Here is a 106,965-nt window from a genome sequence, read left to right on the forward strand (position 1 = left end):
AAGTGGTTCTAAAACACGTCAATGTAAGAATTTAAGGCCTACACAAATGTTATTACCACCTTTTCTGGGAGCAAGATGGAGCGGAGCCTTTGACGGCCTTCTGCTCTGCAGATAATAAAACAGGGCAGCTGGCATTTATTTTTTCCAGCATATTCCTGGTGTCCAGCATCCATACGGGTCAAAGCCTAACCGCTGAAACGATCCCACACAAAAAGCCTCAGTGTTTAGGAAACAGTGGGCTGATCGAGGATCAATACATCGAACGCTGCTGATCAATACCTGAACTTTGGGAGGGGGAAACAGCTTCCAGCTTTATGATAACCGGAAACAAATGTTTTGCATAGACATCCTTGGCATTTGTTGGCTAAAAGTAACCTGCTTTTGCTGGAGTGAATAAATTTAAAAAATCCGAGTCGCTAAAAGTAAAAAAAAAGAGGCTTTGGCTTAGCACGGGTAAAAATCATTATTAATTAATTTTTATTTTTGTGAGTTAGCTAATTTTTTTATAGGTCGGAGCTCAATTAATGGGTTAATTTAGACATTTTTAATGGCATACGCAACAAATAATAATAAAAAACACACAATGTTTGCTGCACACATTAATATCTCATTTTTAAAATAAATCAGTAATTTAAAATTACGATGACTTTGAAATAGCCTTTTTTTCTTAAAAACGGGTGGTTTAGAGAGTTTTTTTCTTTTCTTTTTTTTTTAAAAAAAGATTATATTAAAAGATTCAGATTGAAATTCTATTAATCCTCTGACTAAAACTCATGCTTGTGCGGCGTTCCCCCACCCTCTTCTTCTTTCACATCTTGATTTTTGTTTTCGATTTGCAATTTATTACGGTCGGACACATTACACGTGAGAGCAATATTAAAAACAATTAGAAAAAAAACGCAATAAACGAGGTTTATTGCCTCTGAGGGCTTTTTTTTCTCATCCACCTTTGAGATGAGTCAGTAAATGACACCAAACACACACGACACCAATAATAAACGGGCTTAATCTGAATGAGACGGATTTTAAAACATAATTCTCTGGACTGACTACTGTGCTGTTTAACTGTGAATTTGCAGAGCAAGTCATTTATTTATTTTCCAATTAATTATTATTATTATTATTATTATTATTATTATTATTATTATTATTATTATTATTATTATTATTAGTAGTAGTAGTAGTAGTAGTATAGTAGTAGTAGTAGTAGTAGTATAGTAGTAGTAGTAGTAGTAGTATAGTAGTAGTAGTAGTGGTATTGCATGCGCCGAAACTCCAAACCCTGCACTATCGCGGAGGGTTTTCATTTCACATGCCGTTTTATTCTAAATGCCTCACAACGTAAAGAGTATCTGCGGAGTAATCAACAGATGCTCCTAATTGTTTTCTGGAGACACTATCCTGCCCTAAATTTATAGTGACCGTCTCTCAAACAGAATCAGCGGCGCTGGCCGCGCTCTCATTGGTCTGCACGGAAGCGTCGGGGATCCTAACTTTGTGACCTCCTGCTCCCTCTTCCCCTCCCCGCTAACCGGCCCGCGCCCCGTCATTAATCTCCGTCAGTCAATACTTCGATCAGGTTTATCACTGAGCGCATAAATGCAAAACCATACAGTCCGTGGGAAAACAACGTGTAATCAGTAAGAGAAACAGAAAAGACTGGATTTAAAATAAAAAAATATGAAATAAAAATAAAAGCAAATCATAGACGAGAAGTCCGCGTCAGAATATGCTCTGTGCATTGATGGTGAAAGTGATGTGTGCAATAATAATAATAATAATAATAATAATAATAATAATAATAATAATAATAATAATAATAATAATAAAATCTCATTTGTAATAATATTCATATTTAAAATAAGGGCACATCTCATATCGCAGACTCTAAAACTTAATTGCGTTTCGCAGCTTCCTCCAGCGCTGCGAGGCAGATTGTTAGGAGAGCCTCTGCTCGTGCGCGCGCCACGTTATAAATCCACGGAGACGCGCACCCTTTCCTCTGATACGCTCTTAGTGGGAGCGCTGTCGGACCAGAGACGAGATCCAGCCCGAGAGAGCTCCAAAGCACATGAATGCACACAGAGCCCGTCGGTTCTGTACAGAACAGAACCGGTCTCTTCGCAGCTCCGGATCGATCGGTGAATTTCAACAATCAATGGATTTGCCTTCAAATGGATTGATCATTTTATTTCTCCGGGAGGGCTAAGAAAAGAAGGTAAGAGAGCACACGAGTGAGAGAACAGCCGGAGTGAAAGACAGAGGGGTGTGGGTGGGAGGGTGGGAGAAGGGAACGTACTCTCCTTCAGCCATGGAGCTCACCATGGACAACTTGCACAGCGTCTCCTCGCACTCCCAACCAGGGGACCTCATGAGCTCTCCGCACGCTCGGCCGTCTCCGTCCCCGAGCTCCACACCCCGGAACCTGGTCTCGCACGCTCCGGGTGGGCGACCGGCCATGGTGTCCGGCATGGCCTCACTTCTCGAAGGGTCCGGCGGGGACTACCGGACGGACCCGTCCGCCTTGTCAGGACACCTCCATTCGTCCATCAGCATGTGTGAGACCGGGATGAGCCTTAGTAACACATACACCACGCTGACCCCTCTGCAGCACCTACCTCCGATATCCACAGTGGCGGATAAGTTTCACCACCCGCACTCGCACCACCACCCTGCCGCCCACCAACGACTGTCCGCCGGGAACGTCAGCGGGAGCTTCACGCTGATGCGGGAGGACCACCGGGGGCTGACGTCCATGGGCAACCTGTACAGTCACTACCCAAAAGAGATGTCCGTCACCGGCATGGGTCATGGATCGTTGTCTCCCTTGTCCGGCGGGCTCGGTTCTCTGCACAACTCCCAGCAGTCGCTCTCCGCCTACGGTCCCAGCACGCACCTCTCCACCGACACCAAGATGCTGTCGCCGGTGTCGGGGTTCGAGTCCCACGCCTCCATGCTGTCTCGAAGCGACCAGGAGCACCTGGCCAGAAGTTTAGGTGGACACGGCCACGGCTTGATCTCCAACCTCAATGGGATGCACCACCACCCGCACAGCCACCTTCATTCCCAGGCAAACGGTGCTGTGATGATGGCCGATCGGGAGAGGCACGGTCACGTCGCCGGTCAGGGAGTGTCAGGGTCGGGCATACAGGCGGAGGAAATCAACACGAAGGAGGTGGCTCAAAGGATAACGGCCGAGTTGAAGCGATACTCTATCCCGCAGGCTATTTTTGCCCAGCGGATCTTGAGCCGGTCGCAGGGGACCCTGTCGGACCTGCTGCGGAACCCCAAACCGTGGAGTAAGCTCAAGTCGGGCCGGGAGACGTTCAGGAGGATGTGGAAGTGGCTGCAGGAGCCCGAATTTCAGCGGATGTCTGCTCTGCGGCTGGCCGGTGAGGCAATTATTTCACAACATCCACGTTTCACATTCAACAGTTTCAAACAACAGACCTCACACCGTCATTGTAGACAGACACGCAGGTTGTTTAAAAGAGTTTCACGGGTCCTAACAGACTCAGCACCACGGACAGCTCCACTGCTCATTGCTTGAAGCTGGGGGGAAAAAATACACTGGTCACTTCGCCCCTTTGTCGTTTCGTGCCTTTGTAGTTACGGTCGATTTGTGCCCGCCTTATGGGGTTTGAAGTTTGCCACGCGGCGTTTCGCCCCTTTTCCATTTGGTACTTTTGTTATTTTAGAGGTTTTCTACTTAACTTTTTTAGGATACGTAATGGTTTGCCGAAAGAGGCTTCTTACCGACTCCCTCCTGCTAAAAAGTGTTTAACCATTTCGTCTTTTTATTGTTTTTGGACGTTTTGCACAACCTTTGACAACCGGGGGTTTACAGCACTCTTCTACAACTTACTCACAGTCTGCTGCAAGAAAATTAATGAGTAGGAACGACTCGAATAAAAATAATTTTAACAGCAGAATACCCATCACAGTTCATCTTGTTGGATCAGAACTCATTATCTGATCACACTAACTAATTAAGAGTTAGGTGGTTAAAAATGTAAATGAAAGTTGAGTTTTCAGTAATTTCTTACAGTAATATTGAATTATATGCGAGATTTAAGATCTTGCCACATCGATCGAGACTCAAATGCATTCAAATTTTTCAGTTCAACTAAAAGTGAACTTTTGCCATGGTTTAAAGCTCATGGAGAGGCTTGTTTGCTGGCATGAAATGGAAGTAGGAAGGGACTAATTTCAGAAAAGAATTTGCAAAGGGGTGAAAAAAATAGAAGATAACTTCATTTAATGTAGAAACAGACAAGAGCATTTTGACTCCTTATGAACCCAATACTTCAGTAACAGCTTTGAGGACACTGACATTTAGACACACTGTTGTAAGGTAAAAATGTAATCTATATTTTTGATCGAAATATCTAATCCCGGATGATTCACAATCACGTCGAAGTGAATATACTCCCAAGACGCCTGTTTCTCACCACCGAGCGGCGGTGGGGCTACAGGGGTCAACAAGTTGCGCCGGCAGAAGCGGGGTGACCCCGGGTTGCCTGATCAATACGCCAGTTCCCACTCTCCTTTTTAAATGTGGCACACCGATCAATACCCGTAACACAACTGAAAGACGTAATAACCACACGGTCCTCTCCTGCTTTTCAAACAGTAGGAAAGTTAATACTAGAGCAAAAGACCAGGTAGATTACAATTCAAGTTGTTACGTACATATTTTTCTAAATATAATTTAGGGAAAGACATGTTGCAGTTGATACTGACAGAGTGGATTCAAGCCACCAATGGTGTATAGAAACGCTGAGCAGGGGCTCATCCAAAAAGAGATCAAACGGGTAAGGAGATGGGGGGCCACTGATAAACTTTTGGTGGCACATAAAAACCAAAAGCTAGGACAAGATTTTAGTATTATTCACCCTGTTATCCTACTAATATTTATAGGAATGTTTGGGGATGCAGCCAAGTTACAGGAGGTGAATCATAATAATAATCTAATCTATCTATCTATCTATCTATCTATCTATCTATCTATCTATCTATCTATCTATCTATCTATCTATCTATCTATCTATCTATCTATCTATCTATCTATCTATCTATCTATCTATCTATCTATCTATCTATCTATCTATCTATCTATCTATCTATCTATCTATCTATCTATCTATCTATCTATCTATCTATCTATCTATCTATCTATCTATCTATCTATCTATCTATCTATCTATCTATCTATCTATCTATCTATCTATCTATCTATCTATCTATCTATCTATCTATCTATCTACCTACTTTTTTTTTATTACGACACAAATAGGAGGAATATAATTTAAATCCAATCCCAATGCCGACACCGTCCCCAGATTTATACTTCTAGGCAACCTCATGCTGTATGTGCAGACTGTTCTGATGAAATATTGATTGAAACCGGGGTTGGAATCTGTAACATGGACTAGTAGCATAAACAACAACAACAACAACAAAACAGAGAATATAGACCTTTTTTTTTTTTTTAAAGAAACCCTTTTGGCGGATAAAATTTATATGCAACACACAGTTTTCCCACGAAACCTTATAAACTTAACACTAACACAGCAGGAAATAATAGATAGATAGATAGATAGATAGATAGATAGATAGATAGATAGATAGATAGATAGATAGATAGATAGATAGATAGATAGATAGATAGATAGATAGATAGATAGATAGATAGATAGATAGATAGATAGATAGATAGATAGAGGACTAGAAGCTGAGGGTTTGAGTGTCATTAATAGTGTTGCTCTGTCCTTTCAGTGTTTGCCTGGCTTTGCACATAGTAGATCAATAAGGCCCATTCCCTACCCCAACCCCCTTCTCTCCCACTCCCCAGTGCTCACCCTTTCTGCAGCACATGACAAAAAATATCACTAATCTTTCTCTGTTTAGCCCAGTAACAGGCTGGTAGGTCATTTGGCTTGGGAAACTGACCTGGAGGGCAAAAAATAAAATAAAAATGAGGATAAATTCTTCAAGTCAAACGATGTGCAGAGGCATCTTTGCTCTCTCTTTTTTTATCGCCCATCAAATGTACTTGTGCTATGAAATATTGATGCGAGTGTTTTTTTTCAGAGGAATCCAAATGGAACAAAATTGGAATGTACAAAACTTCAGTCAACATGTCTTAAGTCCAAGAGCGAGAAAAGCAAAACTGACATGGGAAAAAGAAGAAGAAGAAGGAGGAGAAGAAGAAGCCTCACACAGGAGCCAGGAGATGCCATTGATTGAGAGAGGGCTGGCAGGTTTGGGCTTTGTGTGAACAGTCAGATAGAGGCAGGCTAGTGAACGGATCAATACCAGCCTTAATAATTGATAAGTATAAGGGAGACGAAAGCAAGAGAAAGAGAGCGAGAGAGACAGGAGAGTGGTGGTGTGAGCACTTGTAACAGCATCTTCTTGGTAAGCAAAGTAAAATTTGTGGTTAACAGCTGAGGACCACACACACCAGTCCGACTTCCCAAACATCACAGAGCGAGGTGTGTAAGTGGTTTTCAAAAAAAAAAAAAAAAAAGAAAACGCTGTTTACAACCCAAACATACTGAGAAATATCAATAGTACAAGCTTTATACCAGCCAGCAGGGTCTAGACTTCTACTGTTGAATGAAGCCGCAGACACGGGTTCAGATTTTCTTTTTGTTTTTTTTTACCCAATCACAAGAGGACCTTTCCCAAAGAGAATCTTACAGTAGACAAAGGGCATCAGAGCATCTAGCTACCTATCGACACCAAGTAATGAGCGCTTTCTGCTCGTGTCAGCGAATCCTCTGAACAATCCAAGGTTGTGATGTCATTTGATTTTTAAAGGTGGGTATGCTTTATGGGGTTTGTAATGCATCTTTATGGAGGCCTAAAGCACATTTATGCTCTTCTCTGTGTGTCTGCGTGAGTTCCTCCACATGCACATGCATGTGTGTGTGTGTGTGTGACTGGGTTATAGAGTGTGTCTGCACTATACATTGTTCAGGCTTATCTGACTCACTCTGAATCAGTATTGATTTTCTCTCTTCTGCTCTCCTCGGGTCTCTCATATTCTTTCTCTCTTTCCTTCCTTCCTTTCCTTGCGTCCTTTTCTCGTCCTCTTTTTTTCTTCTGGCACTGCACCAGCCATCCAGCCTCAATTCACTTCTGCTTTCTGGTCATCTTTCTCTGTAACTGAGAATTTGCATATCCACTGTCCGACAAACCGGAGTGAAATATGTCGGCACTTATTGTTTGAAAGAAAGTGGGTGCAACAGAATCCTTTGGTTTGACAGTAACAGAAAAAAGCTATGTATATTCAAGTATGTGTATAATATATAGATGTAATACATTTAGATTGTTTAGGGCAAACAAACTGCACAAATATAGTATTGTGTATTAGTGCATCTTATCAGGACAAAAATATTTAAAGAGGCATTTTTCTCACTTCTCTGTTTGCATGCTAGCACAAAAATTGTTATTGTGTCATCACATAATACAGGGTCAGAAAACTTTGATGGCATTTTAAGGGTGTAAATGTATTGGTGTATGTATCACCAAAATCAGGTTATAAAATTTACAAATAAACAAAAGAGTGAAATGCATTTTAATTCTCCTTGCTCAAGCTACCCGACCAGGGAATTTCATGGGTATTTAATGTGATATATCTAAATAATAATAATAATTAAAAAAAAATTAATTTTCTAATATTTCCGAACTTGGACTTGTAAATAAAAGTCTTGTCAGATGTCACTTTGTGGTGCTGAACGGACAGCTCCCTCTCATCTCACGCTTCTGCAATTTGGTCCATTTTGTGTGTTCTGCACCTTTGAAATGCAACTGTTAAGACGTACAAGCAGAAACCTGCGTCGACGTTGCACACTACGTGTAAATTTCCTGGGTAAAATTGACGCATTCCTGACAAGAACGCAGTCAAACAGCTTGACACGTATCACCACGATAAAAAAAAGATTACATTTTTATTCAGTTAAAAATTAATGGAAAGAGAATTTACGCTATGCTTGAAAATAGATCCCAGGTCATAATTTAATTATTTTATTTGCACGGTATTTTAGTGTTAAAGGGAGTCTCGGACAGATCGCGTATATTTTATAGGGTCTTCGGAAACTGCCATCTAAATTAGTGCAAATGATCCTCCATGGGGGAGACGATTATTTCTCTTGTTCAAATAAGGTGAAATAGTTTTATGAAAAGTGAGTGAAAAATCCGTCTACATAACCACGACGGCTTCCATTTAAATGAAGATAAATAATAAAAAAAAGTTTTTATGATAGATAAAAAAAAGAAAAAAAATGGGTATAGGAAAACAAAGTCCGGCTTTCCATTTTTTATTTATTTATTTTTTGTCTGGGCTAAAAAAAAAATCATATTCAAAAACATGATATTTTGAACATGTTTGTCTGAGGTTAGTAATTATAAGGACTTTCTTACCTGGAATTGACATAAAAAGATATCCACGTCCAGTGATTATTCCCCGTTTTCAAGAAAAAACGAGCTTCAATTTATATTACATGCAAAAATAACAGGATCATTTTAAGGGGATAATATAAAAAACACACACAAAATGTCTTTGTAGCCAATATTGTCAACAAGGTCAGACATAATTTACTACAGAATCAGTATAAATTACCTCCTTCCAAAAGTTTCTGGACGGTGAACTCCAATTTAAATGACGCGTTTTGCTTTTTTTTAAATTTCATTTTTATTTAGAAAATAACTATTTTAAACTTTTTTTAAAAATTATTATTTTTATTTATCTCTGCTAAGACATTTTTAAGGCGTGACATTTAAAAGTGGCGGTATGGCTCGTCGTTAACAAGTCACGCAAATCTCCACGGAAAGTCCCCTCCCAGTAAGCCAAAAACTGATGCGCTGCTAAGCTGCCAATCACTCGTTTAAACAGGAAAACGTGGGATTTTCACCGAGAAAAACATGACAGCTAACAGATAAACCAATTCTAATCAATTATCGGTGTTTAAAGGGAGGAGGGCGGTGGCGTGGGGGGAGGGGGGTACGACGTGGCTTCCTCCACGGTTGTGCTGTGCGCTGTTATACGGCTCATAGTGATGGGAGAGGGGAGAGCAGACACTGAGGCGTTTTAACTCCCACCAGTGAACAGGCCCATATGCACATGATCAATATAATCAATAATCGTATATCTGAAGGAGGGTGTGACAGAGAGTGATTGACACCAAACTGTTTCTCACCCGCAGTAGTCCGTCCAGGGCGGGAGAGGGCCCGTCTCACCGCACACAAAGCCCGATCTCATCCGTCCGTCCAGGCGTCGGCTAGCAGCAGCACGGTGCGGTTAGTTCGCCGTCTGCCCCACACGGCCCCACCAACACACACACACACACACATTTACAGCACGCACTGTCTCTACGTGTTAAACTGATGCTACATGTTATACATCAATAAGTGTAATTATTGTTTGTTCCTTCAGGCTGCTGCTTTTGAGGATAAATAAAGCCTTTAAAGTTTGGCTCTCGTCCACTTATTGGCTTTCATCTCTGTTTATTGTCCCTGAAATCCTGGGATGCCATCTGTATTTCTGCACTTTCAAAAAAAAAAAAAAAGAAAGAAAAGAAAAAGTCAAAGTGGAAAAGTATCTTCACACATCACATTCCTACAGTGATTCAAATTGCTCATATAATCTTTTTTTTTTTTTTTTACTTTCTGGAAAACAAAACAAATACCATCACGTTTCTCTCCTCTGTGTAATCTCTTATTTAACTGCAATATTCACAGGGAGGAATGAAGTTATTTGAGCAAAGTTTGTCACTCATTTAATCATTTCAAAAGAGTAAAATCGGTGTAAGTAAGAACTTCACATCAGTAAAGTGTCACCTTAACTTGTGGATTTGTTGCTTTTTGTTTGGTCAAGATTCATGACATTTGATGACACTGAAAATCAAACCAGTCATATTTTTGACAACTGAACATGCTCCTTTAGCATACTTTCAAGCAGGTTACGCCCGAAATAGAGTACAATTAAAGACAGAAAGTACTTTTTTTTTGTTAACAAAATGTTTCTTCTTATCTACAGCCACTTTCTTCTCTTGAAAGATGTGGATCCAGTGGATTTGTAGTATTAAAACTGTTTAAAAGACACAGCACACACACATTTACATTAAGGCTTGAGCTAGATAAATGTCTCATAACCTGCAATAAGAAATTATCTTAAAAGTATAAATGTTTTATTGAATTGCAACTAACTAACTAACTAACTAACTAACTAACTAACTAACTAACTAACTAACTAACTAACTAACTAACTAACTAACTAACTAACTAACTAACTAACTAACTAACTAACTAACTAACTAACTAACTAACTAACTACATTAAGATCTATTCATATTCCCTAATCCATGGAGGCAGAATCGTCTCTAACGTTTTCATAAAGTTTATCAGTTGGCTGTCACTTACAATCTTGAATGTGTCACACCAAAACCAAAAGCCAAAACTTAGATAGTTACACTAAAATGTTGTAACTCACTTGAAGCTTGTCTTAATTTAATTTATGTTGAAATGATGTACCATGCGATTTAAGACTGGCTGGTGGTGGCGGTGGCCAAGCGATTTACCCATTGTCGATTAAATCACTATTGTGGTCAAATATAACTTCAGTTCTGTTCTTTCTTTGGTCTAGAAAACCCTGTTGAAATTTTTATTTATTTTTTTTAGTCCATATGGCTCCACTCAAACTTAGCATAAACAAAGATGTCCAGGTCTGATTAGCCCATTTGACCAAACCAAATATAACTCTTCAATCACAGTCAGAAATCAGTAAATGTGTCTTTGTTGACGTCTTCTCGCCTTCCACTTCCTACCCACAATTCCGTGTTGTTTAGACACAGCTTTCCATGCTTGGGTGATGCAGCTGAACGAAAGACAGAGCAAAACAAACACCACAAGCCAATAACTCCGAGCCATAAAGTGTCGCTGCTTAGGTGCACGCTGAGTGATGAGTGGATCAGCAGGGGCTCATGATCAGACTGTAGTGGCTGTTGCTTGAAATCTTTGGCATTGTTGACTCTTGGACATTATGAAGGAGAGAAGATGAGCGAGACCCGCATGAGACTGCCTCTTGTCTCTTCAAAGTAGCTGATTTGGTAACAAGGCAGCTAAAGACAGCCTATAAACCGTTTGGTTCTGTCTCAAGAGAGGTCGCCGTAATGAGCTGCACCCCACCACCCCCCCCTTGTCCGCCCATACGCTGCTTGTTCAGAGGCTGAAGGAGTCTCATTTGAAATGGAACCTATTGATTATCTGAAATATGCTCTGACTAGCCCCCAATTTCACGCTAATTCCAGAGTTTAGCTTAGTTATGAACACGGCTGCAGTGGTTGCTCCCACCACAGGCCTCCGAGCGGCTCTCACTGGCTGACGGAGGAAAGCTAGAGTGGTGTTGGCGTTGTAAAATGGCCTGTAGCACAATTTCTTCGCAAACAGGCATTACATATTAAATTATCACTATATTAGCACTAGGATTCAGTCATTACATTAGAGAGTATTGAGTTTGGGTTGAGACAGCACTTAGGGAGAGCCTGGAGGAGATTCTGGCGCGGCCGGGCCTGAACCAATTGAATAAATGTTCCATGAAATGATTCTGAAGTGAGGATCAATCAATATGGGGGGGCTATCAATCTGGGGGCAAATTAAAACAATCGAGGAAAAACAACCAGAGGAAACCAGTCAAGTAGGAGGCTCTAGCATACGGAGGAACAAGCAGGCTACTGTAGCTGCTTCCTGCTGAGGGGAAATATTTCTGTAATTATGCTTCGCTTGCGGTAACACAGCATGAACAACACACACACATGCACACACACACACACACACACACACACACACACACACACACACACACACACACACACACACACACACACACACACACACACACACACACACAGGTGAGGTATGCATGTGCACATTCACATTGATCTCGGTCTCACAGTCAAATCTGTTTTCTGCCGTTGTCTTAACTGGCTTTAAAGTCATCAATCATTTGCATACACCACCTCCACACTGCAGCCAACCTCACTTCTTTCCCCTTTAATCCTCTCCTCGTTTGCTCTTTTCCTCATGTGCACACAGGCATTCAAACCTGAGATCCTTCCTGATCCTCTCAGTCTTAACTTTATCTCCAGCGAACCTTTCATATATATATTTATATTATTATTATTATTTTAATAACCAGTGGTTCGTTTGAGGGCTCCCAGACTGGATGGCTGCCACTCTTTTCCCGCCTCACCTCCTTTGTTCGTCCACAGATAAACAATTTCTTCTCATCTGTCTGTCACAAAAGCGCGCCCACGCACGCGCACTCTCCTCACACCCCACCCCACACACACACACACACACACACACACACACACACACACACACACACACACACACACACACACACACACACACACACACACACACGCGCAGACCCACACTCACCAACACACTTTCATGCACCTCGCTCTGGCGGATCGATGCGGATCGATCGGGTGGGGAAGGGAGCCCTGATTACTGGACCACGTGGTCAGGAGAAAACCGCGGAAAATCGATCATTGCAGCTTTTTAGGGCAGCAGAACAGAACAGACTCCCTCCAGTCTCCACAGCCAGAGCCGAGCCCTGCACTACTGACGGTGCATCCAGGCAGCGCGGCTCTCCGCTTCTCTTTGTCAGCATTTCACATCACGCTCCTCCGGTTTCAGCAAGACGCACACGCGCACGGTCACGCAGACACGCGGTCAAAACACTCCAGACAAATCCATAACCCTCTCTCCTGAAAGAGAAGGTTTGCTTTATTTTTGGTGGGGCAAATTACATTTGCTGCAAATGTTTCTCAGCCTAAAAGCTACGTTGTTACTCAAAACATGAAATTGGTGTATTTTATAATTTATCACTGAATTATTATATATTTAATGTTTTTTTTTTTGTTTGTTTACATCTCCTGATAGATGGCTGCATTACTTTGGATCTGATAAAACACAATACAGTGCAACAACACCATAGGAAAACAATCCAAATCTTCACTGAGTGGAAACTTTTCCCCCAACTAACATGGATTCTGCGTCTTTCTCTTGCTTTCTAAATGAAAACAAGAAACAGTCTTGTCCTTATCCTCATCTAGACTGAATTAGACGCTTCAAGTAGTGTCTGTAGCTGAGAAGTGACTCAGCATAAGAAATACAAAAGTTGTAGCTCTGACTCCAACTACAATCTGCGTCTTGTGAAGCATCCCCCAAATTCTTTAACGTGCACAATTTCAATCACACTTTTTTCTTCCACTCAACTTTACATCACTATGCCCGGATACCGTGACAAACCAGTTTTTGTGACAAATACATTTTGTGACTTACCCTCCTTGTGGATGGTGCAACTGTCCACAGAATGACTAAACTTTCCAGTCCTTTGCCGATTGTGTTTAACACGATCATACAATAGCATTTCTGCATTGAAGATACTTTTATTCGGTGTTAAGTACGTAATACTGACATTTTCTCATGAATTGAACTGTCAGTCACAATTATAAAAAGAAACAGAAATAAATACTTAAACACATAGCAGTTGAGATACCCCCATGATCCGGCAGGTGTTACAAAATAGATGGCTGGCTATAAAAATATCTATTAAAAAAATGTTGTTTCACACCTGTAAGTCAAGAATATTTACTGCAAGTAAATGTTTTTGACCTATAGTTATAAGTCTGTAGTGTGGTATTTTCTGTTTTCTTCAATAACTTCCAATGTTTCCCGGGACTGGCCAAAATTCACATTGCTAATTTATTGCAACATCTGGCATAAAAACTATGGGGAATTTGTTGCTGTGTTAAAGTAATGTTAACGCATAAATAATGACGTTAACAACTAGAAAACATTTCTGAAGAAATTTTGATGGTGACTGAAACCCTGAAGTCTTTCATCTAAATACGTAGCAATGCATTGAAGAGAAAGTTAATGCATAGAAGATAATGATCCAACATACTGACCAATATTTTCAACGGACCTTCTAAAGATAAAACAAAAAAACCCATGACAGAGTCAAACTGTCTATTGAAGGGCCATTTGTGAACTTTATTTTGAAGGTAGAACTTAATTCCCTTTAATGCCCTATTTAGCATAAATGAGGAAATTAGAAACATTGGAATTATGTAATCAATGTACAGCTAGACTTTTACCCAGACTGTCTTTCATTACTGTTTTTGTTCAGTTAGTAGAATCAGGAAAAAGTTCAATTTTAAAAATAATGTGACTTTTACTTTGAAGGTCTTAATTCAGCATCGATATTAACGCTAATCTAACCCATGAAATATTTAGAATTTTATTTTGCATCTGACATTTTTATTTCACAGCCAATGCAAGACTAAATCAAACAATCGTTGTTTTTAGAGAAGTTTGAAGAGAACCCTGGTAAATAAAGAAGGAAAATTTGAAGATTGTTATTAAACTGAATCTTATTACACAGATGAGTTCATAAAATTCTGTTTTCATTCAAGGACAATATTGCTGAATTAGGCCTGGTATCATAAATACATGCAACATATGATGAATATTTTTTGAATATAAGTGAGTAAATTAAATGCATATAACCATTTATTTTTAAAGGCTAACGTTGCATTTTGACAAAAAGTGAAATGTATCCTGGTAGGTGTAAAATCAGTGCGTAACAAACATTATTGTAATGTATCAATATCACTGATTTGAGTGAGATTTAGCTTAGTTTGATTTGGAGAAACATGTTATAACAATCTTTTTTCAGTTTGCAGTCACTGTACAGGAGTTCAACAATTTTGATTTATGTCATTTATATTTCATAGTGCGCGTCGATGGAAGTAGGGCAGCACACATAACACATATCAAACTTCCCAGCTCATATCAAAGCTCATATCAAACCTCCCAAAACTGAGAGGTCACATTTCAGAACATACCATGTACTTTAATTGAATGATTATAGAACTTAGTAATTATTGCTTCCAGAACTTAATCAGTACTTTTAGGAATGCATTATAAGGTGGCTTATAGTGGCATACTTTCCTAAAAACATATCAGGTATTTTCTGTAACTTATAGGTGATTAGAAAATAACCACTATGAGGAAATAATCAGTAAATTCTGTAAAAGTTCCAGGAAACTATGTAGTAAGCTTCAGGAAAGGGACCACAAAGGTTCCATCCAAAACATATATGTTTATGCAATTGAAATAAATTGAATGAATTCAATGAATTTTTTCCTGTGGCTGTGTAGATTAAACATTATCCATCAATCAAACAGAGAGTATTTGAGTTCGACCAACTCAAGGTTATCTAATGAGACTTAAGTAATATCTTTAATTTAATTAGTTCAATTATTATTTCTGTAACTCAATGTATTTGAATCGATTATGTATAATGTATATTTACTCACCAAATGCAATTGATCATTTCTGTTCCAATATCAACATTTTAAAATAATACTGTGATAAGCCATGTGACACTGAAAGACAACACACTTTGGCTTTACTTGAACAAAAGCTGCCACTCAGAACTGCCAGAACCTTTTCTATTATGTTTGGTTACATTGCGTCACACATACAATTTTTAAATCAACAACTAAACATGCTTTAATAGATTTTTGAACTGATTAATTTAGGTACATTAAATGGTAATAAAACACGTCACTTCTACACGGAGCTGGAATCTGATTATTTTGATTATTGAGTATGACATAGAGGCCACATAAGGGCTCAGAGCGTGCCAGATTTGGCCCGCGGGTCTTGAGTTTTGACACGCGCTCTAAGTGAGAAAACATGGGCTGTGTTATAAAGTGTAGACTTTTACATTTCTCCAATTTGTTCAGTTCTGCAAAAGTACGTCATCAGTACTTTTACGCTTTTTGATTTGACTTATTTTCCGTGCTCCACTGCAAACCTATCACTGTATTTAGCAATGTCTTTTTCTTTTTTATGCCGTCCTTCTCTTTCTATAAGCAGCATGTAAGCGCAAGGAGGAGGACCGGGGACGGGAGCGCAGCCAGGTGCCAAAGAAGCAGCGGCTGGTCTTCACAGACCTGCAGCGTCGTACCCTTGTGGCCATCTTCAGAGAAAACCGCCGCCCCTCCAAGGAGATGCAGCTCACCATCTCTCAGCAGCTGGGCCTGGAGCTCTCCACCGTCTCCAACTTCTTCATGAACTCACGTCGCCGCTGTCCGGAGCGCTGGGACGCAGAGGAGCACTGTCATGGCGCGCACGGCCACGTTCACACCCACCACGGAAACAGCAGCGGAGGCGGCGGCGGCACCAACAGCGCGTCCCCGATCCAACCGGGCACCTCGTCTGCAAATACGTTCTCCAAAGCCTGACGGCTGCAGGACGCACGGTTGAACTGATATTTTTTTTCTCTTCTTTTTATAAGCCAAACAGTGTTAAAAACTGCTATACTGCACAGTAGCAGAGTGTGCAGCACTCTTATTTGATCTAATTTGCTCTTATGCACTGGAGCAGATGAATCAGATACTTTCAGTTCTATATGTGTTTAACTTACTTTTTTTTATCATTCTAACTTGCATTTTAAAACTAGTGCCCTGCCAACCAAAGAATATGTAGCTTTAAATAAGTTTCCACATCAAAACCAAAGAAAATGTATCTGCACAAAAGTGTAGTTTTGTGTTTAAGTCGTACAATGGGAGGAGAATACATCCTCCATCATGGAAGACTTTGGCTGAATCACATTTCCAAAGGTTGTCCCTCCCCCTCTTCCCATCCCTTTGCCACCCAATGTAGGTCAACAAATCTCACTGTGAAATGAGACACTGCTGATACGTCACCAGTTCCCACTGATTCCAAGTGAAAAGTAAATCTAATATATTAATGATGTATTTAAATAATTAAGTATTATGAATCTACAAACAAATAGTATCTATTTTGACGAAACATCTTTGTTCCGAGCACACTTCAAGTACACTTACATTCAGACGCACTCGGAGCACACTTAGGGTTATTGTGACTTTAAGTATGTTTTAGTGCCATTGAAATTCTCAGTAAATTTACTATCCAGTAAGGGGATGTAACTACAGCAAACTAGATGTCACAGTGACAGTTGCTGTCAAACAAAGACATTTAAAACGATTTTTTTGGGGGGGACGGGGGGAACAGTAGCTTATGTTGAGAAAAAACAATCATCAAATTAGACATTTTAATTGTTGCTACTGTCAAATATAAGCTCTGCAATATTGTGCTGTATTAGCTTTTAACAACATTTGACAGCGACATAAAATGTATATATATATATATAAAACTTCAACTTGGCCATAATATGAAGTGTACAAATGATGAAAAACACCCTTCAGTGTCTTAACTGTCCCATTGACAAAGTTTAATCGTACGGCTGGTTACTGTGCCATTAAAATTATGTTAACTGAATGTTTAGAGTGGATTTGGAAGAACAGTTTCTACTCCATTTCCACATTTGCCATTGAAAAATGTCACTTTGTTCTTCCCCTAAGTCGCATAAACCATTGGAAGGCCTTACCTATTTGACTAATAAGATTAAGGGTGAGGAATGAGGGACAAGATATGAAATGAAATTCAGCCTTTGTGTTCAGTCGTCTGCCTGAAATTCAAAACCAGATCTGATGCAGTCGTGCTAATAGTTCTCTTGACATGTTCAGGTTCTCTGTGCATGAATTATGAATAATTTGGGCATCGTATGTCTGTGGATGGGATGCACTGCATCTTGCAAAACTATTCACAGCCTTTAAACCTTTCCACAATTTCTCATATTGCAGTCACAAACTTCAATGGGTGTCGTTGTAAATGCATGTAGCAGACCAACAAAATGTAGTGCATAATTGTGAATTGATAGGAAAATTATTTATCAACTTAAAGATTGTTCACAGAAAATCTGAAAAGTGCAACTTGCATTTGCATTCAGGGTTCCCTAATCAATACTTTTTAAAGGAACCTATCACTGCAATTAGTCTTTCTGATACATCTGTACAAGCTTTACACTGATAGAATCAGCAAAGTTCGCCTACTATTCGTTGCAAATTGCAAAAGCACAGAAAACATACTGCAGAGCATAAGTGAAATATGCATCCAAACCATTCCATTATAACTCTGGCTAGTTTATAACCTCCTCCTCAGTTCCAAGTCATTTGCAGCCAATGTCAGGTTTTCTCGATTTCCCTGCATTCAGCTCCATTTACTTTTCCATCAACTCCAATCAGCTTTCCCGTCACTGCTAAAGAGAAGAACACACACGGCATGATGCTGCTTGTGCCATATTTTGGAGGATGCCTGCCACACAGAGCATTTCTCCATGTAGGCCAACTAGTTTCTGTAAATTTAAACAAGTTTAAACCTAAATTTGTACGAGTCTCTATCAACAGTGTATCTCCTGCTCCTCCAGAAAGGCCAGATTTGCGACCTGATCGTCAAGCAGACAGATTACTCACTTAAACGCTTTGCGTTGGTCTATGACATAAAAACCCAAATGAAAGTTAAAATTTTAATATGATAAAATGTGGAAAATTTCAAGGGGGAATAACACTTGGCAAGGTACTGCATCTTTACCTTAGAAACACGTATTGACAGAGACGTTTGTTTTTCAGCGTCAGGTAAAACTGTTCGTCTAGGCACTTTGACCAACATATTAATGTGTGTGTGTGTCATGGTGATTCCAGTGTAAAATGTCCACAAGGTTTTTATGGGACAGGAGGTGTAATTTCCCTGCATAGACCTAATCTGATCCACCCAGAAGTAACAGTGCCACCTGCTGTCCATTTTAAGAACATGCGCAGCTCGTTTCCATGGATATCTCCATCCACAGAAACCATTTTGACCCTACAGTTTCAATTCCGCACACACTTATATGACGGAGCTATATTATTATTACTCTTACCAACACACCCTTTGATACTATTTGAATGTTTGCTTCCAAGTGCTCATTGTGCGGCTATGCTGCCATATGAGAGGTTATATTCAGGTTACCAAAAGGAGAACAATCAAAGAGGGGACGGCACTCCACACACTTAACCGAGAGAGGAAAAAAAAAAAAAAGAAGAAAAAAAAAAATCCCTGTGTGCAGTGGGGTGCAGGTGGGACGGAGGACGGGTCAGCTCTGTTCTAGTGGCCAAACACAGAGGTCAAATGTCAAAATACAGGATTCAGAGTGCCAATGATGTTTGCCTCTTTCATGATAATCAGAGAACAGACGCAGCTCTGCTCCTTCGTCGCGCACGCCCCGTCCCGTCTGCTCTGCGTCATTACAACCTTCGATTTGCGAGCACTACTCCGGGCCCCGTTTGCCCGCTCCATACCTCAGAAAAACACAGACGAACATGAAACACTGTAAATAACCTTTTGATTTCATCCTTCTCTCTGTGTTATCTATTCTCTATTTATCTACTCTCCTTCCCCCACACGCCCCAATTCAATGTGTCTTTCTTTCATTTCTCCCTCCTCCTCAACTACTGATGCGGGTAAAATTAGTACCATAGACACATGGTTTCTCTCTTGTGACTATTGTGCTATGTTGTGCTGAAACTATATGTAAAGATGCACCTTCTTGACAAAATGTAAAAAAAAAAAAAAGAAAAAAAAAACTTTTAGATTAGGAGAAAAAAAAAGACAAATCAACATGTCATAAACTGATGCTATGCACAGACAAGGAAGGGATATCACAAGGGAAAAGACTGTGCGTATATTTGTGAATATCTGTGGACTATATGGATGTGAAGGACCTCTTCCTTGATCTCTAATCCTCTTTGAACTGGACTGTCGCTGCATTCCTCTGCTGTTGGTGTTTTTTGGCTTTTCTTTTTTTGTTTTATGTGTCTTTTTACGTTTTCTTTTGGGCAAAGCCACTTGTTGTGTAGCATCTTCAAGCGGGAGATAATCATAAAAGAGAGGAGGTGCAGAGAGGAGGAAAAAGGGCAAGGCAGCGGAGGCACCAGCATCTGATGATCGAAAGAAATAACTGGATTATATTCCTACATGGCCTCATGGTTTCCTCACGGTTTTGTGGAGCTGATTAGCTCCACTGACAGACGTTTGTAGTTCACACTCGAGGCAAAGAGATGGAGGAATTTAAACATTTCTGTGTGAGTGGCTTTGTTGCAGAAGCAGGTAGACTGTGACACAGCCGCCGATACCAAAGATGCATCGAGCCCACTGTGTGTGTAATGATCATGGACTCACAAACAAACAAACACACACACACACACACACTGACAATTAAATTAAGTTTATGTGAGAGAATATGCTCTGCACGAATATCACTACTATGTTACAGCGTTTAATACATAAATGTCACATTGGATAAGCTGCTTCTCAGTTGTCCACAGGCTTACAAACTCATCAAAGGTAGATTCTTCACGGACCAAATAAAAAAAGAAAGAAAGAAAAGGACTACATGGTTCTTGTGTGGAGAATGGAAAAGAAGCTAAAAACACTGATACACAACCAGGCTGTAGCTGTTGTCAGATGCTCTTGTTCATCTGACTCAGGTGCTAAGACAAAAGGCAGCAGCTGAAGCTGATGATCACGTCTGAACATGGAGAAGGAGCGATTGGAGAGAGCCGTTATTGATCTACTGTGATCTGCTGACATCTGCAGAGGTTTTGTAATGACAGGGGACACACACACACACACACACAACAAAAAAGCAAAAGATCCTGTAAAAGAAATCGTTTTCTTACCTGGTAAAACTTGCGCTCATGAGCATCAGCAGTGGTCTGGCTGATTACTTATTGTTAAGCCTTCCTGAGAACCAGTCCGACACGTCAATTATTCAGACAGAACGAGATGCTAAGCTCAGTGTTGCTTTTCCCTGCTCAGACAGCAGAAATGATTAAATAAGGCTCTAAGTTATGACAGCAACTCAAGAAGGTTTTCTGACTTGCAAATGTCACATTTGCCAACATATTCTACAAAAATTCAAAGCTTGCGTGGCCACTTTAACTGGGGATTTATGACGTTAAATTGGACGTGTGTTGTTAACGTCGCTAAATTTGTTTTTACCTCAAGAGAAAACATGCAGGACTTCCCCCAACACACACTCTGGCTAAACTTTGTGTAATTCATAGTCCAAGTGTACATGTGTACGTATATTCCACTTTTCAAAAGTATTTTCCATCCACTTCCCTCTCATTTGGGAATGTAATTCCTCCGCTCAAACCCACCGGTGAAGCCCGCTGCCCATCTGGATCCTCCTCGCTGGTTCCTCCCACCAGGGTAGCTTTACAACAAGGCAGGCATGTGTTGACAATTCATCTCGATATACCTCAAATCTTTATTGTAAAGATTCATGTAGTGAAACGATACAGTGTTTAGCAACAAACGTGACATTAAAGTCACAGCAAAAATGATTGTTCTCTTTTTTTTTCTTTTTTTTTTTTTACTTATCAACTTTCTTAGTGTGTGAAATACAAGCAGCTACATGATTCGATGTGTTTGAATTTATTTATTGTTTGTAGACTTGCACTGTTGTCTTTTTATTATGAAAAGTAAGACCTAGAGAGAATAACTTGTGTAACGCATTTGTATACGACAAGAAAAGCAGGAATTATTAAACCAAAAAGGGAAAGCAGAAACAACACATGGATTACGCAATAACTTTTGTTTGCATCAGTTTTTGCCCTAACTTTTGTTTGAAGATTGCATCCAGTGTGTTTAAAATGAAACCTAAATTTAAAAAAAAATAGGACAAATGAAAAATAACCTTTGTCATTAGGGGTGGGAAGATCTATAGCAGCACATCAAAGCATGTAAATATAATTGTAAAGTTCATGGCATAGATTCATTACATTCAGAGTTATATGTTTCTGTTAAATTTGATGATTATTACTTACAGTTAATGAAAACATGAGAACGTAAGAATAGTACATTCAACAAATGAAAAGTGTATTCTCACTACAGATAAGTTATATCATAGTCTGCATGTTTATTTGGAAGACTGGAGTCTCAGTAGACGTCCAGCAGAGAGTAATTGGTGGTTAAAGAAGCCGGTTGTTGACGGAGTGCTGTATCCACAAGCATATTATAAAAGTTAAGTGGAAGAAAAAACTTTGGCTCAAAAACGTGCACAAGCAAGAGCGACAACTGCAGTCATAAAATGATTGCAAAAAAAAAGAAAAGCTCCTTTAAGAGTTTTGAGGAGGTTAACAAAACGTGACCTGCAGCTGGAGTCCGTGCATCAAGAACCATCTCACGCAGACGCATCCAGGACGAGAGCCGTGACTGTTACATTTCTTCTGGTAAGCCGCTTCTGAACCGGACGTCATCGACTAATGCTGATCTATCTGGCAGAACCTCATCTCCAGGGCTAACCTCCATACCTGAATGGATTGATGATCCAGCCCAGTACAGCAGCTCATTGGAGTCATTTCCAATTGGTATAAATTTCAGTGTTTTTAATCGGCCTCTTGTAATTTTCTAAATGAAAACCAATTTGGGGTTTTGTAATGGCAATAAGCCATAATTATCAAAATGAACAAAGACTAACAATTTAAATATGTCACTCTGTGCGTAATAATCCATCCACTCTTCTGTTGTTTAGAACTGTGTATTTTTGCAAGGCCAGGGACGAGGTTCTGGGGTTGGTGCCTTTTTACGACTGTGAAACATAACATTAATTTTGTACTGAATTACTAAAATTAATTTTTAGATAATATTCCTATTTACTAAAACACTGTATTCTATCCTTTTTTTTTAAATTTTGCATGAATTTTAATTGTATATAATAATCAGAATAAACTGTTCAGGCAGACATAAGGAAGAGAAAGGGGGGGGGGTTGGTTAGCTGCATTTGATAATCTTCGTCAATCCTCCGTCTCTTTATGGGGTTTGTGTATTTGTATAAAATACATGTATTTATGTGTGTGTTTCAGGTTTTTATATCTGTGACTTTCCTTCCTCTTAGCGTGTAAGCGTTTGCACATTTCTTCGTTTCAGGTGCGAACATGAATTTGCGTCGGCGTTTTGGTTGTTTTGAACTCGTGTGAATTTCCTCATTGTGCTTTTGTTGCACAAAGAGATATCGAAGGAAACAGAATCACGAAGGAGGTGTCGTTTGCTTTCTGAGCTCAGTGTCAACGTTTTCTCCCTCATCGCTTACCGACCGATCAATCAATCGGAACCAAGTGTCTTTGTGATGGTAGAGGCAATCAATTTCAAATGGAAGAGAGACAAAAAAAAAAAAAAAGTTGAAGGGAGAGAGAGAAATAAGAGTAATGGAGAACGGAGATGAACCTGAGTGGACAGGATGGGGAGAACAGCTCTCCCCATCCTGTCCACCATATATATATATATATATGGGGGGGGGCAAAAAGACTAATCTTTTACATGTCATCCATAGCCGCGTTAACTCAGCGAAACTTAAAAATGTAGGTATTAATTTCGTGCCACAGGGTGAAAAAAGCAATATAAATGATTTTATATATTATTTTTCCATGATGACTGCACGTCACTGTATATATATATATAATTCCTTTCTCACCCTCTGCGGGTGGTCTGTTTCATCCTCTGAGCTCGGGTCCACTACCAGAGGCCTGGGAGCTAGAGGGGTCTGCGCAGTATCTTGGCTTTGCCTAGAACTGCACATTTCTGGACTGAGATATCTGATGTTGTTCCTGGGATCTGTTTGAGCCACTGCACCAGTTTGGGGGTGACTGCCCCGAGGGCCCCGATGACCACAGGCACCACTGTGGTCTTCACCTTCCAGGTCTTTTCCAGTTCCTCCCTGAGGCCCTGGTATTTCTCCAATTTCTCATGCTCCTTTTTCCTGATGTTGTAATCACTTGGTATTGCTACATCCACCACAACGGCTTTCCTCTGTTGTTTATCCACCACCACAATGTCCGGTTGGTTCGCCATTACCATCTTATATATATATATATATATATATATATATATATGTCTGTGAATGTGTGTGAGGGATCACCTTTAACCTCTGCAGTGACCTTTACGTAGGGGCATTCATTCAGGGCTGTCCCTCAGCTACCAGGCAGATAGTGGTGGGGATCTGCTTTGCCTTGTTAAGTGGACATCTAATCGAAGATGTTGATCAAATGCCTGGAAGCAAATGCATACGCACTATAATACTTGGAGCCATGATGCAGAGAGCCTTTCTTCTGCTGCTCATCTTAGCGATGCAGAGTGTCTGTCGGTCGCGTTGAACCTGTAATCAGCCTGAGATTAAACAGCCGAGTTACGACTCGAACAAATGGGTGCAGTGAGTGAAAAACCGGTGTGGATGAAAATGATGTGCTTTGGACCAAAACAAACAAAAAGAAACAAGCGATTTGGCCATTTGGCTTTTCATTTTTCCTTTCACAAATTCTTACTGTGATGCTTTGCTGCCACCTAGTGGTGTCGACACAACACATATTGATAAGCATAAAATGTTTTCCTTTGTTGGCATCTGCTGTAGCTCATGTGTGTGTCTCCTACCACATTGAGAGAATTTTGAAATTATTTTTTTCAACAAAAAGCTGTTTTTTTTTTTTTTTAAGATAATGCGATGATATTATTAGGTCATTTGTAGGCAAAGTTCAATTGTCTCTTAAGATGTGACATAAAACACTGCAAAATTAATAGATTAGTCAAACAATATGCTTCGTTACTTCAGTGGAGTGTGATTTGATGTAGAAGCAGAGACTGGATGCAGATTAGTAGATATTATTAAGACTCATGGAGGCTTCAAAAAATGGCAAGGTTTTTGAGACGGCTGTGACTTCTGACCAGTATGTTAAACTGGTCCCGATTTGTCTTCTTATGTCCTCTAAATGGTATTTGCAATATAAATGCATCCAAGGTCAATAAAAGATTTAGAAAACAATTCCAGTTTAACGCTTTTTAAATTCACCACGCCTCCTTGGGAAGATCAATCTGAGAAAAATGACAGCTCAATAAAAAAAACAAAAACATTATGCCCACACTGGTAACCCATTCATAAAGTTGAGGGCTTATGAAAGTCTTTACGATTGTATTATAGGTAGATGAAAACAAAGATTAGCATTTATTTTTCTATCTCAGTCATGTTTAAGTCCATACTTGATGAGGCTAGTCTGAAAGCTTTATTTAGTCATTTATTCCTCGTTTGCTTGAATAATTCAGAAAATTAGCTTACAGGCAGACTCTCTGGTGTTGTATGGATTATTATCCTGACGCATAACTCAAGAGCACTTAAGGATTTGAACCGATGGCTGGACATTGTCCTTCATGATGTTTTGGTAGTCGTTCAGGCCTAGCAGCTTCAGATTAGCACTAATGCGTCATACTGCGTCCTTCACGTTTACCTGTTCGTGTAATGTCATTTAGCTGATAAATTGTGTTAAGTTTCACACCAGATGTAAATGAGACACAAACCTTCCAAAAAGGTTGTATTTTTGTAATATCACTCCCCAGAAAACTTTTTCACAACTTCGAAGGATCATCAAGATCCAAGTTTCTTAACTATAAATGATATGAGACAGGATTTTTTTTTTGTCTCATATCAAAAATGTCTCATATTTTTGATATGAGACAAATGCTTCTCTTTGTTGCATTAGAGAAGATAATAGGAGCTTCATCGTCCTTCGCGGAAATATTTAACGAACTGAACAGAATAAAATAGAAAATGAGAAGATAGTAAAATGAGGTTGCTGTACAGTATAATAATGTTAACTATATATTTCACACTAGAGAAGGAGTTTGGTCACTTAAGATGTTGTCGACCTTTTTGACCTTTTCAGCTTTACTCATTTTCTCCAGTCTCTTATTCTTACATATCTGTATGTCTGTATCAGTAAGCAAAATAATCCAAGTCAGATTATTCTAAAAAATACCAAAACTATTGTATTTTGAGTTTGGATTACAAAAAAAGCGACATGGGATCCAGTTAGTCACATCATGCTTTTATGACGAAAGAGGAGTTAATTTACAAGACAAACAGTATATAAAACATACACTGAAATAAAAAAAAAGAAACCATATGTTCTTTATAGACATAGTACATTATTATCCTTCCCTTTGAGACCAAACAGCCATGGGACTGAACAAAACCTGGGTGATCCCTGGAGGAAAGCAGCAGTTAAATCCTATGTTACTATACCTACACTATTTACAGTTCAACAGTCATTTTCCTCTGTCAGACATGGCAAGGAAGTCTACAGATTTGATGACATGATATGGCTAATAGAGCTAATATTTACACGTTCTGTTCCTGTCATCCAAGGATCAAATTATTCTGGCATTAAAAAAAAAGTGCTTTTTAAAGATGTACAGTCAGATGGCGATGCAGCTAAAGAGGATTGGAAACTAAATTTGGTACTTCATGTATAACAGTCAGCTTAATTTGTCACTCATCTCTGGTTGTGACTGATCACCTTACACTATTTAATTAGACAATTCAAACTAATTTCTAGAGTCCATTCATCCTTTTTCGCATTAGTCATCTTACAACCACAAACTTTAGTGGATTTTATTTGCTTTTTCGCTTTTGGTGACTTAAGAAACACCTTCAATGGTAGCAACAAATGGCGCTAAAAATTACTGATCGAGGGGCAGAACGCAATCTATTCCCACACTTTTCAGATTTGTATTTCTAAAAACACTTCTATAATTTAATTCAACTTAACCACAATGTGTTACTTTGCGTTGATCTATCATACAAAATCCTATTCATACTGAAGTTCGTGGTTGTAATTAGAAAGAATGTGAAACAGTTAAAAGGTCTGAATGCGTTTTAAAGGCATAATAAGTCCAGGGCACTCATTCCTAGGTTTATGAGTTAGGAACAACTTTGTTTGACAAAAATACAAAAGCATTACGGCAATGATCTGGAAAAGAGAGAAAATAAACGCATTCTTAAAGAGGCTGGTGCTATATAGAGAAAAGACCAGAGAGTCAAAAAAAAAAAGTGAGGGAATGAATTAAATGCATTTTCAAGTATTTGCTAACTTGTGCAATAGAGATCTGGTGCAGATACAAAGCTAGGTTCATAAAATGTGGGGAAAATTGAAGCGTTGACTCAGACTTGCTATAAAACAAGCGGAAATCTGGCACTTTCTCGCTCTTAGAAGACAAAAAACCCCCCTCTTCATCAAAGTGCAAACCTGGGAACAAGTGCCAGCCACATCTACATGAGCTCTCCACGCCTTGTGCAAACCCCACAGGATCTTTAAGAGAGTGACAATATTGAATAAAAATCAATAAAAGCATGCCATGAATAATCTTATCCCCATACAGAATTGATCAGTCCCAGCCACCTGCCTGGAATATCAATCTCTCTATCTACAGCTTGTACATCAGAGCAGATCATTTGTTTGTGACAAGATATGTGTAAAAGTACAATCATCCCAAGTAAACACTTGTTTCTCCTTCAAGATGCACCCTCCCGTTTGAATATCCGTGAATGCATCATGACTCGTCTCCCCTCGCTCCAGTTGGATTCAGCACGTTTGCTTCTGTTCACGAGCAGCAGCAATGGCACCTCTGGCTCTCGGTGCAGGTGTGAGTTTGGCACTACCAATCACTTTATACAAAAGGCATGCATAGATTCAGCCTGTTGAGACCACAAGCTGGAACGTCTCTTTGCTCTCCGGGGGGAACCGATCGTTTGCCGATCAGAGAAAGAACAGAGTTTCTTTTTTTTTGTTGGGAAATTGTTGGGATTTCTGTTTTGGATATAATTTACAGACCGATTTCCACCGGCTGTCCTGCCGCTTTTAATCGAATTAAGCTCAATCCTCATGACTTTTGCTCCATTTCGCACGTGTGGCAGAACGAATCCGACCACACACACCCACTGGTATTGCTAAAAATATTAGATGAATACATCTAACAGTCAGTCTGCTTTCTTTATTTCTAACCTACCTAAAAATACTGCCGCATCAGCAAGGTTGTAGATGCTGCTGTTGCCCGTTTCGACCACTTGGTGGCAGTGTAACCATTTAAAACGCAGAGATTTCTTGCAGTCCTCTGGTCAAGGTTAAGATGAAGCAATTATCTGTCCAATGTGCTTTAGCAACGCTCTGCTCAAATATTCCTGCTAGCTGTGACAGTTTGCCTCCAGAAAATGGTGACAGCAGATATAGTTTATGTCTAGATTATTATTCTACAACTAAAATCTTTAATCTAGGGTTTCGGCAGTGCAGTGTTCTTAGAGGAAATGAAACTAATAAGCCAAATAAACACCCAATCAGACGAGCTCACTCCTCCGTCATCCCATTACTGCTCGTTTCAGCTCAGATAAATTCTGCTCCAGTCTAATCCAATCCAAAAAAAAAAAAAGCGGCTGTAGGGCGCGGAGAGAGAGATGGATTCATCCAGAGCTAAAGGAATGACAGAGGTGGCGAGAAATGCTGCAGAAATTACTGCTCTAAAGGTAAGATTAAATATAAAAATTATAATGGATCATACATAATGACATTTAACTTAATGAAAACAGAGCCGTCTTTAATCTGGAGCTGCGTGGAAACACTGTAACAAAGCAAAATTGGAATAATTCAGGCTTTGCACCAAATAATGGTATAATTATAGTGTCTGGGATTTTACACTGTTTGTGCTAATAAGGAGCTCCCAAAGGGAAATTGTCTTGTTGTGGTTTAGGTTAAATTTCTGCAGCTGTATTAGATTTGTGCAGTGCCTTGTAAAAGTATTCATACTCCTCTCAACATTTTCACGTTCCAACCATTAACATCTACATATTCACTCGGGCTTGACGCTATTGACCAAGACAAAGTTGTAAAATGGAAGGGAAATGGAAATGAAAAGTGGAAAATTGCAACTTGTATTTGTGCAAAGTCAAATTCACTTTGATTCCCTTTAATAAATCTAACTGGTTGCCTAATTGGTAAGTGGTCCGTCGGTGTGTAATTTAATTTAAGTATGAAGACAGTTATTCTTTGAAAGCCTCATGAGTTTTGTTGGGGGAAATTTGTGAACAGGTTACGTTTTCAAGGTTGCAAAAAGACTTGATGCCAGGGGCTCACAGAAGTGTTTGGTGGTATAATATAAAAAAGTTCAAGGCGTTTGAATACTTTTGCAGGGAAATGTATGTAGGCAACACGTCACTGAGCTGTGGCCAGGAGAAACCAAAGGAGACGGCAAAGGATTCTCTCAACCTACTTTTTTAAAACATCTGTAGCAGCAAAGATAAATAAATCTTGTTTCCAACAGAAAAGAAAAAAACACATAAAACACTGCCAGCTAGAGTAGACTTTAGAGCAAAAATATTATGCAAATGTGCCTTTTTAGGGAGAACTATTAAAATAATTTCATGCCACAAATTATGATCAATTAAAAATATTTCACATACTGCTAAAATCTGCTCATACCTCTGCAAGGACATTTCAAGTAAAAGCCACATAACAGATTTTTTTCTCCAAAAAATCAAAAATGGCTTCTCCAGTCTTCAAGGTTTTTTTCTTGAGGGCTGAGCAGAGAAATTTGCTTCTTTCCAACCCAGATCGTCTAATAAACGTCCTTTTTTTTTTTAAATAAATGGACAGCTTAAATCTGCAAGGTGAAAACGAGTGAAAAAAAAAAAGTAACTCAGTTCCCCTTCCTACGTTTGTAAGGTGGTATCAGATAACGAACGCATCATCAAGAGAACAAACATACAGTCCAGTCCATTGGTTCTCATATCCAAAATAGTTCCCAGAGCAGCATGGTTTCAGTCTGCTAAAGTTCAGGGTGAGGTTTGAAAGAAATGGTTGGGTGTGACATGGGAACCAGTTGTTTTTTCATTTTCATTTTTTTTAGGGAACCTGGGTCACCCCTTTCATCTTAGTCGCTGATCCAATCACTGCTCTGTGTTTGGTGGCACCACGAGTAGCGACGAATCATTACATTACAACACCGACTCACCAACCACACAGGACACGCATCTACTACCACACAACCATACTCCGGCCTAATACTGTGAACAGGGACAACAGAGATCGGAAATGCTAAGAAGACGACAGAAAGAAAAGGGACAGACGACCTGCGGGAGAAAGGGGTTAAGAGGCAAGAGGAGGAAACGAAATGAAACACTCATCTACACTTACAATTCTGCATGATGTTTACACAATAACACCATCGACAATCACTACAGACATTCTTACTGTCTTCTAAACCTAATTTCCACTGAGAAATACCAGAAAATGGAAACACCAGAGGGATGGCTTAGGGAGAAGTGACGTCCATGGAGGCAACATCCTGTTCTCAACACCACGGCAGCACCACACCATGGCTGCAGTTAACAGTAGTGGTAGAAATCAGGCCAGTTTTGCCATCCGTTTTCATTTTGTCTCATGAATCTTTTAACAGCTGTTTAGTTATTCATCTTGACAAAGAATCTGTGGTTTCATCATCCCTGACAAGGGACAAAAATGGAGTTCGCATAAATCTTCTTAAAGGAACAAGGGAGTTCTCTCTCCTGCAGCAAATTGTACCCAAACCATGAATTTGTTCTAATAAAGAGGGTCTTTCTTTTGATCACTGAGATGCAACTTTTTCACTGCATGGCTTCCAGAAATCTGAAAAAATTGACATTTTGCGCTCACCAGCCTGGTAAGAACCACTCCCATGACTACACTTTGCTTCGTACAGGGGGTCTGGACTCTGAGCTGTTCAGAACCGAACGCTTCCTGGAGGCGTGGACTGTGTCGAGGTTTTAAATTTTACCCAATTGCTAATGTTTCGTGACGAATGAAATGCGTAAGTTCGACGCCAACTAGCTTACCGGAAATTGCCTGCACTGTAAACAACCGTCCTCCACTGCGAAGAGAAAGAAGCGCTCATCCGAAAGAAGTGGCTGCTAGTGTTGATTAGCGCAGAAAACTGACGTCATCGTTCACGATTCTCTTTCTGTTCGCTGATTGGCCCGTTCAAAAAAATTGACCGGAGACAATCTGAGAGAGCCCAGATTGTGCTGGACATGAGAACTTTTTTTTAGGTAGCAGTCAGATTTTGATTCAAAACCGTTCCATGTTTTTTTTTTTTTGTCACTAGAACACAATTTTCAACTATCAGTGTATTTTGTCTGTTAACCGTATTTAAAACCTTTTCTCAAAAAAACATTCTGTCTATTACTTAGACAAGTTGGATGCTATTTATTAAAAAGCGAATCCTAGCAATACTAATCGACTTGGTTGTATCTATTATTTATTTACTGACCAAATTCGATTGTTATTGCAAAGAAAGTCACAGAAGTAGCATACAAATTTTTGAATCCAATATTACATCTACTGAAAGTGGTAAAAGTAAGGCACCATAGAAGAGGTGTAAATTATCCACCCATGAGACAAATGACCATTACTGCTAACCCGTCAAATAGGAGTGAAGTTAAATTCCTGTGGCAACAGGCACAGACACCTGGGCTCGTTATTTTTTGTGCCTTTAATTTGTATAGGTTCAAGCTGAAAAAGTCCTAATTTTGTGACTAAGCTGAAGGGCCCCATCCATCCACTTGTGTTCAAGTCTGATTTAAAAGGAAGACGGACTGGAATAAACTGCTCATTTACACTTATAACATTTCTGTGTTTCATTAAGCCAGATGAAAATATTGAGAAACAGTTTGGTTTTGGCTTGTGTTTAGCCTGGTTACTGAAAACTAAATGATATTTTCCTGGTTTTCTGACTGATTATGTATGACACCATTCTGAGATTTTAATTTTGGCATCTGTGGCTATAATCAAATCAGTACTAGCAAATCCCACTGGTTTTCATATCTTCGCCCAGAATGTGCTCAACTCAGTTGGTTTAATTTCTGATGAACATGGAAGAAGCATGAATGGTGATTGCATGTGACTGAATGATGCATATAAATATATATTGTTCAGCTTGAAAGAAAGCTCGGTGGACACTGAGCTACTCACCCGAGCAAAACAATTTTGCTTGTTAAAATAATGAACAATATAAACTTTATGGCTTATTTCCTGGGTGTTGGACTCCAGACCATCAGTGCAGACGTTCTGCAACTTTCAAATGTCTTCCTGGACCAACACACCTGAATTCAATGGCTGAATTGATGCAGTCACGTTCTGCAACATTCTACTATCGGCATAATTATTTGATTCATTTTTTTTTTTTTTTGCCATAATCAAAAACCATCAGTTTATATTAACTCAAGTTTCTGAGCAGTTTACATTTTGTTCGCAGGCTCCATTTAGTTCATTTTATGAGGTGTTGAGAACAGAATAACATCTCATGGTGGATGAGGTGCTTTAACACAGTGAACATTCAGAAGCTCACAGACAACAACGACTGAACAGAATAAAAATAAGGGACAAACAAATATGCAACGAAACACTTGAAAAAAACCAAAAAAAAAAACAAAACCTTTTGTTATTTTTTTGCCATTGAGACCACAGTACTACTCTCCACTATACGATGCACATGGTGTGGGTAGGGTGAACACAACTTCATTTACATTTTAATCCTCAGTCTCCAGCCAGGGACCCCTCCCAAAGGAGGACCCAGTGGGGGTGTGTGGGGGTGGGGTGTGAAGGGGGGGATGCACTGGGCTAGGGGGGCAGAGACATTCATGCACCGGCCGTTTCAGAGGCAGAAAGAGAAGTCAGCATCACAATTATAGACTTGTGTTGTGCTTGTGTGTGGCATGTCGGGTTTGTTTGCGCTTGTGCAACTATGACTGTTGTTCCTTTGTGTTTGTTTGTGTTATTCTGTGGAACGTACTGCAAGCCCAGCGACACCGGATAGTCTTGTGAACACCAGGACTGCTTGTAAAATGGCAGTAGTGATAATTATATGACTAAATCATGCACACGCTATATAAAAATTCAACCTACACAAATTATGGCTTTGTTTCTTCAGTCACAAATTTCCAGTATTGGCTTTATGGCTATACATGCAGTATTGCTGGAATGTTACAATTAGCAAATAAATGTGTTCAATGAAATCTTTTTTCTGTTGGTTCGTTACTTCGCTCTTCCTGAGAAAAGGTGCAATATGTTACACGTGTTTGGAGACTGTCTTGTGAAACTACGAGTCCTGTCTCTGCCTCTGAATAAGACCCAACTTTCCAGGCTGCTCCCCCCGGGCAGCACCGGGAAGGTTAGGTTGGCCACCAATGCAGCAGAGACCAGAGTTCAGGGGTTTGTGTAGGGGAGCGAAACACAGGTCAAAAAGGCTTATGTATTCTCGCTCGCACTACTCAGTATACCCTCTGTTCCTGTCAACCTGGACCATTTGCTCTCTCTTGCATTGGTTCATTTGGTTCCTGTGGTGGCCTGTGTTTGGTGTTCATAATTTTTAATTGTCTGAGTCACAGGCAACCGCAGCACCTCTTGACCGGTACACTCGTCCCAAACTCACACAGCTCATGTTTGGGCAGAATCTCACAAAGAAGTAAAGATCAAATGAACGCTTAAATCGATGGCCTCCATGACATTCTTTACCAATTTCTAGCCTTTTCTTTTTATTTGTTGAAATAACCAAGAAAGTGCTGTTCGTGTTGCAAATACAACTTATCACTCATGTCTATTTCTTACGACAACATTATTGTCAAGCATAACCGATTGATTAAAATCTACGTGTTACGTACAGTAGCATTCAACATCACAATCTAAAGAAAACCACTGCGAAGTGGAGACATCAAAGTAATTTAAATTTCATGCATAGGTCAAATTAAATCACAACTCTAGTTTTAAGGTGGGCACCCAATTTGGAGCAGAGCAATCGACACGAGCTAATATTGTGCTCTCAAACTTCTTTGTGAGTTAGTGGCTGTGTGTGTTTGCGTGTGTCAAACACGTCTTTGGGACGTGCTCATGCCTCCCCTGAGGGACCCCTGGCTGCGTTGTTTCATATCATTTTCATGTTAAACTTCCTGGTCCCGCCTGTAGAGCTCCCCGTGGTGGGTTCAGATTTCCGGAACGAGTACTCCACTGTGAAGTTGTTCCTGCGCTGGCCGCGTCCACGGCTCCACACAAATAACAACAGGAAGCAGAAGAGAACAACTCCGAGAAACGTGATGCAACCCATGGCTGTTGAGACCAAAATGGTGGTCAGGTCCAAGGTGAACTTAAGGAAAACCCGTGTGCTGTTTAGATTTGTGTCGTTGAAGTACTCCCCGCTGTACAGAGAGCGGTTAAGAAAGAAGGCGGAGGCAGAGTCTAGTGGCTGGCCTCTTACTGTGAGAGTGGCAAAATAGGTGTCATTGCCTCCAGCGTTTGAGGCAATGCAGATGTACGTCCCGCTGTCAGTGAGCTGAGCGTAGCGGATCTCCAGAGTACCACTAGGGAGAACAGTGATGCGACCTGAACTCTTTGCTGTGATTCGTCTACGCAGTGGTGAGATCCAGATGATGGCAGGTGTAGGATCTCCGTCAGCTCGACATACAAAGCTCACTGGCTGGCCTTCCCGAGCAACCACCTAGGAGAGGTGGTAGAGCACACGATTGACTATACATAGAAAATTCAGCATATGCAGTATGAAACATTAACATCTCACTAACATTAGAGGACGTTTTAGCTTCTTCAAAAGATTACCTGTTGCATCTTACGGTTGCGGATCTTAGGTTTCTGGCATGTAAAGTGATCGAAGAGAGCAGAGTCAGAGAAGGCGCTGAGGCTGACTCCTTGCACCTCCACCGGGCCTGCACACACTGGCACTCTGCCGTCAAAGTTGAGGGTCTTGCGTCTTTGCAGGATCCACAACAGACGGCAGTCACACAACAAGGGATTCCCGTCCACTCTGAGGGTCTCCAGACTGTTAACAGAGTGGAAGGACCCCTCTTCCAGAGTCTGCAGGTCGTTGGAGGAGAAGTTGAGTACTCGAATCTGTCTGAGACCTCCAAGGGCATGAGGCTCCACCGTCAGCAACCCAGTGCTTACCAGGATGAGCTCCTTTAGCCTCAGCAAGTCCTTGAAGGCCCAAGGCTCTAGTGTGGTGATGGGATTGTAGGACAAGTTGAGATGGGTGAGGTGCACCAGGTTCTTGAATGAATTAGAAGGGACAGTGGTGATGTTGGTGTTGGTGATGAAGAGCCAGCGAAGATCAAGGCCCTGAAAACTAAGTGGAGAGATATACTCAAGGTATGGCCAGTGATCGATATCCAGACCCCGCAAATTATTCAACTTGCGAAAGTTTTGATCCTCCAGGGCAGTGATGCTAAGGTGTCGAAGGTGAAGAGTGACCAGGCTGTGGAGGTAGGACAGCGTCTGGCCAGAGATGGATGTGAGGTTGCAACGCTCTATTGTGAGATCTTCTAGCCCCAGAAGTCCAGAGAATGCCTGTGGCGAGAAACATGGGGTTGGAGAATAATCATTTCAAAACATACACAAAGACAAGAAGGTTTTTTTTGTACATGGGGTTAGGGTTAGTAGGAGAGCAAAAAAAAAAAAAAAAATCAGAAAGGAGGCACTCAAGCAAATTTGTTAGTATTTTTGTTGCACTGTCAGGAAAGCTTACCTTGTGGGAAATATAAACCAGATCATTGTCTCCAACTTCTAGCTGTTTAAGATTCCTCATATCTTGGAAGGTGTAGTCCAATAAAATCACCATCTTATTCTCACTTAGATCCAGGCTGGTGAGATTGCCCAGCTTGGCAAATGCCCCCATAGGTACTAACTTCAGCTGATTCCCCCGTAACTTTAGGACTTTAAGATTCTGAAGAGCGGCAAAGGCATTTGGCTCTAATGTGGCGATGAGGTTTTCACTAAGGTCCACTTCCTCCAGCCGGGGGTACGGTGCCAGATCACCCGACTGTACCCAACGGAGCCGGTTCTTGCTGAGGTCCAAGACCCGCGTCTCGGTTGGAATGCCTTCTGGGATGTTTGTGAGCCGCCGCCGCTGACATGACACAGACCTCAGCTGAGCTGAACACTCGCATCGTGGCGGACAGGCCTTACTGCTCTCTGGCAAAGTCAAAGCTACGACAAAGACCAGCGAGGAAGCCAGAACCCATTTCCACACCCTCGGCCATGGCACTAAGGCACGACCAGCAGGACCAGGAGAGTCGGTCATGGCGCTGGTCCTCTGACTCCTCGCCTGATACAGGCAGGGTCAGTGCGCCAGACACCTGCAATACAGAAGAGAGAACAGAAAAGTAGGGAAAATGTGTGAGAAGAAATCCATCACGGGTATTGTGAAAGAAAGACGAAGTAATGCACTACACTGCCATAAAATAGTGCTTCAGCATTTTGGCATGTTGTCACGTTACAAACACAAACATAATGTTTTTTACTGCAACATTTTGTGACGTAGAGCACAAAGTAGTGCCTAATTGTTATTTTTGAAAGAAAAATATACACATTTTCCCATTTTGTTAATCTAAAAATGTGAATACTGTGGAAACTCCCCCCCACCCCCCCCCCCCCCAAAAAAAAAACACAAACAACATATATCCACACAGGATGTTAATAATCTACTTTACGGCAAAGCAAATAGAGCTATGAGCCACATAATGACCCAACGTTACACTACGTCCAGTGAAATCCCATCATAGTTGCACTGATGGCTCTAAGATGTTTAAGATAATTAGTTTTATCCCTAATTTATCGGAGGCTGCTGCTTGGAAACTGGGACGCTGAGAGCAATGTGAGAGGGAGATTGTTGCTTCAGCTGAAATCGTGTGCCTTGCATCTACTCTGTCTTCCTTGCAGCGCTGAGACCGTCTGCTCCATTTTTGACAAACACAATGCATTTATTATCACCCCCCATATGCACATGATGAGATTCTCAACAGGCAAGTTGCGCCTTCAAGCTCTGCGCGCCAGTGCTCTGAAACGAGGTTGAGAAAGACATCAGTGTAAAATCATATAAAGTGTTTGATAAGCCTGATGGATGGTTGCGTAGGTTTGGCAGTTTGCTGGCTAAGAATTAAATCATTTTAGTCCTCCCAGCACAAAGATAAGATGAATCACTTGTCCTTTAACACTCTTTTAGGCAACCGTTAATTACTCCCACTTACTGTTTTCAACATGGAAACTGTCAAAGAGCACCTGGCATCGGATCTTCAACATATCTCACTTAGGCGCGCTAACTCCAAAGCATAAGTACAACGTGAAGGAGAAAAAAAACAAAAAAAAACGTGTTTCCTTCCAAACACAAACTGTCCTCCTGCAGGGCTACACATTAAACTCTCAACGATTAGCTTGCTAATTTATTTTTCAGAGAGGAAATGAGAAGGAATATTTCATCATAATGAAGGAAGATCATGTGTGAAATGCTCTCTGATGCTGGCTTTTGAGGGAGAAAGAGCCAAGTAGATGAATAATACATAGGTTAGTTTGTGCTGAATGGGCAGCGTCCAAGGCGTAAGTCAGGCAGTTAAAAGAAGCACAAGTTGCTAGCTTCTCCACACACTGCAGGCTTCGCTTTGAGTTCCTTCTTCCCCCCCACATTAGCTTCAGAAAAAAAGCTTATTGAATGTGTAATCATATCAAAAGGTTTCATAGCGGCGGCATTAATGGCATCAGTGTAGATAAAACCAGACTTAAACCAAATTTACGTGATGCCATATAAAATGTGTGTACATGTGCACATTTCTCTCTTATTTTTCACAGTTGCTCACACAAAAATCTGGTCTCCGTGTGACGGGATAAGTCCCTCGTTTTTCTTTTTTCAGAGGCCGCTGAAAGAACCGCTTTCTTTTCACATCCCTATTCTGGAGAATCTGATAGAAATCTGGCACAAGCTTTTCTTTCATTTGGAGACAAAACTCAGACACAGCGAGGCCTCTGTGCAGACTGTTGCACAAACTGACCCACTTCTCATCTGCAGCTCTGGCTTGTGCTGCCAGTCGGCTGCAACTCACCATGACCGCAACAACTGAGCAGCAAACCTCATTGTCTCAGTGGGACGGGGCTCAGGAGACAAACAGACAGATCTGAAAAACTAACAACTGTGTACAAAAAAAAAAAAAAGATAAACTAAAAAGAATTGGGACAAGTGTTTCACAAAGAGGAGCATTCACTGGTCGCCGACGTTAAGATATTAAGGCAAGTTATGACTTTGAAATCACAGATATTTTTTTTTGTTCTATTGTTCCCCCAGTTTAAAGTACTTTAAATGAGTCAGTCGTCTTGTTATAGTTATAGTTGTTCAAAGAGTAGAAAGGCAAAGACGTGTAACACACTTGTCTGTTTTCAGATCAAAAGGGCAATTAACGTTTTGAATAACATTAATATCACTGTAATAAATAATATGTTACATTATTTTAGCAACTGTTTGAGTCGATTGAATTGGCTTCTTTGTGCAATGTCTTGAGACATTTGATGTAAATTGGCTGAATATAAATAAACTGAATTTCATTTAATCTGTAAGAATAAATTATTGCAATTTTATTTCAAATAGAAGCACTTTAATCATCTAATCATCTGAATACTGTTCAGTTTAATTCATTTAAGTTACTTTTTGTACATATATAGCATCGACCCACAACCACTGTCATGTAAAGGAAAGTATGAATGCATCGTTTTTCCATTTTATGGATTCAAATTAAGTTACATCCTGTATATTCGGGATGGGAATAACTGTTTGCATGTTTATATATTTTATTATTTTTAGTCTTTAGAACTGTAACTGTTCTTCTTGTGCTATCACAGTTTTTTTACTCAAATGTTTTAACTTTAATGTATCATTTTATTAATTAAAGAACATCTCTTTTTAAGTAACACAGGAGGTGTTGCTTCGGCGTGCGTTTTGCTGAAGGGGATGGAGTCGCCAGTTTGCCAAGAAAGTGTATTTTTGCTGTTACTAAATTTTACCAACAGTCTGACCATGAATCAGGGTGGATATTTCCCATGTTTTAGTTTTAGGTTTTGTTAGTCGATGTTAGATTTTGTGTTTGTCTGCGTTCCATTATCTCGTACACAGATTGCTTTATACTGCTAAAGGTTTCCATTTAATTTTCTGGCTCAGTATCATTTTGTTTCTGCCTTTCTCTTGACTCACATTGATCAGCGAGTGAACCTGCCATGCATTTATCATTATCTACTGCTTGTTCAGGTTTTTTTTTTTTTGTTATTTACCTTGGAGTTCTTTGAGGTGCATTTCAAGTTTGTTTCTGTTTGTCCTATGCAACAAGAGTCCTGCAATGACATGCATGCCGGCTATCGTCTTGAATTTGCATCTCTTTCTTCCCATCCACTCTAATGCCTTAATCATTTTCTTTTATTTGTTGTGGGGCTCAGTAGGCTCGAGACACAAACGGAGGTTAGGCAATTATCTTGAAATATTTGCGAGTAAAATTAAATGTACTTACTCTCACTGGCTTGGAGGAAATTCAGTAATTTAAATGATTCATTTAACTCATTCAACAGGAGCCGGTAGAGACTATTTCAAAAGTCAAAGGGGGAAAAACGGAATATACTCACGCGTCACTCAAAGATCTTAAACATTTCGTGTCACCTTTGTGGTCAACTTTCAAAATCTTTGTTGTCAATCAGCTTAATTGAGTGCGTTGGTGGACTTGATATGCCACATTGTTGAAAATAAAGAATTGGAAAATCGGTTTGCACATTCATATTGGTGTCTGTTCAATGCAGTTGACAAAAATACTTGAGTTATTTCATGTTTTCATCCTCACTTTTTTTTTCTGGTTTCAAGTGTGAGTTCAAAGAGTTAATAACTGATAGAAAAGACAGATTGTTCTCAAAAACAGAGAAAAACTATAAGTTTTAAGAAATTTTTGCCGCACAGTAAACCATTAGGGAAAATAAAAAGGGGTGGTGTCAACGTTAGCTGCAAACTTAATGTTCCACATGTTAATATGGGGTTTAAATGGTGTGTTATTACCATGGGCTGGTTTTTGTGTTTATTTTCCCCTCCTTTTTGAATCGCTACAATTGTTATTTATCATCCATCATGCACTGAAAAAACCAAACAGAACAGAAACCTACCAAGGTCTATCATCCAGAGTGGGTGATAGAAGAAAAAATATCAATAGCACAGACTGTTGGCATAAAACATGACAAATATTGCTTTAATGTGTGAATCATTCACAACCTTGCATGAAGACCTCTCAAACAGCTTAATCAACAAATTAACATGCTGTGACAGCTCTGGTTTAAGGTTACCATAAGCATATTCTCTGTTGTTTTGCAAATTTTCAGCTTGTTAAATTTTGTGCTACAAGCCTGGTGCAAACACTTCCTGAACAGTGAGCATCACTGCAGCATTTAAACATTTTGAATTCAGTTTTACTGACCTGATTAACGCTAAACATAAAACTAAATCCCTTTTTTTTCTACTGCAGCTAAAGATGGCCCACTGACATGCAAAGCATTACATTGCGATGGGATAATCAATTTTGCACACTTTGCTTTTCAGTGACTTTAATCTAACAGCCGATCTGAGTATAAAAGGTCTGTGTGTGTGTTTGTGTGTGCATGCACCCTCTCTGCTCTTTGGCCATTTGATAGATGCAACCTGTCTTCACAGTCCGCCCCCCCTGACAGTCATCCTACGGGTCAACAACAGAGCCACGGCATGAATCAGTGAGCTGACATTGTCAAGGCAGACAACGTCCTCGATGTTTGACTCAAGAACAGGAAGTGATCCTGAACCTTCCTTTTTGCTTCCCCACACACACACACACACACACGCACGCACGCACACACACACTCACACAGAGCTGGGGGCGTCTGTGCATTATCCACTGAACAGACACGTAAAAAATACACATTTAGTCTTGTTCTCCAAACAAATAGTGAAGTTTTTCTCCTAGTTATCACACCACGCACATTCTTGGTTTCTTTAAGAGTAAAACCTGTAATATTTTCATCTTCTGTTCTCATTCCTTACCTTCCTTTCAAGTGACTATTTTTCAGGACTCTGGAACAGTCTTGTGTTTTTTATCATTTCAATTAGGTTTTAAACAAGACCTTCTTACTGAGTGGTCTCTGCTTAGAGTATTAAATGATCTTTTGTTGACTGACTGCAGAATCTACTGTCACTGTTTTGTTATCTTCTGTCTATATATATATATATATATATATATATATATATATATACACATCACATTTCATGATATCCTGCTTCATGTTCGTCAACTGGCACCTACTGAAAACACATTTTATTTTAAAAAAAATCTTCATGTGAAAGATAACGAGCTGGAATGATAATTTTTAGCCTTTTCATAAATTATTCTCTGATAATTATCTTCAAACTAAAAAAAACACACAATATTTGGTCATTGCTCATGACAGCATGATGTTGCAAAATAGTCAAATGATCATCTTATAATATTTTAATCATTTAATTGTAAAGTACTTTCTAAACTTATGAGTGAAAATGCAATAAATTAAAAAAAAATTTTTTAATCATCTTCAAAGCATTAACCTTTCATCTCTGATCCTGCACCTGAGCATCAGACACACTAGGAGCCTTTCGTATCTGTGCTACAAGCTGCAAATTACCGTGGGCCAGATGTTAAAGCTGCATCAGGGTCAAATCTAACAGCCATCCAGACAGAGATGAAGGCACAGTCTGCCATGAGCCAGCTGTGCAGGAGGAAGGCATAAGAAATGTAAGGCAAATCAGCCCCAAATCTAAAAATAACTCAATTTTAGTTAGCTGACCTAATGAGCAGATGTGTGCAGTAAGATTCCTGCCGCTCCATGTATACATCAGCAGCCTGCACAGGTGAAAACACTGACAGATGTTTTGCACAACAGCTGTTTCACCTGCTACCTCACCTGGATTAAAAACATCACATTGTTCAGTATGTACCACATGTCAGTCAAATAGTTGGAGAGCATTATATTTGGCCAACCAAATACCTGTTCTGTTTAGTTTTTTTGTTGGAACCACTTCCTGAGTTTTATCTGCCTGTCTTTGGCAGTCTCGTACAAATACTGTGCGATTCACACGGAGGCATAAATGCAACATGAAGCTCTCCTGAAATTATGGACAGTTTTGAGCAGCCAAGCACTCAGCAGGTTATTACAGAATGCTTTACATTGTTGCAAACTTGACAGGTTTTTACATTTCGCAAGAAAAGCTGACAGTTTGTACTTTCCATTGCTAAGTAGCTGTAAGTCCTATATTGAATATGTGCTTAGTCACTGCCTTTAAGCCCAAGTCAAGTGTGGAATATGGCTTAACAGCACTGTGGAGGTGCAAGGCAGAATGAAACGGACAAACATCTGTGTTAAAAAAAAACAAGGAAGCAAAAAAAAACAAGGAATTTGATGTAACCTCAGTTACACCAAATTAGACACAAACTTTCTGAAGAACAACAGAACCAATGTTTCTGAGTTTGTCTGTGTTTACCCTGATTCGCTTCCACCAGGATCACTGTGAGCAGCTTATGGATAATGTCAGGTGTTTGGTTTACAGGAAATACTTGAAACCTTATAAATTTGACAGAAATTCAAAAATGCACCAAGAAAGGGGGAAAAAAACTTTCTTGTCTTTCTGTTGAGTGCATAAAAGTATCTGATTTCCATTGTACATTCAGCAGTTATACAGTGATCTAATAGCAAACAGAACAATGTTCTCTTTGTGCTGGACCTTAGAAAATATTATGAATCACAGATGAAACAAAACAAAACCCAAACCCTGAATCACAAGCTAAGAAAAAACCTGCCATGGCATAAGTTTAAAAGTAATGGCTGGAACAAAGAAAATCACTTACAGCAACGCAACAACAAAACCTCACTGTTTCAGGGCATGGTAGCTAAAATTCGGTCTTCAAGACTAGAGAAAACTCACCAAACTCACAAGGCCTGGCTTTAAAAGCTTATTTGCTTTCATGGTGGAAGCCACTGCAGCAAACTGACTACAACTGATGTGACCCTTATTTTAGTGGGTTGCATTTAGTGATGAGATGCTTTTCACAGAGAGAAGATGCCCATGATGAAATCCTACAGTAAGTATTCTGAGTCACTGATGCAGTAAGAGCAAAATGATTAAGACTGACATGCTGCTTTGTTTGTCCTTCAGCAGAAAAGAGCCAAAAAAAAACCCCCACAAACCTTTTTTCTTGAATACGGCGGTAATGTTCTACTGACAGCACACGGTCAAATTTAAAGTCAAACTATGGCTGCTGCAGGGAACAGCTTGTTTGTTTTCAGGAATTTTTCAGAAAAAGTTTGAATAGTGTCTACAGAAAAAGTAAAATAATTAACAGGGAAATTGTAACTTGGGATTAAACAGGCGACCAAGCAATAATAAATAATATGAGAATGGTTAAAAGGTTGATCTTCAGTTATTTCAATTCAATATAAGAGCAGTTTTACACAAAATAAAGGACCTGTTTTTGCAGTGGTGGAAACACCAGAGTGATGTCGGACTCCTGTTGTAGCGCCTTGCATCTGTACCCTATGAGCTTTGTCATATTACAACCACAAACTGCAACATGTTTTAATAATATTTTATAAGAAATAGCAAAATAAAATAAAAAAAATGGGGAATGGGTTCATCTTTAGTTCCCCACCTTCATGTCTCAGTATTTTGCAGAACATTTCACAGCAAATGAAACTATCTTTTCACTGTATGGAACCCCCCCCCCCCCCCCCCCCCCCAACCCCCCAAATTTTTTTTTGCAGATTCTTCTTTGCAAAATAACTCAAGTTCTGTCAGACTGGATCGAGACTGTCTGGACCAGGGGCATCGTTTTAAGTTAATATGAACTGTATTTACAGAATAAAGGAATAGTTAAAAGGCAAATGATACTGTTTAGTGTCACACATGCTTTCGTTTTGCATGTTTGGCTTCAAGGAGACGTAAAACGGGAAGCTAAATTAGAAGGGGGCTTAACAGGATTGGTCAAAATTTCAAATATTGATCAGGAAAGAAGGAAATACAGAAAACATTAAGGTGATTGGTCAAATTTAAGGAAAAAGCTGTGATTTCCACATCACAGCTTCCCAGAGGGACTTGGTATAGTTTCCACTTCATATTGCCCACATGGCATTTGGCTTAAAGAAATGGTTTTCTTCTTGTTCCTACACAAAGACCTTGCAGTATTTCTGCAGTGCACTACACATTGATGAAACGAGCAAGATAACATGTGCTTATAAGAACTGTAGAGTTACTAATGAACCTATTAATGAAGTTTATTCAGACATAATTCAAATTTTTGGCATGCCTATGGCCTCTAAGTTGCCTGGGGGGGTTGAGCGCCTCCTGTCTTTCAATCCCAGTGACATTGTTGCTCCCGCACATGGTCACACACTTCAACTCTCACAGTTTGCATGTACACTTAGTAGACAGGCTGTTGAGCTGAGGATGCAAGCTACCACATCGACTTTGTCAGTTTCAAAGCTCACACACAGTGTCAACAACATGAAACTCCAGTACAGTGAGAGATGAGCGACACACACTTTGCTGAACACCTCTTGCAGTCTCGTTGGGAAATACCTTTGCAACAGAGAGGACGTGCTTCACGAGAAAAAAAGAAGCGTTCCGACTCAAAGCAAGCCAGTTTTCTGTCCTTTACAACTAGGTGAAATGTCTCAGACTTCAAAGATTTATCAGTTTGTTTGTTTTTTTTTTCCTTACGTGCCGTTTCCCCCACAAACTGCTGATGCCGAGATCTGGCCTCGGCTTTCAACCGGATCAAAATCAGCCAAGAATCCAGCTGAAACCAAACATACACGGTGCAACGAATGCAGTTCCTGACAGTCACAGAGAAAGAACGATGCAAGCAGCAGAGCTGAAACAGTGATAAAAAAAACTCCCTAAGACACAATAACATAAATAAGAACATATGTGCAGCTTATTTACCAAAGAATGCCCTCCGAACGTTTCAAACTAACCTCAAAACCATTTGGAGCTACAATGCTATAAATAATTTAAACGGTGAAAGAGGTTCACACTGTTGTGCCCACACTATAAATGTCCCTGCATTCAGACATGAGCTGTCTGGGTCGGTATGTAGGCAGAAAGTAGACAATGGTAAGTGGGTTAGATGGGGGAGATTAGTCCAAAAGGTTGTTTCTTCTCTGTGTGTGGGTGTGCGCATCCATGAAAATGTGTCACTTCTTCACTTTGAACTTCGCTGACACTAAAACCTCAGTGAGGGGCTTCAGGCACAGCAGGGAGTCAGACTGGATAATCCTGCCACACTGATAGCTTTAATCTGTATCTGTTTCACCCAGCGCAGCAGAAGGCGCTCACACGGCTAATCCATACAATATTTTTGCCATTAGAGTAACGAACAACCACACCGGCGCACATGCTACGTGTTCCACGTGTGCTAAAAGGCTTAATGCCAAAGTAAGCACTTGAATGAGCCCAAGTCCCCTCGTGCAGAGGGCGGACTCTAGACAAAACGAGATCATGCACAAAATGAAACGTGACAGAGGATCTGATAAAGCATACACACACAGAGGTGTATAGAAAGGTGATTACTGATTGGAAACGGGTGAGCTGCACATGAAGTAGCTGATGAAACGCTGAGCAAAAAGTGAGGTAACTGAGGAAATCTAATTTCTTTGTCAAAGGACAATTCGGTGACATGGAAGAGGAAAGAAGAGCCCATAAAGACGGATTCTGTTTTTACTTCCTTGTCAAACATTCAGCTGAAGCCACTACACATTTCCTGGTTTGGGTCAGATTGTGAAATGCCAGAATGTAAACAAAAAAAATAAAAACAAAACAAACAAACAAACAAACAAAAGAAATTATATATATATATATATATATATATATATATATATATATATATATATATATATATATATATATATATATATATATTATTTTTTTTTTTTCTGTAATGTTTTTAGATTCCAAAGTTTGAGCTGCGTTCTTATGACCAAACAATTATGCATGTTTAAACAAAAGACGGTGAGAGGGTGGAATCACATGATTTGTCACTTGATAATTTTTTTATCACTTGATAAAAGATTATCATGTGATAAAAAGCGATTATCTTTTCACATGCGGCCGAGTTGTTTTCAGTGACTTCGTCCCCTCATCCAGTTAAATCATAACTTGAACAATGCATTTGTATTCATACAGCTTAACTTGATCGAAAGTATGAACAGAACTAATCTCCAAAAGTACGAAAACATGTTCATGCAGCACGTTCCACAGATCCGTTGTTTATTTTTTCATAAATTTGCTTTCACTTCATCTTTTAATGGAACCTCAGAAGGAATAAAGGCTCTCTGTGCAATAAAGCAAGGCAAGATAACTTTCTAACGATTTTGAATGTCTTTGGCGTTTTGAGTCTCTTGCTAAAATGGGATTTGTTGACGTTCTGTGAGTTTAGCTTATTCTGCACAAATATGTCCCTCAAAACACATCTATCATTAAAGGAGTACTATTTTCTTCCGCTTCAGATCTTTGATGTCTTTTGTTGCTCTGTTCAGAGTCTCACCGTCTTCCAGCGCAGCAGAGCCTTTGCTGTTGTTTTCTTCCTCGTCACAATGAGCAGCAGAGCAGTTCGCATCATCAAATTCATTACACACATCAATGAGGTGCATGTGTTTGTGAAGGTAAAAGGGACGGTGAGTGGTGCTTCCGTCCTCTGAAGTATTTCCATTAGTGCGTCAGCGTTTTATGCCGCCATGATTCACTCTTAGCATTCGCTGCAAGTAAGACTTGAAAGGAAAACTCTGGTTTCTCTAGGTCTGCTTCTTAATTTCCATCATGTTCCCTGAAAGAGCCAGATTTCTGCCGTATCTGCTGGAACAAAAGTTACAAGAACGTTAAACGCGCCTTCATGCTTGTATCTAAAACCAAAGGCAAAACATGCTTGTCTTAGCTGATAAATTTACTGAAGATTGTATCAGCAGCAGGCATATTTATGGTGAAAAGTTATTTTGTTGCACCGCACAGTTACTACATTTTCAACATGATGTTGATGTAATAACCCCTGAGTTAAATGTGAGATTGCTGATGATGAGCATGAACTGAAATGAGTTGAGTTGGCATTGGTGAAAAAAAAGAAGATTCCTACTGGTGTAAAAACACATCCTTAAACTGGTTTTAGTCAAATCTCTATGACCACACTGATGGTCACAATCAAGTGCTTGCATTCAAAGCCATTTCCAGTTATATATGGCGCACCACATTGGGTTATATTGTATTTATAGTCTTAATGATTCTCTGCTAAGACAGTGCAAGATGACAGACGAACATTTGTGCCAAACTTTTCTTGTGCCAAACTTTTCTCGTTCTTCTTCCCACTTCCCTCTGTAATGGATCATACGAAGCCAATTCATGGTTTTCCACCAATTTCTTCCAAACTTAGCTGCAATAAAAATGTCATTTTCATTGGCGGTGATTCATTAATCTTCAGCTTATTCAGAAATGTGCTGCTATACGCTTTCAATATACTGCAAATCCCTACATTTATCGCATCGCTCTTGCCGTCCAACATTTCCATTGGCAACCAGTTGAGTTTCCTACTGATTTACGAAATTCATCTTGTCATTTTAAAGGCTATTGTTTACGTTGCTTCTGCGTGTCTTTATGACTCCCTGCTCATCAGTGCACCCATCCGTACTCTTAAATCTTCTTTCTCAAATGATCTTACTTCTGCTGTTCTCCATCTGGTCACCATGAGGGCCGGAGCTTCCAGCCGCTCTGCCATCTCAGTACTCTGACTCTCTTTAATCCACTTTAGTCCACTTCAAATTTTACTTTGAGCCACAAATGGTTTTGAGTATGTTTGTAATTGTTAGTAACACTTTAATAAGTCATTACTTATCAATTTTAACAATAAAAAAATGCTGAAAAAAACAACTTACAGCCTCAAAAAGGCCTTTTGGTGTCTGCCTGGTGTGAAAATCCTCCTCCTCAAAATAGCTTATGCTGGAATCTTACATGTAAACCTATATGCAGACACACACTCTGTTTCCATCTCGTTTCCTGCCTGTGTTTGTTTCCTCCACTTCTCTGCGGCTGTGAGCTGACAGCTGAAGACCGTCCTGTCTGACAGTTCTGATAAATATACACAGAGGGATGATAGAATTAAAGAGAAAAATAAAAATAAAACGTAGCGGCATGTGGTGACTCACTTCAGCTGCTGTTTGTTCCTTTCAGAAGTGGAACAAACGACGGATTCCTCTGTAAACCTGTTGTGTCCCATCTGTTGCATTTCTGAGTGCAAAAACAAAATATTTGGACCTGACCCAATTTTATAGAACATTTGCAACATGTGAGGTGTTTATTATTCAAGGAGAAGTTTATAAAGTAGACACCCAGGTTTGAGCCCATCGTGATGTTAATTTATCTTGTGTCCATTGTGGGAAACTCCCCCCCACCAACATTTTAGTGAGGAGCAAAGCTTAAACAAACTTTGAAAATTACTTTCCATTCATGGTGGCTGCTTAATGTCTGTTGCATGATTCTGGTACCTCAGCTGGCCTTGGTTTCTTTTTAAATTAAAACCAGATAACAAATGAAGCCGCCGGTCATGTGACCGCTGTAATGCCAATAAATATTTTTCAACTTATTGTTGAGAACAGCATAAATCAATAAGAAGCTAAAATGTGAAAGCAGATACCAGACACTTTTACGTCATCTTATTTAAAAAAAAAATAAAATGCCTGTTTAATTTACGTCACAAACAAACTACACTTCTCACATTATCCATTTATATTTTATTTAATCCCACATTGAACTCTTTCTAATCTTTTTAAATAAATGAATGTGTTCATATCTCACAACTGAATCACATTGTAGAAGACATTAGAAGGCAACTTGAGAGATAAATGAATGATAGATTTGATAAAAAAAGGTAAAAGGTAAGAAGTTTATTTGTATAGTAAAAAAAATACAAAGTAAAAAAATACTTTTGTCATTTTTTTATTACCTTTTTGTAAATGCAATATAAACTGTAATGAAAACAAAACCATAGATTGTTTTATTTTTCTTTTTTTGTGTGTGTGTTTGTCAGTAATTACTGATTATTCAGATGTGTTATACATCACATAACCAGTCTGCATGAAAAAAAGACATATTTTAACAAATTCCCAAGTCAGTCTTCACTGTAACCGGTTTATTAATTTTTAATGGTGAGAAGAGAATTTGATGCTCAGAATCTGTCTGAGACGAGTAAATATTCACGCTCTGACTCAGTCGCTGTCGGTAGAGTAGCCAGCTGGTCCCACTGGAGACATTATTGCCTTGAAAGGTTTAGAAAACGAAGAACATTTCTATGAGTACCCACTTTCGATTAACAAGTTTTTTTCCTTAAAGCCACGACAGGTTTAATTAGTTGCAACCATTCTGACGATTCTCGCACCCCACGGTGTTTTGACCTGCTTTTTTTCTGGCTCTGGTACGAACCCATGGTTCTGCACACTGAGCGCACAGACACATAAAAATAACAGGCGCAGCATGCTCTCATGCACATGCAAACAGACACACCGGTGGATGCGCTCTGCACCGTATTGTGTGGTAAACAAACAACAGAGGGCAGCCTGCGAGTCTGTCTGATTAGGTTGTAACCTTGCCCAGATCCACACTGTCTCTACTCAGGTGCTGCATCTTCAGGTTTCCAGTCCACTTAAATTAAGTCGGACATGCTCGCACACTGTAGACTATTTTCATTGTATGACGTCAGACTTCCCGCCGTTTCTAGTCCTAACAAAGTCACACAAAGTTCAGGGACCACGGGGCAGTCGTAAATCTTGAGGGCAGAGGCCATTTCGTTTCTTTCAAGACCTTATTAGCAGCAGGCCAGAGCTATAAAGGGAGCAGATTGGTTTATGTACATAGTAATCAGTCAGTCGCTGAAAAAAAAAAAAAGCTCAACTCACTGCGTGAGCTCCTTATGTTTACGGCAAATATTTCTCATGTGCTCAGAGAATATATCCAGAAAACCTGCTGCATTTGTTCCAGTTTCACCTCGAAAGGGAGAACTAGTGGAATAATTGACTGGTTAAATGTTTTAAGAACAACGATGGCTGCAAACTTCAGTAAAATTCACTGGCATCTTGTAATATCACAGAGACCTGAAACATGGTGGTTCCCCAGTTTTTCACTCAAAAAAAAAAAAAATCTGATCACTTCCTGTACTCTGAGAAGATTTACGACATTTTTGTTTATTTCTACTTGAAAACTAAAATACATAACTGTAAATTTTGCACCCATACTCTCTCATCTCGGAGTATGATCAATCTCTTATTTCTTTTTTTCCACTTGGTTTTCTCAAAATAAGACATTTAAAGCTCCCATGGATATTGTGTATTTGATTTGAACCCATCTGGGAGGAACTATCGTACAGCTGTACATTTTGGGAGTCTGTCTCTACCAATTTTGTGCATCTAGACCAGTGTTTCTCAACCATTTTTGGGCCAGCGCCCAGTGGCGGAGCTAGACTTTTAAAGTTGGGGGGGCCAAGACTACGTCTGGGGGGGCAAAATTTAAAATGTGTGTGTGCACATATTATATATATATATATATATATATATATATATATATATATATATATATATATATAAACTAACCAAACTGAACCAAATATTCAGTTTGGTTATTTAAAAAAATAACCAAACTGAATATTTGGTTATTTTTAAGCCCCTCTGTCATTTGACAGGTTATAATTAACACCTTTGACTGGCCCACATGGAGACATGATAGACTTTACGCTAAGAGTTCATCGCAGAGGAAACTAGAATCAATCAATAAAAAGATCCTTTCTGAATATCATCTCATGGACACTGAACTAAATGTCTTTCTGACCGGGAGCTGACAGCGTGTTGAAGAGTTATGGACACCTTGGTTAGGAAGCTCTGTTTGGACAGGTAATTTGACAGGTAACAATATTTCGGGTCGGACCAGAATTATTTGCCTGATGGTGGTTCGGGCTTCTAATGAGTTTACATTTAATGAGTTTGGAGCACACAGAGAAAAGCTAAAGAGAATGTGATCTACTTATTGTAGTTTAAGTAGAGGAATAACAGCTGACTGTTGAGAGAGGAAAGAAATTAAAGTGCAGATCCGTTAGGCAGAAACAAGCGCAGAGCGCTGGACAATAAATGCGCATAAATGCTCGTTACGCTCAAATTAATCACACATGAGATGACAAACGCAAAATATACAATATAGCCTATAGTTACACTGCTTACGTTAATGTTTTAAAAACAAAACCAGTAAAAACTTAACTGAGTTAATATGTCAGATTCCCTCCTCACCTCGTCTTGATAAGAACAGAGAGCAGTTCGCTGGTTTCTGTCCAGAATGTGATCAAGCGCATGCTGACCACTTGGTGCGCAGACAGTTGGTCCACTGTGCGCAGACAGTTCTCTGTGGCACCATTGTGGCACAGAAAACATCGTGGAGCTCATTATTAATCATTATAAGAACAATATATGTCAGAGAATCATCTATGATCTGGACGCTTTAACGGACCAGAGACTTTGGAGCGTCTAGCACAGCTGATCTGCTTCTGGAGGAAGTGAAGCGGGATCAGGAACCGATCAGAGTTCTGTCGTCTTCTAATCACGTCATTTTGTGAAATGTTACCTGATTTCAAAAACGTTCTCGCAGAGAAATAGTAAATGTTTCGTTTGATGACTACAAATTGGAAATAAAATGATTTTTTTCTTTGACGGACAACGAAAAAACTCCAGCGCAACCTCTCCTCCAAACTACGAACATTGTCGGCCCCTCTTCGGTTTTTTCTCTTTTTTTGCGGAGAATCAATAAATAACTTATTGGTGTTTTACCATCACCACCAGGTATGAAATGCTTTAGCCTTTGAGTTGCAACCACAGCGCAGCACAACTGAAACATCCAGGAGAAGAATATCAGCTTGTTGTTATGACAAAGGAGGCTGGTATCACGCCTGATCTAAATCTATTTATTTATGTCATCACATGGACTTATATAAAGTTTTATACATTTTCTTTCATATATTTATTATTGTTTTTCTTCTTTAGATATTAGGTTGACTATGATTCCAAATAATGTACAGGAATAACCTGGTGCTGTTACGTCAATCATCTGGGGGGCCACTGGGGGGCCAATCAGATGACAGGGGGGCACTGGCCCCCCTGGCCCCCCTCTGGCTCCGCCACTGCCAGCGCCCCCCTAGCCTTTATCCAGGTCCCTCTCCGCCCCCCACCAAAGAATTTGCAGGCTACTTTGCACTGACTATTATTTTATCATTAATATTACTATCACTATAGTAGATGTTTTGATTTTTATGCTTGTTTCTGTATTTATCATCAAAAATAATTTCCCAGAGAACAAAAAAGTCATGGGAATAGAAATTATTTTCACAGGCGTCTATGAAAAATGCAATGAACATTCAAGTTAAAATCTGTAGACCTAACAGCAGCCAGAGTGGAAACAATATTCTTATTTTGTGCCATTTTCTAGTTGTTAATCTTGCACAAAATGACCAGATAAAAGATGTGCAACATGCCAGTATAAACATCAATTTGCAAAACGACTGAGCTCTGCGACATTAAAACATGGATAGAACTGTAACTACATTAATCATAGCTCTTCTTCTCTTCAGTGTTCGTCAGTTTCTGGTGGTGCAGCTCTGTGCTGCCTTCAGGAGAATGGGATATCAGAGTATCATCCATAAAACTTCACCCACATGGCATTTATTGTGCAAACCAGAGCTTTCAGTGGAAAAACTAAAGCTCCAGATCCTTTTAATGCCATACAAATATGAGACAGAAACATGGATTATATCTTTATAGAGACCTGTCTATTGATTTATAGATTAATAGTTTTACTGGACAGAAATGACAAAGAACAAATCTGGTTCTTAATCAAATCCTAATGAGTCAAATTGAAAGTGTCATGGAGTCATCAGCCTCATGACATTAACACTGACATGAGAAATAATATTGAAGAAATAAATATATCAAATCTAATTAAAAACATAAATAAGTGATCAGTTCTTTACTGTTATGGTCTGTAAGATATATTTATTCTCAGTACTAGATGTGGTCTCAACAAACCCATGACATTTCAACAATATTATTTTACTTTTTATGTGGAAATAGTGTCTGTTTATTCTTGCCATACAGTCCTCTGTATTAATTATTGCCCGAAAGATCTTGCCATACCAGTTTATTCCTATGTATTTACTTTAGTTTCTGAGTTTATTCTTGCATTTTGTTCTTTATTCATTTCCATTTAGTTTAATTTGATTAGTTTTATCCTATCTTGATTTATTGCTATGTGTCCACTTTAGTTTCTTTCCTGTTGCTAGATTTATTTGTTCGTTTATTGACGCTCACCATCACCATTTTTACCTTCGACCAAACGCCCCCAAAGGCATCCCAGCGCCCCACTTTTGTAAAAATGTCCGCCAGCGCCCCCTGCCGTCCTCTGAACGCCCCCTGGGGGGCGGTACCGCCCACGTTGAGAACCGCTAATCTAGACACATCTTGTTCTTTTGCGCAAAAAAGTCAAAACCCAGTTGGATCAGATAGAAAGCATCAGTCAATTTTCTAAGTCTTTACACAGAATTTCATTTGGACTTCGACTAGGCCAATTTCATATCATTCCGATGTTGTTTTAAGCATTTCTTTATGGCCACTGTTCTATGCCGGAAGGCGAATCTCCATCTTTTTTGGCTCTTTTGCTTCTATCTAACCGTCTTCATTTTCCAATCAACTTTGACAAACTTCCCTGTTCCCTTTGGAGAACAGTGTGACGTTGCTGACTGCACAGCGAGTACAGTTTGCATTTAGTCCAAAAGCCTAAACTCTGGTCCCATCTGTCTGTCACAGATTCTTCTCCCTCAATAACGACTTATCTTGTTAGAATGAATGGAAGCGTATGGAATCCATATTGCGAAAAGTCTAATAAATCTAAATACTTTTTCACTTTTGCAGCAGATTTGTCACAAAAAAAAAAAAAAATTGTCTCGTCGTTAGTGAGACGGCTCTGGCTCGGGCAGAGCTGACCTTCTGCTGACGGATGCATGAGTTCGCCTGTTATCAGACCCGTTCAGGATCGCTGTGATGTGCCGAAGAGGCGCATGTGCCAGTCTGTGTGACACTGAGCTGCATGTGAACCACTGCAGTTTTTTTTTTTTGCAGGATAGATGAAGAGCTCGCTCTGCAGATCAGAGGTCTGGCCACATGCCAGACACAAGTCATTAAGTCTGGTATGTGCGCTGCGAAAGCTACAGCGGGCTGCACAATTTATGGCGGTTAAGCCAGTGTTTACTGAGTTTTTTTTTGTCTTTTTTTAATTTAGTGTATTGCGAAAAAGGATTTAGTGAGGCAATTGTTTCTTCTGGGATGTAATTAATTAGAAAACTCAGAGATTACTGCACTATTAGCAAAACAGCCTGTTGAAGATAAAATTTTAAGAACTACAGCGAGATAAAATCATTTATTAAAACTTGACCTTACATACATAGACAGTGATCATCCTGAATGACACCCATTGTGACAACTGTCTACACTGCTTTGAATTAGCCGTAGCCTCTGGGGATCTGTGGCCTTATTACTGCTGTGCATCGAAATGAGTCATTAATTATCTCAAGCAAGCTCCAAAAGAGCTCCGTCACCGCCACCAAGCTCATCTGATGTTTTCCGTAGGTTTAAAGACAATGTTTGGGTTTTCAAGGAAACGTACAGTTCCTCAAAATAGTATTCACACCCTTACTTTTTTTTTTCTTCTTTTTTTGCAGTTTGTCATGTTACAATCAAGATCTTCAGTGCATATTTCTTTTACCAAAACAAAAAGGTTTGTTCTTATGCTTTTAACCAAGTTCCTTCAGAAGTCGCCTAAATCATAAATAGAGTCTGTGTGATTTTAATCTCAGTCTAATTCCAGCGGTGTTGTGAAGACTTCATAAAGAAAATGTATCATCAAATTGCATCGTGAGAGCCAAGGGACACATTAGACAGGTCAGAGGTAGCGTTAGGTTATGAAGCAATGTTTTAAGCGTTAATCGCCTCCCGGGGGATTCCTGAACACAATCGTGGGAAAAAGTTAAAATATGGCACCGTTGGAGCCTATGAGACATGGTCATCCACCTGCGCTAAAAGACAGAAGAGCGTTAATCAGAGGAGCAGCCAGGAAGCGCTGGGTAACTCTGGAGCAGCTGCAGAAGTCCGCAGCTCAAGGGGAAAAATCTAATAACAGGTCACTGTTATGAATCTTGTGGTTGGGTTGGATATTTATCTCTCCTTTGCAACACTGATTATTCATTTGGGGAACCTGATTTCACCCTTAATGCTCTCCTCCACTGCCTTTTGCTTTGAAGATCATTTTGAAAGCATATACTTCCCCCTCTCAGGGACAACAAACCCCAATGATTTCACTGACTTTCACACTTCAGATTATAACGTTTGTCTTAACATTTGTGTTAAATAAGTTTATATTCAGAAACTGGTATTCCTGTTGCGTCTCCCTGTTGTTGTGACCTCTGAGCTCTGTCATAGCAGTCACCTAATTTGACAACAGATTAAAGAAAGTTAAAAGTCAAAATGTAGATAAACATGCACAGATTTTCTTTCATTTCATAATTTTTGCAGTTTGTATGATGGTTTATGACGTAAGATGATCCAAGAAATACACTGAAGTTTATGTTTCTAACATAAAAAAAAAAAATCCAATTCACTGTCTGAAACAGTGAACGTCTTTCTCTGCTTGCTAATGGAAACCTCTACCGTGCAAACAGGAGACTCTGTCATCAGAGCTCTGATTACTCCAGTCTGGACGGGATGTAAAGGGAGTTCATTTCTTCTGCCATTTCCTTTCAAAAGGCTAATTAGCTTCCTGATAAGAAACCGGTACGGTTATCCTGTGGATTGGTCATTGGGAAATGAAATCACGTCTTTCTCTTTGCAACAGCGGAGCAGTTAGAGATTGAGATGATAACCGGGCGACTTAAAGCATTTCCCTGGAGACATTTCCCCTGAAATGCACAACGCGGTGTGTGTGAGTGTGTGTGTTTTAGAGTGTCTGTGAGGTTCGTCATTAAATCCCTTTGGTATATATATATAAAGAAATTAATTCAGTTCTCTAGCTTTTTAAATAGGCAGACAGAGAATTAAGAATTAAGGCAGCTAAAACCTTGAAATGCCTCTGCAAATGTGATAATTGCACAAAGAGCTGCGAACAGATTGGAGGAGACTGAAACGATGGAGATAAGTTACAACCGGCGCACGATGAGAAGACAAGGCGGCGGAGTTGGGCATCAGAGGATGGAGATGACAGCCACTGAGAACAGGAAAAAGGTGAATGTGATGAATGAAAGAGAAGGTGGAAAGATTGGAGGGAGGGACTCTGCCTCTTTGTGTCACTGAGTATGAAGGGAGGTCAACAGCGAGAATCTAATGATGCAAATTAGGGCTGATGCTGCGCCGAATGCCACAAGAGAGGCCAAACATGAAGCACGTCACGCCACAACACAAACAGCAATTTCGCATATTAAACAACTCAACGTTTAAGAAAAAATGGATACAAATTCTCCTAGAGGAAGTGACCCAAACCGCCTGACTGACTGGTACCTGGTCAAAGTAGAAGCTCGTCTACGCGGCAGGCAAGTAAGCAAGTTAGAAGGAGAAAGATGGGAGGGGGGGAGGGGGAGCAGTGTGACAGTTTTCCTTCTGCAGCCTTTGAACAGCAGCAAGATGCTGGATTCATATGAGGAGAGAATCTATGATGGAAATGTTTTTGGCTTTGACCTGCATGCATAAACCGATTGGAGAAGACTTCAGTTTTATTCGATTGTTGACACTTCGTCTTGTTTCTAAAATGTGCACAAAAAAAAAAAAAGTCAAAACATCATTGACTTGAGATCTTCCAACATAAAGGAAAATGACCTTCCTCTTTTTTCAGTCAAGGTGTGGTAAATAAACCATGCACCCAAAAAAGACATGTTCATGCACTGCGCAAGTGTGCATGGATGTGAAAAGCATTGCATATGCATACATAGCAGGGATGCAGACAGCGGAGTAATTGCACGGCTTCATGGATAACAGTGACCCTGTTAGTCCAAAAGCTTATTGGCTGCCTGTTTCTCTGATTCGGCTGCTGCAACCAATGGGAGCAGTCACCACCGTTTCAGATGTGGGGATGAAAGAACAGAACGAAGCGGGCGAGAAGGACGGTGAAATAGAGGTGAAGGTTAAAAAAAAAGAGGAAGACATAGTTGGATGACGTTGAGGGGAGGGAAGACAGAAAATGGAGAGTGACAAGGATGGAGATGTGGGATGAAAGAAAGCAGGCGAACGTGGAGGAGAGAGCCGAATCCTCCGCTGTACGGAAACAAAGACGGCAATCCCTGAGCTCTGGCAAAGCTGTTTGGCTTGTGGTTGCACACCAACAAAGCACATGTGTGTGTTTTGTGCAGAAGAGTTGTCTGTCTGTGTGTGTGAAGGCAGTGCTTCGCAGAAACAGTAGGCGATCATCACACTTTCTGGCCCCTCTTCTCACCAGAAATCCCACAGGAAAATCTACACCAGTTCTGAGCGCACACATCTCTATACACACATCTGTCTGTGAGGGCTTTGTAAACGCTGCAGAGCAAGGTAGTGTAAAGAAACAGATCATTGCCAGGGAGAAGAAGGGAATTCGCAGGGGACGAAGCGTCTGGAAAGGTCAGAAAAGTGGCTGAGCAAATAAAAAGACGCTGAAGGCGCACGGTGCAAAGCAGGTCCTGGAGCTTGGGAAAGGTTTAAGGTATCGCAGGGTCTGATTATGTGGTATCTGCGTGCATGTAAAGGTTATCAAAGTGAAATGTAAATTCACTAATTTCGTACCCACTGTTTAAACTCACACTGGAAAAATGTATCCAAAACCAACCATTCCATGTACTTAAAAGTATATTAGACCTTTTTATTTTTATTTTTTTACTTATTTTGGTTCTGATCCCTATTTGAACAGATCCAGCTAGCATAACTCCAAGCAACATAATCTTGGTAGATTTTAGTAATAAAACATTAAATAAGGATTAGAATATGCAGGCTTATTTAAAAGTGTCTGTCATCCAAGTCACCGGTACTTTGTCTGTAAAAACATTTTGGATTTATGAAATTGATGCAAGCGACTCAAAGGTCAATGTGATTTATCAACTTGGTAAAAGCTTTCTCAACTCATTAGCTATGCTTCTGAAACATTTGAAGAAAAGCTCCTGCCGTATTCATAATCTGAAAACTAAAACATTTGTTACAGAAAGTTTCATAAAAAAAAATTTAAAAAATCTCACAGCACCAAAAGGCTGACGTTGTTGAAACCCAGATCACATTCCTGATAGCTGATAGTGACATTTACCCCACGGAGAACTCAGTTCCTGCTGGAGGAAAAGTCATTATCCTTTGCTGAAAACAGATAACATAAATCATTTGCTGCTAATTAATCAAACGATTTCTCTCCAAAAAATAAAGAGAGAGACTCCTCCTGGACAGAATGGCGAAGCCGTCAGGGCCCTTGGGCTCCTAGAGGAAGCAAAGGAGACACAAAGAAATGACTGGAGTCCTCCCCCTGGGAGCATCCTGTTAAAATTCAAGGACTCTCTTCCTCTCTCACATTAGCCGCCTCTAATGCTCATCCTGCTCCCTCCTCGGCTCTAACCGAGGTCATGGATGAGATATCTCAGGTGATACCCTGGGAGGCTGGGAAGCTTCCAAGCGCACGATTGAACTCGCGTGCATGCGAAGCCGACGTGTTCGTCAATGCTCAGATCGTCTTTGGAGTCGGAGAATCTTCACTGTCCTTGCAGGCAAATGACGGAGGTCGACAAAGTGGAGACTCAAGAGAGGGTCGTTCCATCCCCTCGCCACGTGAAGTCCTCGCATCAAGTGTCGTGCAAGTGAAAGTGGGAGACAGCGGGACTCGTTTCTGGACGTTCAAGAACTGCCGCCTTAAACGCGGCACATCTCTTGCATTTCAAACTGCGCCGTGGCAAGTGCTTGGTAATGAGATCAGTGGTGCTCTCTGAGGGTGACAGCTGGGGGAATAAACTGTCTGTTGCATTTTACGCCATCAAAGTAATGCAGCAGAAATCTGCAAAACAGCATGCGTGATCATCATTATCGTCGCAACAAACAGCCCTCAGGATCAACACTCGAGGACACACGAGCTTCGTAAGACGGGAGAACAGAAACGTTGCCGTCCTTAAAGCGTCCTTCCCAAGGACGAAGGAGACAGAGACAGATCCGCTCTATCTCCATGTGATAGTGAGTGAAACGATGGGAGGACTGACAGGCGGCAAGAAGAGAAAGATAAGGAATCACAAGCACCAAAGAAGAGGTGCTGACAGCTCGCCGCTCCACACCAACCTGAGAATGCTTCAGCTTCAAAATATCAAAATATATATATATATATATATATATATATATATATATATATATATATATATATATATATATATATTGGAAACCCTTATCCTAATTTCAACCCCAATGCCTGAATTATTCATTCTAGAGCAATGGCAAGAAGAAAAAGGGATGAAAAGTCATTGCTCTATTTTCTATTCACATAATAAATTCATGACTGGATGTGCAAAAGTAGAAAGAAACAGTGGAGGTGTGGAGGACACCGCCAGAGCCATTTGGAGGAAAACACAACCAAGATGGAAAAAAAAAAGCAAAGAGGGAAATGCAAGATATTAAATTCTGTGTAAAATCAGCATCATAGATCATTAGCCTGTCATCAGCTGAGTTTGAGGCTTTTACACTGAGAGGAACCAAACGGAGGAGGCAAAATCTAATATCTGACAAGATTAAATGTTACAAACATCCCTGCTTGTCTTAATCTACCAAAGAAATTCAATAATCTGATTTATACAGTCTCTGCTGAGACGTTTAAACACAGATATTAAAAAAAATATATATATATATATATATATATATATATATATATATATATATATATATATATATATATATATATATATATATATATATATATATATATATTTGCACATATGCAAAGTTCAGTTTTATCATTTTGTCGACTTCACCTATTTATAAAGATGTTTGATGTAGCTTACAGTTTTAGTGTTTAATGCAAGTCGAAACAATCCAGATCCATATCTTTTCACAGATATTAGGAGGCATGTTCATATTCCTCCAGCTTTAGCAGGTTCCTACTGGCTGCATTTTCTTAAAGGTTCTTTTACCCTAAAGTTGAAAAAAGTTTGGTAAGCAAGCATTTAATCAAGGTGCTCAACTTATGGAGCCCCAAAGGAGCACTTAGGTCATCCAGTCAGACGTTTTCAGTGCAGCTGAAGTTCAAATGAAATCACAGATGCAGTGGGAGTCTCTGCGATGCAACCTACCACTCAATATTTACACCCTGCAGTCTACAGACTTTATGATCCTGCCTAAAACCTCACTTTGTTTTTTCTTACACTGGCTTTCATTTCAAGTTCAATTTGAGTGTGCCTCATTGTTTTATCTTGTTTTATATTGTTATACTGCTGTTTACATTTTAATGAATCGATAGTTTTATGCTAACTTTTTAGCCTCTGGGGTCAACCTTTCCGTTTCAAAACTTTCACTCTGCAAGTAATTTCACAAAAGATCGCAATACAAAGGGCTTCACAGAGTGATATCAATGACGTTTCCAACAGAAATATCCACATTCAAAAATATACAAGCTACGTCACCGGGAGTACCGGGAATTTTCCCAGTGGGCCGTTTTGACAGCAAGGGCTTTGTGTGTGTGTGTGTGTGTGTGTGTGTGTGTGTTTTTTTTTTTTTGTTTGTTTTTTTTTAAGCTGGTATCCCACTGCGATCCGTAGGCAGTGTATGGCAAGCCATTTTACCATAAAATCAGTCTGCGACTATAATTTAATTGCAGATATCTAATATGACTTTCGACTATAGACTCTACATTTTGACTGTCCTGAATGGTAATGTAAGATAACTACAGATTTTTAAGCCATGCTTGAAGGCAGCAGGTAGCCTCAGCGGAGCCTTGTTCCTTACGATATGAAATGGGAAATTAACACATTTGCATGTTTTGAGAAAGAGATTACTTGAGACTTGGGGCAGTGGATTCACTGGGTTATAAAACTAAAGTGGTATGTTATTCCTTTTAACAGAAGTAGGAGTTTGAATTCCCAGATATTCATTTACCCAAACACTATGAGGCACATCAGCTGTGGACCAGATTTCAGATGTCGCAGTGATGAATTCACAAAGAAACGAGGCTCAGGAGAGGAGACTGACAGACGCTTTAAGGTGCTCTGCTTCACTTTTTAATGCATGTTTAATGTGCTCATTAAACATGAAAATGCTTCAGAAATATGAAAATTCACTCATAATTTTCAACCAACTTGAAAAGAAGCTGACATATACATCAAAATGAGCAGACAAGTAAAGAAATGTGACCGTCTCTCTCTTCTGTCTGGACCTGATTGCTTTTTATTCAAGCGATCCTTCTTGTCAGACATTTTCCGTTCAAAAGACCCTGGCTGCTTTGCCACAAGGCAACAAGACTCAGGCCAATTTAAAGCTGGTGAAAACACAAACAGTTCAACCGGCAGTGGAGCGCATGATTCAAGGTGGGTTTTATTGTCTGATTGCGAGCAGAGGCCAAGCAGAGCCACGTTTCAATTTAAGGAGGCAGCTAACCTTTAGATCCAGAAGAAGAAAACACACAAACTGCATACAGATTTAGTCGCTTCCTTAACTGCTGGCCTCTCTGTCATCTGTGACACGTATTAAGGACAAAGCAACACATATGTGCTGGCATTCCCAACTGATTCCCACATGTCTCCGATCCTGCAGGGATGAACACTGCACAAATGTGTGCGTGTTGGCGTGTGTGTGAATGTCCAATAGTGAAAAGGCCTCCAGCTTCTGCAGGCCTGTTTGTGTGGCAGTGAGGCAGAAGTAATGTCTGAATCTGTGCTTCCTCAGAGCAAAATGCATGCATGTGTGTGTCTGTGTGCATGCATGTTTGCGCGTGTGTGTTTGTATAAAAAACAGGGGGTCACTGCTAAAGGACGGTACAAAGAGTCTGTCTGTCTGTCTATATTCACCCAGAACAGACAGACCTTAGAGCAGTTTTTATTAATGAGAATGAGAAATTTGGACACCAATTAGAGAAATCTTTGTATTTTAACAATCTGCTTTGCCTGAGGAAATAAAAACATGATGAAGCTGCAGCTACTGCTAATGTGAACGTAGAAGATATCAAATCAATAAAGATTTATCTTATGTTTACAAAAATAGTTGTGTCTTTAACAACAGCGAGGAACCAAATAATACATTTGACCAAGTTTGTAAATCCAACATGCTCTTGTCCCGTATGTGAACTCTGACATGAGCTAACGTGTCTCCCCTTGAACAGCCAGAGACATCGTATGACACGAAGAGTATGGAAAACCTAAGGGCAGACATGAGCGAGCAGGCGGGACCGGATTCAGTGGTTTATTAAAGTGCAAATTTTGCTCACAGGCAGGTAGACGGCAAACGGAAACGGCCCGCGAATCACACAACGGGAGCAGGACAACAGCAGAAGCCATGAACCTTTAATGGGCTGACAGGAAGCAATGAAGGCTCGACGGCAGGCGTGAGCACCCTGGGACGGACGCAGGACAGGTGCGAGTCATGTGTGAGGGCCCGGCCAGTCAGTGTGACAGCAGGCGGACAGAATGAAAACCACACAAAGCGGAGACAAGTGACACGTACGGAGGGATTGAAACTGTCCCGTCTCGAAATTCTCTAGGACCTGTCAGACGTCTAAATGCATTTTACTTGAAGCCGGTGAGCTCTTTAAATGTTACACTGATTCCTGCTGGGTGACGATGTTCTTTCAACAATGATAAATATTTAATATTTGCCCTTACTTTGACCACTAGACGCACGGTGCCTTTAAAGCCTCTAAAGGTCTCCTCCAGTTTTATACGCTATGACTGAATCTCATCTAAAAATGTTTGGTTTTTATTTTACTGGATTTTGAGAATCCTCTTTTTCCTGCTTTAACATCAATAGGTGTTAAATATATTTAAATGCAAGGTAAAACACACATATTTCTTTTAAAACTGACCCAGGTGTTTTTTTTTTGTTTTGTTGCAACAAACCTCAGCAGATATTTTACTGTTGTGAGTATTACAAAGTTAAAAGATACTTATTTTTACTTACAAATGACTTAATACTTGCCATGAAAATTCTCATTTTTTAGGTCAAGGTTGGTTTACTACTTCACTTTTCTCCTGCGTTTTAAAGGAAAAGCCCCAACTGGATTTAAATCCAAGGTTTAAAATCTACAACGTTATAAAATAGGAACTAAAATACATTCAGCAGCTGGTTCTGTACTGGCTGTTCTAGAAAATGTTTCCACAAACACAAGATTGGACCAAAAGTTTCATCTTCGGTCATATCAATCACAGTTTAGCCCTTAGATCAGGGAATGCATGTGCATAAATCTCAATAGTTTTTCACTCAAAGAAAATAAGATATTTCTCCAGACTGAGCAGAACACTGTTAACCTCTCTCTAAGCAATGCTTCAGACTTTCCTTTTTCTCTCTGTCCCTTTTCTCTCTTTACTTCTTTATTTTATCACAAAGGAAATGTGCAGGATGCACAGCATCGTTTTCCAATGATATTCTACGAGCTGCAGCAGCAAAGAACTGAAAAATGAAAACGATGTCAGAGTTAAATTATTTCATTGTCACAATAAGTCTAGTTTGACATGCTGTATTCTTTGGTTGCTTATTTCTAAATGAACATTTTAATTGTACGCGTAAAAACGTTTATTGACTCTACGACCATAACCAAATCTGGTTTAACATATTCTGACAGCACATCCAGATTATGATACACAGTACTTTAATTTTGGTGTCGATGTAAACTAATTGAACTCCCGTCGATCTTAAAAGTTGGACCCAGTTGGGAACTTAAACAACATTTTCTGACCACCTAGAGAAAAAAAATCTCTCTTGTTAGATCAATATCGGTTCATAACTTTAAAAACTCAAACAGAGACTTGTCTTTCTGTCAAGGCAGAGGAAATTTCAATCTTTCAGCAGCCATCCTCGCCGTGTTTCTTATAGCTGCCTGAACTCTTCATCATGTTGCATCGCAAAACCCCGTCAGGGGAGAACAGCTGAGAAGATCGTCGAGTTTCACTTTTGCAGCAGATCATGCTGTATGTATGTAAGAAGTCACTAGTTTCATGCAGGACTCTGGTTTTTCCCTCACAAAAAGAAAAAAAATAAAATCTTTGCTCGGATGCTGCATGAGAAAATGTAAAGCAGCCCATTTAGACCATCCACACCATTCAGTGTAACAATTTCCTGCCTCATATATTAAGACTTAAAAACTTAAAGAGTCTGAATCTATATAGTCAACAAATGTTTCACTACACTGGAAATATTTCCACACTTGGGACTTGCTTATTTTTGCACTTCTTTCATTTTCACACTTCGTCTATGTCAGGACTGTGTAGGAGTCTGTAAGTGGACTTTGAGACATGCAATTTTGTGCTGTCCTGCTATCTTATAATCTGTGCATACACACTGATTTATACATTATGCTATAGAGGCCGACTCTGGAGAAAAATTAGCCGAGGAGTTCCTGACACCCTAACCAACCTTCAACTGCTTGACTAAAATTTTAACCAAATAAAAAAAAGCATATTTAGCTGTGCAGTCTTGCTTCCACAACTGAAGATAAAATATATATTTAATGCCACTCTTTCCAGACTTGTATTTGTAAAACATTTTTAAATCATTTTTTTTTCTTTCACTGATCTTTCATATGAATTTGCAATAAAATACAATGAAGTTTGTGAAGGTCAAGTACATCATTCTGTGATTTCATACAAACAGTAAATGGTAAATGGAAGTGGGATGAAAAAAGAAAGTTTTATTTATTTATTGTAGAATGAAAAAAAGCCTTTTTTAATATATATATATTTTAAATGTCTTTATTGACCTTTGTCTTGTCTCTCTATCATAGAAATCCAAAGCTTTCATATGACGACTGATTTTGAAAACATCACAACATTCATGTCTCATGGTGAGGAGGACTTTGTGTCCAGCAAGGCTTCGTCTAAATCTTCATTGGGTATGAATAATTATTCAAAGTTCTGATGTAGAAGAATTGTCTCCAAGTAATTCAGTATTCTAGACTATTTAATGCATACAGAATATGTTTTTGTGAATATTAAAAACCCCATTATGTTTGAATTTTTACATCTATGAATAGAGGTGGGGTAAACTTAAAAAAAAAAAAAAGCCCCCTAGTGTAGTGAGCTCTGTGCCGTGCTCAACGCTTGATACCTGAGTCATAAGAATCCAATTTTGTGAGAAAGGAGCACAGCACTCCATCACGGCTATCAGCCGAGTCCCTTTTCCAAACAGGAAAATGTGGTTTGTGTTGTGCCTAGACAAACTGAGGGGATCAGGGAAGGAATCGATAGCAGCGCAACGTTCTTCGAGAGAGTTCTTATGGATCGGAGCGCCGCCGAGCCTCAGAAAATCACTGATGAAACAACAAATGGCATTAGAGAAGAAATAAGAAAACAGAAATGAGAAAAGCGACGTACACTAGTGAGACTCTTCAACCTCATGTGAGCAAAGTACAAGCTCCATACCGAAGCACAAACACGCACACACACAAAACAAGAGGCATTTGTGGCCTGACGTCAAAACTTAACATTTAACACTGAAGCTAATAGAAAAAAAACACCAGTCAAACTAAATAAAATTACTCCAAAGAGAAGTAAATGCAAATCTAAAGAAAAATAGTCATTTATTGTCTTAATCGCTCTGTGCCTGCCCTTGTTCGTCTCTCTCAGTCACACACACGTTGCCAAACACATGAGAGAATGGAGATAGGTGAGAACACAGGGGACCTCCTACATCGTGCAGCTGCTCATTAACTGAGCTGCATAATTAAAAGGTAAAGTGATACTATTTAACCTGCATTAACATCAAATTAACCGCAGTACAAATGGTGCACAGATGCACACTAAGTAAATCTCCTCAACTGAACTTACAAACATCCAGGAAGCTTCACTGATGAGTGAAGCAGACGTCCAAACTCCACGAGCCTAATAAACATTTAATCAGGTGTGAGAAACGCAGCGACCTCGTTCATGCAGGGACAACGACACCCTGTTTGTGTAAAATTCTAAATACTGAAAATAGAGAAAAAAAACTTTCCATTGCTCACTCTGATGAATGTTTTCAATTCTATATTGCAAGTCAAATTAAAATAAAATAAAATATATGTATAATTAGCCTTCTTGCTTCACTGCATATATTTATTTCTGTCTTGGGTTGTTGGTGTTCTGCTGTTTCTGTTTTTTCTGAGTTTCTTTGTTTTATTCTTTTACGGCTGACCCAAGTGCCTTAAAGCACAAACGACTTAAAGTAAAAATGAAAAAGCAAATAACTTATGTTTATGTACACAGTTGAACAATGTAAGCAAAGCAACAGTGATTAAGTCAGAAAACCTAATATTGTTTTGAAGCTATAATTATTTGTGTAATATAAATAAATAGTTGGTGAGCTAGTTATTAAATTAAGTCATGTAACGTATCAGCGTGTAAGTTTATACTTCCAACATGGTTTTTTTCTTTTAAAGATGCTGCAAGGTGACATGTGAAAATGGGAAAATATTAAGTCTGTGAAAATTTGCTCCTGTTTCAAATATAATAATCTATAATATGAATAAAATGTATAATTATGTTTTGCTTATGAATTAATTTATTCATCATCTCTTCTCAAGCAAAAACATAAAAACCAAAAGGAACCCTTGAAACAAATTGGCTGTGAAGTCGGAACATGGAGTCAGAATGAACTGTACATTTAATGCTAATTAAAGTCTTGTTGTGAAGCTAATTGCTTTCTTAAGGGGTTTGCTTAGAATCGTCCATTTTAGTCTTTGTCGTAATAACAGCTTATGTTTCGTATGGTCACAAACAAAAAAAAAAACAAAAAACCCCAGAGTGTTTTAGTGTGAAAACATTGACTGCTGGTGGAGTGTGACATTCATTACAGTGATGTAACCTTGTGGCAAATAGCTGCTGGAATCAAGCACTTTATTTTTCTGCTTTCTGTGTTCAAAACTAATCTCATGGGGAGAACGGGGTGCGAGTGAAGCATGGAGCTGCCACAGGAACGAGATAGCTGGATGTTACGGAAGCGTTGTGGAACACCTCCCAGGAGAAAAGCCTTCTGTAATTAGAAAAGGAAAGATTTAATGATCGCTAAATTCAATTTGAGCATTCCCTTTATAAATACATTTAAAAAAATCACTTAGTGGATATTTGTCAGACCGAATGATGGCGCGGAGCTCAATGCTCGTGTAGCTCAATAAAAATTCATTAAAAAGTGCAAGACAGCAGGTGACCTTAAAACTTTCCCCGGCTGAGATTGGAAGAGACAGCGGTGAAGTACAGCAGGCGGACAGACGGATGGAAACCGAGAGCGGAGCGGAACAACAGAATTTGAAGCCCCGAGGTCACTTCCGAGAAAAAAAAAAAAAAGACTGCAGCGGGAAAGTAAATTAAAGTAAGCGAAATAGAAAGCGGAAAGGGTTGCATGAGGGAAAGGCTGTTTGTGAGAGAATTATTTTTTCATAAAGGAGGCAATGAAAAACAGAGAGGCAGGAGGAGGAAGAGGAGGAAAAGGAGGCATCGAGGCCAGGAGGCTGTAACAGAGTGAAGGAGGCTGCGGCTGCAGGGAGGCAAAGCTCCCAACTCCGTGTTAGTTGACCCAAGGAAAAGGCCTGCTTCTTTATTACAGACTGAGATCATGCCCTTTATTTCACACCATATATTTTACACCAAAGCATTATAACCTCTATGGAGTCACAAAATAACAGAGTCACATGCACACTCCCACCCAGGGTGAGTAACACTGAAAACAGGACCATTAAAATCAGCAACACACAACTCTGCACCTCAATCCTCTCTTTAATAACGCCTCGTACTTCATCACATTTTTCTTGTTTCTTGCTTTTTTTTTGCGTGTGTGGATTAATACAGTGTGTGTGTGTGTGTGTGTGTGTGTGTGTGTGTGTGCGTGTGCGTGTGTGCGCGTGTGTGAGTGAGTGTGGTTATCCGCAGATCTCTGGGGTTGGGAGACTTTGTCCTTGTCTGTGAAATCACCTCAATCACACTCCAGTGAGCTAATGGGAGCAATCCTCCATGCAGGACATCTGAAGACCCACGATGCATTGCTCAAGGTTGGTCATCATCCTTACTTACACACGTAAAGCGCTTGCTGAGATCAAAAGCACCTTCGACAACCACCTATTCACCTTTTCTTCAAAACTTCTCAGTAAAGCTCTGCTTAGATAGTTTCTTTCTTTTCTCACGCAGTAAAAAAATAAAATAAAAGCGATTATTACTTTTTCCTTCCTGGGCCCATGACCCGCTGCGTTCACTTCATTATCTTCCCATGTTGGCTTTTAAACCCTGCGGAGAGGTGGCGTACCACCTGAATATCATTTTCTTAGCATTCTCTATTTGCCATATTACTACTGAAACAATAAAACTCACAGGAGTTTTAATAAATGTGTAGCATACTGAGCATATGATTTCATTGAGGGAAGAAAGTCCAACATATTATAATGAGCCCCACATATGACGGCGAGTGTTTGAAGCTCGACACCCCTTTGTTTATGTCGATCCGGTTGAGACTCTTATTTTGAAATTGGAAAGGAAGTGATTAGTGTTGGCTAATTTTGCAGCTCTTGTGTTGCTAACAAACTTTGTTATAGAAACGTTGAAGAAGCTTTCACTAAATCGTTTGTGTGGCAGCGTTTTAGAGAAAAAGGTTGGTAAAAACAATATCTGAAAACATCCAATCAGATTAATTATTTCAAAACTTTTTTTTAAGAATCTGCATCCTGCGAGCCAGCCCAAAGGCCCGATGAGTAAAAGCTCTTATACGTTTGTTTTAAATTTCAATTAGGTTAAACATCTAGTAGATCAGTTGTAATGCAAAGAGACCCTGGAAGTTTGTAAACCCAATATAGACCTAACATAGGGACTGGATTAGAGAAAAAATGACAACTCAAAACTGCACATTATCAGAAAAACCTACATAGAAGCAGCATTCAGCTTCTATACACCATAAATCTGGAACAAACTTCCAGAAAACAGCAAAGCAGCCAAAACACTGGGTGCCTTTAAACTTAGATAAGACTTCACCTGTTTAGAGTTGCTTTTGAAACATAATCAATGAAACATTAATCAACAATCTGATGTGTAATGTTGTTGACTTCTATGTTCTATGACTTTGTTATTTTTGTGTTTTTAAGACGTAAAGCACTTTGAAATGCCTTGTTGCTGAAATGTGCTACACAAATAAAATTTGATTTGATGATTTTCTCACACATAGATGTTTAATATCAAATTTAATTCAATATTAATACTAAAAATAATGAAAAAAAAATTACAAACTGATGACAATAAATTACCTATAAACTGCAGCAAATAAAACCAAACAAAATAAAAAATAAATGGATTTTAAAAAATCTGTGTTTTGTAACTTCTGTTTAAAGCGGTTACAGTACTGGAATTTATTTATTTTTTTATATTTCATACAATACTGTTTCAGTATTTCTATATTCACTTGTATTTTTTGTATATATAGATTTTTATATTGGTTCTGCTCTGTTCTCTGTACTGCTGTAACAATGTAAATTTCCCCACTGCAGGATTAATAAAAGAATATCTTATCTTATCTTATCTTATTTTTAAACTAGCGTGCGCACAAAACGCTAAGCCTGAAACTGTGAGTGGCTTACATCACTTCGCTTTCCATGCAAAAGTTGACATCTATAAAAAACAAACTGGAGTGTGCGGTTTCTCACCCGTATGTGGAGACAGGGGAAACTCGCGGAGCAGATGGCAAGGTGGAGAACTGAAGCCACATCGCGTCGTCATTTCTCTCAAACATCTAATTTCACTCCATATGAAACTTTAATAATAGATCAACTTTACCACAAGTATCCAAGCAGCAGCGTTATTTGTGCTTCCACTGCTGAACCATAACTATGCATGAGAACCAATCTTAAATCGAAATCCACACAAACATTTCATCAAAGTTTTTTTCTTCTATGATGTCCAGGGTGTTTGGGTACCACATATTAACACAAACTTCGACAAGGTGTGAGGCAATCAGACTGATCTCTGTTAACATGTAAAGACAGCACGCGTTGACGCTCGTGTGTGTGATTCTGCGCGATGAAAACATTAATGTGTCCGTCGCGCACGAGGCTCGCTTCAATATTGCTCACACCTGTACACGTATCCATCATCTGTTGCCTTCACCCAGCAAGATAATGCTTCAGGTCACAAAGCTTAAACACGACCGGGTTTTTTGTGGTGGTCTCCTCAGTCAAACAGACCTCCTTTCAGGAAGTGGTGGTACAGGAGGTTCATGTCAGCCGACAAATCCGGAGCAACGTGGAAAAGTGTGCGATGCCATCATGTAAGAAAGAACCAGAATCTCTGGGAAATGTTTCTGACACCTTGTTGAAGCTACACCAGTGAGAATTAAGACGGTTCAAAAGGTAAGGAGGTACGATCACCTACTAGCAAATTGTACCTTACAAAATGACTCGTGAAAGTATAATTACATCTTAGTCTCCATTGGAACAGATGAAGAATTTAACAAGTTGTAAGACAAATGACATTTATGAAAACCTCTGTAGCAAAAGAGTTGAAAGAATAAGCAGGTTTCAACTGTCACGAGTCGTTTGGTCAGTGAAGGGAAGTTTGCCTTGTTTTGGTTTGCCGACAGGAAGAGAACGCTGTGAACAAAGATAAAGTCAGAAACCCAAACAAGTTAATGATGAGCTGCAAAAACCCCATCATTACAGGTTCGTTTATGCTGAACCTTTAAATTTGCTGCAGGTATTGAGGTCATTTGCGGGGAACAAAAATGGTTGGTATTCCTTTTCCTGATACTGTTTGCTAAAACTGATGGACCTCTAAAATATGACCATCAGCTCCTTTCTCATCCTTTGCTTTCATTGTTGAAGAGGCAGAGAGGAAACTAGACGGGCCTGGTGTCCAAAGGCGAAAGATTCGGGTGTAGGTAATTGCTTACAAAGATAATGCAACAGGAGATAGGATCAGAGGGGAGGTGACAGTCTGTAATTGGAAATGGTGAAAGAAAGAAGACTGTGAAAAAGGAATGGGCGAAAGAGAGGAAATGGGACTCAGTGCAATACTGAAACACCCCATGCAGCCTTCTTGGCGTTACAGGCCAGTAGGTAGGTGGTCACTAAACACTATAGGTCACGTTAAACAGGGTTGTTCATGTCATGTTCCCCCTCGTGGCGTCCCGCAGGGCAGAATGTAAGCCCTGGCTTTCGTCAGTTTTCTATTCGCCACGGCCCAAAGCTGCACACTGTGTGCCGAACACCATAACTCAGGCACAAAGTTAATGTAATGAGCCAGAAAAAGATCTCTGCCCAGAGACATGAAACACAACAACATTCCACCAGTGGAGGCTTATTTACATGCATCACTCAAAAACGGCTGAAAAATTCACCCTGGTTGCAAAAATAAGCATTTAGAAAAAAAAGGGAAGCATGACCATGAATGGACGTACACAGTCACACACACACACACATACACACGCACGCACGCAACCCCTCAGCCTCATCATCTTCTTTCCTTTGCTTTGCTGCGAGGACGAGTAAGGAAGTCTTGTCAGTGCTGGTAGTCGTCAGCGTAGAAGATCAGCAAACACGCAGTTTTGTTTCAAGTGTGCCTGAGCTCTATTTGTGAAAATACTCCAACCGACGAGGGTTAAATATTCATGCCCAACTGTGACCGAGTGTGTGCCTGCATGCGTGTGTGAGTAAACATACCCAGGACGGAAGCGTGGTCCCTGATGCCTCCTCATCCGTCCAGCTGTGTGTGTATGCAGATCTTATTTCCTCTCCTCTTGGCCCACAAGTGGCCGTGGCCGCTCGGGAGGCTCGCCGGTGTGATCTTCTGATCTCTCCCCTCAGTCGGTCTCACTCCTCGGCGCTCCAAACATGCCTCTGGCTCCCCTTCTTCTTCCCAGCTCTCCTTCCTGCCCTCCCTCCTGCCGACAGGCTTATGTGCACACTTCACACCTCCTTCTACTCCTTGTTGCTTATCGTGACCCCGGTAAAAAAAAAAAAAAAAAAGAAAGAAAGCCCGTTACGTTAAGCAAGGCTTAACGTGAGACTCTCCTCTCCTTCGGCCAGTTGCTGTTCAGCGGGTCAGGGATCCATCCGTCTCCCAACGACGTGGATGTGGAATCAAGGGAAAGGAGAGGAAGGATGGGGAAGGAGCGAGCTGTTGCTGTAGCTGTTGCCTCTGCCTCCTTCTGTATGAGCGCCTCTCTCTCGCTTAGCATTCTTTTCATCTCTCTCTCTCTCTCTCTCTCTCTCTCTCTCTCTCTCTCTCTCTCTCTCTCTCTCTCTCTCTCTCTTAATCTTGCACCACCCCCTCTCTTGTTCCCTCAGCCACTGTCTATCTGCTCCCGCTCTGGATGCTGCTGACCGCGTGTTGGAGCGAGTCTCAATTACGGGAAAAGAAATGAAGAAAAACAGGAGCAGGGGAGACAGAAAATTTAAAACATGTAAAAAAAAAAAAAAAAATTCCCAGAGAAAACTTCTTGACTATGAAAAATAATAAAAACATAAATGGTTTACATTAAAATGTTTAGACAGTGCCATAAAAATGATTTTATGTCCCTGAAACCTTTGCTAATTTTATCATATGTAGCCATGCATTTTATTATGATTTTATGCGATAAACTAACACAAAGCAGAAGATAATTGAGAAATGGAAGGATAATGGCCTTTGAGCTTAAAACTGGTTTACATATAAACCTTAAATAAGTGTTGTATTCCACCCTTCCTGGATCACTGATTTGCAAAATCACCTTTTCTTTTGGGAACGGCTAAGACCAAAATTATTCATACTCCTCGCAGATAAGGATTGAATGTTATTTTTATTAAACCAAAATATTTGCTTCTGATTGAAAACCACACAGATATCTTAAGGAAAAAGAGAAATGTTTCCTTGAAAATATCTAAAAGATTTCAAAAACCGCTCTTACGATTTATAAGCAGCATATTTGTAGTTTTAAGATTTATCTTTGGTAATCATGACTTTGAGGTAGGAAGGCCTTCTTACCATCACCCTAATCTCTGGCTCCCCCTACAGATTTTTTTATTATTATTTTTCTTTTTACCAAATTCAGATCCGGCCTCTAAAACAATAATATTCCCATTATGCTTCCAGTCAGAAGAAACAAGATGGAATAACTGAAATTATAACTTTAAACTTAAATCTGACATAGAGTATGAATAATTTTGGCCTCATCTGTGTAGAATTTTGTATTTATTTATTTTAACAGAGGGACAAAAACACTAGAAAAAGGCTGTTTTGCATTTTTATATTTATTAAAGAGAAAGAGAGGAAACGCTCCAAATGAAAGTCTATAGGACATTAAGTTAAAGGTTTCTCTTTGAAAAGAGAATATTCCAGCATTCTCATCTGCAATAGATTGAAAGAATTGCAAACAGGCTGAAGTACTTTCTCTGACTATCAGAAAATAAAGTGTTCCAGTCAATAAATTGATTGTAGTTGGCACAGCGCTTTGCCAAAGGGCTTCATTATGCAAGGAAAATCATGATTTATGCAGACTATAAATCCCAGACTGTTTTTCCGCCAGTGAGAGGAACTAAAACAAAACAAAAAAAACAATTGCATCATGCAATATTCTGTTAAGCAAAAACAGTAATTTGTGAAAATAATATTCTGGCCTTGGATTTATTGTCACATCATTCCAAGAAGCAATCATGCTCCTACAGAGAAGGCGGCGTATCTTAATGTGGGAAAAACGGTCTTTAGGATGGATTATATCGTTTTAGACTTGATCAAAAATGATTTAACTGTGCAGTACACCTCGTGATTCGGTACTTAACATGACCTTTCCATTCTCTCACAGCGTTGTGGGGAAACGTTGACCTGACCTTTGTTACAACATTATTGGAGGTCAGTGAAGTTTGTGAGTTTTTGGTTCTGTGCAGCTCTTTTCAGTCCCCAGTGCAGCGTTTCAGTCAGTTCAGCGTTCGGTCTGCGACTCTTGATTCTTTTCCTTTGGAGCATTCTGCTGTAGATTTAGAATCGTCTTTTGATCTTTACATTTTCTATAAGCTTTCATCCAAGTGGCCTCAGACTGTACTTTTGGTATACAAACAGGTACAGCATGTTGTCAAGTTTACATCAGATGAGCTCCAAAGTGTTTTTTTTTTTATTCTTAATTATGGATGCACTCTTATTTAAGTCTGCAACTTTGGAAATATTCTTCTGTCACAGGATTGTCTAATGGGCCATTGGACATTTTCGGTAATAAAAAGTTAATTACTAGAATATCTGCAGCTGAAAGACATTTTTTTAATGGGCCAAACAACTGTCCCATTCTGAGAAGCTTCTGACCCAAACGAGTACTTTGGGATCTCTGTGGCTCACTAATTTTCTACATATTTGTTCACAACTTTGAAGGAAACATATTCTCTTATCATCTGTTAAAAGCTGCCATGTTGGGAAGGACTCCAGTACATGTTTTCTTTATGAGATATCAGAGATATTCCTCCATAGTGATCATCAGAATTAATTTTATTAGCTTGCTTTTTTATCAAACCTCTAAATATCCATAAACCCAGTTGTACATTTCTTTAGAGTGGTAATTAATAGTTGCTCCTTTAACTGAATATGCATTATTTTTGGCCTAATACATTATAGTACATTTTTATCCCTTAAATACGTCAAGTTTCTGTAACCCTGTCCGTGTGAGATGAGTCCTCGCTGTTCCCTGGACTCTGCGTTGTGTCTTAAGGGTTTTTGTCGGAGGAAACGAGACAGGAATCTGACACACACGGCGGTTGAAATCGTGGTTGGGACGTTTATTCGGACCACCCGACAGCGCAGCGGCTTCGCCTTGAGAATTCAGAGCAAATACATGCAACATGTTTCATTAACGCAGTTATTTTTGATTTACAGATACAGCATATATAAAAAAGAAGAAAAAGACAAAATGATACAAAACTAACTACTTGAACATTAAAAGTAACATTTGGCTACATTGAGGAGCTGGCGGTCAGCATTGCCTACCTTTAGAATTCAGAGCAAATACTGACCGCTGTACCACCAGCACACAGTAACGAACGCCAAGTACGGCGTTCTTCAAAGGACACACTTTACAAAGTTCCACAACACAAAGAGCAGATCCAACACTTTGGTGACATGCGCCGACACATTCAAGCACTGTCCTACATTTCAAAGAGTAAAACGTTGAAATTCAGACTCCTTCCTTTCTTTATGTGAATGGAGAATAATACAATTCAGCTTGTCAAACATCAAGACCTTTAAAAATAACCTTTATGTATTGAAAACCAGTCTTGTGTTTAAAGGTAACCAGTCCACGGACAACGCACTTTTAAGGTTAAAGCTCTTCCAGTCGCTGGCTTTGAGTCAAACAATATTAAACTTTCATTGATCACAGATGTAAGAAAAACATGTCAAAAGAAAATGTAAGGTTCACAAATCTAGATTTAGTTTTTTTTTCTGTTTAACCATCTAAACCGTTTTGCCCAAAGCATCCAGAGAGAGCAGGAACGAAGGAGCGTGAAGGAAAATAGACATTTTTATTGTTCGGTCCTGTTGCCTTGTCAGAGTAGATCAAATCACAGGCTACTGAGGTTTAATCACACACACACACACACGCACACGCACACACACAAACACACACACACACACACACGCACACGCGCACAGTGAAAAACTCTGGCCTGACTGACTGCCCCTAAGGTCAGAAACAGATCATTGCAGGAGAGGAGAAGTCTGTCCTGCGACCCTAAGCCCACGAGCCAAAACCGCAGAGGCAGCTCGTCCAACAAACACCTGCCATGCCGACCTCTTAGCCGCTCTGAGCCAGCCGCCCACGTTGGGACGCAACACACCGAATCACATGCTCTGCTCCTAATGCCTGAATGTAGTTCATGCTCAATGGTCAGGTCAGCCGATTTCTTGTAGTTTTAGTCAATGAAATCTTCTCTTTCCCATCAGTCATGTGCAACATAATCATATTATCTACCATGCTTTTTTTAAGTAGTCCCATCTCAGTCAAACATAAGAGCACTAGATTTACTTTTGCTCTGCTTATTATGACAATGAGAAGATGTTGCTTTTATCCTGACGTGACTCTGTTGTTGATGCCGATGGAGCGCTGCGACTATCAGACAAAGTGGCATTGCCGTTTCATCCCCAAACTCAGCTTTGACTCACTGGATCACATTTGGAAATAACCAAATGCGCAAACGAGCAACTGAGCTGTCAATTAAAGGCAGTTCATCAAAGGATGAATCCACTGCAGCGGCAAGTGACGGATTAAAGTCGCTCTTATCTGATGACAGTTAAAAATTGGGCTTTTAATTAAGGCCGGGTGCTCTTCTCATTTAACACGGTGCTTGGGATTCACTGGGTGTCTAATCATTATGTTGAGTTGAGGATATATTTAGCAACAGCTGAGGTCATTTATAACCTGTGCATGTATTTATGGTTTGTTAGATATTAACTAACATGTACCAGGTGGGCACAGTGTTCATTTTATAGAAGCATTACCTGATATTGTATAAAACAAAAAAGATTTAATCTTCATTTTGAGTAGATTTAGTCAAACAAAAATCACCAGTTGCACTATTTATGACGCCGTAATCACTCACTTTAAAAGACGGGGCTTCAGAACCAAGTCTTGAGGGCTGGTGTTTGCCAACTTTTAAAACAGCAGGACTACGTCTTTACTTCAAGCTAATGGCTAATTCAATCATTTGACAGAGGTGTGGCAGACCATGGAAATATCAAAAAGTTGTAGGAGAAAGTAAATATGACTCTAACAGTTTTAACCCTTTCATGCATGAATTATGATCCTTTGTATCAGGATTTTATTCCTTTTTTTTTTAGACTTTTTTAAGGCATAAAAAAAGGTAGGAACAAATGTAAAAGACAATTTAAAAAAAAATTTTTTTAGGTGATCAATTGTTATTTTCTCGAAATACAAAGTTATTATTTGAAAAATACATCAGTAGTATTGTTCTTTAGGGGTTATCTGATGTCACAATGTTTTTTTTACCTGCCAGAGTTGTCTACAGTAGAAGGAGGGACCGGGTCGATTGGTGTGCTTTTTTCTCTGTCGGCCATATTGGATTTAACAAAAATGATTTCTTGCATTTGCAGCTGATGGCCAGTAGTTGATAGTGTATTTTATGATGCATTAGTGTCCACTTCATTGGTCTGTGTGCATTCATGACATAAAATCCACAAGAAGCACAAAAAATGGCTTTTAGACAGCTGTCCACTGCAGTGACCACTATGCATGAAAGGGTTAAAAGCTTTTTATTATGTTAATCAGATTCTTGACTTGCAGTTTTGGTAACGCTTTATTTGAAGAGGTGTACACAAGACTGACATAAAACTATCATAAGCTTGATGTAACACTTGTTATGAATATGAAGGAGTTTTCATGAATGGTTATGACTGTTGTCATGAAGTGTCATTCGGTAAATAACGACACTTTTAATGCAAAGATAACTCTTTCAATTAGAGTTAACTTTGCATTAAAAGTGTCATTATTTACCGAATGACACTTCATGACAACAGTCATAACCATTCATGAAAACTCTTCCATGTTCATAACAGGTGTTATATTTATGACAGTGTCATGTCAGTATTATGCACACCCCCTTTAAATAAAGTGTTACCGCTGTTTCCAGTGACTATCCTGCCAACATTTTAAGTTAACTTTGGTAAGGAGAGTAAAAACATAACTCCAAATGTCATTGTTGGAGAACTACTGCAAAGAGCTATATCTTGGGGTCACCAAGTCTCTATAACAACTATGCTACCCAAAGGCCAGAAAAAGAGATTTTTCTCCTCTCCCACCACAACCTTAAACATATGGAGCTAAATGCTGCTGCATGAGACCAACACTGAGCTTTTCAGCCACGGACGCTCCAGGAGGGTTTGGTATGAAAAGAGTGAATATGTCGGAAAGCACTTCATGCACTTCAAGATCCGTCATGCTGTGGGCCTGTTTCTCTTCTAAAAGCTGTAAGTAACATTGTTTGAGTGCGTGGCATCATGAAATACCAGGATATCTTACAAATGAAAATCTGGTGAACTATTAGAAAGCCTGAATAACTGGACAATGGGACAACAGCACTAAAACCTGTGATGACGTGGATTTAGATATGATTCTCCAGTACGCAACGCAGCTTCATCCATGACCATTTCAGTCCTGATATACTTTTAAGTTTTACAAAGGGTGAAAACAAATTGGTCAGGTTTTGCATTCATGTGTGTATATAAACTTTAGACTGTGAAAAAGTATTTAGACTTCTTCGAAATTAACATATTTTCTCTTAATTGTTCATTGTTTTCATTTCCTCGTAGCCACATGAGCAATATGGTTCTGGATTTTGTAATTGGTTTTGATCTTGCTGAAAACATTTCACTCCTGACGGGCTTTTTTGTTTTATTTAAAAGACGCCAAGAACAGTTTGGCTGAAACTCCTGAAACGCTTCCTTTTTACATCATGAGCCAAATTTCACAGAAGGAAAAGCAATAAACAGTATTTCATTTTCATAAATAAGTTAAAAACAACATACATTTTCCTTGCATATTGTTTAATCAGACTTTACCAGCACATTTCTGCTGCTAATTCACGCAGAAGGTGGCATAAATGTCACCTTTTTAACAAATATCTCATGTTAATGTCGTGAAAACTTTGTGTAACGCCTCCTGAAAGTTTGTAGGTGCATTTATGTAGGCGTAGAGTGACTAAGGATGCATTTTCACAGCAGGTGGAGAGTCTCTGGATTATGCATTCAAACGTAAGAACTGCAGGTCACCAAAAATGACAGGCACCTTTTTTCAGCCAATACTTTTAGCCCGAGGCAGGGGGGACTTTCAGCTGAAGTGACATTTAGGACAGAATGGGATGGCATTTAGGTTCTGAGCGTATGTGGGGTGTCAGACATTAGAGGATGACGTGGATGAGTCTTGGACATGATTTCAATTGTCGCAAAGCATAATGCCACGTTTTTCATTCCTTATTAACATTTCTATTAGTTCGGTGTTTTCAAAACGTTCGCGGACGATTTCGCTCGTGTTTTCTCCGACACGCGTTAGCCTGATCGTTGTTATATATAGAAAACACAATTAAAATGTTGTTAATTATTCCTGGTCTCCATATAGATAATCTGAGTCTCACAGTCACATTCGCCCCGTTGTTACTGGCAATTGATGGAGTCACCTTTTATGTGCCTGAGCCAAACACTTTATCTGTGCCTGACAACAATAACCTGTCCGACCCGTCGAACAGCCCGTTTTGGAGAGGGCAGCTTGTGCTGCTCTCTCCGAATGAAGCCGGTCAAAACATGTCAGGTAGCGGCTCTGTTTTCTGTGCAGACCAAACGAAAGAGACCAACTAAATAAAGGGAACTTTTTGTCCCTTCTGTTTCATCCTCCTCTCTCTTTCTTGCCACCGTTTCACTGTGTGAGACAGATTGCTGATGACACATTCATTAGCAACAATAAGAGAGAAGAGAGAGAACGCAGTTAACTGTGATGATAACTACAGTGGGATGGCAGTGCAACAATGTGTGTGTGTCTCAGAGTGTGTGTGTGTGTGTAAGTGCAGTTCTTATCAGCGAAAACAGACCTGGACGTGAGCAGGATGGCGAACAGAGGGAGGCTATTGGGGGAAGGAAGGAAGGCAGCAGCAAAAATGGAGGACAAGAAAACAAAACAAAAAAATGAATAGAAGATTTTAAGTAGGCTGAGCCAGCGAGTTGGAGAGATATTTAAAGGGATGATGTGATAAGAATGTGTGGAGGAGAAGACAAAAAATGGGAAGAAACTCTGAGTGGAAAATGGAAACAGTTGGGTTTTGTTTAACAGGAAAAAATGAAGAGATTTGCTGAGAGGCTCAAAATATGCTAATAATAACAAGTGAGACAGAAATGAGGATGTACGCTGTAAAGGCCTGAAGAAGGATCAGCTGCCCCCAGCTCTCCCTGATGTGCAGAGTAATTTCAGATTGGATAGCTGTCTGTTGAAAAGTCACGTATGCAAATTATGTCTTAATTTGCCTGTAAATGTATATCACATTATGAAGAATCATTAATATAAATCCCTAAATGCCTGCTTCTGGGTACTTCTGTTGTTTTAGAAGCACAATGTTCTTCAAATGAATATTTCTAAAAATGGTCTGGATATGATCACGTTCATGGAAACTTTTTTCACTTCTCACAGAACTGTGAAGTTTTCAAAATTCATAAAGTGCCATAAAAAGACCTGAAAATAAGAGTTAAATAAGTCAGTGCAGACTTGTTCGGCAAATATCGTTTTTAAAAAATCAGCCCATTTGTGTTTTCACCAACAGAATAAAAGTTTTAAAAATCTCAAACACAGGAGCTAAAGTCTTATCTTGTTACACTCCTAGGAATCAGTGACGAGTTTGGTCACTAGGGGCAACTGAAGTTATGTTCCTTTATTACATGTTAACAAATTTGTTATGTATCCAAACAGTAAAATTGGTGTTCAATGATGACAAATTCACTCCAAATTGGCAGCTTTGTACCAGCTGCTTGTGTTCACATCTTTGTGTTGGTAACACCAAATTTACTTAAAGTTTTTATCATCATGCTTGTTACTGTGTTTGTCGTGGTCTGAGTAAATTTTATGTGCAATTTACTGCACCGTCTGTGGTAAAAACCGACATGTTGAGCAAAAAATTAATAAATAAATAAAAACATACACAACCGAACCTTATAATAGTTCTAATTAAGAGGTAATTGCAAAAGTATTATTTGAGAAGTATTTTGATGAATAAAGTTCAAAACGTTGGATGAATGCGGTGAAAGAATAAAAAAACACTGATATACTTGTGGAACTCTTTCAATGCTACATTTATTCAAAACCGTGTTGTACAAAATAATATTTGAGCCATTCTTACTTTTAGATTGGGGAACTGATTAAAGCTTTCTGTATTACTTCTTTTTTTGTCCCAAGTAATGTCAAAGGAAGAGACGAGGACTCATGAAACACATTTCCATCCTACAGATGAAAATCTCTTCTGAAAGTCGCACAGTCAATATAAAGCCGTTCCCTTCGCTCCCTTTTGTTTTGACGTTATAAATATTTGACAAGCAATGTATTCTGTCATTGTATTTCTGCATCCTGCTTGACAGTGACCACAGACATTTGCACCTGCTTTTCAAGCGTGCTAAATATCGACGCAAAAACACCACATACAATCCGGTTCTGGCAAGTAATCCTATTTGCATATCCACTTCCCAGTATTTTGTGCTTTCTAATGATCAACACGTTTTTTTTTTCACATTCATGAAGGCAGACATGCTAATTTTATCACCTGCTATTCTCCTAATTTTCTGATGCTTGTAGATGAGGATGCTATCAAGTTTGCGGCTATGTCTGTATTGGAACCAATTCGAAGATCAGGCCCCTAATGTTGTAAAATCTTTCCCACTCTTAACCACTGGCACCATTACAAAGTCACACTCATGCTCCGTCTGTCTGTCCAGTCTGCTCGGTTACCAGGGTGATGGACTCTGCACAAGGTGTTGGTGACAACACCACCTCTTCCTGGCAAAGCTCTCAGGTTCAGTCTGTCTGAGAAGAGGAGGAATTCACCTCTATTGTTATTTTCATCTCTACGTCTTCCCAACAATCCATATCTTACTCACAAACCTGAAGGAAAAGAAAATAAATATGCCTAAGATATTTTTTTAAAGATTTTTTTCCTCTATTCAAAATTTGAATAAGAACCTAGTTGTACTCAAACATTTACTTATATTTCACAGTTATTACATTTGAAGACCCGTGCTCCACTCTGAGCTGCAAACCTACAGTTAGTGCTGTTGTTCAGACAAAGACTGTACATCAGAATTGGCCATTGGAGGTTTGCCTTTGCAGTGCTATTTTTTCCCTAGACGCTGGCAAAGGGAGAAGACACAGCAGGGGACCTGTCACCACTGCCGGCACTTGACTTCAGTTCAGTGTATGAAAACCCATAAAGAGTGGGAGCTGGAGCTCAACATTTCAGCACCGAATGAAAAACTGATGTCTTTACATAAAATTCCCAGCCTGCAAATGACTATCTATGAGCCTGTTTTTATGCTCTGCAACGCAGCAGTATCAACTGTCATTAAAATTATGAGATGTAGCCTAAAAATGACCCGTTCCCATGTTTCACATGACGTTCCAGTACCGCCTCTTAGCCAGTCAATCGCTTAAAGGTATCACACAAACCAGTCCAGAACACTGGGGTTGCGGACAGCTCCTCTGGAAATAGTTTTCAGTGAGTGTATAAATATTTTTATCTACAGTTTCCGAACTTTGCTGATGTTCAAAAATGCTAACGTAAGTTTTTACTTTTCAGACTCTGGTTCAGCTGAGAGTCGGTGCAGACACGATTGTGGTCGGACATTTTCGGCTAGAATATTTACACAATCAATCAAATGAAAAGGTGCAATTTAAATTTATCTTGAATTTTCTGTGAATTCATTCACGGTCGAAATTATTCGTATAGACTCAAATGTCCCTAACACGTTGCGCTTCGTTCCCAGGCTCGGAAATTTCCTCTCTGGCTATTTGACCAAACACCCTGGCAGAATTAGGTGGACATATTTAAATTACTTTGCACAGAAGGGGCTTTTAAACATAATTCACCAAAATGTTCAATCATATTGGGATCAAGACCTTTGTGGAAGCCAATGAACAAAACTGAAAAATTTTGAAAGCCGGCTGTGGTAAATTCAGCTCTTTTTTAAAAACCCTGTTACTGTATTGTTTATCAGCATTTTGTTCCAAGAGAGTTGGAGGATTTGATTCCAGTAAAAAAACGTTTTATTCTTGTGCTACTTTGGCATCTGACAACTGATCACCAGATAAACCAGTCACAACTCTTTTATATGATGCAAATGTGCAGCACTGAACAGAAATGAAACTGTGTGAGCAGTGACTCAACAATAACATTAATTAATATTTCACTGTACTTTACAGAGGGTTTTACTGACTTGCAGGACCTGAAATGAAGAAAGCCAAAGTGAAACCTGTGCCATCACATGCTGTATTATTGACTCAATTAATTATTTAATCACTTGGAGGCTCTTACTGTAATTTAATTCTCAGCTGATCCTTATCATGAGAGAAAAAAAAACAAAACAAGAGAAGATCAATAATCTGTGGAAAAGAAACGTACACAGCAATGGTTGAGCGGGAACATCCCAGGACTGGATGTTCCAGAAAATCTCCTCAATTTCCTCACGTTTCGACCTACATATCAGAAATTTATAAAACACCATCATACAATGCAAGACAGGACAGAAGAATTAGAAGAATTAAAATAGCGGTGATGGTTTGCTGGTTTAAAAAGTCGTCTACCTGGAAGATAACAGATGATCTGAAAAGAAAGTAGAAATAGATTTATTCAGCAAATCAGTAAAACTTTTGTTTTTCTGTAATTATTCAGGCATGAAAACAGAAAATATCTCCACACTTTGTTCCGAGAAAAACAGTCATCATTGTTAAATTCCTTATCCTCTGTGGTTTTCTTTATTTGCTGTGTGTGTGTGTGTGTGTGTGTATGGTGCCACTATTTGACTGAGGGTTTGTATTGTTACTGTTGGCACACACAATCAACGAGAGAGAAAACATTTAACTGAATCATCCAAGTCTAACATAGAAAAAAAAAAATAAAAAGGAAATCATGAAATGATGTTGAGAAACCAAGTTTATGTCAGAGGAATTTTGAAATGAGGCCAGATTGGCTCCAAGATAATTACGATTAGCTTAGATTATATTTAGCTTAGATTTTGGGACTCACAAGATGGTGGCTTAAACAAACTTAAAGAAGAAAGGTTTTACTGTTTTAGACAAAAACTTTATCTTAAGCTAGCATATCGCTAACCAGGCAGAGCTACTTAACAGCTTTTGCTTTGATGGGGAAGCAAAAACTGTTAGCTCACGTTAGCAGCAAGCAGAGTGAGTGTGGCTAGCACACGTTAGCTCAAAACGTGTGGTGTCCTCATCTCCGATCTGAGGCTCAACAAAGATCTCAAGCAGATTAAAAATGGTTTTTATTGATGAATTAGCCTAAGTGCCACCTCAACCCTGATGATGTGCACTTTGTTTTGGCGTGGAGAGACAAAATAAACAGCTTGCAGTTGTAACTTTTTAAGCTGTAACCAAAGCAGAAGTTTTACTGTGTACTTTACCACTTAGCTTGTTGTAGATCTGTGCTAAACTGACAACCCACATATGTGTCTCTACGCAACTAGATTTCTGGCATTTCTACACTGATAGATAGAAAGTTAAACCATAACTGTATAGCTATAGATGCACACGTGGCCTCTTTGTCATCCCGACACAGTAGTAATTGCTCCGTCATACCAGGCAACAGTGTGCATATAAATCTGAACTGCATACATAATACACACATAAAGTGTTTCTTACTGATACTATCGCAAAAAAAGGGGACATTTTCAGCAATTTGCTCTACAGTCATTCTGCAGCTATGAAGTGCCCTGAAGGCAGTGCAAACACACATTGCCTCGCTCAGGAGACACAGCAGGCAGTCAAAGACAGAGAGTGTGACTTCAAAAGGAAAGTCACAGCAAAAAGCAGCTCAGGTATATAAAAAAAAAGAGATGAAAAAGGGTGTCGAATAAATTTCAGGTGTGAGTGGGACAACAGCTTAGTGGGGCGGAGATGCTGTTTGTTTTAGCGGTTGAGAGGGTTGAACGAAAGATTTTTAATAATCATGTCATTATCTGGATATGCAAGGAGTGCATGAGCTATAGTCTGAGATTCCTGGAGACAGAAAAACAATAGAGGATGGAGAACGGAAAAGACAGCTTTGCAAGGTGTGAGAGAGATGGGAGTGCGAGTGAATTAAGAGATATGGAGATATGACAAGGGAAGCTTTGTGAGAATCAATACGACTCTGACTGGTGGGAGATAAAGTGGATCGAGGAGAACTGGGCCAGGGGAGGAGAGCGGTGACAATAAACCTGGGAGAAGGGCGAAGGAGGGAAAGGGTCGACACAGAGGAGGAGAGAGTGATAAGAAGAGGAGGGCGTGATGAATGTACAGTGAGAGATGATGTGAGAAGAGCTGTTGTTTGTCCTTAGGCTGCTCTCTTCGAGGAAGGACAGGAACGTGGGGGTGGTTAGCAACATTTACTGACACAAACTGTGAGCGAGCGCGGGTGCGTGTGCTCGTTCCTCGCAGCAACCAGTCACCAATAACATTATATAAGAGTGATCAAAAACACATGAAACCATGGCAACTAGGACTCTCGAGTAGCAGTCAGTCACTGCTCATACCTGGGAAGAACAGAGGACATCAGGTGTGGCGGTGAGATTGCAGATGTATTTTTTATTTTTTTTTTCAAATGGTAATAATTTACAACAAAAAAAAAGAAGAAGAATCTGCACTCAGTGTTCCACGCCAATGTTATTTTTACCATTTGCAGGGAGGAAAAGCTTGCAGCCTTGAGCAGAGATGTTTGTTATCGTGCCACAGCAGCCCGCGAGGCTCTTAGTCAGAAAATTCCTGACGGGAGCGCAGACAGCGAGGGTGTAGCTCTCGGGCGATGAGCGTATTCCGAGGCCCGAAACGCATCCGTGACGGACAGAAGATCAGAGCATGTGGGTCACTGTTCCAGATGACTCCCTCACTTCCAAATAACAGGCACGAGCCACCGATGACTGTTCTGGATTTTCATCTTAGATTGGGATGAGAGGGAGTTAGAGAAGATGCAGTCTCGTTTGCTGTTTCACCCCCACAAAGGGCTAAACTGGGCCTGAACGACACCTGTTTTTTTTGTGTTTTTTTTAACCAGTCAGATTCTTGGACTTAGTATCTGGTAAAATAAATGTGTAGCTATCCACTACAGGATTATCTATACTTTAAAGCTCTGTGCTTATCCCCACCTTGTCTGTGGGCATCAACCAAGTGACTAAATATTTAATCTTCATTTAACAGACTCTTCAGCATTAGCATGCAGAGTCTTGAAGCAACCCACAAGAGCTTGGTAATGAAAGTTTTCCAAGTATACTGACAGATACAGTTTGAGTGGGCTTTGCATGCTGAGGCAGATCTGAGAACAGCTGCTGCATTAAATCTGCATTTAAATAAAACACACCACATAGAAAAGGATGTCTAAATGAAATTTTGAGAACGCCAGCTTAACGCAACGCACCGAACACTGGCATCAACGACCATAAAAGTGATACATGCAGAGAGACAGTGGCAGGATAAAGTATTCACTCCTCTAAATTTGGAGGGTTTTTTCTGTTTGGTTGCTCTTAAATGTTTCAGATCAAACAAATGTTAATATCATACAAAGGTAACTAGAGTATATGCAAAAATCTGTTTCAGTTTTTAAAAAATTGCATTTATTCTAAAAAGTTTAAGATGACAGGTATCGCAGCAAAGACCCGATATTACTGTTGGAAATCTGAAGGAATTATTTTCAATAAAAATGACTGCAACAAAATACATTTGTTTTCAGGTTATTTCACTATCATTAGGGTGCCAGTAATTGTGGAGGGAACTGATGCTTGAAATTTCAAGACTGTGACTGGACTTCACTCCTACCAGGGAATATACTTTTTCCCCACAATTAATTTTCAGCTCAGGTACTAAACACCCTGTCTCTGATCAGTTTAGCGGTTCTGGTTCAGATACTAATTTGATCAGTGAGTGCATGTTAGTCCTTGCTGAGGTGAGTCTGGAGGTGTTAGTTGCTCGACTGCCTGCTCTGATATGACTGACAAGCCGTTTGAACGAGGCAGACGAGGGGCTGCGTTTCACCCGAGCTTCATTTGCATGCACATCGTGTTCAGCTTTTTGTCATGTAATGGATTCAATCTTCCATACATAAATTTTCTACAGATGGGTTTACTGTGCTGGCTTTTTTTTTTTAGTTCATTTAATGTTCGCTGTAATAAGGAACTTCTACTTTGGTTGTGCATAATCTGCAAACTGATGCTTATTCAGCTCCAGTATCAAACTACCAGCTAAAAGAATGATTGTATCCGCAACCCAGCTTGACTTACATTTACTGAGTTTGACCCTTTTTGTCTTTAAAAATGCCTTAATTGTTGCTTTTATATGTTAGTAGTCAGAAACATTCTTCAAAGATTTTGGTCTACATTTACATGGCTGCGTATGTTGTACCCATTCTCCTTGATTTCTGAGATCAAGAAGGCATATTTATTCATACAACTGCAACTCATGGGGTATTTTCTCTTTTTCCAACTGCCCTCTGTGAGCAAATCATGGCGTTGTCCTTATGTGTATTTAAATTTCACTCGTCTCTCACTTCTCAAATGATTCTCTTTATTTTATCTTTGTCTTCTTCATCGACAAAGACGAAGAAGACATCATCTGTGTTTGGGTCATCCACAACAGGTGCCTGTGACCGTCTACTATCCAACATATACTGCGATATTTTAGCAGTTCTGGGCCAGGTTAACTAATGAGCTGGAATTATGGCATGGAAAAAAAGGGGCCAGAGTAAACTATCTATAACCCTGAGTGGAATGCAGGAAGCTGAAACTGACCATTGTTAGAGCCATAAATAAGAAATGTTTGGATTGTGTGGTTATTATTATTTAGATTATTTGTGCAACACTTTTTGTCTTTCTTTTTTGTCATTTTTAGCAAGTAAGGTTAATATTAGTTCATGTCAGCTTTATTGTGAAATTTAGCTTTATTTTGAAAAGCTTACTTCCTGTTGAGCCTTAAGAAACACAAAGCAGTCCAGTTTATGACCGTGTATATCGTGTATTTTTTGTATTTGCATTTTTTCTAGATTATAGACTTTGCTTTGTTCAATTCACAGCTTTGCAGTAGAACCGTTCTTATCGAAAGAGACTGATATCGGATCTGTTGCCATAACAACCATTTTAACTTTCATTGGAGAACGTGTTTAGCGGGTGAGCGAAAGATTAATTTTCATTTTGCATCTTGCTAGAAAACTTTTAAACAGGTTCACGTCAGTGTGGACTTGAAGTGCCGAGCAGGAAACTGTGTCCGAGAATATTTAGACCAAAACGGTGTCAAACATTCAACTCCGGTCCTCCAGGACCGCCGTCCTGCAACCTTCAGACGTCTCTCTGCTTCAACACACCTGAATCAGACAATGAGGTCATTAACAGGACTCTGTAGAACTTGTCCGAACAGAGGAGGCGATTCAGATCTAAAAGTTGCAGAAAATATGAATAATATACTTGTTTACTTATCTCGACAGGGCGGAGGATGCTGGAGCATTTAGTTTCTGGAGGAAGAATTTTGTTATTGTGTAAATCTGGGCTGAGTGTGATTAATTGCTGACCATTTAAGTAGAACATAAAATACCACAAGAGCATGACCGATTTGTAAGGAGCTTTAAACAATCTGCGGCTCCACTCCTGTCATGAATAATCGCACACAGGAGGGAAGAACTTTCTGGATCAAACATTTGTATGCAGTAAATGCACAGATTTTCATCTGAAGTATGTCATTATGGAATGTAATTAGTCTAGAACTGCATTTCAAGAAGGGAAACTTTGTGCAGCTGATCTCCAATCTCAGCTGTGCAGCAGGAGATTGGAAAAAGACGCATTTGGAGACCAGCCAAAGTGAGGCACGTTTTGTGGGTATGTAAGGAGGAAGGCTGGAGGAACTGTGTTGTTCATATTGAAAGAAAAACATTTTCCCCTGTGAAGTTCTGTACAGGACTGTGATGGACAGACGGGTTTACTGTGGTCTTGTGTGGTGTGATATTCACCAGCACTTCTCAAATGTGACAGTCAGATACATATAAAAAACATAAATATAAATAGTCCTACTGAACATTTGCGAAGACTTCCTCTGCATTCTGAATAATGTTTCAGGTTTTGCACGTCTCTTAATGCGTTGTCCTCTATTATGATGCTGTCACGTTAAAATCAGAGGAAAGGGATTGGTGTTCTTACCATCTTTTGTTCATTCATGACCAAAACTAAGAATAAACAAAGTATGTTTTTTTTAAGCTTTCAGATTTATCAGAACCTTATTCTTCATACACTAGGATTGGCCAATTAATTCCTGGTTTCATGAATCTGTATTTGAAACAAATTTTGATCATCAAGGCCCATTAAGCCTTTCATGTATGAATTATGATCCTTTGTGTCAGGATTTTTTTCCATTCTTTTTTTTTTATTCTCTTAAGGCAAAAAAAATTTAGGAAAACAATTGTAAAAGAAATTGTAAAAAAAAAATTATTTTATTTTTTTAAGTGATCAATTGTAATTTTCTCTAAATACAAAGTTGTTGTTTGAAAAATACATCAGCAGTATTGTTCTTTAGGGGTTATCTGATGTTGCATTTCTTTTTTTTTTTTACCTGCAAGAGCCGTCTAGCAGGAGGGACCGGGTCAGTTGGCGTGCTTTTTTGTCTGTCAGCCATATTGGATTTAACAAAAATAATTTCTTGCATTTGCAGCTGATGGCCAGTAGTTGATGGTGCATTTTATGACGCATTCGTTTCCACTTCAGTGGTCTGTGTGCATTTATGACATAAAAATCCACAAGAAGCACAAGAAAATGGCTTTTAGATAGCTGTCCACTATAGTGACCACTATGCATGAAAGGGTTAAGTGTAATTCGTGTTTAAATTAAAAATATTTGAGCTCAAAGTGGTATCACTCACCTCATTTTCCCTTCCTCTCTGACAAAGTCACGATAGAAAGAATGTGGCATATGACGCATATCAGAAGTATTTCAATAAAATCTCAGGACAACTTGAAAAAAAAATGTTTCACTTTATCTTATTTAATTTCAATTATTCTTTTCATGTGATTTTGTCCCTTAAAACATGCTATCAGGTAAATTTCAGATGTTACACTGGCTCAGTATACCATCACATTCTGATAATGAAAAAGTATTTCCTTGATAGGGGTATCAGCAACTGCCTGCTGCAGAAAGTCCTGATATCAGCTCTGTAAATGTGCTGCAGCCAGAGGTAAGAAGAAAGTTTTTATATACTGGTGAAATGTGGCAGGGTGCTCAAATACTTACAACTGAGATATAAACAAATATACTCTTTGGTTCAGTCACTTCATTTTGCCTCTAACACAAAAGTTCTACAGCCTCTATTAGTTCCAGACCCGAAGACAAACGACACGGCAGCGTCCCGGCTTTAATGTCGGCCGTAATGGTCAGGACTCCTGCAGAGAACCAAGAGCCGTCTGACTGAGATAAGGACACAGCGGCTCGGAAACCGAGACAGCTCCGGCTCCCACTGAAGGTTTTTATGGGATAATTAAAATTTGGCTATCAAAACCGACAACTCTCTCGAGGCCGCGGCAGAAAGAGGTGCTATCTGATACGTCTCCAGATTTCATCGGCGAGTCGAAGCGGTGGAGCCAAAGAGAGAATAAGCGTTTGCGTCATGTTTCACCTCGCAAGTCCTGAGAATGAAACAACCTCGATGACATTTAAAGTGTGGGTGTGAAAAACCAAGTTGTAAAGCTGTGACTGACTGCCAAGCATCGCCTTCTTCTGCATCATCTCTATAAACGAAGCAGGAATAAACAGGAGCCTCGCACTATCCAAAAGTTTCAATTCAGAGTGAGCAGTGGGACATCTGTCATAGTTTCTTGTGCAGAGCTCCGTCGCATAATTGCTGTGGAGCATATGGGAGACAGGAGGATCTGGGGTTGTGACAAAGCATTTTATTGCAGTGCATCGGGTCTGAGATAGAAGTAATGCTGCTGGTGGCGCAGCCTCAGCATTTAAATAAAGTGTCATTATCTGCAAGTAGCTCCTCTACAAAATCACACTCGCCTTTATATTTAAGCAATAATAACGACCCCGTATGTGTCATTTCATATGTGTGTTTGTATGTATGTTTTGGATTCATGTACAAAACACCGCGCCACATCTCACAGTCAATTAAGTTACACAGCAGCAGAGCTGCGAAATAATAAGAGCAGCTCGGAGAGGCCAGCTCTCTCATAAATAAAGAAAAAGAGGATGTCATCGCTCCCTGAAAAGCTGTAGGAAATAATTCATCATTGTAAGAAGAACATTCTTTAAAATTTTAATCTCGGTGTAAAATTAGATCATGGATTCCTCACAGCCCAAAAGCGCAAAAGTGGAGCTGCTCGACAATACCGAAACAAGACGCTAAAACACACGGCTGAAGTAATAAATAAGTCATGACTTAACGTCCTGAGTCGGTTGCCAATCAATCAACACAGAAACACACAGGATAAGCAACCACTTACACACACACACACGCACACACACACGGGGAAGGGCAATTTAGAGTAAGTCACGTTTTTGAAACAACAGGAAGCCCGAGTACCCAGAGAGAATCCTCTCATCCGTGGTGAGAACATGTGAACTACACGCAGACACACCCCAGGCTGGGATTTGATGCGTGATCACGCTACTGAAAAAAGAAATGTATTTATTTCATGGCTTCTTCTTTTCCACTGGCACCAGTATGTAGATGTTACTGTCAATAATTATGAGTAAAAATAGGTCATAGAGGTTTGCATTGAGCATAAATTAAGCATACTTCAAATAAACCTGTGTAATAAGATGGCCAAAAAAAAAAAAAGAAAAGAAAAAAGAACAGCAGTTCATCCATGAATTTACATAAATCCCACTCTTACATTATTCTTTTCAAAGCAGGACTGATTGTGCTGTGTGGGGCTGTGTGGGTGGCCAGGTGCAGGGAGCACCTATTGTGTCTGCTGCTGAATTTTATTTATGAATGTCATCATACTGTGAAGACAATGGTGCACCAGTAAACCGGTCCCCTGCTCTCTGCTTCCTTAATGGGACACTCTTGCATGTTGTTTGACCAATTTCACCTGGTAAAAAGCTGCCGGCACTCAAAAAGCTGGGCTTTCAGTGTTTTTTTTGTGTTTTTGGATTTGTAAAAGACATGTGAGATATGCAACATATTTACCCTCATTACTCCCGTTTCTGTTCCTTGTTTCTGTCCACGGGGCCCGCGGACCAATCTACGCTCACTGGCTCAAAGACTAAATGATGGAAAGATGAGTCAATTAATGAGAGGCAACAAGAATAATGTCTTTTGACGTGTGGAATTAACTGTGAGGATCACATATTGTCACTGCAGATGCACAAACATAAAAACAGTCATTATGGCTGTGCATCTCTTGTAGCTTGTTGTTTGGTCGTTTGAGCGCCTGTGTGTGTGTGTGTGTGCGTGTGTGTGAGTGTTTTCGCCTTCGCATCTGATGATCTTTGAAATGGTTCATGACATGTGAAGGCCCAGAGGATAGAACACTGAATCATATTGGTTGCTCCTCATATTAGATGTTCTTGTTTTCCTTTTTCTTTTCTTTTACCACATGACAAGCGACATACCTTGGGCTATTCTCACCTTCCTTCTGCTTTGTAGTTTCATTTTCTCTCAGCATTGATCTGATTTGGACGGCTAATGTGCAGGGGGGGAATGAAAGAATGAAAGTGGCACAGTTGTTCATTTTCTTTGAGCCTGTGAGTGTGGACGCATTATCTGCTTTTTAGAGGCTATGTTCAGCAGCAGCTGGCTGGAGAGCTTTGCCTGCTGCACTTAATCGAAACTGAGAGTGTGACGTCCTGATTAAGAACCCAATGAAAAGCTCTCTAACACACAACCACACACACACACACACACGGCACACGTGTACTCTGAAAAACAAAACTATATATCCTGGTGTTTCACATCATTTCTGTCCTTAATTTATCCTACAAAAAACACTTGATACTGTAAGTTGAGCTAAATAAGATATGCATATTTAAGGGTATGCCTCCTTCCTCCCATGATCAATTTTAGGTTAATTGGTTTTTCTAAATTATCCTTAGGAGAGAGTGTGTACCTCCACGGTTGTTTGTCCAGTGTGTAATGGAGCGACAAACTGGCCAGGGTGTATCCTGTCCTCTGTCCAACGACCTCAGAAAGTGCCAAGCATCTGTGCGTCTGCAGTCCTGCTGTGGGAAGTTGTAAATAGCTTTTTTTTATGCATTCTGACCATTGATTAGCAATATTTAGACTGAACTTTTTTTCTTAATGCATGCATATTTTTGTTTGGATTTATTTTTTTTACCCTGGAAACAAAAGGCAATTTTTGTTTTTGTAAAACACAACCTGAATGAAAAAGGGCTCTGTGTTTTTTTTTTTTTTGTCAGCCTAGTGGTCTTCAGTATGCATCGAGGATCAAAACACATGAAAATGTGTATTTGCTGAATACACAAAAACTGCGTCTTTGGTGTCGTTACTGGAAGAAGTGGATAAAAAGCTTTTTGAACGTTGTGAGACACGAAAATAGTGTAGTGTTGGCTGTGTATTAACGAATAACACACACAACAAACAAAACATAAAACTCATGTCAGACCTAAATAAAATGTTGATATTCAAAAGAGAAATTGGAACTACATGACCAAATGCTAATTAGCTAATTAGCCTATTGTTTTTTTTTTATTTCTCTTTTGGAATAAGACAGTATTTTTGAATTGATTAAAATACATACCATTTAGCGTAATGTGGTCTGGAAAAGGAGTGATTGCTGGTTGTTTGCTCGTAATGCTTCAATTAAATAAATTTGGCCCTGATTTGCAAAAACATTTGTTTGTTGTCACGTTACAAATACACCCCACGTGATTTACGATGATCTGTGGCATCGGGTGTGTCAAGCCTCTCCAAAATGCAACACTTTTCAGGTTATCCAAAGCAACATTTCTATTTTGAACCAGGCCACAAAACCTGCTTTTACTGCCTGCGTGTTATCCCCACCCCCCACGCCTCCCCAAGCGGTGTTCGGTGTTGGACTTCTTCCCTTCTTTTCTTCTGGATGCTGGTTCGGATCAGATGGAGGTTCCACGGTTATTAACCTGCCTGCGTGCACTCGCAGCCAGAGACAGAGATGCTCCGCTGCAGTTGACTGATCACATTACTTTGTCTGCAAAGCAAGGATAATTTCATTTGCCACAAAAGGATTCAGTGGCTGTATGAGCTCATAATTCATTTTTCTGATTGTAAATCAAGATCAAGTGGCTGGAAAACAAACACACGTCCACGTCTCTTGCAAAAGCCATGTCTAATAATTAAGCAAAGTGATCTCCGATTGTCTCCTTAAAATATAGCCACGGCTTGAGTATCCTCCACATATACACAAACACTCACAACTTCGTAAAATACAGCTTTTTAGGGCAGAACGATGTCGTTGCTATCGTTTCTCCTAAATTCTCTTTCTTAGCTTCTCGCGGTCTGCTCTCCTCTCAGGTGGCCGTCTTTCAACCCTGTGGTCACAAGCAAAGAGTTGCATCAAAAGACAAAAAATGAGGAGAGGGAATTTTAATTAATTCCCATATCCATATCTCTCTGTGTCCACCTGCTCCCCAATTCAAGCAGACAGGATGTACCCTGCAGTCAAACACAAGCTTTCATTACAGGACAGATGCAATTACCTCCTCGGTGGCCCTTTCTAAGACCATATCCAGCCTTTCAGTCTGCTCCTTTTATAGCCTTCTACTAAAAAAAATGATGATCGGACATACTTGATGTTTTCAGTCGAACCCTCAAATTTCACGAGGAAATCTTTTCACTCCTCAGTATATGTGAGAAAATTATCTGCTGGCTTTTTTTTTTTTTAACACTTACTTAATGCATCTAATGCATTATTTTTGTAGTACAAGAAAGAAAACCACACCTCAAATGGAGCAGGGGAAACGGCAAGCATGAGGAAGTTGGAGCTACTGTCACGGATGAGACCAAAACTAAACTTTTTAGCTTACAGGCAAGACAATGCATGACTGTTAATTAGAGAAACACAATATCAAATTGCAGTTGTTGTTGCCCTTTCAATCAGCTGCTAATTGGGTGCACTGTTGGTGAGAATATTAAACTATGTGATCAAAACCTGCCATGTTGGAAGGACTCAAACTTCCCTTGATTCCTACAACAAATATAGTTCCAGCGGATGAAATACTAGAGCTAAAACAAAAAGGCGAGGACATCGTAAAAGAAAAGGAAAAAGAAAAACAAAGTCCTAAAATCTGCGTCAATCATAATGGTATCGTCACCCCGATATTTAGCAGTATTGTCACAGTCATATATTTTTTCTGATATCATGTAGCCCTACTGTAAACTAACTCCATGATTGTACCCTCCTGATGTCCAGAGTTACAATTAAACGGTTTGATTCAAAGCGTAGTAGCGAGTTAGGATGGCCCAGTCAAAGTACAGACCTGAATCTAGTCGAGTTATCTGTGGAAAGACTTCACAGATGATCGGTGTTAATTCTTAATGAGCCTCTCAGGTCGTGAAAGAAGAATTAAGAAGTATTTAGAGGTTTAAAGTGGATAAAAAAGCGGATGTGTCTTGATGTAACATAACCAAATGTGAACGTTTAGTCTGTAATTCCCAGTATTTTTCTCTCATTTAAGAAATTTCAAAAAAGATGCTTGAACTGGGTAACCGTAAAGCCATAAATGCTTTCCTGCAAACACGGTTTAAACTGTGAAATTCAAAGTTATTCTAATTTGAATTAACACGACACTTTTTTCTTTAACTTTAACGAGATAAACAAGCTTGGTTTGTTCTTTATGAATGCGATTGTGTATCGTGCCTGTGACGCTGGCATGCCTTGTGATAACGATCACGTGAGGTGCAGGAAGGATTTATCTGTGATACATCCTCACCATCCTTATCTGAAATTTGCAGAAATAATTCTGCTATATCTTACTTTCTCCTCCCTGCTGTCCCACTTCCCACAGCCCCGCGATCGATACTCCTCCCAACCCGACCAGACAGCCTCTGAAATGCAAACAAGAAGGGGAGCACTAAACCTCACACACCCCGAAGCTCTGCCAGCCCTCTGATAAGCGCTGCAGTTCTTTGCTATTCGAGCACTTGTGGCAAGTCTCGGGGTTTACTGAAGGAAAGCTTAGAGGCAAGTTCAAATGGGTTAGGAAGAAGGGCAAAGGAGGGATGATGAGAGAAGAGGAGGAGTGTGGAAAAAAAACAACACATAGATTGGTACAGGGGAGGAAGAGATTAACTGGTCTGAAAGAGGGAGGGCGAAATAGGAACGTATATAAAGTGAGAAATAGAAGAGGACTGACAAGTGAGTGGGTAGAAGTGATGAGAAAATGGAGGCTTTGGGAGAGATGCGGTACGAAATTGGTGTGGAACGGAGAGAAGGTAAAAATATCATGTTTGCAAAGCCAGAAATCAAAAGAAATGGGCAAAAGTGACAAGGTCACGATGAGAAACAAAGGACGTTTTATGGTTACCATTATTTTCCTTCAGATTAGAAGATACACACGTCTTGCTGTCAATCCATGGGCGTTCTCTTCGTTTTGTGCGTTTTCTTTATGTTTCTCTAAACAACGATAGAAGCGCCTTAACTCTCGATTCTGCGGCATCACTCTTTGCCTCTGTGTCTTTGACTAACCCCTGTCCTCCCTCTTTAGCTCAAGTGAAATCAGGCCTGAAAAATAGGGAGATTATTCCACCACAATGCAGTTTATTATACCAGAGCCACGCTCTGCTGCAGATACTTATGATGAATGGTTCATTCAGTGCACTTCACAGGCCCTCAACACTTGTCCTCCTGTTTGGTAATGATCTTATTTAAAGATTTTAGAGAAGAAAACTAATCCCGCGGCATGCTTTGCTGGGGCGCGCGGCCGAGTGAAGCAGGGAAGCCCGCTGGCTGCGGGCTTTTCTGAAAACGATTGCTCTTTAATCAGGTGTTATTATTCTTGTTTCTTTGCACTTCAACTCCTGCACTACATTATAGCGGTATATCATGCACAAGCTCTGAAATAGCACATGACCCTGATATAGTAAGCAACCTGATAGGACCAACCAAGCTTTGTTATTGTGATCTCTTCATGATTTGAAAGATTCTGGTACATTTGTAATAGAAATTAATGTGAAACCAAAGGAGGAGATGGAAAAAATCCCCAAATAAAAAGAAGGATAATGTATCTCTTAACAGCGGTGTGACAGACCCCCATCACCACACAACTCTTCTCAATGCTTTGTTTGTTTTCCAGTTCTGAATAAGGCCTTGGAACTAGTTGAACAATTAGTGCGGTGGATTTAAAAAGAAAAAAAAAATTGACTCGGGTACAGAAATATCCCAACATTGTGACGGGAAGACTTACCAGCAACAAACACAGCAATATGATTGACTTCCTGTGATGAAGACAGCCAGGAGGAGAATCCCGGGCAGAATACCGACAAGATTTGAATGGAGACAGACCGGGAATAATGAGGAGAACATGAATGCTGTCGTTAAGACTCATGAGCAGTGCAGCAGATATGAGCCACAACAACATGGAGATTGAGCTGACCGAGCAGCCGACAGGCGATATTATGTGTCAATTCTGATCATTATGTCAGATAAAATGTTGGCATTCAGCAGAAAGTTCCAACTTCTGTTGTGACTTTAAGTTTTAGGATGTTGCTGTGTTAATCATTCACTTTTTGCTTTATGTTTGCTTAGTAAATAAATAACATGGAGTCTTCTAGACATCCAGTGACCTTTACACTACGCTCCTAAACGTACGTCAACCACAACATACAGCTCTGGGAAAAATGAAGAGACCATTTCAAATGGTCAGGTTCTCTGATTTTATTTTTTATATGTATAAGTTTGAGTAAAATTAACATTGTTCTTTTATTCTACAAACTATTCACAACATCTCTCCAAAATTCTAAGCAAAACTTTAGTATTTAATTGCAAAAAAAAAGAGAAATAGTCAAAATAGCAAAAAAGATGCAGTGCTTTCAGAGATCAAATAATGCAAAGAAAACAAGTTCATGTAGAAACAACAATACTAATGTTTTAACTCAGGAAGAGTGCAGAGATCAATTTTTAGTGGAACAACCATGAGGTTTTCAGTGGGGTTCAGTGGTCTCTTCACTTTTAAGAGACCTTTATGTGGCATGGATGACAATTTCCATCAAGCACCTCAAAATGCTAAATTAGTGGATGCATTTCTTAGTGTATAGATTTATATTTGAGGCGGCATGCACAACATTTAGCCTGAACAAGTTGACCGCATGCAAACCTCTGACCAGCACTGTAGTTTCTGAACCCACATTAAGGTTCATCTGAAGAAATGCATGAAATTAGTTTGAGCTTCAGTGGGGACAGCAGCGACGGCTGCAGGCGGTACAGTCTGTCCCAGTATTGTGAGTTTGAGATCTCAGAAACACCTTGAGGGAATTTGCTCAAATTAAGGAAATGCGTCTACATGGACTCAAAGATGAACGCATTCAAAGTGTTTTTAGTGCAAGTATTTTTTTCATTGTTGAAGTGATTTTTCAGGATTTATTGTATTTTCATGAGCTAATTTTCAATGTGCTTTTGTAATTTTTTTAAATCTTATTCAACAAAGGTTAATTGTGTATGTTTTTTTAATGTGGTGTAATTAATGTACATATTTTACAATTCCCTCCCTTGCAGATAAAGAATCCACTGCTAAAGGATTTTAATCAACATAACATGGTGCTGACTGTGACAGTAGCACGCCTAACTGGATCACGAGTCTTCCTGCGTTATTTGGTGACTCCCCTGAATCTCAAAATCTTTCAGCAATTAATATACGGAGGTCTGCATTTGGACGTAAGCAGTGTAACTTCATGTGGTTGCCATGTTCAATCTTATAAACATTATATTTTTTTAATATTGTCACAAATGTTTTCCTGCTCCGGTGTTTAGAATGAGGACCCAAAGAAGGCAGACTTGATGCAAAAAATAAAGACACTTAATTTAAAAAAATAAGAAAAAAAAATCTATAAAAATTAACTAGAGGACAGAAAACAATGCAAAACACAAGGAAATTTCTTAAAAAGTAGATTTAAGATATATGCTTTTGACTGGCTTTTAAAAGAGATTACAGGTTCTACCAATCTAAAGGCGCACAGATGCTCAACAAGATCAGGAAAATAAAAAATAAAAATGTACCGTCCTCATTTGAGGATAGGAGCAGTCGGTGTAGCAGGAATAATCATATAATAACGTGGAGTAACAATTCATTTATATATATATATATATATATATATATATTTTTTTTTTTGTTTTTTTTTTTTTTTTTTGTTTTTTGTTTTGTTTTTTTGTTTTTTTACAAAAGCTGTAGTTTTTGCTTCCTTTGCTGAGTTATTATAGGACACTAACATTTGCTAAAATTTTTAAGAATGTGCTCGTAAATGAGTTTTCGTCTTCAGACGTTAAACTTTTCTGCAGGAATGCTTTAAACGGCGCACAACATCATTTACCCGCAATGTGAGCAATGCAAAACTGATATATTCCTCTTTTTTATTGGGAAGGCATTGCCTAAAAGAAAAAGACAATGTTAATGATTCATTAGGATTTCTACGACATTAAAAGTGGATAATAATGCAATTAAAAGCCTCAGAAAACATGACAGTAGTAAAAAAAACTTAACAAGTGAGAGTAGATTAAAATTACAGTGGTGGTCAGAAATTAAAATGTCCTAATGACAAAGAAAACAACATTAAAACCTGAAATAAAATGCCAAGAGTTTGCGCTTTGGTGTGAACTGGACCAGAAACCAGTTTGTAAAACTCCAAGCTGAGAGGTCAGTCATCCTCAACATAAATATTAAAATCCCCAACCTTTACAGTTTCTCTGTGGAGGATAAATAAGTTGGTAAAATCATATCAGAATGTGCTTTTTGGACTGGGTAGACGGTGTACGAGGGCGCAGTAAAAATAATCTTTTCCCCCCGATTTAAACTCGGAAATTGTTCTATGTTAGATGAACAACACAAAAGAAAAGGCAGCAGCGAGACCTCCAAGACCCGACACCTGAGGCGGCAGGTAAAAGCTTGGACACATTTCGTAAGAGATGTGGACCACTGCCAGGGCTCAGTCAGGAATAAAAACTATCCTCCTTAGTTTCCTTGATACTGCAGCCATTTATTGAATGATGGTCCACTTATGTTTTTTTGTTTCATTCACTGGACAAACTTGACTGATTTTAAAATTTTTTACGTTTTAACAAAGACCCACTGAGGGTATCAGCAGGTTTGAAATGCTTTCTCCAACACTGAGCATCTGAAAATTGCTTGATCAGGACAATCCTAGTTTGAAAATGAAAAATACCAAAGATAACACAGTTTGACAGACCCACAATGGCCTTTTAGTACCAACCAGGGGAATGCCAAATAGCTGTCAGCTGATAACCTGTAGTACAAAAACTGATGGATGATGCACTACTTACTAACTTTTTTTTTGTTTGTTTGTTTTGTTTTTATGAACGTTTATTTCAGAAACATTACATTTTTAAAAAATCGCAACTTCTTGCGATTTTTAGGTTTTTAGGTTATTACTATTTTTAGGTTGAAATAATCTGTGAAGTGAGATTTGTATGCATGCATATCAGGGTGAAACGATCGCTTGGGGGGACCGACTGCTGATTAAAGAGGACTGGTTTAAGATTTAAGCTCTGCCGGCCTTTTTGTTTCTTTTTTGAGCAATAAAATGACACTAAGGGAGAATCTGAAGACAGCATAAGAATCAAATTGGTTACTCGTCTCCAGTTCGTCTCTGATGTAGTGCAGCCAGGCTGAAGATATTGCATAACATTAGATTCTCTTATAATGCAGTTGGGTTAATCCCGTTTAGCCAAAATATAATAAAAAAGTGACATAGCCCACAATATAATAATATCCTTAAGCTGTAGCTGTTGTAGCTGTGACAGTACTTGAATTTGTTACTTGTTTCACTGTGAGATTTCTCTGTGGGTTTAACTAGAGTACCATCACCACTATCATGGTCTTTTTTTTTCTTTTTTTTTTACTTTCTAGATATGTATGTTTTTGTTTTCAGCCTGCGCCTGCATGGGGAAGCGACAACATGTGCAATGATGCATTGTTCCTTCGTCCTCTGTGCAGGACATGTGATCATAAGCCAATAACTGGGCTTGATGGGGCAGGATGAGCAATGAGCGCTGTATCTCTGCGGAGAGTGATACTGAGAGAGGGATGGATGATGTGTGCTGATGCAGACGGGACTGCTTTCTGCCTGGCATGGCCGCCGAGCACCTGAGACCAGAGCCAAAGCAGCACAGCCAATTGCAGCTCATGTGGCCAGGCATCGAGAGATCACCTCAGGACGAGTGTTATGCAAAGTAACATGATGGAAAAGTGTAATATCTGCCAAAAGACTGATAGTCGAGGCATAATTTGTGGTAATTTTAGCCTCCATTTCACTTTGAGTACCAATTATGTCATGATGTATCACATGTATAAATCACTTGGCCGTGTTTAATGACGTGTCAGGATTTCAGAGCTGGAAACTCAGACAGATGAGCCTCATGTTTGCACTAATTACTAAACCCCAACAGTATGGAGAAAATAAATGATAATCCAGTTGGCCGTTGGTGCCGAACACCAACCAGCAGCTGAATTAGAAACAGTTTTGGACCATCATCATGTTGCATCCTTCTTATCTGCCACAAGCTGCTTGTTGACAAAAGAAAAGAAAGGAAACAAACGGTAACAGACAAAAGCAAACGTCGAACTTTCTGGATGATTAGAAAAATGTATCAGATGAAATGTTTACTGCACAGCATAACAGTGGTCAAAAGTTCTCGCCATGAACTACATTTATATCATTGCATAAACCAGTGCAATTACATGCAAATGTACTCAGGTGCCAGCTGAGACTTAATAGGTACAACAATCACACATCTGAGCCTTCATGAGAAATCCTCCGGTTTGTCTCTGTGCCTGCAGTGTGGTGATAAACAAAACCAAAAAGGCTCATCCATTTGCAAGTGCAGGCTTTCCTCTGTGCTCATCTCAATATTTAGCTTCCAGGACAATACGAGCTTGACGGAGAACATGGGCCCAATTCAGTTCAATAATCATCCATTTCATGCCATCTTTCCCTCTGCAGCCGACTGCTTTTCGCCTTATGGCCTCATTTCACAGGCTTTAAATCCAAACTGGGTGCAACGACAGAGAAGATGAAAATCTATTTTGTATTCCTGCCTAATAATACAATGAGTTAATGCAACCAGTATTGTACTCTAAAAGTACACAGAAAACTTTTTCATTACAGTGCGCTGACCTGATATTACTGGAAAGAAAACTTGAATTGTCACCATTATTTTATACACAAGCCGGCCTGTAAGTGTAGTAAAATGTTCATTGTGACCTATTTGCCAATCTTTGAATCTTGCTAACAACAAAAAGTTTTCATTTAAGAAATATTTCAAATTCAAACAGATAGTTTATGGGTTGTACAGACAAACAAAGTAGTCTCAGTATATTTCATATTTCCTACTAAACAAAAATCAAATTCATCTCACTGGTAATAAAGAAAATATCAAATGGATATTAATTCATCATCCATCCACTTTCCACCGTCACTTAATTCTGGCTGGATAGACCAGGTTGGTGATCCTTGTTTAAAAAAGTGACGTTTATTCCTAAAAAATGACTAAAAGAGCAAAGATTGAATAAAGATTAAATTAAAATCCTGAAAATTTTTGTGGAGTTTACACACACACACACACACACACACACACACACACACACACACACACACACACACATATATATATATATATATATATATATATATATATATATATATATATATATATATATATATATATATATATATATACTCAGAAAATAAAACTTCAGCCCACCTGATCTAAGAGATCTTTGAGACCTCTTCAGGGAACGAGTGAGAAGACTGGCTATGAATACCGGAAAACACCGGAGGAAAAAGTCCCTCCATCTCGCTGCTAAAAGGTTCTGGAGTGGGCGAGAGAATGTCACGGAAAACCAAGACCAGAGTAGGAGCTGAAGTTGCTGCAATAGCCTCAGGGGGTGGTGGAAAATAAAGTCTGATGTTTGTCTCCTGCGGTAAAATGGATAATTGATCGAGGCGCTAGTTAGTAAAAATCTGTTGTTTTCTCAAAAGTTCTCATGCTTGTTTGTGCCTGACTTGGTCAATGGACCATCAAGAAAAGAAGATTTAGTGTTGGGCGGAAAAACAGCAAGCTGCTATCGCACTAACTGTTCAACAAGTGTCAGGATTGTTTTTATTTGTTTTTTTAGGCTAAAAATGTAAAAATCTCTGTGGTAGGATTTGGACTTTAAAATAAAATGACCTTTTGGAACTAACGAGCATGCCTGTCAGCATTTGTGTGGGAGGGATGCATTTCCAGTTTTGGATGGTTTGAAACTTTTAATGCGTCGTTGGTGTTGTTTCTGGGGGAAAACAAATCTGCATAACGAGAGAAACTTCTCACAAGTTTTTTATATTGGTTTCATGCCTAAAATATGAACAGAAGAAAATGTTCTGCCAAATATAAGGCAGATTATTATCTCTAGTTATGCATTAAATGCTGTAGGGATTTATTAGCGACAGTTCATTCCTCTTTTCCCTTTATCCCCTATTCCCTGTCGTGCTTCTTGCTTCATCTCTCAGAAATGTCCAACCATAAATCTGAACTGCTTTGAACTCCATGGTGTGAGTTTGAAAAATAAAGTTTTGCATGAATATCAAATAAATAATTGTCAGGAGAAGGGAATAGTGAAGATACATCTATAGAAACTCAACAAGAGAAGATAAATGTGCCCCAGTTATGTCTTTTCTTTTTTTTTTTTTTTTTTTACTTCTTTCTACTTTTGCCGGTGGTCAAGTGCTCAGCTGTCAACGCTTCCCATGAAAAAAAAGACAGAAATGTAGTTCCTGCTCAGCGAGTACAGTGATACGGTCTCAGGTCTCCTGTTTTTCGATTTGTGCAAACAGAAGACAGATTGGGGTGATGGGAAGAAGGAAAGACGCAGAAGACAACAGAGATAAAAAAAAAGGAGTTGGGGGGGAGAAAGGACAGGCAAGGAATGAGAAGGTGAAAGACGAGGAAAGCTGTCATCGTAGAGCGTCTGACTCATTCGGAGCTGGATATAGCACCGAGCTGTGAGGCATGTCGCCTAATTTACGATCGCTCAGGAACAATTACATTCCTTCAAGCTGGAATCCGTCTCATACAGGAGATGGAGCTGGTCTTTACAAAACCGGACTGAAACTAGATTTTTCAGCTTGTCTCAGGTTTTCTATGGGATTTAGGTCTGTAAATGGCCATAGAAGAGGATTGACTTTTATGTCATGGTGAAGCATTTTTGTGATGATTTTGGTTTTTGTTTGGTGAATGATTCAATGACGACACATTTTCAGTTTTCTAGGAAATGTCTTGCGCTGTAAACCGGTTTTCATGTGCATTTGGAAGGAAAACAGACCCACTGCAGCAAAGCTCCTGCTACCTGCATGTCAGTGGAAATGAGGCGTTTGTCCACATACATCCACATACATCCGTTGCTTCACACCAAACCCAGATGGAGTCAAAAAAAATAAATTAAAAACACCACTGTGTTTGTCTTAAAGTTTACTTTTGTGTTAGACTTATTTTGTGTTTTGATAGAATGAAAAAATAAATAGTATTCAAACTATGATCTTTTAAAGCCAAACTAGCTCTGTAGGAAAAATATGTATTTTTTTTTTTTTCCACTTGAAAAATTACAAGTTCATTTTGAATAACCAATTTTTGTGGAAAGCTGAGTTCAGTTTCACTAAACACACTTAGAGCGCATTACTGCCGGATTTGTAGATTTAACAAATCACTTAAACATCGAATCTGATAGCATTAAATAGGGCAAAATATCTAAAAAAAATAAATAAATAACACATTGAGTCCTAATCAAACAGGTAAGAAACCAGAAGAATTCATTGCTATCTTTTAGTATAAAAAGAGTTATAAAACCATTTCAAAGGCTTTTAATCCACAGCAAGAGTGAATTTTTCACCAGTGGAAAAGAAAAACACAGAACAATGATGAACTGGGCAAACAAAACTGACATGAGAAGACATCAATGACGTATCCAGGACATCTCAAAAGAACTTCTGACAATATCTACAGCAGTGGAAATAATACATGTTCGAATCAGTGATCATGACTCCAATAAAAAGAAAGTCTTGGCTAACAAGGCATCCATAGGACGGTTTCTACATGAGAACCACTGCTACTCAAAAGAAACCCAAAGACTCTTCAGCCATTTGCTAAGAAAAAGACGTTTTTAGGAACCCAAGATTTCTAGAGTAGCATTTTATGGTAGAGAAAAGTGGAACATTGAACATTGTGCTGACAGTCAAACACAGCGGTGGAAGTGTGATGCTTTGGGACTGCTGTGCAACTTGACAACTTGGATGACTTGGATGATGGAATGCCAACATATTGTGACCAATACAACAGTGAATACAGCAGTAGCTGCATAATTTAAGGGGTATTTTAATGCTGTTACTGAAATCAAAAAACTGCTTTATTTCGCTTCCAATGCCAACATTTTGTTGTTTCAAAATTGTTCTCAGCATTAAGTGCAACAACTCGAGATCACCGACATGCACGAGATATCTAATTTTTTTTTCTGTCACATTCTGCAGCGCCATTATGTCTGCAGTTATCTACAGAGGCGGTTAAGGGCATCTGCTTGGCGTGTTCTCTGTCTGTAAGAGCCTGCAGAAAGTCCTGGATGTGAATACTGCAGTCAAATAGCTGTAATTATCTGCAATCAGCCGACAAGCAGGGGCCGGCTGAAAGGCTGCTCACACACAAACACGGTGGAGGGTGAGAGAGGCGTCGACGGGCATGAAGGGAGAAACATCTCCGGGAAAGAAAGGGGACATGGCAGAGATGTTGGATTCAGAAGAGATCAGACGCCAAGCTCCTGCAGTAGACTCAGAATCAGAGCAGAATGTGAATAAAAATCAGACGAGGAAATGACAAGATTGGAGATTGCCATCTTTGAAGCTTTACGCCTCCTACACAACCTCGTGTTTTTATCAAAAAAGAAGCAGCTTGCTGCCAAAATCCTAAAGGCATGGCATCTTAAAGTATATATATATATATATATATATATATATATATATATATATATATATATATATATATATATATATATATATATATATATATATATACTACTCAAAAAAATAAAGGGAACACTTAAACAACACAATAAAAGTCCAAGTAAATCAAACTTCTGTAAAATCAAACTGTCCACTTAGGAAGCAACACTGATTGACCCGACGAGGGTCAAACAAGTAAATCCAACAAGTTTGATTTACTTGGACTTATATTGTGTTGTTTAAGTGTTCCCATTATTTTTTTTAGCAGTATATATATATATATATATATATATATATATATATATATATATATATATATGTGTGTGTGTGTGTGTGTATATATATATATATATATATATATATATATATATATATATATATATATATATATATATATATATATATATATATATGTGTGTGTGTGTTTTTGTTGTTTTTTTTGCAGAAATTTTGTAGTTTTAGTGGTGAATTTGACTTTGCATATATATAAAAAGGTTTAATCACAAGATACACCATGAAAATACTTAAAAATAAATAAAAAACACATTATTATGACACAGGGCTAAAAACTCTTCAAAAAACAAAATAATGTATGAATTTCTGCTTCAATTCGATGGTCTAAACACTTCAATTAAAAAACGATTAAGAATTTGATCTAAGATAAAACACATACTTATCAAATATTAACACACTAATTTCTTTAATGTGTTAGTATCCCTATGTCCACCATATTAACAATAATAACACATATTGCTTGAATATTGCTGCAAAGTCGATGGTTAATAATGAGACAGTGACGTTAAACCAACTTCGCGTTTCTTGTCTAACGTCACGCTTTAACCCTAAATACATATGACCTTCATTTAAGCAAATATTAAACCCTTTTTTCCATAAATCAATATCTATGTATTGAAAATGTCTTTTATTGGTTTGATGCAATATTAAATATAATTAAATGTTTTGTTTTCAATAATATCATGTGACTATCTTCTATTTTTGATCGCTTTTTGTCACAGTTCATGTTTCATAAAAAATAAACTAAACTTTTGTATATCAGAAGACGATAACTGGGTAAACGTAAATGAAGTTCTCAAACGATAATTTATTTATAAAGGGGAAAACAAGTTACGGAAACCAAGGTGGGCCTATGTTAAAACGAAAA

General features: G+C 39.4%; 2 protein-coding genes across 3 annotated transcripts; one reads left to right on the forward strand and one right to left on the reverse strand.

Moving 5' to 3' along the window:
• Positions 1–1,880: 1,880 nt before the first annotated feature.
• On the forward strand, positions 1,881–18,928 carry onecut3b (one cut homeobox 3b). 2 transcript variants are annotated; one of them, XM_081598486.1, is made up of 3 exons: positions 1,881–3,392; positions 9,213–9,301; positions 15,967–16,249. In XM_081598486.1, exons 1-3 carry the CDS (start codon positions 2,312–2,314, stop codon positions 16,162–16,164), a joined length of 1,368 nt encoding a protein of 455 aa, XP_081454612.1. In that variant the 5' UTR covers positions 1,881–2,311; the 3' UTR covers positions 16,165–16,249. The 2 variants fall into 2 exon arrangements, with proteins under 2 accessions (XP_081454612.1, XP_008432089.2); XM_008433867.3 differs by lacking the exon at positions 9,213–9,301 and having other exon boundaries at positions 15,967–18,928.
• Positions 18,929–25,847: 6,919 nt separating this feature from the next.
• Positions 25,848–72,251, reverse strand: lingo3b (leucine rich repeat and Ig domain containing 3b). Its single transcript, XM_008433864.3, has 4 exons — positions 71,596–72,251; positions 35,374–35,983; positions 34,452–35,195; positions 25,848–34,335 (listed from the first exon to the last, which is right to left on the reverse strand). The coding sequence occupies exons 2-4, from the start codon at positions 35,926–35,928 to the stop codon at positions 33,766–33,768; spliced, it is 1,869 nt and encodes a 622-aa protein (XP_008432086.2). The 5' UTR covers positions 35,929–35,983; positions 71,596–72,251; the 3' UTR covers positions 25,848–33,765.
• Positions 72,252–106,965: the final 34,714 nt, after the last annotated feature.

Source organism: Poecilia reticulata, chromosome 17, assembly GCF_904066995.2.
Source record: "Poecilia reticulata chromosome 17, P_reticulata-male-v2, whole genome shotgun sequence".
Lineage (NCBI taxonomy): Eukaryota > Metazoa > Chordata > Actinopteri > Cyprinodontiformes > Poeciliidae > Poecilia > Poecilia reticulata.

Coding starts and splice junctions, on each gene's coding strand:
- onecut3b (XM_008433867.3), top strand. CDS start 2,312: ATGGAGCTCACCATGGACAACTTGCACAGCGTCTCCTCGCACTCCCAA. Junction 3,393..15,966: donor GTCTGCTCTGCGGCTGGCCG/GTGAGGCAATTA, acceptor TTCTATAAGCAG/CATGTAAGCGCAAGGAGGAG.
- lingo3b (XM_008433864.3), bottom strand. CDS start 35,928: ATGACCGACTCTCCTGGTCCTGCTGGTCGTGCCTTAGTGCCATGGCCG. Junction 35,196..35,373: donor TGGTTTATATTTCCCACAAG/GTAAGCTTTCCT, acceptor TTCTCGCCACAG/GCATTCTCTGGACTTCTGGG. Junction 34,336..34,451: donor GCAACCGTAAGATGCAACAG/GTAATCTTTTGA, acceptor CACCTCTCCTAG/GTGGTTGCTCGGGAAGGCCA.